This window comes from Anomaloglossus baeobatrachus, chromosome 11 (assembly GCF_048569485.1).
Source record: "Anomaloglossus baeobatrachus isolate aAnoBae1 chromosome 11, aAnoBae1.hap1, whole genome shotgun sequence".
Classification (NCBI taxonomy): domain Eukaryota; kingdom Metazoa; phylum Chordata; class Amphibia; order Anura; family Aromobatidae; genus Anomaloglossus; species Anomaloglossus baeobatrachus.
The window spans coordinates 121317142-121461320 of NC_134363.1; the positions used below are offsets into that span (position 1 = coordinate 121317142).

The 144179-nt window shown below is 48.0% G+C and overlaps 2 protein-coding genes across 2 annotated transcripts; one reads left to right on the forward strand and one right to left on the reverse strand.

The window, feature by feature from the left end:
- The first annotated feature begins 30 nt into the window (after nt 1-30).
- On the forward strand, nt 31-1243 carry LOC142257227 (heat shock protein 30C-like). Its single transcript, XM_075329379.1, has 2 exons — nt 31-703; nt 801-1243. The coding sequence occupies exon 1, from the start codon at nt 95-97 to the stop codon at nt 686-688; it is 594 nt and encodes a 197-aa protein (XP_075185494.1). The 5' UTR covers nt 31-94; the 3' UTR covers nt 689-703; nt 801-1243.
- Nucleotides 1244-32676: 31433 nt separating this feature from the next.
- Nucleotides 32677-90946, reverse strand: DEPTOR (DEP domain containing MTOR interacting protein). Its single transcript, XM_075327275.1, has 9 exons — nt 90792-90946; nt 89742-89920; nt 89273-89396; nt 88869-89047; nt 48475-48660; nt 44174-44275; nt 43998-44068; nt 32941-33045; nt 32677-32856 (listed from the first exon to the last, which is right to left on the reverse strand). Exons 1-9 carry the CDS (start codon nt 90944-90946, stop codon nt 32695-32697), a joined length of 1263 nt encoding a protein of 420 aa, XP_075183390.1. The 3' UTR covers nt 32677-32694.
- Nucleotides 90947-144179: the final 53233 nt, after the last annotated feature.

The window sequence follows — 144179 nt, forward strand, 5'->3', positions numbered from 1 at the left end:
TCTGGGTGGATATAAAAGAAGCAGGAGCCGGGATGTCCTGTAGAACGCATCAGCCAGAGTGCACACAAGGGTGTCCAGCCACCAGCTCAACAAGATGTATCCTTACAGACAATCCCAATACTCATACAGCCCATATAGGAATTCTTCTCAGGCACCAGAACCAGATATTGACCTCCTTGCCAGACAGCTGGATGAAGACATGATGAGCATGAGGACTGAACTTGAGAGGAGGATGCAGCAGCTCCACCCGACCCCCTTGGCATTGCCACCAATGGAGGTGGACGTGAGAAGGAGTCCAACTTGGAACAGATACTCTGTAGCCCCTTTGACCAGGTCTGCTTCATTGGCAAGACCAAGAACAGAGAAGTTTGAGCTTACTGTGGATGTGAGCCCTTTCTCTCCTGAAGAGCTGACTGTAAAAACAGAAGGCAGGAGACTGACAGTGATTGGAAAACGTGACAAGAAGACAGAGACTGAGAATGGCGGCTGCCACCATGAATTACGAGACTTCAAAAGGGAGGCAGAGCTGCCAGAGGGTGTGAATCCTGAAGACGTCCTGTGCTCCATGTCTAGTGATGGGCAACTCCACATTCAGACTCAATGCTTGGCTCTACCAACTGTCGAGGAGAGACTTGTCCCCATCCAAGTAGGCCGGCCCTCAGTTGGTGGACTGAGAGGTCTCTATTAGTCCATAGCATTCAAGGTGCTCTATCTTTAATAATGTATCTTTAATAAGTTATGTCTTGCCAAGGACAATGGGCTTGCATTTTGACTAAACAATCTAATCTCTTCCCCTACAGCTACAAAAGGTATGAGGGAAATCAGGGGAAGAGAGAAGAGTGTACAAGATAGAAAATATCTTAATGGGGCTTTGTACTCTATCCACGGCCCATCCATCCTTCCAGAACCTGCACGTATAGCTTTCTCCAAAAAGTTTTTTCCTATGTTTTGGACGGCTTTATGATATATGTGCCCAGTGTCATCTGTATAAGACTGTGATGTACCCAATATTTCACAATTCATTTTTGGAGGAAAATACGGTTACAATGACTTCCATACTGAACTCTAGAATAAACCAAGGGTCTAGTCGTCATGGCTCTTGCATGTCATCCTTACAGTCTGGTTATTGATTCCTCTTGCCAATGCACTTGATGGTTTTTCTTATATTGCTGATGATCAATTGATGTAAGTGTCTGTATTGTAGGTATTGATGGTATCATTAATATAACAAAATTCACTGAAATTAGTAAAATTGTGTTTTTCTATTTATTTCATAAATGTAATAAGAAGAGAGTAATGGTAACAAGATCTGAAAGTTGTGGGTCTCCAGCTAATGTAAAATTTGATAGGTCTGATATTTAGAAATTAAGTCAGATAAGTACAGATAAAATTATTGACGACATCCTACCAAGTAGCTTGGCTAGGGACTCACTACCTTTTCTTTATACTCCAAAAGGGTTGGATAACCCATTTATTGACCCATAATTATGATAAACAAATATATATAACTAGAAGGTGGCCCAATTCTAACGCATCGGGTATTCTAGAATTTACGTATTGTGTAGTTAATGTATGATTTTTGTTATATGTAGTTGCCAAGTGTTTGTGTAGGGTGCTGTAAATGTTCTGGGTGTTGTCTGGGTGGGGGCGGGTGAGAGCGGTGTTGTTTGTGTGTTGCGTTGTGTGTGTTGCGTTGTTTATGGAGCGCTGTGTGTCTGCAGCATTGTGTGTGTGTGGTGCTGTGTGTGTTGCGCGGTTCTTGTGGTTGTGGCTGTGGGGTGCGTGTGTGTGTTTTGGGGGAGGTATGTTTTGTGCAATGTGTGTTGCGCGGTATGTGCGTATATTTGTGTATGCCGCGGTGTTTGTGTGTTGGGTGTTGTGTGTGTGCGGCGTTGTCTGTGTGTGTGTGGGTGTCTGTGTAGGGCAGTGTTTGTGGTTCCCAGTGTGTGTGTGGTGTGTTGTGCGGTGCGGGTGTGGCGGTGTGTGTGTGTGTTTTGGGGGGAGGTGTGCACCCCCATCTTGTTCCATCCCCCATGCTGCGCACCCCCCATCGTGCTCCTTCCCCCATGCTGCGCATCCCCATCATGCTCCATCCCCCATGCTGCGCACCCCCCATAGTGCTCCATCCCCCATGCTGTGCACCCCCCATCGTGCTCCATCCCCCATGCTGCGCACCCTCCATCGTGCTCCATCCCCCATGCTGCGCACCTCCCATCGTGTTCCATCCCCCATGCTGCGCACCCCCATCATGTTCCATCCCCCATGCTGCGCATCCCCCATGCTGCGCATCCCCCATCGTGCTCCATCCCCCATGCTCCGCACCCCCCATCGTGCTCCATCCCCCATGCTGCGCATCCCCCATCGTGCTCCATCCCCCATGCTGCGCACCCCCCATCGTGCTCCATCCCCCATGCTGCGCACCCCCATCGTGCTCCATCCCCCATGCTGCGCACCCCCCATCGTGCTCCATCCCCCATGCTGCGCACCCCCCATCGTGCTCCATCCCCCATGCTGCGCACCCCCCATCGTGCTCCATCCCCCATGCTGCGCACCCCCCATCGTGCTCCATCCCCCATGCTGCGCATCCCCCATCGTGCTCCATCTCCCATGCTGCGCACCCCCCATCGTGCTCCATCCCCCATGCTGCGCACCCCCCATCGTGCTCCATCCCCCATGCTGTGCACCCCCCATCGTGCTCCATCCTCCATGCTGCGCACCCCCCATCGTGCTCCATCCTCCATGCTGCACACCCCCCATCGTGCTCCATCCCCCATGCTGGGGCCACCAGGGGCGGGGCAAAGCGTGCCAACGTGTGCCGGGGCGGGGCTGAGCGGGCGAGGCGTCAGTGTTTGCCGGCTCCCTGCACATGTGTACTGGGAGCCGGTGTACGCTGGAGCGGGCAATGCGTGCGGAGGGCCGGGGCGAGTGGCAATCCATGCAGGGGGCAGGGCTAGGCCGAGGCGAGCGGCCAATCTGTGGGGGGGGCGGGGCCAGGCCGAGCCCAGCGGCCAATCCGACAGTTGTCACTGTAACGACACTGTCACTGTAACGACACATTTTTGGAGCAAGACAGACAGACAGAATAAGGCAATTATATATATAGATAATACATAGGTTCATATTGAAACAACTTCTCATGAAGCTTCATTCCACAACCAAATTCTACATACCCGTATTTTGGAGCAGAATTAATGATAAACTTAGGGGATAACACAAAAATGTCAAAAACCTTATAGTTACTGATTACAGAAGATCCAACCAGAAACCTCAGTAATCTGCGAATGAGGCTTTACATGGCTCTGTCAGAACAGAGCAGATGTTGAGCATACGCACCTCCACTCTATGGGACTGAAATTAGAGAACAACACTTGGATATTTACGGCATTGCTATAATAGATGATAAATAAATTGGAGGAGTGTATGCTTGACTTCCACTTCATCCCACTAGGGCTTGGTAAAGTCAATTTCTCAGGATTGCTAGGGATCCAACCGCTGAGATGAGTGGATAAGGGATGAATTTCAGGTGTGACAAACCCCTTAAAATTTGACTGAAACATCTGACACATCGGATTGTATTGGTTGCCTTGACCCTAAAAAGAACATTAAACTTAGAAAAGAATCTAATATATAAAGCTGAGAGTGTGTGTTTGTGTGTGTGTGTGTGTGTGTGTCTGTGTGTCTGTGTGTCTGTGTGTGTGTGTGTGTGAGTGTGTGTGTGTGTGTGTCCACTAAAGCAATTCGCACCGTCGCATGTAAAATCCCAACATTTTGACTCTGGGAGTGCCATAAACTATGTTTTGAGGGGAAATTTTAACCCCGCGCTTTTCAGTTATTTGCCAAAAAACCTGCCTCAATTAAAGTCAATGGAGCTGGGAGCCACAGTGCAGCCAGAACTTCAGAAGAATGCGCAGCCACGCCCTTAAATGGCCACGCCCTTAAATGGAATGTTGGCGTGTAACAATGCAGCCATGGAAAGAGACAGACACACAGTAACAGAGACAGACAGACAGACAGGGAAATATACAGACACAGACAGACAGAGACAGAGATAAACAGAGACAGGCAGGGAAAGAGACAGACAGGGAAAGAGAGATACAAAGAGATAGAGAGGGAGACAGACAGAGACAGGGAGAGAGACAGAGAGATAGATACTATCACGGGCAACGCCAGGTACTACAGCTAGTGCTAAATAAAAAAAAAAGTCTAAAAACACCTTTGGCAATCTAGCTCTGCACACTTCTGTATCAGGAGGTGAACAGTGTCAGGGATGTCATGTCTGTAGCTATTTTCAGACTTTCGAGCATCGTGGACAAGTATCGTACCTCTGTTCTATTTGTTAATGAATGACAAATATCTGTTCGTATAAATAAGGATGTTTTTGGTTTTTTTTTTACAGTTGACAGATTATTGTATTTATCAGCATTTTACAGTTCAGGTAATGCTACTTTGTATAGAGAATTATTCTGAGCTGCAGATAAATATCACTTTAGTATTATTATTATCATCATCATCATCATCATCATCATCACTTATACGGTATATGATTCATTACAGTTTTGCAGTAAGTCCGTAAAAAGGTTGTTTACCAAAAATCGTGGACTAAGTTGTCAAAAAAAACCAAACAACTAAACTATCAAGATGGGAACACTAGGGGGCCACAGAGAACTTAAGAACATGAAAGAAATGAGCGGATACACGGCCGTGTACTCCTATCTTCATCGAGTTTTCTATGAGCGCGAAAACATCTTTCACATTACTATACAGTACTGAATAAAATCCCATTTCCACAGCAGATTCCACCTCCTCTGAGGCTGGGGGTCCACATAGCATTCAGCACTTGTGTAACACGCATCTGAGGTATGGCTTCTTACACAGTAACAGCAAACGGGTTACTTATTTATGGCCAATAAACTTTGTATAGTAGAATATAACAAATGGGAACAACCAAATATAGTATCACCTATATGATACAAATTTACATTTACAAAGATGTAAAACAAGAGATTGATGGCTCATTGTCACTCCATCCTTGAGCATTATGGTACCCATTTAAAAAAATGTTTTTTAAGCATTTGTTGCCCGTCTTTGAACAAGAGTTAAATAAAATGTGGAATATTTTTGGAATCCTCTTGCTCTATAGACTTCTGGACCGTTAGAAATTGCTCTTGGGGGATACTTATGTCCCATTCTTTATTCATGGCCATCTTATTATGCAACATTGAGTGCACATGGCTGGTTTCAGGATGCTTTACTGTTGGCAAACACAGGACTCAAGGTAGCGATCACCTTTTCTTCTCTGGACAATAATTCTTCTAAATGTCCCAAACAATCTGAAAGGGTCTTTATCATAAAAAATAAATTTAGCAGGAAATACAAGGATTGGTCTGCAGAGAACTGGGGGTTGTTAATTTCTCTAATGAAACCCTCAATTGTGACATCTAAAAGAGTGATTGTCCAGAGAAGAAAAGGTGAACGCTACCATAAATCCTGTCTCTGCCAGCAGTAAGTCATCATTGGACCACTTTTGGGTGAATTGCTTTTCTTCTATCGAGTGGCTCACTCACAATTTTGCCTAAGGACACTGCCATAAATAAAGAATGGGATCTAATCATCCTCCAAGAGCAACTTCTTCCAATGATCCAGGAGCATTTTGGTGATTATCTATGTTTATCCAGTATGATGGATAAAACAATATCATAGTTGTAACTATTTAAATTGTTTGAGATATTACCTGTCTGTGCTGATACTGTGAAAGGAGAAAAAAATAGGGGTGATCTTGTGATTTGTGTCAGGAGATTCATTGTTTGCATAGCTAGCTGGTTAGAGATGTACAAATTCCAGTCACACCAAGCGAGGGCTGCTGAGCGGGCGAGGCTGCAAAGCAAGTGCATAGTTGAACACGATATAGTTTGACACAAAAGCGTAGTTTGGTGTTACCTTTCTAGTTTTACCATTTAGTATGTGCTCCATGGACAATGTGTGCATCTTGTGAGATGTATGCATGCCTTCAACAGCCATTTAAGGCTACTTTCACACATCCGGTTTGAGCAGTGCGGCTCAATCTGGCTGTGAAACCTATGCAACGGATGCGGCGAAAACACCGCATCCTTTGCATAAGTTTTTATATGCGGCCCGTCCGTTTTTTTCCGGTTGCGGCATGCTACTGAGCATGCGCAGTGGAAGAAACCGCATGCGGCGGCCGGATGCGTTTTTTTCCGCATCGCGCCGCATCCGGCGTCCATAGGCATGCATTGAAAAATGCGCCACAGTGGCCGGATACGGCGCGATGCGTTTTTTTTTTGCCGGAGCAAAAAACGTTCCAGGCAACGTTCCATCCGGCCACGGCATCGGCTAAATCTGCCGCATGCGGCAAAAACGGGACCGAACACAAGGCCATGCGGCACAATACGGCACTAATGTAAGTCTATGCAAAAAACCCCGCAACCGGTGGCAAAAAAAACGGTTGCAGTTTTTCTGCAGAGCGCCGTATTGTGCCGCAGAGCAAAAACCGGATGTGTGAAAGTAGCCTAAGGATGAATGTGTCTGTGCTGGATGTCAGTGTGTTACATGTTTGGAAGCCCAGGTAATGGATCTAAATATGCAGCTTGTAACACTCAGGAGCATTGCAAACATGGAGAGGAGTTTACAGCTCACTGAGCATTCTCTGGCTGGGGCCAGTGATATGGAGGAGGGTGGAGGTGGGGATGGTCATGACCCAGAGGTAGGTACCTGGGTAACAGTTAGAAGAAGAGGTAGGGGGAAAAATGTCAAGGAGCTAAGTCCTGACCTGGCACAACCTAGTAAATATGCCTGTTTGGCTGATATTAGGAATGCAGGCCCAGGACTAGGATCACTACAGCAGGACGTCACTCCTATCAACCAGGAAAATGACTGCTGTAGGAAGGAGGGAAATAGGAGTGCAGCAAAGGCCAGATAGATGTTGGTGGTAGGGGACTCTATAATTAGGCGAACAGACAGGGTCATCTGTCGCCAAGACCGTGAATGCCGAACAGTGTGCTGGGTGCTCGGGTTCGGCATATTGTGGATCGGATACACAGATTGTTGGGTGGGGCTGGGGAAAACCCAGTGGTAATGGTACACATTGGTACTAATGACAAGGTTAGAGGGAGTTGGAAGGTCCTGAAAAAATTATTACAGGGAACTAGGAGAGAAGAATAGGAGGTCCAGGACCTCCAAAGTGGTGTTTTCCGAAATACTACCAGCACCACGAGCATCACTAGAAAGACAGCGGGAGCTTATGGAGATAAATCTGTGGCTTAAAATTTAGTGCAGGAAGGAAGGGTTTGGGTTCATGGAAAACTGGGCCGACTTCTCTGTCGGCTACAGGCTCTATGGTAGGGACGGGTTGCAGGTGTGCTGGGGGAAAAAATTATCAGAAATGTAAAAAAGAAATCAAGCTAGCAAAATTAGCTACTGAAACAAAAATCAAAGACATTAAAATAAACTTTCCAAAAATGTATAAATACACCAAAGCCAAAAAGGAAAAAAAAAAGGATGATATAGGCCCCATAAAAGATTAGGACAGGAGAATTATAGAGCACAAAGAAAAGGCTGAGATATTAAAAAGGCGCTTTTCATCAGTGTTCACCAAGGAACTGACTGTTACAGGTATCATTCAACAAAGCAAAATTCAAAGTCCCCCCCCTGATATAACTCCTTTAACACCAGAAGTATACAACTTAAAGGAGAATCAGGCACGGGAGTACATAAAACAAAGCCTGAATCTCAAAAAGAAGACCACTAGGAAGTTTTTTTAGGGAGTGCAGCTAGGTCTTTGCGGACCCGGTTAACAAAAATTTCAACCTGTGAACAGGCGGACAAGGGCGGAAATACCTGTGAGCGTACATACAAGTGCACCAGAACAGGTGGTGAATCGTCATGTTCCTCAGCTAGGGATTCCAGATCCCTAAGAGCCTGTAATTGATGATCATTATCAAGGGTATTAGAAGTAGGGAAGAATTTTTTAAAAATAAGCTTTGGAGCAAAAAGTTCTAATTTCTTGATAGTAGTCAAAACTACTGACAGGAGAAAATGAAAGCCCTTTAGATAGAACATCCAATTGGGGTTTAGTCAGATAAATTGATTACCTTTAAAATGTCCTTGTTCTCATGTTCCTGAAATTGTAATTGTCTTTTCCCTTTTGAACTAGGGGGTTTAGGAGTGGGACATACTTTATGGTTCTATTCCTGTCCCCAATTCTCTCAAATTTAGACGTTTGTCTAAAAAACGTACGTAATATTCCTCTTCCGACAATGAAGATGTAGTGGATATAGCGTTGGAGCGGTTCTTCGTTAGGTGGTGATTAGAATGCCATTGATAAACACAGTTATCTTGAAAATCACTAAGAGCCCGTTAAACTTCTTAAGCTGGCTTTACACGCAACGACATCGCTAACGAGATGTCGTTAGGGTCACGGAATTTGTGACCCACATCCGGCCTCGTTAGCAATGTCGTTGAGTGTGAAACGCATGAACAACCGTTAACGATCAATATTACTCACCTAATCGTTGATCGTTGTCCAGTCGTTGTAATCCCGATTATCGTTGCTGTTGCAGGACGCAGGTTGTTCGTCGTTCCTGCGGCAGCACACATCGCTACGTGTGACACCGCAGGAATGCGGAACATCACCGTATCTGCGGCCGCCCACAATGAGGAATGAAGGAGGTGGGCGGGATGTTCCGGCCACTCATCTCCACCCCTCTGCTTCTATTGGGCGGCCGCTTAGTGATGCAGTTTTGACGCAGAACGAACTGCCCCGTTAGAAAGGAGGCGGTTCACCGGCCACATCTACGTCGCTAAGCAGGTAAGTACGTGTGACGGGTGTCAGCGATGTTGTGCGCCACGGGCAGAGATTTGCCCATGACGCACAACCGACGGGTGCGGGTGCTTTCACCAGCGACATTGCTAGCGATGTCGCTGTGTGTAAAGCCTGCTTTAGTTTTAACTGCTTATGTCTCAGTCCCCCCGCTTAGTTAAATCCTCCTCCAATTAGGCTTCAAATATTTTACAGTCGTCTGGTTTAAAGGATAGTCTGAATTTTATCACGTAGGGAATCAATTTCTTTTTCTAATCATTCTAATTTATTCCGATCAGCACCAATAAGCAATTCCAGTAATGTACGAGAACAGTTAGTGAGAATTTCCTCCCACTTGTTAAAGAGTATCGCCAGTATCTGTAATGGGGAACAACTGAATATGCAAGCCCCAAGGAATTATGTTTTTTTGTAAGTAGTTCTCAAGGGCTGCTTTGTTCCACCAAGTTTTTACTCATGTTCTTAACAGATCTTTAATTTTACTTTTTTAAATCCTTTATGTTACAAGCCTCTTTATAACTATGAGAGTTCTTTCCAAAAATCACTCGAGTTGTGAGACCCAGGTTTTGTCACGTTTCCTGAAGTCCATGTAACCTGTGGAAGGATCTGGGATACAGATACAAAGAGTGAAATAATAAACCTAAACCAGGGGCGTACATAGAAATCATGGGGCCCTATAGCAAAAGTCTGAATGGGGCCCCTCCCAATACAATAAAAATTAACATAATAAACAGCATATATGTACCGCCCCCGTGTCAGTGGCCGAGCCGCTCGGATCCGGAACCGCGGTGGCTCGAGGGGTCTCCGGACACGGGAGGGGGACGCGCAGACACTTGAATTTAAAAGGGGGGGATATGTACAGGGGGATTAGAAGTTCGTGACGCCACCCATGGTGCGTGGTAAGATGGAGTACCACCACTGCTATTGGGAGCGCCCGGAGGTGGTGGTATGGCAGCAAGATGTTTAACTCCTCCGTGGGTATGGGATTTCCCCGGGGCACAGTGACGGTAGTGAAGGGGTGCCATTGGGGAGGAAAGGGTTTTCTGCGTACTCACTCAGTCCAAGAATACTGACATTGACAACTTGTAAACCAGAATTCTAAGCACCGCTGCAGCAGGGAGGGAGCACGTGTGGATCCGTGCCCTTGGTGTTGCTTGTTAGCCTGTGACCTTTTCGGTGGCACTTTCTTCACTATTTGGACCCTGTAGTGTGGAACTAGTTGGGTCCCGTTCACCCGTATGGCTAACGGAGTGAGCTTGCTCTCAGGGTTCACGCTTGGGATTTTCTGGACTATGTATTGGGAAAGTCCTATCCCCTCGTTGTGCTAGTACCCCGATTTTGGAGCGGGTGGAGGAAGAATCTTGAAGACTTCACCCTCGTCGGGAAAATTACCAGGATGCGTGAAGCTACATCCCGGCCTAGGGTCCACGTACCCCGTCGTGCCCTGGCCCCTGCCCGGAGATGGCACAAGGCCGCCGGCTGCCCTCCTCGGCAGATCCGTGCCCCTTGACACAATCCCCTGCGAACGGGGTTCCAGGTCTTACCAGGCCCAGACCAACGTCTGCCACCTAGTATTCTACAGGGAGCCCAGCTCCAGACCTCCTCAAACTACTTGAGACCTCTTCTCTCGAGAGTCACCGCACACTTTCCTGCTCCTAACACCTCTGACTCTCCCCTACCAACCCCCCAAGTGGGTGGCCCTATTCACTTCAGGCTCCCCAATGGTGTATCTGGTGGGTGTGGTGCAGAGTGTTCCTAGGGTTTTTATTGGCTCTGCTCTTAGCAACAACGAAGGCCAGGGATCCGTAACCAAGGAGGATTTGGATACTGTGCAGAAGGGCAGATTGCACAATACCCTGTGACGACCTGATAGGCCAAGGCGTCACATATACGTTGCTGGGGGGAACATACAAGTTACTTGGGGGAACATACAAGTTACTAGGGGCCAGTGGAAGGGCATACAAGTTATTGGGGGGCATATATAGACAAATTATGAATTAATCTTTATTCTAGCCAGGCTATATATCTACCAGTGCAGTAAGTAGACTATTACTTGGCGCGGCTCCGTCTGCACAGCACCAGTCTAGGCACTGCGGTGCGCCTCTCCTCCTGTTTTGTGACTGTGTGTGATGCCTGACGCTCGCTGAGCACCGCAGCGCCTGATGCTTGCTGAGCACCGCAGGGCCCGACGTTCGCTGAGCACCGCAGGGCCCGACGCTCGCTGAACACCGCAGGGCCCAACGCTCGCTGAGCACCGCAGGCCTCAATGCTCGCTGAGAACTGCAGCGCCCGACGCTCGCTGAGCACCGCAGCACCTGCAAACAGTGGAATCAGCCGCAGCCAACAAACCAAAGATCTCCAGAGTAAACCGTACTAAAATAATAGTCCTACCAAAGTGTCTCACAGTAATTACTGATACATTTACTGATAGCAGGAAAAATAATTAAACAATGCAAACCTATAAATATCTACATTTCTTTTTAGTAATGCATCAACAAACTAGTCATACAATTACCAAATAATACATACTACATAGTGATACTGAACAGCACCCATCATACCAAGACCAATAACACTACTATACATGTTAAAAAATATACTCTTAAATATATTTTTCTTCAAATACGTAAAGGCGCATGAATGAAAAGACCTCAAAAATGTAAAAATAAATGTATTTTATCTATTTAAAAATGGTGGCCAGGGTTCAGTTACAGGAAGGAAAAATAATATACTTTGATAGCTTACACAAAGAGTTCATTTAGTCCATAATGATCAATGGGAAGTCTTTACCCATCTTTCTTTGGGTCCTGAATGGCAATGCAGGGAATGTCATCTCTTAGGCCGGACAACGTGTCTTCATCTTGCACAGGAGTCTTCTGACAGCAGGCAATGTGGAGGAGCGAGCCATAGCCCCCTCCATCGTGTGTTATATAACAACTGTCCAGTCCATATAGGGTGTTTAGTTGAATGTAGCTCCATATGACATAAGCTTCTAGAAGCTACCAGAAGCTTCTGGAAGGATTTATATATATCCTTCCATGCTCAGCATATATATATATATTCAATATGGATATTTTAATACTTATCCCTTATAAAAACTTAATTAATAAACTATGCCCTTCAACATAAACAGAACTGTGAACTTATATGTCCTTCTATAAAATATTTGATAACTAGATGTATTAATTTTAATGTTTTTACAATTCCCCCTTGAAGCGGGTAGAATAACCCCGAAAATTAATTAATACATCAATAAAATAACAAATCTTCTTTCCTTATTTGGCAATAACGGATTAATATCAATAATAATGATGAATAATAATTAATTTGCATTATTCATGTTGTAAGTTCAATAATATAATAATGTGGATTCATGTTATGATAGGCCATGACTGATCAATCATATAAAAATATATAACTATACTTCGCTAGACCTAAAAAGAAATGCAAAAACAAATCCGGTCACCATATGATGTCCTCTGAGTTGATGTCTTCTTATCTCCGATGTAATCCGGCATAAACACAGTCTCTTAGAAATAAATCCTTTGATAAAAATGGATGGTTACCAATTTATACAGTCCCATATTGCGTTTATCATTGTTAGATCAAAGTCCATAAACCTTATTCTTTATTACAAAGTCCATAGCCAATGTTGATAAACCACAGTTCAAGAGTGTAGAAGAATAACAAAAGTCTTTGATGTCTGTGCAGTGTAATTTACATTAGTCACCTTGTATCCTTCATGCTGCCTGTTGTCAAATCCTAGAACAGATGTTAAGACGTTCTTGGTCAGCACGACAGGGGTTAACTTTAACACGTCATTGCTCTTCTTAGTAACTTTAGGGAGGTCTTAATGCACAGACCATGTGTCACTGTCCATCCTGGAATCATAGGACCACTATGTTTGAGGTGCAAACGCGGTAAGTGTATTTTGTATGTTTCACAGTCTTATTTGAGACGTTACCTTTTGGACCTTTTTGCAGAATCCCTTTTAACTTTAGGATAATTATAAAGTCTTTTTATCTTCTATAATCTTGATTGAAGACTGATTCATTCCCTAATCTAAATACCAAATATGGCAATAACTATCACTAATAAATGTCACAGCATACCATAACTCTAATACTATAATACCATGTCATTATTATTATCGTAGAAGTATTGATATAATTGATACTCAGAATGATAAAATACTGCATAATGGTATAGACAATAGTATTCTCTTGTAATGACCTTTTTTTATCATTGGTGTATTACCCTTCCAAACCCATAGGTGGCAATGTGTTGAATGTAACCAAAATATAATATAAAATATGAAATAATATAATGTGTACCTATAACATGTATAATATTATAAATATGAAAGGCAACAATGTGGCTTATTTAGTTAGATCATTTGTAAAATTATAAACCAAAGCAAATAACCTTTTGGAAAAGACTGGATGATTTCATCAAAACACAATAATACCCATTATAAATTATTATTGATTAAAAATATAATATATATTATTTGTAAATATAGGAAGGTAAACCTAGATATACCTTGATCTTCCATCTTTATTATTCTAATTTAATTTATTTGATTTGTCTATTATTTATTAAATAACCTACTATAAGAAAATGTGTAACTATAAGTAATTTTTCATCCTTATTGTGTTAACATACTAATATAAAAATAATGTACAACTAGGAAGTAAACAATTGTATATATTGATGAAGGAAGTATCTTTTCTTCCAAAAAAAAATGGAACTTTTCCCTTTTAATATGATTCATATTTAATAAAGTAATATTCTTATATTAGATATTACTGAACTAAATATTGAAGTGTTTTCTCCATTGAGATATTTAAAATCTGAAGAAAAAATAAAAATTGTAGAATTTAGATTTTGATTAAAAATGTGAATATTAAAATAATTAATATAAAAAAATAGGAATAAAAGGAAAAATGAAAATCGGAATAAAAATAAAAAATTGAAATAAAAATAAGGCCTTCTATGTATATAACACCTATGTCTTTAATAATACATAACCTTAATGTTACCAGATAACCTTAATATTACCAGTATCTTATAAGATTACCAAACCTATCAGTAACCAATAAAAATAATTAAGTCATGTAACCTTGCAAATAATACACTTCTCTTAGTATATAAATGCATTATGATATACTTCAAATATATTTTTTTTTTATTCCCAATTCTTCCTTTGTACTTGAAATATTAATTATTAAAGTATCCTGTAAACACATATATTATCAAATATAAATGTGTGTGATTGAGACCAACCCTCTCCCTTTCAATATCATGAAATATGATATTATAAAAATTAATATGTTTAGATTAAATTAAAATTCAAATTTGTGTTGTAAATCTTCAAGACCATTTATAAATATCACTTCCATATTTGAAAAGAAAAATGATTTCCAATCTATGTACCAATAAAAGAAGTGACTAACACAAAAGATATAAAAAAAATCAAAACGTTATAACCTTATTCTAGAATGTAACTCTTCAGAATAAACCCTTAATAAAAAAATCCTAATATCTCTATACTAAAGAAATATGTCTAAGAATAATATATATATATATATATTCGGTATAAATTCCTTCATTTATACTTATGTACTATAACTTATTATCTAATAGTATACATACATATATTATAACCTCGAAGTTAAAACAAAAATTCCCTTTTTTTTTTTTTTCTGGATCCAAGTACTCTGACTTTAGCAGCTGCTCAAACAATCAATCATTCAAAGACACATCTATGCACACAAGACTGTCATGTTTTTTTCCAACATACACTTCTACATAGAAACTGACAAACACATATCCCTTTTTTTTTCCAATTATTCTATGCGCATTTAAAAAAATTATGTTACTAATTTGAAGTACTTCTCGAAAAAAACAAATTACAATGTATTACACACTGTACCTTTGACCATGGAACAAACATTTATTATTAGCTTTAGTACCAAGTCACATGCTTTGGTCACATGCAAAGAACACCATTCCAAAACAGCAAGCAGTTTTACTACACTCCAAAGCTCAGATTACATTTCTAATAACTCTATAGAAGATATATATATTCATAAAAGAAACGTTAAAGCAATAATACTCTGGCAATTGGTACCTGAGAAAATAATAATTATTAATTTAATCGTGCTTTATATGTTACCTGATTGAGGACAAGAACAAATGTATAAATAAAAAGTTAATACTTCATCAATCTGCTTTACTGATAAATTCTGAGGGAAATAAAAGAATAAAATTATTATCATATTTATGATAAAAATGAAACACTTGAAATCTGTTACTTTCTCTTATTGTTTTATTTTAAATATTATTATTCATATACAGAGATCAAATTATTTATTTATAACATTAAACTATCATTTTACTAAATGAAAATATGACCTTGATTTACTATCACTACTTTTAATATATATATATATATATATATATATATATATATATATATATATATATATATATATATATATATATATATATATATTCACTGTATATGAAAAAATTATGATTATCAAATAGCAAAATTAATTTATCCAGAAATCCCCTTTTATCCAGCTAAAGACCAAACCTCAATTTTTGCAAGATTCGATTTATTACAGTAATTTCCAGAATATTGGAATTGAAATTATTTTGTAACTCAATTTTTGTCCTTAAATGAGAAAAAATGTCTTTCTCTGAAAAACCACCCAGCTGTCGCTGGCTGTCAAATTCTCTGGACGACCTTCTTTCTTTCACTAGTGACCAGGGGAGAGAATCTGCACAAGACACCTGTTTCTGTCTTTCAGGGCTTTTAAAAATCGCTTGTCTGAGATAATCGGTATCAGATTTTGTGACAATTTTCTCTTTCATTGAAGGTGACAAGGAAAGAGGGGGGGTGTATGACTTATAATTCACATGAAATTTCCTGCGAATTTCATACATCTTGTCACAGAAATATTTGGATCTGGGAGACACTGTTGGTTTTTCACAAAAACTCTCCCTTTTTCGTGTTGGTTTTTCAGAACTAATTAATTTCTGTTTTGACTGACTTTTTCTAACAAAATCGATAAATGTCGTACATTCGAATAGGGACTTTTTATTTAATGCCACTGCACAGGCTGCATTATCAAGGAAATGAAATTTCTTGATGAATAAACGTATCATTCCATCCAATCTGACATTTGGAATGACTGCCCTATACAAACGTTCAAAAACGGACATAAATGAGAACGTACTCTCATTCTGTTCAATTTGTAATTCCTTCAACATCTCATAGTTTGGATCAGATTCATTCCTTGCACAGAAGATGAGATTTTTCAGCCTTATGATATCGTTATCATTTGAACAATCCAATGTCTCATTGTCAGAAGACTTCTTTAATGCCAATTGTCTAAAGAAATGCTGAGGTAACCACATACGGAATAACTGATTCGTCTCACTATTGGTTAAATTTAACTTCTCAACGGAACTTTCAAATATCTCTGAATTTCTGCAAACATGTATTTTAGGATTATATGCGGGAATTAATTTGCATATGTCCAATAGACTCTTTCTAAGTCTAATTCCTAAATTTGTCTGTTCTATTTTTAGAAACTGATCGTCGCCATTTTCTGTCTCCACGTGTCCTTTCTGCACGTCTCCCACTCTGGCTCCTCCCCCTCCTGGCTTCTCTACGTCATTTCCTGCTTCTTTCCCAGTATGCTGAAAATGACCTTGATTACGTAGCACATGTCTGCCGCCATTATCAAAATTCTGATTTACAAAATTACAGCCAACATTACAGTCAGAATTCACAATATCACTGACTGACATTCCAAGTTCTAAGCAGTCTTCGGATTTCTCTGTCACTGACTCTCCTGACAATTCAGGTTGTCTATTTCCACCATTTTTACACTTTTCTACGATTAACTTGTGAAAATCATAGACTAAATGACAGACATTTCTGATGTTCTGTTTCTCTCTATTAAAAGACCTTGCACATTCTATACGTGAATTCTCAAGTTCACATTCCCCATAAAAGCGTAACCAAATCTCTTCCACATTAGAAATATCTGAATAAGTGAACTGAATTTTACTTTGCTTAACATATGAAGAGATAAAATCCATTTTCTTACCTGAAATGATCAGATGATCTGATGGATGATCCTGTACGACTTGATTCACCTTACTCAGCACGTCCAATACTTCTTATGGACTGACTTTATCTTTCTTGCTCAAAAATACGTCAAAAGTTAACTTCTTGTAGCTTTGTAAAAACTTTAAAGTTCATTCAAAAAAACTTTCATGCAACTTGACTTATACGTATTTCCTAGGTTCTGCGTGATTTTTTATAAATTGTCGATTCCTGATCCTTTGCAGGAGATACTTGACCCCCCCTTATGCAAAGTGAAGGAACAACAAAAAATGCAAAAAAATTACGAATGGGTGGCTCACCAAAATGTTAAAAAATATACTCTTAAATATATTTTTCTTCAAATACGTAAAGGCGCATGAATGAAAAGACCTCAAAAATGTAAAAATAAATGTATTTTATCTATTTAAAAATGGTGGCCAGGGTTCAGTTACAGGAAGGAAAAATAATATACTTTGATAGCTTACACAAAGAGTTCATTTAGTCCATAATGATCAATGGGAAGTCTTTACCCATCTTTCTTTGGGTCCTGAATGGCAATGCAGGGAATGTCATCTCTTAGGCCGGACAACGTGTCTTCATCTTGCACAGGAGTCTTCTGACAGCAGGCAATGTGGAGGAGCGAGCCATAGCCCCCTCCATCGTGTGTTATATAACAACTGTCCAGTCCATATAGGGTGTTTAGTTGAATATAGCTCCATATGACATAAGCTTCTAGAAGCTACCAGAAGCTTCTGGAAGGATTTATATATATCCTTCCATGCTCAGCATATATATATATTCAATATGGATATTTTAATACTTATCCCTTATAAAAACTTAATTAATAAACTATGCCCTTCAACATAAACAGAACTGTGAACTTATATGTCCTTCTATAAAATATTTGATAACTAGATGTATTAATTTTAATGTTTTTACAATACATTGCAAAATAATGCCGCTACACCATGACCAAATATGATCACCACATAGAGTCTCAATATAAGCTCCATCCGGTTACTGAACACAGTCCACTGCACAAATACCAGTGGGTTCACACCGCAAATCCCACCCAGTACAGGGATAATACACACAGTGATGTCACAGTACAGGGGTAATACACACAGTGATTTCACAGTACAGGGATAATACCCACAGTGATGTCACAGTACAGGGGTAATACACACAGTGATTTCACAGTACAGGGATAACACACACAGTGATGTCACAGTACAGGGATAATGCACACAGTGATTTCACAGTACAGGGATAATATACACAGTGATGTCACAGTACAGGGATCATACACACAGTGATGTCACAGTACAGGGGTAATACACACAGTGATGTCACAGTACAGGGATAATACACACAGTGATGTCACAGTACAGGGGTAATACACACAGTGATTTCACAGTACAGGGATAATACACACAGTAATGTCACAGTATAGGGATAATATACACAGTAATGTCACAGTACAAGGATAATACACACAGTGATGTCACAGTACAGGGGTAATACACACAGTGATGTCACAGTACAGAAAAAAATATATATACAAATAAGGGGTGCATACCCGGACTAAATCAATAAAAATGAGTGTAGCATCCTGCATGATCACAGTACGACCAAAACAGAAGAAAAAAAAAAAGCTCACACATAATAGATGCCTACACCAGAAAATGGAAATGCTAGTATGTAGCCCCGTGCCCCGTTACCTTCAGGGTGCCTCAGGGTCTCCAGGGACTCCACGTACGGGATTCTTCTGGTCACAGGTAGGTTGACTTCTATGGCATTCGTGACGCCACTCTCGGTATTGCGGTCAGGGCGACCGCCACTGCAGTTTAAGGGACACCTGGGGCTGATGGTAGGCGCAGTTAGATGTTATAGCCTCCCGAGAGTGAGGCTGGCCCCAGGGAACGGCGTTGGTGGGTGGTACCAAAGGTCGCAGAAGAACTCACACGCACAGCAGGAATGTTTTTCAGGGTTTTTACTCACTTCAGATGGCAGGGGTGAGTTAACCCGGGCGATGCTGTGATGCTCCAAGAGGGGAACCAGGCTCCTTCAGGCTGACGTAGGGGTGGCTGCTGACTCGCCTTCCTTGCCCTCTTGTTTTTGTGGTGACCCAGACTTGAAGTCCTACGGGGTCACCCAGTGAAGTTGCTTCCGCCTGTTCTCCCCGTTTGCTTGTAGCCTGGACCAGGTCACTCCGGCTTCTTGCCTCTTGTCACCTATGGGCCCTCTCGTTGCTACGTGGCTGCGGACTCTGTGTTGGTGAGGTGAAGGGCATGAAGAGCCCTCACCAGCAGGTTGAGCAGGCCAACTGAATGGGCCCTGCTCTGGGAACCTGTAACCCCGTGCGGGCCTGGTCCACCTGGCAGTCCCCGTACTCAGCCACCTCTCTGCACTCCGGCCTCAGGTGGTTTTTGGGTGGCACTGCAAGGTGGCCGTTCTCCCCCGCCAGCAACCACTGCACCTGCGGTGTCTGACTAGTGAGAGCCACCAGGTCCCCTCCTTGCGACTACTCTCTCTCCCTGAGCTTCACTAACTGACTGGCTCACTACTCCCTCCCATCTGTGCCTGCCTCCGCAACTTAGCAACCAGACTCTCTACCACACCCCTTGAGTGGAGATGGAGGCCACGCCCCCTCCTGGATTCCCCAGGCATCACTTCAAAGGTCAATGTGGGAGACATGGTTACTATGTGCCTGTATGTCCACACCCCGGTCAGCCTTCTGGATTACCTATGTTGTACTGACCCAGCATGGGTGCAGTACTCACTGGTGCCTGACCAGGTCAGGGGCGCCACATTCCCCCTTAGTTATCAACAGCATGTCCTCGGGCTGTAAAGACAAACATTTTAAAATGCATAAAACAGTAAAACGTCATAAAAGCATCATAAAAAAAGCTGTAAAACCACACCAGGTACCACGTTTTACCACCCTCCACCCACAAGTCCGTTACCCACCCAAAACCCTCTCAGGAGGCAGGTCACCGGTCCTTTTAGCAACCAGGTCTGGGCCATCTTTATCCCAAGACCTTTCCTCCAATCTTCCTCTCCTGGGGCTGGTGGTTGAAGGCAAACCCCTCTCCCGTTGAGCCGCGTCTTCGGCCTCTTCTGGCAAGATGTAGAGGTGGCTTTCTTGGTCAGTGTTGTTCCCTTGTGGTGGAGAGCCAGGCCCCTAACCAGGCATGCTCTGGTTTTAGGATAGCAAGCACCATCACAGGCGTGCTTCCTGATGGTAGTACCTCTGGGGTAACTATAAACACTGTGAGAGTTTGTGGCTATAGCCAGTTCATAGCTTAATGGTCCTTGTAAAAGTGCACAAACCAGGTGCAACATTTTTGTAAACAGGGTTCTCACATTAGTTCATGTGGGCACATTTCTTGAACTTTTCTTTAAACGTTGTAAGCTTCAAAACTGGTCAACTTTCTTTACTTAACTTACATGGACTCTCTTCTCTCATTACCAGGGCTTTGGCCTGTAGGGCTCTGGCACCTGACAGTTTCTGCGTCTTTGTCTTCATCTGTAGTCGTATCTAGCTCTTTGTCTTTGTCTTCTTCTTTTTCTTTATCTGTTTCTGTTCTTTTTGGTGTTGGCTTTGGGGGTTGGGTAGAAACAGTAGGGTTGCAATATGGATTCCTGGGGCATAGTATTACATCTAGTGCGTACATCCGCGTTCTCCTTGGTGCTTGGTGAATTCTACCAGGTCTCCAATGTGCAAGTATCTGCCAGGGTGTCCTCTAGGCAAGTGTAAACGGACATCTCTCCTGCTGACAAGTATGCCTTCTTTCACACCGGGCGCTACGATAAAGCTGTAACCAAACTTGAGGCTAAATTCCTCCACTACTCCGCGGTAAAGAGGACCTCTAACCTGGTGGCGGGCTTTCCTCAGGGACTGTTTCTCGACCAAATCCCGGGTTGTCACGTCTTCCTTCTTCTGCTGGTCCGGGGACTGCTGTGCAGAGGGTAGATTCGCTCTGATGCGGCGCCGTGCTCTACTGGCTGGATTCTGCTTGACTGCCGCCTCACTGCCTGTGGGTTCCCAGGTAACATACATGCTCGGGATTAAGACGGACAGCTCTTCATCAGCAGAGGGCGTCGGGCTCTCTTCATCCCAGTGGGAGTAAGGCAGCAGCTCAGCCTCCAGACCTCCCTCAACTCTGCAAGGTGCTGCATCCTCCCCTGACGGTTCTGGGGTCGACTCAGCCTCCAGGCCTCTCTTCCCCCTTAGTTCTCTTGAGCACTCCTCCGGCAGCAGCGCTGGGGACTGGCGTTCTTCCGTGGGCCAGGGCGGTGGGCTCTGCTTAGACATGGCGGCTGTTGGGACGGCCCCATGTCCGGGTGACCGCCTGGGGATTAGATAGCGATCCACCATGTCTTTTGGGAACCGCGCCTCCAGCTCCGCTTTGAATTTTAGGAACGCAGGGTCTTCTCCTGGCGGGGACGCAGGACCCGGTTCTTCAGTCGGCGGCTGGGGTGCGGTGGCGGCTTCTGCCTCGCAGGCTGGAGTAGATGGCCCACGGCCTGGTCGGGTCTGGCCGGGCCTGATGTGGCTGCGCAAATAGGAAGAAATGGAAGTCTTTAAATTTGCCTACGTATCGGTATATCCCATGGTCAATAATTAGCGAAAAATAAACGCTATAGTGCACATAAAAAGTTTTATTAGACACAAGATACATGGGGTATATAATATAATAGAACGTACAAAACAGGTTTAGACAAAAGACAGGCTAAAAAATACCCATGTGGGGCCACATGCAAAGTAATTCATATATTGTCTCCCTGATATACAAAGTGCTGAGTGCTAAATCCAAGCCTATGCATAGAAACATCTGCCAGCCTTTACTTAATACAGTGTACTGAACAAGGTCAGATAATCACAGGCTAGAAAAAACAGTGAGCCATAGAGAACCACAACAGCACTGGATAACAGTACAGGGAGCTTACCAATGGAGACAGATAGCATGTGGACACACATGGGGACAAGTCCCAACACGAGTTTCGTTTGACTTCCTCAGGGGACGTAGGGGTGGCTGCTGACTCGCCTTCTTGTTTTTGTGGTGACCCAGACTTGAAGTCCTACGGGGTCACCCAGGGAAGTTGCTTCCGCCTGTTCTCCCTTTTTCAGCCCGTTTGCTTGTAGCCTGGACCAGGTCACTCCGGCTGCTTGCCTCTTGTCACCTATGGGCCCTCTCGTTGCTACGTGGCTGCGGACTCTGTGTTGGTGAGGTGAAAGGCATGAAGTGCCCTCACCAGCAGGTTGAGCAGGCCAACTGAATGGGCCCCTGCTCTGGGAACCTGTAACCCCATGCGGGCCTGGTCCACCTGGCAGTCCTTGTACTCAGCCACCTCTCTGCACTCCAGCCTCAGGTGGTTTTCGGGTGGCACTACAAGGTGGCCGTTCTCCCCCACCAGCAACCACTGTACCTGCGGTGTCTGACTAGTGACAGCCTCCAGGTTCCCTCCTTGCGACTGCTCTCTCTCCCTGAGCTTCACTAACTGACTGGCTCACTACTCCCTCCCCTCTGTGCCTGCCTCCGCAACTTAGCAACCAGACTCTCTACCACACCCCTTGAGTGGAGATGGAGGCCACGCCCCCTACTGCATTCCCCAGGGGTCCCTTCAAAGGTCAATGTGGGAGACCTGGTTACTATGTGCCTATATGTCCACACCCCGGTCAGCCTTCTGGATTACCTGTGTTGTACATGCAGCATGGGTGCAGTACTCAGTGGTGCCTGACCATGTCAGGGGCACCACATTAGATAGAAATATAACAATCTTTATTAAATCCAAAAGGACAGTAAACACACATAATAAAATAATCTAAAGGGAACCGGTCACCAGATTTGGTGACTATATGCTGCAGCCACCACCAGTGGCCAGTGCTGGTAGTAGAGTTAGTCTGCTTAACAAAAGCCATACAGCTGATGATGATTGGAAATCAGGCTGCTCAGACTGGGCCTGTATGACCGAGTAGTCTATCTTGGTCTGGACTGGTGATCAATGTTGTATCCTGTGGTGCTGTTGACATACTGGACCCTGACCTATCTTGTCTTTGTACCATTTGCTGGTTTGTTTCCACTTTCTTGTTGCTTTTATTTCTGTGCTATAAAGGCTTGTTTCCTGGTTTCTGTTTGTGTGGAGTTGGATTATTCCCTGCTGGGAATGTCTGTGTACCCAGCTCCATATTCTGCAATGTATTTTTGTTTTGTCATGCTTGGTATTAATTTCAGTCCTTCCTCTATATTAATGTTTTGCTTGGAAACCAGTAACACCAGAGTACTGATATAGTGGGGGAGAGATAGTGTTGTCTCAGTTTTTTCATGTCAGGTGCGTTGGGTTTTTGTTAGGGTTTTGCGCGACTGCACAGAGTGCTCTTTTCTGTCCTTTCCTATATAGATAGTTTGGGCCTCAGCTTTGATGAATCTGTTCTCTACCTGTGTACTGTGTTTCATCTTGTCTCACCGACTTTTACATGTTTGGGGGCTACAGATAATCTTTGGGGAACTGCTTAGAGACAGATTAGCTTTCCTTGTTTTTCCTCTCTTTAGGAACTATTAGCTCTCCGGCTGTGTCGAGGCGACCAGGTCATCATAGGCACGTCCCACGGCTACTTCTAGTTGTGTTGTCAGCTAGACTAGGTCTGCAGTCAGCTGAGTTTCCAACCACTCTGGTGATTCTCTGTGTTTCCTAGTTTCTACCCCTTTGATCCTCCTTGATCACTGAATCATAACACCCCACGCTTATTGCAGCAATACATGGGTCTGCCCTTCTACTCTGATACCCCTCTGCAGTGCCACATCTGGTATATTGGCTCTGCTTCAAGCTCTGTTGCACAGTGCTGCACAGAGCATTTACTTAGGGCTTGCTGATGGTTTCCCTTTTAGTACAGAGATATTACACACAGGGATGACAACACAAGGCAGTTGTTTTTTTTTTTGTAGTGTTATAGGTAGACATTTGCACATTATAATACTCACCTGCTCCTGTACTGTGAGAGATAATGTTAGTGGCTTCTGCCTCCACTTCCTGTGGGTCCTCCTGGCTGTGTTTAGTTCCTGACCTCTGCTTTTTATGCCTGGTGCTTCTGCTTTTCTTGTTTGCTTAGCTCTTAGTTTCCTCTGCTTATTCCACTCTGTTGTCTCTCCTTGTCAGGTCCCTGCTTATTCTGCTCTATTGTGTCTCCTTGTCAGGTCTCTGCTCCTTCTCCTGCACTGTTTAGCGTTCCATATTTTCAATCTCCCGCGGCTGTACTGAACAAGCTCCGCCCTCTCCTGAGTCGCTGTTCTCCTCCTGGCATCTCACACCTCTCTGACTGGTAGAAGACTCTTTACCTTTAGGTCACGAGCCACATAGCAGAAGTGTGGTCTGCCTCTATTGATAGTACGCTACTGGCCTGGGCCTATATAAGAACAACATGTGCACCCTGAGTATTACCAATCTCTGCAATCACTAGTGGCCTAAATGTGATGGGGGCCATTAAAAACAGGGTCTGACTTGCCTGGTTAGACAGCATGGGCTCCAGGTCCTCAGCGGGCCCCCTGTGTTTCATATATCAAAGTATGTAGAAAAATATCCAGCACCATAACAGGAATCAAACCAGGAAGACGAATAAAAAAGTTTATTCAGATCATAAATGTTAAAAAATACATACAAAAGTTAAAAAACCATGACCAAAACCTGACATGTTTCGGACCCTAGAACATGGTCCTTACTCATAGGTGCTTCATCTAGAGGGGCCCGCCGCCGGTAACCGCGGTTATTTGAACGGGCCTATAGGCCATCAAACATCACTGCTATGTATCGAGCACTGATGTCAGCATGCAGCAGTGACGTTTAATGGCCGCCGGCCTATCAATGGTCACACGTTTGCGAGCCACCTGATAGCAGTAACGTTTAATGGCCGCTGGCCTATGTGCCTGCTATCAGTTAGCACATAGCAATGAATGGCCATCCGTGCTTACCGCTGTGGCACGGAGGCTCCAATAGACCCAGCATCAGACTGTAGAGACTGAGTACACACAGAGACAGTGTGTGAGCTGGGTGGGTGGACCACATGGAAAATGGGGGGGGGGGGGGGAAATCACAGTATAAAGAAGTCAAGGAACAGTATGAAGAGGTAAAAACTTGGGGGCACAGTATAGATATGTGGGAGCATAGGGGGTATAGTATGAATAAGTGGGAGCATAGGGAAACAGTATGGAGAAGTGGGAGCATAGGGAAACAGTATGGAGAAGTGGGAGCATAGGTGGGACAGTTTGAATAAATGGGAGCATAGGAGGTATAGTATGGATAAGTTGGAGCATAGGGGTGGGGGGGGACAGTATGGAGAGGTAAGGCCTTGTGAGCATGCTGCATTTTTTGCCACTTTTTTGGGTGCTGTTTTGTTTCCTAAACTGCATTCCTTTGCTCCCCCAAACTGAGATTTCAGTTTGTCCACACGTTGCAGCTTTTTTGGGCTGCGTCTGTGGTAACCACAAAAGATGCAGCAGACGCACATAGCCTAAACCTGATGTTTTCTGGAAACAACCTTAAAATTTTGTATTCACTAAATGTGTGTAAGTGCATGTAATGTGTGATAATATACTCACCTACCGCTGCTCACTGGTGTCTTGCGCTGGCTTCCTCTTCTCAGTGATGTCGCTGCGCTACAGACTCTCCGGGACACACTGCTCTGCATGTCCCAGAGGTGACATTTTGCCTCGGGGGGGAAGCATACACAGTGTCGCAGGCAGGGGGTGACTGACTACATCAGGGAAGGCTACCCGAGGCGCTCGGATCCGGCATCGTGGCTGGGGCTAAAGTGGCAGCTGGATCCGGGGCTCGTGCAGCGGCCCATCGCCCACAACAATAAAAAAGGGGATATTTACAGCGGAAGAGTTTGTCAGTGATGTTTGTTGCGGTGATGGATGGTGACACCGCCGCTGCCTTGGTATGGGACGTCCGGGGCTAATGGGGCGGGGCAGCAGGATGGTATCCCGTTCCACGGGTAGGGGAGGTGTAGTCCCGGGGTCCGAGTGTGCGGGATAGAATGCTGCGGCGAGTGTTCTGCAGTGCTAGACCAGATTGCAATGGTGTACTCAGTTCCAGAAAAATTGACAGAGTCCAATGGCAAACCAAATTGCCAGTGACCTCTGACGGGTGTATTCGGGTCCCACACCCTATACAGCAAACAGGGGTCCCTTCCTGCTGCACTTAGTGTTTGCGTCTTCAGTTTGACTACTCCGCTTGAAACGGGGAAGTCCACTCCCAGTGATTTTATGTGATGAGAGCTGTGGCCCGCGAGAACTGACCCGTGAGATCTTAGCAGGCAATTGCGGAGCCCTATCCCCCTCGTTGGGCTTCCGACTCGCTCTCTGGGCTTGCTGGGGGGGATAAGACGTGGAATCTTGTCCGCTGCTGGCTAATTGACAAGGGGCTTGAAGCGGTCCCTGCCCTAGGGTCCAGGCACCCCGACTGTGCACGGCCTCCGGACTGGATTCCCACTGTCGGCACCAGTGGGCTACAACCCTGCCCCGGTCCACTTAAGATCTCCCACGACCAGATCTCCATATCCTGTGGCCCTGTCTGCCAACTGCCACCTAGTCAGTTACTTGGTAGTCCAGAGGCTCCAACCCCTGACTACCCCATCACTTCCTCTGTCAGTACTGTTCTCTCTTGTTCCCTCCCAGAACACCTCAGGACCCCTAGGTGGGACTCACCATCCGCTTGGCCCTGCCCACTGGTGTCCTTGTCATGGGGTGACTAGGCTTTGCTGGCTGGTGGTGTTGTGTACCTAGGTGTGGGTTTGTGGGAGGGGCGGTTGGGCATGTGGAGACTGTGGGCAATCAGATCAGTAACATTAACCCTTATTCTATCGAAATGTCTGCACAGTCAGGGGTGGGATTCAGCCGGTTCTGAAGAACCGGTTGTTAAAATAGCAGCCGGTTCCCAGAACCGGCAAGAAACAGCTCCAGCGATCCGGTTCCCTATATTCATTTGTGTTAGTGTCTCTTTAAGACACTGATACAAATTAATCCCTGTACCTCCGTATGCACCGCACTTCCGGGTTCAGTGGACCCTGACCCGGCGTGCAGTGACGTGCTGACGCTGCAGAGGTCACGGCAGTGTGGGGAGGTAGCTCCTCCTCCTGCAGTCTGTCAGCGTCAGACCCTATGCGCACTAGACGTTTTTGAAGCTTTTTTTACCGCTTTTTTTGCAGAAAACTATGTGACATTGCTTCCCCAGCAACGTCTATGGGTTTTCAGAAGTGCTGTCCGTACACAGCGCTTTTTTGTAGCTGGGTTTTTGTGGTGACCACAAAAACGCAGCATGTCAATTATTTCTGCGTTTTTCACTGCGTTTTCCACCCATTGAGTTCAATGAGATGTTCAAAAACGCAATGAAAAACACAAATAGAAACGCAGCTATATTTGCAATGACTAAAAACGCAGCTATTAAACGCAAGGGGTGGGTAGTACAGTGACATGTACAGGAAGAGGATTCCTTCTGTTGGTAAACACAGAAGTGTGAATCCTCCCGGTACCGGCACTGCCGCTTCCATCTCCCGTCCGGCGCCATGTACGGGCAGGAGATGGAAGCAGCTGCAAAGTCAAAACTGAACAGTAGAGAAAAAAAAAATAAATTTCATACTCACCTGTCTGCAGCCTCCCGGTTCCATGTCCACTCCCAGCTCCTCTCCCGGTACCTCCACCCCTGCTCCGGGTGTGTGCAGACGGCCGGGACACCTCCGAAAGCTGCAGGACCTGGTGCTGATCACCTGATACGGTCACCTGACAAACTCAGCTGACAGTGACAGCGGTGACGTCGGCTTTTTACTACCTGGCCGGCTAAACTATTAGCTGATGCCGTCAGGAGACTTCATCAGCTGATTACCGCCGGGTCCTGCAGCGATCAGTCTGACAGGAGTCTGCACAGAAGTGTGTATTTTTTTTGCACTGATGCATCAACTGATTGTATAAAAGCCTTTTACAATCAGCTGCTGTATCATGGAATTCACATCCTTGATCCTGACACATCAGATCGCTTTGCCTTCCAGCAAACCGATCAGAGGATATTGGATCCAGATTGGACGGCTTGGGACCCTTGACCCAGGATTACTGCGGAGGGGGGGGGTGGGGGGGGGGGTTCTTTATTTCAATAAAGATGGAGTCATTAATTGTGTTGTGTTTTATTTCTATTAAAAATATTTTTGTGTGTTGTGTTTTTTTATCTTTACTAGAAATTCATGGTGGCCATGTCTAATATTGGCGTGACATCATGAATTTTGGGCTTAGGGCCACTTCATAATATACAGCTAGCCCTAACCCCATTATTACTCAGCGAGCCACCCGACATCAGGGCAGCTGGAAGAGTTGGATACAGCACCAGAAGATGGCGCTTCTATGAAAGCGCCATTTTCTGGGGTGGCTGCGGACTGCAATTCGAAGCGGGGGTGCCCAGAAAGCATGGACACCATGCACTGTGGATTCCAATCCCCAGCTGCCTAGTTGTACCTGGCTGGACTCAAAAATTGGGCGAAGCCCACGTCATTTTTTTTTTTTAATTATTTAAATGAAATTCATAAAAAAAAAATAAAAAGCTTCTCTATATTTTTGGTTCCCAGCCGGGTACAAATAGGCAGTTGGGAGCAGCCCATAGCTGTCTGCTGTACCTGGCTAGCATACAAAAATATGGCGAAGCCCACGTCATTTTTTGGAGGGCAAAAACTCCTGCATACAGTCCTGGATGGAGCATGCTGAGCCTTGTGGTTCTGCAGCTGCTGTCTGCTCTCCTGCATACACTAGTGGAGAATGAAGAACATATTGAAGGAGGAAATGACAGACTTTTTTTTCAACAATCTTTAATGGCATTGTTCACGATTAAAAAAAAAGCATGAAAAAGCAGTGAGCCAAAAACGCATCGCGTTTTTTCCCCGGGTGCGTTTGTGCCTTTTTTGCGGCCAAAAACGCACAAATAAACAGTGAAAAAAAAACCCTAGTGCGCACATACCCTTAGTGTGCAGAGAGCCGCAGAGGACGGAAGACCGGAGAGGCCATCGATGCTTGGAGCAGGTAAGCGCTCAGTGAGCCAAAGATGCAGGGAGAGGGGCCACATAAGATGGCAGCTATATATGGCTATATGGGGAGAGGGGCCACATTAAGATGGCAGCTATATATGGCTATATGGGGAGAGGGGCCACATTAAGATGGCAGCTATATATGGCTATATGGGGAGAGGGGCCACATTAAGATGGCAGCTATATGTGGCTATATGGGGAGGGGCCACATAAGATGGGAGCTATATGGGAAAAGGAGCACATGGGATGTGACCTGCTGGGGAAAGAGGCCCTAATGGGATGGGATCTGCAGGGGAAAGAGGCCATAATGGGATGAGATCTGTATGTGGAAGGTCGTCCATTCCAATTTTAGCAGGGCTCCTTTAGTAATAATTTAAAAAAAAAAAAAAAAAAAACTGTAGAAAAATCATTTAATACAATAAGACTGACAGTGACTGGAACAACTGATGCTGGACAGGAGAGTGACGGTATAGGAGGGGAAGGAGATTTTACTTTAAATTACTTGTTTTTTTTGGTTGAGGAAATTGCGTGAAAATGGGTGTGGTTACAGAATGGGTGTGGTTTTCAAATGGGCGGGGTTTACAGAGAACCTGTTAAAAATTTGAATCCCACCCCTGCTATATACAGTATGGTAACTGCATGGTGCTGGTGGGCCCCAAGATTGATTTTTCCTGGTGGGCCCCAGGTACTCCAGTCCGCCCCTGCTGTGCATGCTTGGCTGCAGCAGAAGATGCCTGCTGGTTTATCCATGATAGGTGCAAATTAGACTAGTGATCAGGATACATAAAAATCAGACAGTTTCGTTTGTGTCCATACATTTCTCACAACCACCCAAGAATTGGACTATGAAAATATATCCAATTAGATAAGTTACCATGTGCTCTGTCGAGTGTTCTACCAAAGTGACACCCTTACTGATGCTGGTAATTAGTACAAGTTGTTAGAACATGTGTAATGTATCAACAGCGCACAGTGTCTTGGCAGTGTCTAGACAGATATTTCAAGTGAGTATCAAGTTAGATGCTTACATCCAGGGTTGGACTGGGGTGCCAGGGGTCCACCAGGGAAATTTACTAGGGGCCCATAGCTACCATAAACATTTTTATTAAGTGTTCATTTCTGGCTTCACTAAAATGTGCCTTTTAGCAAACTATACATTGTGCAAAATAGAACTGTATTGTAAACTGCACTATATCAGGGGATTTCTTGTTATGCATCTTATTTATAATCAGTAGCAGTTTTTCCACACAGACATTACTTGTCCCACTACTGGAACACCCCAGTCCATCAGGCGAACAATATTCAAAGTGAAGCAAAATGCTACCCAGCATCTTCAAATTGGAAAAACCTTTACTAAAATGAATCCACCTTTACCTCCATCTATCCACCCATATAGGGTCTTTCCCAACTGACTTGGGAAATTCCCTATAACAGTCAGTCAATATGTGGTGGTGTAAAAGCATTAACACTCTAAGGGTACTTTCACACTTGCGTTTTTGTCCTTCCATTACAATCCGCCCTTTTGGAAAACAGCGGAATCCGTTAACGGATTCCGCTGTTTCCCATAGACTTGTATGGGTGACTGATTGTACCAAAAGGACCTGCGTTGCTTCCGCTGGGCGACTCAGTTGCTTCCGCCCAGCAGGAGGAACGCAGCTTGTAATGTTGTTTTCAGCAGCGGAATCCTCTGGATTTCACTGCGCATGCTCTTTTTTTTTTTTTTTTTTAAATCAAACTTTATTTTGGCTTGCAGTGGCCGAACGTTCAGCTGAGCACTCGGCCATCGGCAAGTGACAGCACTCAGCTGAGCGCCCGCCCGCCGGCATGCCCGGGCGCCGGCAAGTGACAGCGCTCAGCTGATCACCCGCGGGCATGCCCAGGCGCCGGCAAGTGACAGCGCTCAGCTGAGCGCCCGCCCGCCGGCTGCAGGGAGCGATTAGCTGATCACCCGGCTGCGGGGAGCGATCAGTTGATCGTTCACAATAGTCTGCCGCTGGTAAAACTAAAAAAAAAAAAAAAAAAAAAAAAATCAAAACGGATTCCGCTGTTTTGCAGCATCCGTTGCGCCACTATATGCAACACATCCGTTGCATCCGTCACACAACGGATGCCGTTCAACGCAAGTGTGAAACTAGCCTAAGAAACCTTTTTCCATTTGGAGACTCGTGACCATTCGCTTCACTTTAGTCTGACATCTATTTTCTGTCTTTGCCATCATAGTGGTATCCATACCAATACAATGTATATTGGCAATTATTGGATCTGTAGGATACAGATCCAAAATCAGAGTCATGTGCCTAAACATTCACACACAAAAGATGACACTGGGGTACAGGATAGTGACGCTTTATATTTGGTACAGGATAAGACTTTGGTGCTGAGGGAAAGAGCAGTGTCAAATTATCCAGTACCCAAATTTTTCTGATATCTCTCTTGTCCTCTGCACCCAGTTTTCCCATGAGAGAGAATGGGAAAGCTGGGTGCTGAGGACGAGAGGGACACACACACTATGCCCAGCATGTCACAGCCTGTACCCAAGTTACCCCTCAAACCCCATATTCCTTAATACCCCCTGTCACCGTCTGATTCCCCATATGCCACTCAACCTGGGCACACACCCATCACTGGTCACATGTGCCCCCCCTCCCTGCTGCGCAAAACTCAGGCTCCTCCCACAGGGGTATGACATTGCAGGCCCTGGCAGCACCACTAGGATGCACTCTGTCTGGGAAGGAGCTAGTGATGGGCAGTCTAGCTCTTTGGTGATCCGGTTCCCATTGCTACGCTCACCAAAAAGCCGGATCTTTGATAGTTCTCGGCTCCTTATTAAATGTGGTCACCTGGGGTGACCACATTTAAGATTATAGTAACGCCGTCAAAAAATTCTGCCCACCAGCGGCTAAACCCCGCCCACTTATAAGTGACCAATTAGATTGACGAGTAGGCAGAGCCCAGCAGCGGGTGGGCGGGGCTCCAGCAGTGAAAAGAGCAGTTTAGTGATTTCAATGGCTCACAGTGGTGATCCGGCTCCCTGCAGTGACTGACAGGAGCCGGATCTTTGTGTCGGATCGTTTGCGACCGACACATCACTAGGAGCTTCTACTCTGCCCCTGGAGCTCATAAGCTCCAGGTGAGCCCTCCAGGTCAAGAGCCGGGGTGACCACCCTCTGCCCACTGTAGCTATGCTACTGGTGCCATAATCTGACTGCTGTATACAGTTAGGTGGCATCCCGACGGTCTAACAAGCCGATGCTGCTTACATCTGTTCTAACACTAGTAGTTTAATCAATGGAATAGAAACAGGTAGGGAAGAGCAGAAAAGTTTATTTTTCTCTTTAGCATTACCAAGGCTCTCCAGTCTAACAAATTTTACCCTGCTTCCTAAATTTAACCCACTTCACCCAAGATGTATTGGAGTTGCCAGGCAAAACTCTCTTCCCAGCCTATATATTAGATTAGGCATCTTGGAGAAAAGTGACTTAATTTAGAAGAAAAAAAAATTATATAGAATATAAAATATATATAAAAATGATATGCAAACATGACACCTAGTAAGTAGAAACAATGATTTATTACGATTTCACACATCTACACAATCTGGACAAAGACCAGACCAGGTCACAATGACTAAGTGCTGCTAACTTGATCCCCTGATGTTACTGCACATGGTCATCATACTGGGACTCGTGTCTCAACAAGACAGTTAGATCCCTCAGTGGGCTCCAATACTTCCATTATTAGTAATCGAGGTCCAGCCACAATGCGCTTGTAGATTGTGTGGTAGTCTAAATGAAGACAGTTGATCCCATTTACAGACTTGATAAACTGGCAGACCTAGACAATGATAGAACATTCATAATGTCAGTAACTTTGAATATCAGTCATGCTTCAAGTGACCACCCCTCACTCCCTTCATACCTTCATTCCAGACACAATAGCTGGTCCTGTAGGATCCAAAGTATGAATATAAGTTGGGCCTGTTCCTCGGGCCATAAACCCCCAACCTACAGCATCACCCATAATCTGGAAGAAATATTGGGTCAAAATGATTCACTGCGCGTGTCAGATTAAAGTATGTGAGCATCCATGAACGATTTGTGGAAAAAAACAAAAAAACCCAAAAGGATCTTTGATGTATAGGAAAAGAAGTTATGCTTTCCATGCATCTGAATGAACCACCAAGTTGCCATTCTCACCGAACATTGAGGGGCTGGGGGAATGTAGTAGACTCCTGACAAGGAGTTTCAAGTTAGAGGACCATCTCAGTCATCAGTGGAGCACTACACAGAAGGGCAGCACAAGTGGGGTCAGGTTTAAGGAAGCGCAAATGCCTCGAGAATATTTCTCACTTGTAGTTGTATGTTCCAATAACAGCTCCCAACCATCCTCTATTCTGTGGGACTGTCCCAATTTGAGAGCTGTCCTGCTGCTAACAGCTGTTGTCCTGGCTCTTCCCCGCAGGGCAATGAATAAATTAAACTATTCAGTTCCTAAATTAAATTCTCCTCTGGTCTACTGGGACTTGAACTTGTGAACTCCTTGTCCATAGGCAGCAGCTCTACCATTGAGCTACTACCTCTATTGAAAGATGTAAGACTTTGTAATCTTGACCTATTTCAGGACACACACACACACACACACACACACACACACACACACACACACACACACACACACACAAATAAATGTACAAAAAACCACGCATTTACACTACATGCGAACATGGACTAGTTGTCCAAGCAAAATGGACAAGATGTCATGAAATTTCTACCCCTGGTGTGTCTAAACACACTGCTAAACTGTGCAGTTTGTGTTTTTTTCTTTATAAGCTTCAGGATTCACATCTGCAAACATGTATCAAATAAGGGGGACAATGCATGAAAAAAAATGCTGCCAACACGCAATAATCAGAAGAAATTGTTATTGCGCTTGTGGTGCGGACACCTGCATAAAAACGCAGCATTTACGCTACGTGTTAACACGTCCTCAGCAATACATTTGTATTATAATTGTTTAATTAAAACCCATACAAAATGTAATAAATTGCGCTTTATGCCATTTACCAATCCCCCACAAATAATCTGATCGCTGTCTTGTTCAGGTTGATACGATTACAGGGACACCAAATATTTTTCATGCCATTTGCTGATTTGTGATGTTTATTTTATAAAGTAATAAAATTACATTTCTTTATAAAATTACTAAAAATTAAAAAATAAACAAAAAACACAAACTCCTTTCCTCTCCCTCTAGAATATACGACACAGAATGCTGCCCTGTACAATGGAGATCTGTCCTGTATGAGAGGATGCATTGTAGGTTCATCTATGCAAAATCCACCCTCTGATTCCTAGTGGCTCAACAGCTTCGAATAGCCAGAAAAGCTAGGAGCTCTGCTGGACATGTTTGCAAGTTGCTGTTTTAATCCAAGGTGGTGGGAAAAAAAATAAATAAATAAATAAATAAATAAAATAAATATAAAAAAAAATAAATTGTATTTTAATTCTCATTTATAGTAGCTTTGTGGGGAGAAATGAATCTGACCCTTTCCTTCACCAACAAAGATGCTGTATCTATTTATCTATCCATGTATCTATCATGTATGTACCCTGTGGGCAGAATTCGGCACATTAGTATTTTGGTCACATGATACTTTTTATACATGTCCTACTCCAAGCTGTATAGGCTTGAGAGACAACTACCAAGTAAAATCAGGTGATGTGCATCTCTAATGAGGAGGGGTGTGGTGTAATGACATCACCCTATATAAAGGTGTCCTTAATTAGGCAACTTCCTTTCCTTTGGCAAAAGGAGTCAGAAGAGCGATTTGACAGGCTCTGAAGAGTCAAAAATTGTGAGACTTCTTCCAGAAGGATGCAGCAGTCTTAAAATTGCAAAACTTTTGGAGTGATCACCGAACAAGCAAGATTTTCATGGCAAATAGCCAATAGGGTCGCAAGAAGCATGTTGGGGCAAAAAAAGCGCAATATAACTGCCCATGAATTGAGGAAAATAAAGCGTGAAGCTGCAAAGATGCCATTTGCCACCAGTTTTGCCATATTTCAGAGCTGCAACGTTACTAGAGTATCAAAAAGCACAAGGTGTGCCATACTCAGGGACATGGCCAAGGTAAGGAAGGCTAAAAAACAACCACCCTTGAACAAGAAAAATAAGATAAAACGTCAAGAAATATCTTAAGACTGATTTTTTTTTTTTTTTATTTTTTATCAACTGATGAAATGAGTGTGACTCTTCATGGGCCAGAGGCTGGATCAGTAAAAGGCAGAGAGCTCCACTCCACCAGCAAGGTGGAGGTGGGGTACTTGTATGGGCTGGTATCAAAGATGAACTTGTGGGGCCTTTTCCGGTTGAGAATTGAGTGAAGCTCAACTCCCAGACCCATTGCCAGTTTCTGGAAGACAACCTCAAGCAGTGGTACAGGAAGAAGAAGTCAGTATCGGTCAAGAAAAACATGATGATTTTCATGAAGGACAAGGCTCTATCACATGCATCAAACTACTCCACAGCGTGACTGGCCAGTAAAAAGGTCTAAAAGATGAAAGATAATGACATGGCCCCCATTGTTCACCTCATCTGAACCCCATAGAGAACCTGTGGTCCCTCAAAATGTGAGATCTACTGGGAGGGAAAACAGTACACCTCTCGGAACGGTGTCGGAGGCTGTGGTGGCTGCTGCACGCAATGTTCATCTTAAACAGATCATACAACTGACAGAATCTATGGATGGTAGGCTGTTGAGTGTCATCATAAAGAAAGGCCACTATATTGGTCACTTTTTTGGGGGTTTTTGCATGTCAGAAATGTTTATTTCTAAATTTTGTGCAGTTATATTGGTTTACCTGGTGACAAAACAAGTGAGTTAGGAATATATTTGGTTTATTAAGTTGCCTAATAATTCTGCACAATAGTTACCTGCAAACCTATCCTCCCAAGATTGCAAAATCTATAAAAAAAAAAAACAACTTCCAAAAATATTAAGCTTTGATATTTATGAGTCTTGGGGTTGATTGAGAACATAGTTGATCTAATAAAAATTCTCTAATACACAACTTGCCTAATAAGTCTGCACACAGTGTATAATCCATCTTTGTAGCTTAATCTGCTTCTGGTTTCTCTAATGCAATACAGAGGTCAAGATTACCAAATCTTTCTAGGTTTTCCAATAGAGGCAGTAGCTCAGTGGTACAGCTGCTGCCTATGGACAATGAGTTTGAGTCCTGGCTGTCCAGGTAAACCAGAGCAGATAATTTATTCACTGCACTGAGGGGAGGAGCCGGGACATCAGCTGTGAGCCATGGGACAGAGCTCAAAATCGGGACAGTCCTGCAGAATCCAGGATGGTTGGGAGGTATGCTATAGTGCTTGTAGAAAGTGGAAGGTGAAGACACGGCCATCTTAAAGATTTGCTCGATTGTGACCTCTGATCTTCCAACCAAGGAAAATGTAGTTTCCTTTGTGGAGCGCGCTTTCAGCCCTGCAGGCACCTGCCTATCACTAGCTGAAAAAGCAACTGAAATTGCTTCTGATCCACATAGCTAAAGTGGATTAAGAAGCTTTGAGCCCTTTCCTATTACTTTAAAACCATACAAACAAGGACTTGTCTTTCCCCCAGACACTGACAGGTTTACTTTAAAGCAAAACCTTACACATAATATCCAAGCAAGGCCACCCTTCCTGCTCATCATAAAAGGATGGAAGAATAATATCTTGAGGCTTTAGCAAGGTCAGGTTTCAGGATCACTATCCTCTATGGATAGCACTTGGATGTCACTAAAGGCCCCGTCACACTAAGCAACATCGCTAGCAACATCGCTGCTAACGAACAACTTTTGTGACGTTGCTAGCGATGTTGCTGTGTGTGACATCCAGCAACAACCTGGCCCCTGCTGTGAGGTCGTTTGTTGTTGCTGAATGTCCTGGGCCATTTTTTTAGTTGTTGCTCTCCCGCTGTGAAGCACAGATCGCTGTGTGTGACAGCGACAGAGCAACAACTAAATGTGCAGGGAGCTGGCTTCTGCGGAGGCTGGTAACCACAGTAAACATCGGGTAACCAAGAAGCCCTGTCCTTGGTTACCCGATATTTACCTTTGTTACCAGCCTCTGCCGCTCTCACTGTCAGTGCCGGCTCCTGCTCTGTGCACATGTAGCTGCAGGACACATCGGGTTAATTAACCCGATGTGTGCTGTAACTAGGAGAGCAGGGAGCCAGCGCTAAGCAGTGTGCGCTGCTCCCTGCTCTGTGCACATGTAGCTGCAGTACACATCGGGTAATTAACCCGATGTGTGCTGTAACTAGGAGAGCAGGGAGCCAGCGCTGAGTGTGCGCTGCTCTCTGCACGTGTAGCTGTGTGCGCTGGTAACCAAGGTAAATATCGGGTTGGTTACCCGATATTTACCTTAGTTACCAAGCGCAGCATCTTCCACGGGGCGCTGGGGGCTGGTCACTGGTTGCTGGTGAGCTCACCAGCAACTTGTGTAGCGATGCTCCAGCGATCCCTGCCAGGTCAGGTTGCTGGTGGGATCGCTGGAGCGTCGCAGTGTGACATCTCACCAGCAACCTCCTAGCAACTTACCAGCGATCCCTATCGTTGTTGGGATCGCTGGTAAGTTGTTTAGTGTGACTGGACCTTTACCCTGTGTGGTGATAAGGCTGTTGGGATGATAGTCTTCTGGGATAGATTAAGTGATCTGGCTAAAAGCTCAAATGGGGGCTGTCACTGGTGACAGGATGAAATCAAAGTCCCATGGAGGTAAGCTATGCTGCTCTCTGGTCTGGCTCATCTAGGCGCTACTGAGAGGGGCCTCTATTAGAAATGCCAAATCTTCCCTTCCATGTACAGGGTTACTCTGAGGAACTTTTGACACTGGATGCTTATAGGGACACCACTACGAATCCCTCGGATCCAGTCATGTGACAATGTGGAAATAGATATTCCACTGTGGATCGATTAACTCCATCTTGAAAGTATGTGTAGATGACTGTTGAGGGCTTTCAGGGTTATTACTGTGATATGATTTGTCAGGCTTTTCACGAGAAAAAAAAAAAAAAAAAGTTGGAATATAACCACCGCTCTGTCGGGAAACAGCCAACAGAACCGCCTTTTGCCACAGGTTTCATATTTTCATTTCTAAGGCAAGCCGTTTCCTTACTGACGCGTATGGAGGTGAAAAAAAACAAACATTTCTGGAGGAGGAAACCTTGGAATAGTAGTTTGAGGCCACCTGATCCCTGGTAGGGATCCTTTTGGCCAAATCCTTTCAAAAAGGACTTTAAGATAGGAAAGTATGGGTTTGGAAATCCCTTTAAATCGCCCACTGTCTAATATATCAACCAAGGTTGGGCTGAATAAGTATTTTCCCTGGCCAACACTTCAACCAGAGGGCTCTTCTGGCTGCATTTAATAGGGCTACTGATTTAGTCATTAGCTTAGTTTAGTCTGCAGATGCATCTGCAATGAAGGACACTGCTCTGTGTAAAGAGGGGAGAGCTTATAAGATACTCTTTTGGGGCTTTATCTCTTAGCTGATCCTTTAGTTGGTCAATCCACACCGACAGTGACCTTGCCATGTAGGTAGCTGTAATGGCTGGTCTCAAGCTCCTGCTGGGGACTCCCTGTCATTTGAGGAAGTGGTCAGCGTCTGTCTAGAGGGTCCCTCAAAAGTCCCCCATATGCTCAAAAAGGGACAAAACGTTATGCTTTAGTGTGGCGCCCCAGGACCTGGTCGCCACAACAGCATTGCCCTCCAAAAGGGTTAATGCTGAGCCTGGAGGTAATTGGGAGGTCTATTGGCCAGTAAGTTTAACATCCAACGCAGTTCTCCCTCCGGCCAGCAGGGGGAGCTCTGAACCTGGAATTCCAGGGAGCATTCCTTAAGTCTGACCTGAGGGAGGAAGTAGTAGTCAGTCTGTAGAGAGAAGTGATAGGAAGCAGACGCAGAGTAGTGCTGTCCTGTGGAACTGGGGCCTAGAGCTGGAGCAGCTTGGCCCAGGGAGGCAGGAGGAGCAGAGGCAAAGGAGAGACTCGGACATCGGAGTCTGGCCATCAGGGCCTAAAATACTTTCTGGTAGCCGAATCCGAAGGGCAGGAGAGCTGCAAGCACCTGGCCCATAAACCGCCCGAAGGTACAGCTGCATCATCAGGGCCCGGTGTGGACTCCAGCAGAGAAGCACCAGAGAGGGCCTGTGCAGCCTACCACAGAGGGAAAGGGACGTACCACTGGTCCCAGCAGCAAGAGGGCCATTGCTAAATCCAGAGAACAGGGTCCTATCACAGCAAGGGAAAAGAACAGGAGTAGGCCTCATACTCATCTGGCCAAAACGACAGCTCAGTTACTTCCAGGCCGGCCGGAGCCCTCTACCACCTGTAACGGTCTCCCAGGACTAACAGTTTGTGGAGTAAAAGGAGAAGGTAAAGAGACTGTTTGTGCCCGTTTCATGCCTGTCGGCCCTGTACCGTGTTTTCCACACAACACCATAGACTCACGACCACCAACAGTGTCCCCGGGGCACCGCTCCACCTGTGGGGAGCAGTACCACCATTGCTGCCATATCACCCCGGAGGCCTCACACAGCAGCGGCGGCTTAATAGCCGCATACCACAGGTGGCGTCACGGACACAAACCCCAAGTCACCAGCCATATTTAACTGACACCCACCAGGGCCACGGAGTCGGGCCCCGCCACCACTGACTACCCCCGGACTAGTCCGGCCCGGCACCGGGTGTCCCATAGCCCTGGGGTGGGCGAGTCATTAGCAATTGCAACCTATAGCTTAGGGGCTTTGTCCTAAAATGACCAGGATGTTTCCTCAAAGGGGTATTTTCTCTTAAAGGCCGCCGGAATGCAGCCCTTATCAGGAGTTTGGTTTTTTTGAAATGGGCCTGTACTTTATTGGAAAGGAGAGTCGTTTCTTTGTTCTAGGTCCCCAAATATATCCTGGTGGGCTTTCCTTCAAAAAAGGACCATGGGGGACCTAACTTAAGCTTGCTTGTATCCTCCTCTGCTGCCTGAAAATTCTGGAGTGGCCACTGGATCTTGCTCTACTGCTGCCTCCAATAGTTGGGAGATGGCCCATAATACAGGCAAAAACTGCTACTGTCATCCACCCTGCTGGAGGGGTCAGACTGGAGCTTACTGCTAACCTGCGGTCTCACCGCTGTCGCAGGAGCACTCAACAGCCCTCTCCAGCATGCCTCCTCTGGTCCACCCAACTTCTGGGTTGAAACGTCACTGGCACGCAGCATCGTCAGGGCATGCCATCCAGGATGCCGCCCTGGATGTGCAGCAGTGTTGCCCTTCTAATACGCCGGCTGCAGCAGGGCCGTGCCACTGCCTGACTTGACCGACCAGGGCTGGTTAAGTCTCCCACCGGTGATGCTGAAGGCTCAGCTGTCCAGGACTCACCTAGTTCTACAGCATGTGGTGAGTGGCAAGTCCTCTCACTGGCTGCAGAATGACTCCTGTCAGGCCATAGGACAGTTGCTGTGCAGATATAGCCCGTATGGACCCTCTGGCGTATGACTAGGGGTGAGTTAGATTGTGCTGTTACCTACAGGCACAGCTCCCATTGGGCTTGCTGTGGTGCACCCTCAGTCTCCCTGCCAGTCGTGGCAGGACCCATGTTGCTATCCTCCTACCGGCTGCAGGGTGACACTATTGCACACAGACAGCCCCTGTGAGTCTGCTGTGGTGATCCCTCAGCACATCTGCTGTCTGTAGCAGTACCAGTGTCACTGCCCTAGAACTACATAAGCAAGGATGGTTGACCTCGGGGAGATAAACATCCAACACCGCGGAGACACTATCACATGTTTCTCAACGCAGTGACACTAGAACAAGGGCCCCTGGGAAAATATGCAAAACAAGAATGCTGCAGAGACACCATCACATGTTTTTCAACGCTAGCAGGAAACTAGCCACGTTTCCTTGACTGGAGACTGCCCTTCCCGTGGTTGTTCCTTCCCGGTGAAAGACCTGGCTAGTTTCCTGCTAGCATTGAAAAACATGTGATGGCGTCTCCGTGGCATTCTTATTTTGCTACCCTAGAACTGACAGGCCAGGGCTGGGTTAAGTGGAAGGCTTCAGCCCCCCAAGGAACATCTTGAACCGCTGAATCCTGAAGGTTACCTGTTCAAAGGGCAGGAAACCAACTGATGAGGGGAGAGGTACTGCCTTTTTATCCTGTAGGTTTCCTGTCCTTGAAGGGCGGATCCCATCATGGTGCAGTCATGGGTACTGGAAAAATTATGGTCCTTGCCAGTTCCATTTCTGGAACCAGAGAGATCCCTGCTTGACACTTAAAGGCCTGAGATCGGGACTTTTGTAATTCCATAGATTACAGCTATTACTCCTAGTCTTTGCAGGGAGAAGTAAAGAGGAGAACCCAATCCCCACTGAGATTCCAGAATGCTTTAATCCAAAAAGATTTATTCCATTGAGAAATCCTAAAATGTTGCCCCTTACCTTGCTTAAGTCACTGTCTCGCTTTCCAACTTACCCTGCATTACAGAAGAATGGGCACAAGTTTGTGATGGCCTAAAAGGACCTTCTCCTGAAGATTTTTGGCAGCAATTGTATAAAGCTGTCTAACAGATTGTTCTTTCAGAGAATAGAATGTCCAGAGCTAGACCAAATAGTTTAGATTGTATTAATCGCCATGCCACATCTTCAACCAGAATGCTCTCCTTGTGGTATTTGAAGATCTTGCTGCTATGCTGACCGATTCTGCTAGGAATCCCATTGCCTCTCCTACAGAAGGCTTTCAGGTCTTCTCTATGAGTGCCACCACAGATCTTCAAGTTGATGTAACGATCAGAACAAAAACCTTGTTACACAGATTGAAGTGACATTTGTTTAATGAAATTGATGTCTCCCAAGACTTAATACTAGCCAACGGTTTCTTGATTTGAGAGTAGTCTTCAAACAGTAAGGTTATTTTCCTTGACCAATTTGAGGTCTACTTAAGGAATCTACAAGGAACATCTGGCCAAGTCCTCTAATGGAAGTCTGTCTCAGTTCTCGTTTAATGCTTATTTCTTTGGGAACTCTTTACAAGTAAACTGTCATGACTAGACAATACAATCTTCTTTTTGACCTTCAGTCAAAGATGAAGTGTCTGGACAGTCAAGTAATTTTTTTTTTCTTCCACTTCCTTTGTATCCAACTGCTGATAAGAGCTCAAGTGTCTTCAGATGAAAAATGTGTGTCTAATTCTAAACTGTTAGCTCTCCCTCCAGCTATTCCTCAGGGATGCATATGTGGCGCCCTGGACAAGCCAGGGGCCACAGAGAACAACACCAACACACCCCACACTCTTGGCAGGCACATCAAGGTCAGACACAAAACACTTGTTGCCTTCCTCCAGGGGCTGATGTCCACACCAGGGGGCTGAGCCAGGCGGTTGGTCTCTACCCACCGAGGAGTTCACAGTCCTGGAGGAGGGAAAAACCAGACAGTTTGGAGGTGGAAGTGAGAGGAGTAAAGTGGTAGAAGAGCAGCCGGAAGTTGGTCCGGGTGTGTGCCCCGGACGGAGCAGCAAGGTTGGCAGACGGTGGTGACCGTCTGCAAGAGTGGCCTATCGGAGTTTACCGCAAGGACCGTGGACGGGCGGTGGCCCGGCGGTACCGGACCGGTACACAAAGAAAAGTCAGCACCATCTGACAGGGGCTTACGGACCCCGGCAAGGCTAGGAGTCGCCGTGAATTTGCCAAATTCGTTAGCGAAGGGGACCTCCTGGGTTCCCCAGCAGCCAAGTCCCGACAGAAGGCAACCGTCCAACCAGGAGAGGGAGACACCGCCAAGGCAACCGTTTCCCAGGGCCAGCGCCTGCGGGCAAAAGGGGCTCCTCCGGCCCATATCCAAGCCGGGGAGCGGGTTACCGGTGGGAACCCATTGGAACCGTTACACTACATAGGTGCAGGGAAAGGCAGTCACCAACCTGCCGGGAGAAACAACACCGCAGCCGCCTGTGGGACCCGTCCATCCAGCCGTGTGTTTTACCGAGAACTGTGTCCTCATCATTGGCTGAGTGAGTACCACCGTGCCGTGCGGCACAGCGCTGTCCCTGCGACCCTGCACCTCACCAGGCCCCGTAAGCCGCCTGCCATCATTCCTACCTACCCCATCACCGGGCCCCGGGACAACCAACCCCCTATCCACGAAGGGGAGAACTAACATCAAAGCTGCTCCCTGTCACCGCTCCCGGGATCCCCGTCCACAGCAGCGGTGGTGTCACAACCTCACCACAACCGTGGGTGGAGTCAGACAATATCCAAATCCCCACAAACCAAACCCCCCTTTTCACTTGCCGGGCGAGGAGCGCCGCTCGAGACCCCCGGGATCCGGCCCACCGCTCGAGCCACCGCCGAGCAGCAGCAAGCAGCAGCGGCCAGACCCGAGCAGTAGGGGTGAGCGCAGCGTTACTACCATCATCCTCCCCGCCCGCGACACATACATCCACTTCAGAGTCCGGACTGTTTGGTTTGCCCCAAACAAGCCCATTGTAAAATTGAGAGAAAGGCTAGGGAAGACCAATCTGACACCATTCCCTTTTCTTCCATAAGGGAGGTCTGAGCCCAATTCTACAGTTTGTGTCCACCATAAATAAGGCATTCTTAAAGAAGCATTCCAAGCACACAAAGTTTTTTTGGGGGTGCACATAATATACTCTGGCTCATTCAACACCAATTGCCAGCCAGAAGTCTCACAGTGCAAGTCTATGGAGCGTCATAAGGCTTCATAGGCTCTCATTCTAAAATTAGTTTCCAGGTCATGCAGAGTGGGGGCATCAGAGAAGATTAGCATTGAAGACTGGAGACAGAACTGGTAGGGGTGAAAGTATATTATACACACATTTGATGATTACAGACCAAAAAGTGGGTGTATAAAGACAGTAAATATGAGCTATATGCAAGACCCCCTAGAAAAGCACAATAGACAAGAGCTTGGATACTCACAGAAAGGGTCCTTAGGATGTACATTTTCCCTGGTGTCCGCAATTCCTCCACTGTTACAGGCCTTTTTGGCACTAGAATTAAATAAATAAATGAAACCTGGGAATAGGGGGCTGCATTAAAATTCCCACAGTGATGTCAGATAAGTAATTCATAGAAACGAGGTGCAGTCACTGTACCTAAAATGACTTGCGTTAGAGGCTTGTTTACAGTGTAAGAAGACGCGCCTCCAGAAGCGCTTCTTTTTAAGACTGCTGGCGGTATAGGCACTGGCTCATTTTCTAAAAAAAAAAAAAAAAAAGTTACTGATATTGATAAATTAAATGTTGAATTAAATGTAAGTTAACAATTGTCAAGATTGTCAAACTAATGCACATGGGGCCAAATGTAAAAGCTTGTGTGACGCCCTGGGCAAGCCAGGGGTCACAGGTCATCACACCCTACACCCCAGTTAGGAACACCAAGGCTACCAAAATCCTTGTTGCCTTCCTCCAGGGGCTGATGTTCACACCAGGGGGTGGGCCAGGTGGTTGGCTCCGCCCACCGAGGAGTACACAGCCCTGGAGGCGGGAGAACCAGGCAGTTAGAGTTTGGAGGGAGAAGTGGAAAGGAGAGATTAGCTCAGGGGGAGCTTGAGTGAGGAGCTAAGTGAACAGAGATAAGTCTAGGGAGGGGAGTGAAGTGGAAGTGAGGTAGTAGAGGAGCAGAAGAAAAGAGTAAAAGAGTCAGTAAGAAAGCCTGAAGTTGGTCCGGCTGTGTGCCCGGACAGTGTCAGCAAGGTCAGCAAACGGCAGTGACAGTCTGGAGGGGGACTGCTCGGAGGTTGCTGGAAGGACCGCTGACGGGTAGTGACCCGGTGGTCTGGAGCAGTATACGAAGAACAGTCAGCACCAGGGCAGGGGCCTTTCGGATCCCGGCAAGGCTAGGAGTCGCCGTAAATTTGCCAAATCAGTCAGTGAAGGGGACGTCTGTCTCCAAACAACCAAGTCCCGATTGAAGGCAACAGTCCAACCATTGAGGAGAGACACCGCCACGGCACCAGTTTCTCAGGGCCAGCGCCTGCGGGCAAAGTAGGGCTCCTCCGGCCCATATCCAAGCCGGGGAGCGGGTTACCGGTGGGAACCCATCGCAACCATTGTCAACTTAGGTGCAGGACAGAGGGACCGTCACCTACTGGGGAAAGAAAGTGCAGCCGTCCGTGGGAACCGTCTTTCCAGCAGTGTGTTTTACCGAGAACTGTGTCATCGTCTCAGGCTGAGTGAGTACCACAGTGCCGCAAGGCACAGCGCTGCCCCCGCGTCCACCAAGCCCTGCATCTCCCAACTCATCACTGGGCCCTGGGATCACCAACCCCTACCCACGGAGGGGCAACACAACAACTGGCTGCTCCATACCATCCTTCCCGGGATCCCCATACAGAGCAGCGGTGGTGCCAACAAACCACCACAACCGTGGGTGGCGTCACGGACAATAAACAATCCCCACACCCAAAAACCCCCTTTCACTCATGGGCGAGGAGCGCCGCTCGGGTCCCCGGGATCCGGACCATCGCTCGAGCCACCGAGCAGCGGCAGCAGCAGGCCGCAGTGCCCGCCGGACCCGAGCAGAGGGAGAGTGCGGCGTCCCCTCCTCCGCCCGCGACACTTGGACAAAGTTTTAGGCCCCACAATCCTTCATACAGAACATGGGCACCTGGCATTGTGGGCCAGAGTTTGATAGTTATTGAAATTATTTGTAATGCTGGCACTTTCATATCTTCTATATAGGGGCAGATGAAGAGTAGCCAGAGCCCTGGTTAGTTTGGAAGGCATGCACCCTCCCATATCCATGGTGCATCACGCGACATGTCACATGCATGATTTTAGATGGTAGAAGACAGCATTGTGCACATTCTTCCCCTGCTTATGTATAGTGCTATACTTACAGCAGGGCTGAAAAATTTAAGGGTCCACACAAGATGGCAGAAAATATATCTGCTCAATATTAAAACAGGTTAGTAAGGATAAAATGGTTTGAAAAGGCAACATATGTAGCGCCCCATGGGGCAGGCGCTTTAACCTACTAGTCACTGGGCCGTTGACTGTCGCCGTCACAGGTGGCCTAGCCCAGCTCTGTTGTCCCGAGGCGTATAGAAAATGGAGGAAGGATGATGGGGTAGTAGTGAGGTGAATGTCGTGACTCCACCTGTGGTATGCATCCAGGGAAGTAGCCGCCGCTGCTGTCCTTCGGGGCGGATGGTGGTAGCTATGAATGGTATTGCTCCCCACAGGTGGAGTGGGCCCCGGGGAGGGTGATGAGGGGAGTAGTAATGGCGGGCGCTGGAGCAGCGGTACTGGTAATACGGAGTCTATGGCTGCGATTACAGGTTATTTACTCACTTTTTGTGCTGTGCCGCTCACCCTGGTAATGCCAGGTCACTTACTGTGATGGGCTCTGTTGAACCCGAATCCTTTTAGAGTCCAGTCCGATGTGGTGTTCGGTGGGTTCCCTCCCTTTAGCGCTTGTGCTGTGGATCCCCTGGCTTGAAGCTACGAGGGAACCCTGGGTTTCACGAGTAGTACGGTTGTCCCTATATGCAGTTGCCGTGGTTCTGCTGTGGGGGTCTGAAATTATCCAATGCCTCAGATCCTATATGGCACTGCTCTAGGGCGCTTTTTGGCCAGGGAAGCTTGAAACTTCCCCCATCCAGGCAGATTCTGGAAAATCAAACGGGGAGTATGATCTTCCCTACGGATTCCCCCTCCCACAGCAACTGTTGTGAACTTCTCCATCCCACCGGAGCATCTGTGGAACCCTGGCAAAACCAGGTAGTCACACAGTATAGGCCCCCACATAACCCCCTTCCCACACAGGGTTACACAGCTGACCAGAAACCCTAGTCACCCCCCAAAGGTTAGGAAAAGTCACACCAGTTGGACCAAGCATATGGAGAACGCCCACCTAGGGGTCTGGAGAACCCAGGGCAGGAAGAGCAGTAGTCGAAGTTTTAGTTCGAGTGGAGTAGTTGGAGGAGAAAGTGAAGGCTGAGACCGAAAGGAACGGCATCTGGGTTGGAGCCCCGGCATGCTGGCTAGGTGGCAGACTGTGGTCCGTGTCTGTCAGGAAACGGGAAGACGGCTGCCGGAGATCCGAGGTAGACCGGGACAGGGTTTGAGCCTGCCGGTACCGACACCGGAGAACCGACCTGGAAACCATGCACAGAGGGTACTTGGACCCTGAAGCCAGGACCGGAACCAACGGCCTAGCTAATTAAACAATTGAGGGCACGATTATAGGTCCTGTCCCAACCAAAGTCCCAAAAGCAGACAACCACCCCCCCCCCCGGGGGATAGGGCATCCGCCAGGGCACGGTAGATCCCAGGGGGTCAGCGGGCAAGGCTCCCAACAAAAGGACCAGGAGCGGACTCCCGTGTTTCACACCAGGAAGTCCACCACAACAGAGTGCAGAGGAAAGTGACAGACAACCAGCCCGGGTGTGGGACCAGATACACCTGGCAGCGGCGGCCGGCTACCAACACCCTGCTTTACCATTGGACTTGTGTGATTCATTTAATTGTGAGTAAACATCACCCGGTCTGACCGGGCGCGCTGGCGCCTGCAGTCACTATCCTCCGCATATGAGACACTGGGCCCCAAGGCATCCATCCCTACCCACGGAGGTGCTAACATCCAGCTGCCATCCCATAGTCCCCAGGGTGCCCCACAACAGCAGCGGTGCCACATTTCACTACACATCATGGGTGGCGTCAGTTTACGGCAAATCCCATACAAATACGTCCCCTTTTTATTTGAAGGGTCTGAGCGACCCCCGGGTCAGGTAGAATCCCTTGAGCCACACTGCGGATCCGGATCCGAGCAGCCCGGCTGCTGGCACGGGGCTGCACACCTCCATGAAGCACGTCTGCTCTGTTCCTCTCCTGCTGGATCTAACTGTTGCGTTGGCTCCTGACTCCCCCTGCTGGCTGCTCCTCCACCCCCCCTTCCAGGTTCTAAGCTAGTGGGACTGGGGCATCCTGAAAATGCCACCCCTTTATTACCCAATCCCAGCCCAGTTCCCAGGGCAACCTGGTGTGTATTTGAGTGTGTAAGTGGTGAAACCCAGGACTCCCCTCCTCAGGATCTGGGTTTAGCATTACACTCAAAATTGGGTGCAATACTCTGCGGCGATTGAAGCCTCAAGGGACAGTAAATATAAATATAAATCTCTCAATTTGGCCATGCCCCACACTGTTTACCCCCCACCCTCCATTGGGCAGTAGTCCAAATTGCCCTATAAATCGATATTTGCCTCTATAGTTACCCCCCTGGCTACAGCACCAGACAGTTGCATTCTCCTGACCCTGCACCAAACCCATGAAATGATGATTCACGCACCAGCATCTCATGGACCCCCTGTGCCATGCATTGCTTTCTCAAACCTAACATAGCAATCTTTGCATGAACCGCTCCTGTATGAAGAACATTTGCTGAATTTACTTACCAACCACAAAGCCGATACGGGGAAGATCAGAGCTTAGTTTGCGCAGGCAGAATGGACTGTCTGGAGAATCTGGTCGGGGCTCAGATGATGTACACTCAAGGACTTCAATAAATTTTCTTCTACGTCGGGGATTTATAGCGAATCGGAAGAGCATATCAGAGTCCGAGAATTGATGCTTGCCAGATACTGCAGAGAGATGAGAAGGGTGCATGATTAGAGGTCATAATTACACTCCTTTCTATAAGTCATTCTTTGGGACGTTCTACTGTCTTTATCCAGCAGTCACCATTTGTTGTGTTTGCTCCCAAGGAAGTTGAGTGGCAAATCACCACAAGAGTTGACCGAGTACCTAACTATTCATACTTGCTTTACTTCTAATGAGTAGAGTTGAGTGCGGTTCGAGGTTCTCCAGTTCGCGGCTCGAGTAATTTTGGGGGCTGTTCTAGATCGAACTAGAACTCGAGCTTTTTGCTAAAGCTCAATAGTTCTAGATACGTTTGAGAACGGTTCTAGCAGCAAAAAGACAAGCTAATTCCTAGCTGGCTTTCCGCTGTAATAGTGTAAGTCACTCTGACTCACACTATTATGAAATTTCAGCGTATAGTGTGCAGGAACAGCGCATTCAGATCACTGCTGTATGGATAATGGCGATAGCCATTTTTTTTTCCTTGTCTTCCTTCCCTAAGCGCACGCATGTAGTGGGGCGGGCCAGCATGTCAGCCAATCCCAGAGACACACAGCTAAGTGGACTTTTAGCCAGAGAAGCAACGGCATGTGTGATAGGATGTCCATGTCCCTGCATTATAAAAAACGGACATTTTCCTCCAGCACGCCATTATCTGCCTTCTGCGTCCTTGGTGTCAGTCATCACTGGCGCAGCTCCTATCTCAGATACTGCTGTGTACGCTTTATACACAGCGCTGTACAGAATAGGGATAGAAGTTTCTATCAGTCCTTTTAAGGGCTCATACCGGCAGGGTCAGAGCCATAGGTGACAGGTCCTGATAACAGAGTTTAACAGCTACACAAGATGACAGCGTCTGTGTAGCTAAGGTCAGGGATTTCCTCGCTGCATTTCCCCATTAGGAGGGATAGAAAGGCAGGCTTCCTTTCCTCTACCAAGAGACCCACAACCCTGCCACTGTACCCTCCTGCCCTTTGCACACTCAAACTGAATGTTACTAAGCAATTATACTAGCAAACACTGAGTGAACTTAGTGGCATCCTAAACGTGGCTGTTGGACTTCTGTATTGTCCCACTAGTGCAAAGATTTGCAGCACGTCTGCATTGAACATCCAAGCTCATTGTTACAAAGCTATTATACTAGCAATTTATGCTGCCAGTTTAACCCCTTAGTGACGGAGCTAATTTTCACCTTAATGACCAGACCAAATTTTGCAATTCTGACCAGTGTCACTTTATGAGGTTATAACTCTAGAACGCTTCAACGGATCCCGGTGATTCTGAGATTGTTTTTTCGTCACATATTGGACTTCATGTTAGTACCAAATTTAGGACAATATTTTTTGCGTTTATTTATGAAAAAAATTGAATATTGGCAAAAATTTTGAAAATTTTGCAATTTTCAACTTTTGAATTTTTATACCGTTAAACCAGAGATTTCTGTGACACAAAATAGTTAATAAATAACATTTCCCACTTATCTACTTTACATCAGACCAATTTTGGAAACAAAATTTTTTTTTGTTAGGAAGTTAGAGGGGTTCAAAGTTTATCAGCGATTTCTCATTTTTACATCAAAATTTACAAAACCATTTTTTTAGGGACCACATCACATTTGAAGTGACTTTGAGAGGCCTAGATGACAGAAAATACCCAAAAGTGACACCATTCTAAAAACTGCACCCCCCAAAGTACTCAAAACCACGTTCAAGAAGTTTATTAACCCTTCAGGTGCTTCACATGAACAAAAGCAATGTGGAATGAAAAAAAGCAAAAATTAAATTTTACCTAAAAATGTTGCTCTAACCCAAATTTATTCACTTTTAGAAGAAATAGCACAACAAAATGGACCCCAAAACTTGTTCCCCACTTTCTTATGAGCACGCCGATACCCCACATGTGATCAGAAACCTCTGTTTGGACAAATGGGAGGGCTCGGAACAGAAGGAGCAATATTTGAATTTTGGAAAGCAAATTTGGCTGAAATAGATTGCGGGCACCATGTTGCATTTACAGGTCCGCTAAGGTACCTAAACAGAAGAAATCCCTCACAAGTGACACCATTTTGGAAACTAGACCCCTCAAGGATTCTATCTAGGGGTATAGTGAGCATTTTAGATCCACAGGTACTTCACAGATTTTGTTAACGTTACGTTGTCATATTGAAAATTTTAATAATTTTCTCAAAAATGTTGCTTTAGCATCAATTTTCTCACTTTTTCAAGAGGTAATTCCAAAAATTTGACCTCAAGGTTTGTTAACCACTTTTTTATGAGCGCGGTGATACCTCACATGTGGTCTGAAACCTTTGTTTGGACAAATGGGAGGGCTTGGAACGAAAGGGGCAATATTTGAATTTTGGAAAGGAAATTTGGCTGAAAAAGATTGCGGGCACCATGTCACATTTGGAGGACCCCTAAGGTACCTAAACAGCAGAAACCCCGCACAAGTGACCCCATTTTGGAAACTAGGCCCCTCAAGGAATTTATCTAGATGTTTGGTGAGTACCCTGAACCCCCAGGTGCTTCACAGAATTTTATAACGTTGAGCCATGAAAAAAAAAAAATAAAATTTTACCACAAAATTGTTATTTCAACCAGGTAGCTTTTTTTTTACAAGAGTAAAAGGAAAAAATTCAGCATAACATTTATTGTGCAATTTCTCCTGAGTTTGGTGATACCTTATATGTGGTGGAAATCAACTGTTTGGGTGCACAGCAGGGCTCGGAAGGGAAGGAGTGCCATTTGACTGCAAAATTGGCTGGAATCAATAGCGGACGCCAGGTTGCATTTGGAGAGCCCCTGAGGTGCCTAAACAGTGGTGGTCCCCCACAAGTGACTCCATTCTGGAAACAAGACACCTCAAGGCTTTTATCTAGGTGTATATTGAGCAGTTTGAATCCACGAATACTTCACAGAATTTGATAAGCTTAGGTTGCCATATTGAAAATTTTCATTTTTTTCACAAAAATGTTGCTTCAGCATCAAATTTCTCACTTTTTCAAGAGACAACAAACCGTGGACCCAACAGGTTGTTATCCAATGTCTTATGAGCACAGGGATACCCCACATGTGGCCAAAAACCTCTGTTTGGATAAATGGGAGGGCTTGGAATGGAAGGAGCACCATTTGAATTCTGGAAAAGTTGAAATAAATTGCGGGCACCATGTCACATTTACAGGGCCCCTTGGGTACCTATACATTAGAAACCCCCCACAAGTGACTCCATTTTGGAAACTGGATTTTATTCAGGAGTATAGTAGCATTTTGAATCCACAGGTACTTCACAAAAATGTTGCTGTAGCAACAAATGTCTCACTTTTAGGCTATGTGGCCATGATCCAGCGACACGGCGTCTAGTACACAGTGTCAGCCTCCTGCAGAGATGTGAGTGTTGTCCACGGGAGAACGCAGCTGCCCATGCCCACGATTTGGGTTCAGGCCGCTGTGGAGCTCTATGCTACCTGCAGAGAACACTCATCTCCAAAGCATAAATTGACATGCTGAGGCTCGGGAAGCTGCCGCCACAGGTCGGTTTATGCTGCAGAGAAGAGAAGTACATTGGGCATGGGATTTCTAAAAATCCTTCCACTGTGCTTCTACTGCACAATGCAGCGTTATGGACGCAGGGAAAACACTCTGCGCCCAAAACGCTGCAAATCCCGATTGTGGGCGCACAGCCTAAAATGCTACAATGGATGAATGGATAGATGTCAAACAAATATAACGTCCCACCCCCTGCATATTCTAAGCTGGCGCCCTTTAGTGCCTTTCATGTGGCACTAAAGGGTGCCTAGCCTTGTATTTAGCCCCCCAAAAAATTAATAATTAAAATAAACGACGTGGGGTCCCCCCTATTTTTGATAGCCAGCTAGGGTAAAGCAGACAGCTGTAGCCTGCAAACCACAGCTGACAGCTTCACCTTGGCTGGTGATCAATTTGGAGGGCTCCCCAGGCGTTTTTTTTAAAAAAAAAAAAAACGTGGGGTCCCCCCAAATTAGATCACCAGCCAAGGTGAAGCAGACAGCTGGGGTCTGGTATTCTCAGGGTGGGAAGAGCCATGGTTATTGGACTCTTCCCAGCCTAAAAATAGCAGGCCGCAGCCGCCCCAGAAGTGGCGCATCCATTAGATGCGCCAATCCTGGCGCTTCGCTCCAGCTCATCCCGCGCCCTGGTGCGGTGACAGACGGGGTAATATATGGGGTTGATACCAGCTGTAATGTCACCTGGCATCAAGCCCTGGGGTTAGTGATGTCACGGCATCTGAACAGATACCCGACATCACTAACCCAGTCAAGAAATAGAAAAAAATAAAGACAAAAAAAAAATTTGAAAAAAAACTCCCCGAAACATTCCTCTTTTACCAATTTATTGTAAATAAATAAATTTCGGTCGCTGTAATCCATTTTTGAGGTCCCACGCCGTCTCTGGATCTTCTAGAATATGGGGGGCACGTTCAGGGAACGTATCCCCCATTTTCTGGAAGAGCAAGCTCTCCATGAGCAGTGTGGGTGCAGTAATCTGAGAATACTGCACTCACACTGCCCCGGTCCAACCTAGGGCAGAGTGACCTGCAGTAACCTCATTCTAGAATATGAGGGGCACGCTCACAGAACGTACCCCCCATTTTCTAGAACAGCAGGCTCTCCATGTGAGGAGTGTCTGCAGATTACTGCACTCACCCTCCCCCGGTCCACAGTGGAGCAGCCTACTGCAGCAGCGACGTCAGCGTCCCTGCTTGCAGGGATCCAGCTGACAGCCGCTGTCTGCGCATGCGCCGCCAGCATTCAAGAGAAGGAGGCGGCGTGATCGCGGGGCCGGAGCACCAGCAGCCAGGTAACGTATGACCGGGGGCTGGGGGGGGGGGGGGGTGACGGGGGGGGGGGGTGACGGGGGGACCTGGGGACAACTTTCTGCCGCATGTGATGTGTCACATGCGGCAGAAAGAGTAGGATGAATGCGGCCGCCATTTTCCACGCTCCGGAGGGGAGAGGGGAGAGGGGGGAGGCGGCTCTGGAGAACCGGAGGGGGCTCCGGGGACCAGAGATCTCCGGTGTACCGGAGGAGGGGTCAGGGGGAGGACATTTCCCTCCGATCTGAAATGTTTGATCATTTCAGATCGGAGGGAAATGAATGCAGAGCCGGCGGCGGCGGGAGTTTTCAGCGCGCGTCGGCGCCATCTTGGATTTTCCGGAGGGGGGGGGGGGTAGGGGTGGTGGGGGGACTCTCCGGTACCGGGGGCTTTGGGGGCACTAGAGGATTATATTTATTTCTCATCTGACATGTTTGATCACGTCAGATGAGAAATAAATCAATTTTACCGGCCATTTTTTTTTTTTAATGTTGTCGCCGGTATACGGTGTATACCGGCGATCGCATTAACGGGGTCCAAAAAAAAACACCCCGATTCATAATCTTGGGGGTCTCAGCTACCTCCGGTAGCTGAAACCCCCGAGATTTTTCGTCACTGGGGGGCGCTACAAGCTTTTTCCGGCCTGACGTCTCAAGACGTCGGAACAGAATAAGTACCCTGTTTTTCCGACGTCTTGAGACGTTAGGCCGTCGCTATGGGGTTAAAGGGCCGTAGTTGCATTGTCAGGGATAATTATTGTTGTTTATTCTGCGGTTAATAAAGCTACACCACCGCTGCAATCTACATCACCTCTCAATTTTTACTACCACATTTTAAGTGCACAATCTTGTCGCAATCAAAATGAGTGGCAAAATGACAGATTCTGGTGGAAAGGGGAAGAGGCGTGTTGGAAAAGAAAAAAAAGGGTTTATCCGTGGGGAAGGTGGCAAAGCTCCATCATCATCTGCTGAAGATAGACCATCTTTCAGCAAAAGTAAGAGGTCTACTTACCGTGGACAATCCGATGTGCTCCTTTTTTACGGACACGAACAACTGGAACAAAAGGTAGATGGCCAAAAAAAGGAAATGCTTGAATGGATCTCAAGTGGTCCAACAAGTGCCCTCTCCGCCACCTCAACTACCGCATCCAAAAAACACCAGTCCTTTGAGTTGTCATCCCAATCACACTTGCTTTCTCCCAGCTCTGAAGTCTCCATCAGCCCTGCACAGTATGGTGGAACTGAGATGGCTGAGTCTGCAGAGCTGTTCAGTCACACTATAGCCTGAGAATCAGAGGTCTGCTCCCAAGCTACAGTGAGTACAGACCAGAAAACGGTCTGCAGTGATGCCCAGAACCTTAGTGACTCTGATTCAGGCCGTGAGGACCAAGTTTCTGAGCATAATGTTGACCCTTTGTCACAAACTGTAACACCTGTGGTTATAGACAATTAGGTACATACTGATGATGATGATGAGATGCAGATACCAGATTGGGATGACAACTTAAATATTCGGTCAGGGCAAGAAGAGGCTCGGTCTGAGGGTGAGGGGAGTGCAAACAGCAATTGATGAGGAAGTTCTAGATCCCACCTACTGTCAACCCACAGTCAGGCACTCGAGGAGGTCAACAGAGGCGGTGGAGGAGGATGCAACCGACGACGAAGTTACCTTACGCCTTCCTGGACAGTCGGAGCACTGGTAGCATGTCTACAACTGCATCCTCAGCCACCACTCTGCCTCTGAGCACTAGTCTGGGGGGGGGGGGGGGGGGGGGCTCAGCAGGTTGCATGTCCTCTAAGCCTTGGTTAGCCTGGTCCTTTTTTGACATAGCAAAAGATCGCCCAAATTATGTGATCTGTAAAATTTGTCGCGATTCTGTTAGTAGAGGGCAAACCCTCAGCAGTTTGACAACTTCTTCCATGAATCGTCACATGAATAAATATCATATGTCCCAGTGGGAAGCTCACCGTGCTGCAATGCGGCCTAGCGGAGCAAACCATCCACCACCTGCCCCTTCCAGTGCATCCGTGCGCTATTCATCTTCTAGAACTGTAGGGACAGCTGTCACACCTGTTTTTCCACCCACAACTTCCACCACTGTAACCACAACAGGCAGTTTGCTTGGTAGGTCGTCAGTTGGTTTGGAAGGGGAAACAAGTGAGTGTGTACAGCTCTCTCAGACATCGATAGCACCAACGTTGGATGAAGGCAACACCATGTCTCCGCCTGCACTTTCCTCACAAACCTGCATTTTTCCAGGGACACCCTACTCAACACCGTCTACACACAGCAGCCAGATCTCTGTCCCTCAGATGTGGTCAAATAAAAGGCCACTTCCTGCGACCCATGACAAAGATAAGAGGTTAACTTTATCCCTCTGTAAGCTCTTGGCTACCGAAATACTGCCTTTCTGCCTGGTGGACACAGGATTTTAGAGACCTTATGTCTGTCGCTGTGCCCCAGTACCAGATGCCCAGTCGCCACTACTTCTCTAAGAAAGGTGTGCCCGCGCTACACCAGCATGTCGCACACAACATCACTGCTTCCTTGAGAAACTCTGTGTGTGAACGGGTGCATTTCACCACCGATACTTGGACCAGTAAGCATGGACAGGGACCTTACATGTCGCTGACTGGGCACTGGGTAACTATGGTGATAGATGGTGAAGGGTCTGCTGCACAAGTCTTGCCGTCCCCACGACTTGTGTGTCAATCCTCTGTCTGTCCAAGTTCCGCCACTGCTTCTGCCTCCACCTCATCTGGGTCCTCCACCTCCGCCCCAAGCCTGCCTGGTCAGGCCACCAGCGTTCTCACTGCGCAGAAGGAATCATGCACCCCTCATTACTATGCTGGCAGCAGAGCGCAACAGCATCAGGCGGTCTTTAGCTTGACATGTCTTGGGAATAGGAGTCACACAGCTGAGGAGTTGTCAGCTCTGCGGTCCGAGTTTAATAAATGGTTGTCTCCACTCAACCTGCAGCCTGGTAAGGCCGTGTGCGACAATGCTGGAAACCTGGGTGCTGCCCTTCGCCTGGGCAAGGTGACACACGTGCCTTGTATGGCTCACGTGTTGAACCTTGTTGTCCAGCAATTTTTAACACACCATCCCGGCCTAGATGGCCTGACCAGGGCACGAAAACTGTCTGCTCACTTCCGCCGATCAACCGCCACAGCTGAGCGACTTGCATCGCTCCAGAAGTCTTTCGGCCTGCCGGTTCATCGCCTGAAATGCGATGTGGCGACACGCTGGAATTCGACTCTCCACGTTACAGCGACTGTGGCAGCACTGCCGAGCCCTGGTGCAATACGTCATGACGTATAGCCTGGGCCAACGAGATGCAGAGGTGGGGCAGATCACCCTAATGGAGTGGTCTCAGATCAAGGACCTATGCACCCTTCTGCACAGTTTCGACATGGCGACGAATATGTTTAGCGCTGACAATGCCATTATCAGCATGACAATTCCAGTCATTTACATGCTGGAGCACACGCTAAACACTATTCGGAGTCAGGGGGTGGGACAACAGGAAGGGGAGGAACTACAGGAGGATTCATGTGTGCAAGGGACAACAACATCACCAAGGTCCAGACGTTCATCACCAACGCGGCAGGCATGGGACCATGGGGGACAGGGATCAACAAGGGCGCATGGTAGCAGGCAAAATGTTGAGGAAGGTGCAGGAGAACATGATGAAATGGAGGACGAACTGTCCATGGAAGAGGAAGAAAGAACGGTTAGCACCTCTATGCCACACAGCGTGGACTTGGTCCGCATGGCTGCGCAAGACACATGAGTGCCTTCTTGCTGCACTACCTCCAACATGACCCTCGTATTGTCAAAATTAGAAGTGATGATGACTACTGGCTTGCCACACTATTAGATCCCCGGTACAAGTCCAAATTTTGTGACATAATTCCAGCCATAGAAAGGGACGCACATATGCAGGAGTATCAGCAGAAGCTGTTACTCGATCTTAGCTCGGCTTTTCCACCAAACAACCGTGCAGGGAGTGATTCTCCCAGTTGGAACTTGACAAACATGGGACGGTCTTGTCATCTTCAACAGTCTACCCGTAGCAGTAGCACCGTATCTGGTGCTGGCAACAGCAATTTTATTGAATCTTTTCATAATTTTAGACCCTCCTTTGCAAGGCCACCAGAGACAACAAGTCTGACACAGTCAACGGCTGGAGAGGATGATCCAGGGGTATCTCCAAATGAACATCGATGCCATGACTTTACAAATTGAGCCTTGCTCATTTTGGACTTCAAATCTTGAAAAATGGCCAGAGCTCTCCACTTACGCGTTGGAGATTGTCGTGTCCAGCTGCCAGCATGGTCTCTGAACGTGTCTTCAGTGCTGCTGGGTGTGTGCTGACAGATAAGCGCACGTGTCTGTCCAGTGACAATGTGGACAGACTAACGTTCATCAAAATGAACAAGTCATGGATCCACAAGGAATTTACTACCCCTGTGTCATCCTGGGGAGAGTAAATTCTTGTGGATTTGGAATGTGCTTGATGCAAATCAAAACATCCTGTTTGCAACTAGGGCACAAGTGCTGCCACTGAATGGGTGGGTGTGTGTGGGGCACAATTTTTGGAAAAAAAGGGAGACTCCGCTTGGAGTAACCCTTGCTTGCTGTGTTTTTTTAAAAATGATCCAAGATGAACAGAGCTGGGATCGGGAAAGACTTTGATCTACCCCGGTGTCATCCTGGGGACGGTTAAGTATGGCGTATTTTTGAATGTGCTTGATGCAAATCTAGCTGTGAAGTGTACAACTAGGGCACAAGTGCTGCCACTGAATGGGTGGGTGTGTGTGCCCCAATTTTTGGAAAAAAGGGAGACTCCGCTTGGAGTCACCTTGCGGTGTTTTACATGATTTTAGAAGGGCGTGCCATGCCTATATCTGGGTCTCCTCCTCTTTTTCCTTGTCCTGCTCTTTTGTTTTCGCATGAGTATATGTCCTTGTCACTTTCCCATGTGTTTGTGTTGAGTTGTTTGTCACCTTTGAGGGTGTTTTCTAGGTGTTTATGTGTTTGTGATTGCCTGCCATTGTTTCCTATGCAGTTAGAGTTCGGTTCAAACGTTCGACGAACCGAACTCGAACGAGACCTCCGTTCGGCGAACCGAACTCAAGCTGAACCGGGACCGGTTTGCTCATCTCTACTAATGAGTACTGTCTAATACTTGCGCACACTATTCAGAATGAATATGCAACACAAGTCAATGGGGAATACTTGTAATGTAACAAGTAACCTGAATGCGGCATGAGTATTACGGCATTCGGGTTACTCGTTACTTTGCGATTTTTTTTCTCCCCTATTGACTTGCATTGTACATGCTATTCAGAACAAATACGTGAGTATTAGACAGTACTCCTGTAGCAAATACGAATAGTTAGATACTCGCTCAAATCTAAACATCACCCAAAGATTTACTGTAGTGCCCCTGAAGCCATCAGGGAGCTACAAGGTTCTGCATCCCACCAGGATGCAGGGCCTACCCCTTAGGGCCCTGGAAACCCAGTGCCGGTAAGATCAAACACTCCAGGTAATCCTAGTTCCCCCCCACCCCCTCTAGAGGTGGAGCCGGTCCAGTCCACTAGTTGACCAGGTGGGAGGGGCGGACCGAGGACAGAACAGTCAGTCTAGTAGTGACTGAGGAAGTGAGAGGAGTAAGGGTGAAGAAACAGACTGCCTTGGGGGGGGGGGGGGGGGGTGACAGTAACCTTGTGCCCAGGAGGGGAGTTGCTGGTGGAGTACTCCCGGAACTACACACAGACTGTACAGGACCCTAGGACAGGTAGAAGCTCCAAGCTGGCCTGTTAACATCTCCACAGCGAGGGGACAACAAAGGACCTCGCTGATCCTAAGAATCCGAAGACTCAGTAGCAATGGGAGAACCGTGGATGGGACCAAAGAATCCAACCCCACAGGGTTCACACTACCGTCAGGCGGACAGAAGTGGACAAACCACCGGACAGGGACCCCCAGGTGCTCAACGGCACGGGGACCCATTTACCAGAGTCAGGTGCAGGGGGAAGAGAGTACCAGATTACTACATTGGCACGAAGGGGACCTGGAGGTGAAGCCAGCCAGCCTTGGGTAACCAGTTACCATCAACAAGCAGTGAGTACAAACCAGTTGCACTGAACCGTGTGGACTACCTTCTTCGATGCCCGTCACATCACCTATCCTCTGGGGCCCGGCTTGTGGAGGGCCTACCATCCAGCCTGCAATTAACACCAGCCCCTGTAGTGACATTGTGCAGTGGCGGCTACATCCATATAGCTGCAAAACCGCAAGTGGCGTCACGTGTGACCATTAAACAAATCCCTTGTAAACATCCCCTTTACAACAAACAGCCCAGGGCAAGGAACTGGGCAACGGCCACCACAGTGACATTCCTCAGTATTACACTACCTGGGACTGAGTACCCCATATCCCTGGGCACGACAACCTTTTTTCCTGGTGTCACAAACAGGATCCTGTAAAACTGGGTTGTGTTTAGTGGCCCGGTCCAGATTGTGTCTGTTTCTTTAAGTAAATTTACTTGTTATAAGTAAAGCATTTTTCATTTGCTGTGTTCTAGCATCATCTACTGGTGAAAACTAAGAATCTGATGTGTGCATTGGGTGTTTTCCTATTGGCCAGTTCTTGGTCACATGGCTCAATAGGTGGAGCTATTCTCCAGCCTCTGGAAAGAACTGGAATGAGCTGGTTCTGGCTGAGTCTCCTCTGAGGGAAGACATTATGTGGAGTTTCTCTTCACCACAAGACTCCTGCTAGGCCCGAGGCCTAGAATTTCACAATTTACCGATTTTTACAGCCAATATGCTGAAGGCTTCCTATCCTGAATCCTCACTGGCCAGATATACATCTCTTCAGACAGTAGGGCATACTGAGAATATACCAGACCCTATTGCACACAGATTGGGGAAGTTTGAGGGTCTCGCACCCCACTGCAATATTAGTGGCTTGCATGCCATTGTCCATGCACCAGCCGTCCGGTCCCCGTAGCGCGCTGGGCAATTTTCTACATTTGCTTACAAGTACTGCATGTGTCTTAACTAGCAGTGAAATCAACAGGACTCCAGGTCTGTACAATCTTATTACTGTATCATATCTACCCTCTAAGCTCAAGAGACTTTGAACCTGCTAAAAAGTATACCAGAATTAAATCTGAAACAAATCGTGCTCTTAAAAGCTCCAGAACCCCAATAGCACTTCAGCATTCAACTCCAAGCTGTATTTGCCGTGGCCTACCCACAAAAGACTGAAACACAGTATATTCTGTGTTTTCCTTTGTTCTCACTGTATTAAAGCAACTGTTATCACCAAGACAGTGTCGCGGGCGGGGAGGGGACGCTGCGCTCACTACGCACGGGTCCGGCTCGGGGCTGCTTGGCTTGCTGCTCGGTGGCTCGAGCGGTGGTCCGGATCCGGGGACTCGAGCGGTGCTCCTCACCCGTGAGTGAAAAGGGGGAAGGCTTGTTGGGATTTATTGTCCGTGACGCCACCCATGGTTGTGGTGAGGTTGTGACACCACCGCTGCTCTGGATCGGGGATCCCGGGTGCGATGACGGGGGAGCAGCTTAGATGTTTTTCTCCTGTGGGTAGGGGGTTGGTTGTCCCAGGGCCCGGTGAGGGTGGATGGAAGGTGGATTGCACGGCCTGGTGAGGTGCAGGGTCGCGGGGCAACGCGGTGCCGCACAGCACAGTGGTACTCAGTCAGCCAATGACGAATACAAAGTCCTTGGTAAAACACACGGCTGGATGGACGGGTCCCACTGACTGCTGCGGTGGTTTCTGCTCCCGGTAGATTGATGGTAACTGTCTTTCCCTGCACCCTTAGTATGTTCGTGGTACTGATTGCTTCCCACCGGTAACCCACTCCCCAGCGTAGATGGATGCTGAGGGAGCCCCTTTTGCCCGCAGGCTCTGGCCCTGGGAACTGTAGCCTTGGCAGTGACCATTTCCCTTCACGGTGTGAGCTGTTGCCTTCAATCGGGTCTTGACTGCTGGGAAACCCAGGAGGTTCCCTTCGCTAACTGATTTGACCGGTTTTATGGCGACTCCAAGCCTGGTCGGGGTCCGTAAGCCCTGCCGAATGGTGCTGGCTTCTCTTCGTTCCCCGTTCCAGTACCGGCGGGCCACCGCCCGTCCCTTACGGTTCACTCCAATCTGCCTCTCCTGCAGACGGTCACCACCGTCTGCCAACCTTGCTGTATGTGTCCGGACCACGTACCCGGACACTGTCAGTCTGCTCCTCTACTACTTCTCTCAAACTCATCTGACTTCCTTTTCCTGCCTCCAGAACTGAACTCCTGTGGGTGGGGCCAACCACCTGGCTCCACCCCCTGGTGTGGACATCAGCCCCTGGAGGGAGGCAACAAGGATTTGTTTTTGACTTCGGTGTGCCTAGCCGGGGTGTGGGGTGTGTTGCAGTACCTGTGACGACCTGGCTTGTCCAGGGCGCCACAACAGTGTCTGTGGACTGTCCATCAGCTGTGGATACTGTGTGGGGGTGGATAGCAGGGAACATCAGGGCCTGGTAGACCACCCAGGGAACACGGCCCCTGCAACCTCATGCCAGAACAGCAACTGACATATAGAACATTTGAGGTCCTGTCCCTGGGCCCTTACATGTGCCTTAAAGATTGTGTTTTATGGACTGTACTTTATTACTTGAAAAACAACCGCCATTTTGCTGTGAAAATTAACTGCCACAGCAGAGCAAAAAGGCACAAAAAGAAGCCCTGCCCACAAATCCTGTAAATGCGGGCGGAAGGGAGTAGAAACCTGACCCGGAAGTTCCTGAGGTGCTCCAGTCCCATGACAGTGGCGAGAAAAACCAAGGGAGACTGGAAAACTGCAGACACCTGATAGCGGGAATGCAGCGATGCCTGCTCCGGTAGATCAAGTGGCAGCACCTGGAGCCGTAGTACCAATCATGCTGATCACCCTGCCATATGTTCATGGTGTGACATGGCTGCCCCAATATGATGGCAAACTAGAAACCTTACCGTGTTGGACATGTCTGCAATGACCAGTAAGCAGAGAACATATCTTGTGCTGGGACAGTTAATGGGTGCAGCAAAGCTGGAAGTAGAAACCTGGGCAGATGTGGACTGGGAATCTGCCCACCATCTTTAAAAAAGTTAAAGCTGCTTTTGAAACCCACACAGAAGCAGAGTTGCGGATGGACTTATAACTGCAGGCAGACACCCCAGGATAGCAGAAACTATGCGTTAAAATTGCAAGCTGCACTATGGGCCATGAAACAGACCTCATTGATGACCTGGCAGGGAACAAAATGGTTGAACAGCTCCTGCAGGGGGCACAATCCATAGATTACTGCAGACAACTGGGACTGGGACCTAGAAAATTTCAAACTTTTTTTTTGTTTAAAAAAAAAAAACAAAAAAAACGCAAGACAGCCATAAAGGCCTTGCAACCACAGACTGTTTCCTGGTACAGTCAAGCCAGTACCTCGACTGAGGATGGAACCCCCTTCCTCCAATGTGGCAGCAGCTAATGAGCAGGCTGTGCCCCCTGGCACTCCAACTGACTTCTGTTCGGTGCCCCCCCCCACACACACACACACCCCTTAGGGAAAGACCAGTGGGCGTGACCAGGCTCACCCAGGGGTCTAGACAGCCAGTGCGGGAAAAACCAGACAGTTAAACTTCACCTTAGGGGCCTTTCACATGTCAGTGATTCTGGTACGTTTGCGCTTTTTTTTTTTTAAACGTACCAGAATCAGACATACGCAGACCTATTATAATGAATGGGTCTGCTCACACGTCAGTGATTTTTCACTGCACGTGTCTCCGTGCAGCGTACCCGCGTGTGCGTGATTGCCGCACGGAGACATGTCCATTTTTTCTGGCATCACTGATGTTCCACGGACCACGCAGTGGTGTGGTCCGTGAAACACGTGCCAGAACAAAAAAAAAAAAAAAAAAAAAAAAAAGCGCTTTTAAAATAAAAAAAACATTTTAACTCACCCGGCGTCCAGCGATGTCCTCTGCAGCCCGTTCTGCCGGCTGCTTCTGGGCCGGCTCATTAGTCGCGCATATTCATTATGCATGACAGAGCCGACCCGGAAGCAGCTGCTGCGGGGGGGAGGAGGTCACCGCCGGCCGGATGCTGCACCGCGGGAGCGATCAGCACCATGGAGAGCGGGAGCGGGCACAGGTGAGTTGTTTTCCAAGTGCAATCACGGGCCACGGATAACGGAGCCCGGATTGCACTTAGACAACCCACGTGTGCCGTGAATCACGGCACACGCAGGGACATGTGCGTGTTTTACACGCCAGTGAAGAACGTCACGGTTTTTCACTGACGTGTGAAACTGGCCTTAAAGTTCAGGTTGAATGGTATCAAGGTAGGAGCCCTGGTGCCACCGGCTAGAAGGCAGACTGTGGTCTCAGCAGGAGACAGGAAGACTGCTTGACAGAACCGAGGTGGACTGGGACAGGGTTGTAGCCCACCGGTACCTACACTGGGGACCCGACCGGAAACCGTGCATAAAAGATGTACTCGGACCCTGAAGCCAGCGCCAGAACCTACTGGAACTGGTTATGCAGCACCCTGGGATATGCTACCCCAGTGATCTGCAGGATCCTAAGGCTTTCTGGAACACCCTATGCTGACAACCCACACCTCACACACAGGTAGGGGCACATTCCCTGAGACCTGGGCGCAGCATGTAGAGGGATAACCGTGGTTAGGTGTGAGAACCAATCCCTTAGCTGTTAGCCTGGGAAAGGGGTGTGGCTTGTGGGAAGCAACAGGTGTTGCTAGGCAGAGGAAAAACGACAGTTGGAGTGACAGTTGAAAGGAGCCAGTGAGTGAGAGGGGTGTGAGGATTGTGAGGAGACCCCCAAAAGGAGACTAGGAGGTAGTAGCCTGAGGGTAGAAAGATCCCAGGCACTACGCACAAGGGGGTACTGGACCCCATAGTAGACAACAGCTCCAGGCTGTCTGCTGATCCAGCCATGTGGGGTGACTTCCAGGGTACCACACCACCCATAGGCTCAGGGACACAGCCTCATATATAGGACCTGGGAGAGGGCACAGAGAAGTAGCCTACCCCACAAGGCCTGTCATACTGGGCCCAGAAAACAAAGGAGCGGAGCGCCGCAGGTCACCAACAGCTTCAGGCAAGGGGGCCCCATCAGCTCTGCATGTGCACGGAGGGCTCAACTGGGACTCACGTCAGCACCGGGACAAAAGGAAAGTCGGTTAACCAGCCATGCCAAATTGCACTTGCAACATCAAGTGATTAAATATATCAGTTAATCTGCAAGAACTGTGTCGTGTCTATTACTAGCGAACCACAAGGCGCAGCACACCTACATGGGACTTAAGCCCCTACTGGCGGAGGGTGCAAACACACTTGCTGCTATACCATCTGTCCCTAAAACCACAGCAGCGGCGGGACATCTTATTACCGCAACCCGCCAGTGGCGTCACAAGTGACATGCAAAATAACCCTGTTACCGAGCACCCCCAGGTAACGGAACCGGGCACGGCCACCTGTGACGGTGATCCCCATTATCCACCACCCGAAACAGTATCCCAAGGGCCTGGGGTGTGGCAGCGCTCTACAAATTGGAGTCACGAACAGGATACAAACTAGGCCCAGCAACCCTGGGTGCAGTGTGCCTTAAACCGTTTAAAATTGTATATAGACTTTTGTCTCAGTAAAAACTACTGCACCATCACTCTGGCTGTAAAAGAGCGCAAAGTTTGAAAACGTGCGCAGGAAAACCTGGCTCCGGCCCCCCACAGGGAATCTGCAGAGAAGCCAAACACCGAGCAGTAGCCTGACTTCAGGAGCTCCTGAGCCGCTCGGGATCCCCATAGAGAAGGTTGCTGAAATTAACCAAGGGGGACTAAAATGGAATCGCAAGAGAACGGAGTTGCTGCCGGACCGAGTCGGAGTGCAGACGCTGTGGCACTGATCATGCCGCTCATGCTACCCTACCTCCCAGGCGCGACCTGGATGCCCCAGTACAATGGCAAATCGGATACCTTAGCCGGATTCAAAAAGAAAATAACTACTTCAAATGGACATGTATCCCTTAACCGGCAAGCAAAGGGCGTCCATTATACTGGGTCAGCTTAAAGGGGCAGCGGAGCTAAAAGCAGAAACTTTGTCAGATGCTGAACGTGAGTCAGTAATCACCATCTTTGACAAATTGAAACTTGCATTTGAGACCCACACTGAGGCAGAACTGCGGATGGAGTGCTACAACTGCAGGTAGAAACTGCAGGATAACATCAGGGACTATGCCCTGAGACTCCAAGCAGCAATAAAGGACATTAAAACATGTCGATCCTCAGTGCCAGAGAGGAAAACCGGATGCTAACGGAGCAGTTCATACAGGGCCTGTCATCAGAGGACCGCAAGCAACTGCGCCTGTGGTCCCTTGAACATGCTGATGCGGACTTTGCAACTCTAAAGATCGGGCTATCAAGGCGTTGCAGCCCCCGGCAACCTCAGACTCTACCCCGACGGTGCAACCTGCCAGTGTCCCTTCCTTGGAAGTGGAACCTGCCTCCTCTACTCCAGCAAAGGTCAACGGGCAGGTTGCGCCCCCTAGTGCACCAGAGGACCTACGTTCCCAAGTGCAGCGACTCAGCGAGGACGTAGCAAAGATCCTCAAAGCCATGCAGCTTGCTCCAGAGCCCAAGCCACCAGACCGTGTCCTGCTTGCTGACTGCCCTGAGGACGTCCCGTGGATGAGGAACCGGAGGAGTCCCCCACTGTGAGGAAGACCCACTGATCGCTATTGTTCTTCAGGACAACCCATCTGCCGGCATTGCGGTAAGACAGGCCATCTTGCAAGAAGGTGTCCTTTAAATATGCAACCCCTGGGGCCAAGGGCCAATCCCCAGGTGTAAGTCGACAAGGCCTAATGGAATGGAGTGACCGGTAGGTGGGTGGACGTCCGATTCTGTCCATTACCTTGGACGGGATCTCCACTTCTGCACTGTTGGACACAGGTTCACAGGTAACCACCATTCCCTATGAGTTGTACTGCCTATTCTGGTGTGATGAAGAACTCACTCGACCTGATCCAAGCCTCACCATATATGCTGTAAATGGGTTACCGGTAGACCAGATAGGATTTAAAGCAGTAACCATAAAAGGTGGGGAGGGTGGAGCTTAGGGGTCAGGGATTGATTGTTAAAAGTGATTCAAATGATAGAAATCCCCATGTGAGCCTAGGTACCAATGTCATCGAAAATTGTTTGGGAGAAGTATTGTTCTTGCTCCAACAGATCGCCAAGACTGCCGATGCCAGGCAGCAGGGGGTCCTGCAGAAGGAGATTAAAGTCCTCTTGCTAAAACAGGTAAACCAGTCTGGTGGAGAACTGGGTAGTGTGCGGGTAATGGATTATAACCCCCATTGTGTTATCTCCAAGAAGTGAAATTATGGTGTGGTGTCGGGCATCCATAGGTCCTAGAGGGCGAGATTACCAGGCAGTGGTAGAGCCCATGTACTCAGGGGACTGGTCCACAATCCTGACAGCCAGGGGGGTAGTCAATGTACACAAAGGGAGAGTTCCTGTACGCATATTAAATTGTGGGGGACGAGGAAGCCAAATTGCCCAGGTATGCTACCATTGGTAAATTGTTTACAGTCACTGAAAATGCCATTCAAGCAGCAGAACCGCTTGCCCCAACAGACCTGGCAGATGAGTAATTAGCAAACTGGTGCCAGGGACTCCATGCCTTCTTACCAGAAGCAAAGAGTATACCGGGTTGTGCAGGAATATGAACCAGTCATCAGTAAGCATCTATTGGATTTTGGGAAAATTAAAGAGGTACACCACCATATCCCCATTGGGAACCATCCTCCCATAAGAGAGCGATACATACCTGTACCAGCAAAACACTATCAGAGGGCCAAAGAAATGCTACATGACATGGAGGCTGGGGTTATCAGAGATAGTTTTAGCCCTTGGGCAGCTCCACTAGTCTTAGTGAGGAAAAAAGATGGCACCATGCGGATGTTTGTAGATTACAGGCAGATAAATCGCATTACACATAAGGATGCTTACCCATTACCCCACATAGAAGAGTCACTAGCTGCACTCAAGACTGCTAACTACTTTTCCACCTTAGACCTTACTAGTGGGTATTGGCAGGTCTCTGTAGCAGAGGAAGACCGGGAGAAGACTGCGCTTGCCACCCCGATGGGCCTGTGCGAGTTCAACAGTATGCCGTTTGGTCTCTAACGCATCTGGAACCTTCCAGCGCCTGATGGACTGTTGTCTGGGGCATCTGAACTTTGAAACTACTATATTTAGATGACGTCATTGTGTTCTCCAAGTCCTACGACGACCATCTGGAAGCAGTGTTTGAAGCACTATCCAAGTACGGCATGAAGCTGAAACCATCCAAGTGCCATCTACTTAAACCCAAGGTTCAGTATCTGGGACACTTAGTCAGTGCTGAGGGAGTTGTGCCAGATCCAGACAAGATAACAGTTATCAAGAGCTGGCCAAGACCAACTACTATCAAAGAGTTACGCCCGTTCCTGGGCCTGGTAGGATACTACCGAAGATTCAAAAAGGTTACACCAAGATGGCTGCCCCCTTGCAAGACCTCCTGGTTGGCCAAGAAAGGCAAGAAGTCCGATCCTCCATTTGAATGGGGTGAAAAAGAAGAAAGTTCCTTCAAACAAATGAAGTGGGCTCTGACGGGGGAAGTAATTCTTGCTTATCCAGACTACAACTTGCCCTTTGTGCTGTACACAGATTCCAGCAACGTGGGATTCGGAGCAGTGTTGTCACAGGTCCAGAATGGGAGAGATAGAGTAATTTCCTACGCTAGCAGGAAGCTTCGGCCTACTGAGAGAAATCCGGAAAATTACAGCTCTTTCAAGTTGGAGTTCATGTCGGTTGGAAGAAACTCGAGATATTACTCCGTGAAAGATTCTACTGGGTTGGAATGAGATCTATCGAAAACTGGTGTAGAAATTGTAGTCCATGTGCTTTAAGAAGAAAAGACAGATTGGTAACAATAGTCAGAGCACCACTGCAGCCTAACAGCCTCTAGAACTAGTCGCCTTAGACCATGTGAAGTTAACACAGAGTGCCAAAGGTTATACTTATGCCCTTACCATTGTAGACCACTATTCAAGATTCCTTGTAGTACCAGTCAAGGACCTAACAGCACAAAGCAGCAAAAGCGTTTCAAGCCCACTTTTGTAGACCTCATGGTTATCCAGAGCAAGTAAATGCAGATCAAGGACCAGCGTTTGAAGCAGAAGTTTTTCAAGAGTGCTGTAATATGTATGGTTGTAAAAAGATTCGTACAACATCCTATCACCCTCAAGGAAATGGAATGTGTGAGAAAATGAATCAGATAGTCATTGATATGCTAAAGACCCTACCACTGGAAGATAGGAACAAATTGCCAGAAAAATTGCCTGACCTAGTGGCTATGTATAACATCCCCGTAGTGTCTACAAACTTCACCCCAGCTTATCTTATGCTAGCAAGACCAGGAAAATTACCCGTCGACTTAGACATGGGAGTCCTAAACCCTGAAGACCATCCACAATGATTGGAATACAGCTCGTCAAGCTCAATACAAGAAGGTTCAAGAATGTGTTGAAAGGAATTTAGAGCAAAGTAGGGAAAAACAAGAAAGGAGATAAAAATTCAAAAGCTGTACCATTGACACCTGGAGAAAGGGTGCTAAAAAGAAAAAGAAGAAGAAGACTTCACAAACTTGATGATCAATGGGAAGAACCTTATACATTGTCCAAACATCTAACTTTAACAAAAAAAAAAAAAAAAAAAAGTCTGTATTAGCAAAGATGAAGGAAAAACATCAGCTGTTTCTAGAGACCATTTAAAGAAATGCCCAGAACAGTTAGCACCAAAAGAAAGTACAGAAAGAATTGTAAATCTACCTCAACCTGAGCCAAAGTAGAAAATGATCCATATTGTATTAGGAGATATCCCAGAAGATTGGCCGCAATACAATGGAGCCATAGTCATACCTTGTATCACCTTTCCACAAGTACCAGAAGAACCTGTACCAAGACAACAGGAACTTGTACCAGTACAAAAACAAGAAGAAATCTCAGGGGAAGTTGAACCAGAACGTTCTGCAAACATTGACCTTGTCAATCCTATAGTAAGGCTATGTGTCCACGCTGCGGAAAATGCGCGGATTTTGCTGCGGATTTCTCACGGAAAAGCCGCGGATTTTCAGAAAATCTGCAGCGGCACTTCCCAGCCATTTTTATGGCATTTTGGAAATGCTGTGCCCATGCTGCGGATTTTTCCGCGGCGGATTTGCCGCGGATTTTGATCCGGAAAAATCTGCAACATGTCAATTATTGTTGCGGATTTTGATCCGGATTTTGGCTTCAGAATTGGGAAAACAAAAAAAAAAAAAAAAAAACAAAAAAAAAAAAACAAACATGGACACAGCCTAAGGGTAAGAACACGTAGATACTTACCAAGTCAACCTACCATACCAAGTGTAGTACAAAACACAAACATTGTCAAACAGAAGCAACATTGGTCATCCCCCATCCAGACTAGGGGAGTGGGAATACCACTAAAGATGGTCATTAAATATATATTAACTGTATATAAAATGTAAATAATGTATATTAAGCATGTTGACCCTACAGAGACTGACCTGTATCGACTTTTGGGTCACTAACAACTGTTCCTCCCTTTGGGAAGAATCCAGGTTTTTCCCCCCCATCCTTTGTTTTTATGGACCTAAGCCACAGGACTGGCGTGGCACAAAAACACCTTGGTTACTTACCAGTAGCCGGTTTTTCCAGAACCCATGACAGCACCACGTGAGAGGGATCCGCCCAGCGAGGACAGGAAACCATTCTGAAATAAAAGGGCGGTACCTCTCCCCTTCGTCAGTTGATTACCGAGAATTGAGAGGACCTCCAACAAACGTTAGAACTTAACTCTATCACCAACTATAACACACACATGCACACCCAGAATAGTGCACACTAAGGGTGAAAAGGGAGGGATTATATGGGTGCTGTCATGGGTTCTGGAAAAACCGGCTACCGGCAAGTAACCGAGGTGTTTTCCCCTCACCCATGACCGCACCACATGAGAGATTTCCAGAGAATAATGTATTAGAGAGGGACCAACATCTCAAGCACCCTTCTACAAAACGAGAGATCAGCCGAGGAGGATAGATCCAACCGATAGTGACGGAAGAAAAAGGAGAATGTGAAGACCAGGTAGCGGTCCTACAAATCCGGTCAATAGATACCTGCGTCTTCTCAGCCCCGGAGGGCGACACCGCACCGGTGGAATGGACCCTTAAGCCCTCAGGGAAGGCAGCCCCACTAGATGAGTAGGCTAAGCAATGGCCTCCCTAATCCACCTAGAGATCATGCAGTTTCACACCCACAGACCTTTCCTACTACAGAGAGGGCTATGAGAAAGGACTGTTTTCCCCCACACTATGTGTCACAGATGTAGAGAAGCAGGGCCCTATGAACCTCCAACGTATGAATCTGTTTTACCCCGGTATTTGTAGGATGGCCGCAAAAGGAGGGAGGATTATACCCTGCGTGCTATGGAATCGAGAGGCTACCATTGGGAGAAAGGGTCCTATTAACACCTGACCCGGCCTATCGTTGAACAACTGAGTGTAGGGCCGTACTACCGATAAGGCGTGTAAGCACTAATTCTGCAAGCGAACGCCAAGGCCCAGAGCAAAATAGTTTCCAATGTCAGCAATAGAGATGAGCGAACCGGTCCCGGTTCGGCTCGAGGCCGGTTCGCCGAACGGGGGTCCCGTTCGAGTTCGGTTCGTCGAACGTTCGACGAACCGAACTCGAACGTATAGGCTATAATGGGAGGCAATCACAAACACATAAAAATGCATTATAAATGTACACAAACAGTTAATAAACATTGCCATAACACTTACCGGTCCTCGCGATCCCTCCTACACTCTGTCTCCTGCCGCTATTCCATCCGATGATCGCTGAATCCTCCCGGTGACCTGCACTGCCAGCAGAGAAGCAGGACCTATCGTGACGTCAAAATAGCCATGTGACCAGTCACGTGGCTATTATCTCATTGGCTACAGACTGGTCACATGACTGACACGTCATGTAGGACCTGCGAGTGCATCTCTCCGGTACACGGTGCACATATGTGTATCGCCGTGTACCGGCGACATGCTCTAGCACACGGTCGACTCCCCGTTCCGTTAGGGACCGGCTGACACAGCCGGTCATTAACGGAGATCACCGTTGCCATAGCAACGCAGTTAGCGGTGACGTCACCGCTAACCGCGGCTCCGGGAGCACCGTTGCTATGGTAACGCGTCTGTCAGCGTTACCGCTAGCAGCCAGCAGTGATCACTCACGGAGTGAAGGCTGCACGCTGCTTCCCGATTGTAGTGAGCATTGTAGTTAGGATGGAGGTTCCCCAGCCCCAAGTGATGCCCCTCACTACAATCGTCACTACTACTACACTAGAAAGAAAGAAGACAGAAGAGCAGGATCGTGGAGGGCTGACAGGGGTAATAAAGATGGAGTCTCTAATGTGTCTGTGTATTTATTTCTATTAAAGTATTTTTTCTCTGTGTGGTGTCTTTTTTTAACCCTTTATTGGAGATTCTTAATGGCCGGGTCAAACGTGCCTGACATTAAGAATCTCTGGCTTAATACTGGCTGGTAAAACAAAGCCAGTATTAACTCATGATTACCCAACAAGCCACCCGGCTCCAGGGCTGTTGGAAGAGTTGGATACAGCGCCAGATGATGGCGCTTCTATGAGAGCGCCATTTTCTGGGACGGCTGCGGACTGAAATCCGCAGCAGAGGCGCCCACAAACCTCGGGCTAACCTGTGCTGCGGATTCCAATCCCCAGCTGCCTAGTTGTACCCGGCTGGACACAAAAATAGGGCGAAGCCCACGTCATTTGTTTTTTTAATTATTTCATGAAATAAGTGAAATAATTAAAAAAAAAACGGGCTTCCCTATATTTTTGGTTCCCAGCCGGGTACAAATAGGCAACTGGGGGTTGGAGGCAGCCCGTGGCTGCCAGCTGTACCTGGCTAGCATACAAAAATATGTCGAAGCCCACGTCATTTTTTTGGTGGGCAAAAAAATTCTGCATACAGTCCTGGATGGAGTATGCTGAGCCTTGTAGTTCTGCAGCTGCTGTCTGCTCTTCTCCATACAGACAGACAGCAGCTGCAGAACTACAAGGCTCAGCATACTCCATCCAGGACTGTATGCAGAAGTTTTTTGCCCCCTGAAAAAATTATGTGGCTTCGCCATATTTTTGTATGCTAGCCAGGTACAGCAGGCAGGTACGGCTGCCCCCAACCCCCAGTTGCCTATTTGTACCCGGCTGGGAACCAAAAATAAAGGGAAGCCCTTTTTTTATTATTTCATGAATTTCATGAAATAATTAGAAAACAAATGACGTAGGCTTTGCCCCATTTTTGTGTCCAGCCAGGTACAACTAGGCAGCTGGGATTGGAATCCGCACCACCGGTTGGCCTGCGCTTTCTGGGCCCCACTGCTGCGAATTGCAGTCTGCAGCCACCTCAGAAAATGGCATTTTCATAGAAGCGCCATCTTCTGGCGCTGTATCCAACTCTTCCAGCACCTGCCTGCTATACCTGGCTAGCATACAAAAATATGGCGAAGCTCACGTCCTTTTTTTGTAGCTTTTTGGCAAAAAAAAAAAAAGCTTCCCTGGATTTTCCATTGCCAGTGAAGGTAACACCAAGCAGTGGGGGTTAGCAGCCAGTAGCTGCTTGGATTACCCTTAGCTAGCAATACAAAAAATGCAGTGGGAGCTAACATATATTTTTTTTAATTATTTAAATAACTAAAAATAAAATGGGCTTCCCTGTATTTTGATTGCTGGACATCACAGTGCTGTAAAAATAAATCTTTAAAAAAAATGACGTAGCGCTCCGCGGTATTTTTGATTCTCAGTGCAGATAAAGCAGACAGCTATGGGTTGCCACCCCCATCTGCCTGCCGTTACCTTGGTTGGCAATCAAAATACAGGGAAGCCCATTAATTTTTTCTATTTAAAAAAGTTAAAAAAAAAAAATTACGTTGGGTCCCCCCATTTTTGATAGCCAGCTAGGGTAAAGCAGACGGCTGTAGCCTGAAAACCACAGCTGGCAGCTTTACCGTGGTTGGGGATCCAATGTGGAGGTCCCCTCAGGCTCTTTTTTATAATTATTTTATAAATATTAATAATTACACAATAAAAGTAGGGTCCCCCCCAAATTGGATCACCAGCCAAGGTAAAGCGGACAGCTGTGGTCTGGTATTCAGGGTGGGAAGGTCCATAGTTATTGGGCCTTCACAGCCTAAAAATAGCAGGCCGCAGGCACCCCAGACGTGGCGCATCCACTAGATGCGCCAATCCTGGCGCTTCACCCCAGCTCATCCCGTGCCCTGGTGCAGTGGCAAACGGGGTAATAAATCGGGTTGATACTAGCTGTAAAGTCACCTGAGATCAAGCCCAGCAGTTTGTGATGTCATGGCGTCTATTAGATACCCAACATCATAAACTGTCAGTACTAACAAAAACAAAAAAAAAAAAAAAAAAAAAAAAAAAAAAAAAAAAAAAAAAAAATCGACAAAAGAAATCTATTTGAAAAAACAGTCCCCAAAACATTTCCTCTTTCACCAATTTATTGTAAGAAAAAAAATAAAGGGGTCCCACGACGACTCTGGACCGTCTAGAATATGGGGGGGGGGGGGGGGGGGGGGAGACACTCAGGGAACGTATCCCCCATTTTCTAGGAGTGCGGACCCTTCATGTGAGGAGTGTGGGTGCAATGAATCTGCACTCACTCTCCCCGGGTCCACAGCAGCAGAGTCCATGTCGTAATGGTTGCTACCAAAGCTGCAATGCCCTGCTCATGAGGTAAGGGCATGCCTAATCAGGAGAACTACTGTAGAGGAAGCTCTGCTCACTGGTATATAGGTGCTCAGAGGTAATAATAGATAAAATTAGTGAGTAACCTCGGCACTCTATATCTCCCAGACGAAGTCAGTAAGTCACAACGGATAGTAATGCAAAATCACTCTTTATTGGTCCGTATTAAGAAAATTTTTTTTTCATAAGCATATATGTTTTTGTCCAAAACAAAGTTACAAATGACGTTTCGGCCTGAGCCTTCGTCAGATTGGACTTATCTGCATGTAATCATGAAAAATGACAATAATCAGTATCACATAAGAGTGAGAGAACAATAACATAAACTCGAACAATGTAGAGGTACAATTGGGATGCAGCAAAAAAATTGCAACACAGCAAGAAATGAAACACATGATACAAATGTCATAATACAGTACAAGGACAATATAGTAATGACAAATATGGGGTCAGAGTAGGCTTAGACAGCTCTGGTACGAAAGAGATGTCAATCATAAAGTAACATGTGCAGTAGGTGTAGAGCTACACTATGCATGGCAGAGCTAATGGGTAGACCGACCATAGCAAAAGTGGAGAAAAAGTGGAGAAAAAGTGGAGCAAAAGTGGAGCAAAAGTGGAGCAAAAGTGGAGCAAAAGTGGAGCAAAAGTGGAGAAAAAGTGGAGAAAAAGTGGAGAAAAAGTGGAGAAAAAGTGGAGAAAAAGTGGAGAAAAAGTGGAGAAAAAGTGGAGAAAAAGTGGAGAAAAAGTGGAGAAAAAGTGGAGAAAAAGTGGAGAAAAAGTGGAGAAAAAGTGGAGAAAAAGTGGAGAAAAAGTGGAGAAAAAGTGGAGAAAAAGTGGAGAAAAAGTGGAGAAAAAGTGGAGAAAAAGTGGAGAAAAAGTGGAACACTCTTTGGTACCTTTCATGTGGCACTAAGGGGTGCTTAGCTTTGTATTTAGCCAAAAAAATGAAAAAAAAAAAATGACGTAGGATTCCCCCTAGTTTTGTAGCCAGCTAGGGTAAAGCAGACGGCTGCAGCCTGCAGACCACAGCTGGCAACCTCACCTTGGCTGGTAATCCAAAACTGAGGGCACCCCACGCTGTTATTTTAAATTAAATAAATAATTAAAAAAAAAAAAAACGTAGGGGTCCCCCAAAATTGGATCACCAGCCAAGGTAAAGCAGACAGCTGGGGCCTGATATTCTCAGACTAGGGAGGTCCATGGTTATTGGAATCTCCCCAGCCTAAAAATAGCAGGCCGCAGCCGCCCCAGAAGTGGCGCATCCATTAGATGCGCCAATCCTGGTGCTTCGCCCCAGCTCATCCCGCGCCCTGGTGCGGTGGCAAACGGGGTAATATTTGGGGTTAATACCAGATGTGTAATGTCACCTGGCATCAAGCCCTGGGGTTGGTGAGGTCAGGCGTCTATCAGATACCCGACATCACCAACCCAGTCAGTAATAAAAAAAAAAAAATAGACGACAAACACATTTTTATTTGAAAAAACACTCCCCAAAACATTCCCTCTTTAACCAATTTATTAGATTGAAAAACAAATCCAGGTCTGGTGTAATCCAAGGGGTTGCCATGACGATGCACACTGTCCCAGTCAATGAAGAGCAGGATGTTCCCCATTGGCTGGGAGAGCAGTGCAGTGACCTGAGCTAACATCAATGGGTCAGCCCAGGTCACTGCAGGGGGGTGACAAGTGCTGCTGTCAGTGAGGTACATTACCTGCGCTGATCTCCAGCACACTGACAGCCCCTGTCACTGAGGTCAATGACCGGCGCCTTCACATCAAGTATCGCGAGAGGTCCGTGACGTCACCGCCAGTGTCAGTCTCGGGTCGGAAGCGATAGGTGATGTGACAAGCGGCGGCCATGGAGGACAGTGACAGCGCTGAGGTCGGGATGGCGGGACTTCATCACCGCAGGTAAGCCGAGCGAGCGAGCGGGCGGGGGGGTGGATGTGTGTGTGTGTGTGTGTTTGTGTATGTGTATGTATGTGTACATGCCGCGGGCAGGAGGGGGTGGAGCGAGCTGAGCGGGAAAGTGTGGGCTTCCTGCACGTAACTAAGATAAACATCGGGTTACTAACCAAAGCGCTTTGCTTGGATACCCGATGTTTATCTTGGTTACCAGCTTGTGGCAGGCTGCCAGCGATGGCTCCTGCTCACTGTAGCTGTAAAAAGCCCTGCTTTTTGCTGCTAGAACCGTTCTCGAACGTATCTAGAACTATCGAGCTTTTAGCAAAAAGCTCGCGTTCTAGTTCGATCTCGAACAGCCCAAAAATCACTCGAGCCTAGAACTGGAGAACCACGAACCACGAACCGCGCTCAACTCTAGTCAGCAACGTCAATGAGTTTTTTTGGCAATAGGTTCAAAGGGAGGACTCGTGAGGGCGTCCAACCCTAATTTGATCCACCGGTGGAACTTTCAGGCATGAACTCACAAACCCAATAACCTTGAACCCACTGGTTTGCTGCCAGTTTTCCAATGGATAAGGTTCCTAGGGCAGAACAGGAACCCCTAGAGAGTGTACACTGAGAATCCTAGAGCAACCCCGTCTGCAAGAATGCCAATGTGCATGGAATAGGAACTCATACTCAAGGGACCATTTGCAAAGAAGGGGAACTTTTGCCACCCTCTCCCATAGAGTGTAGTGGTAACTGGTTTATGGCTCTGCAGCAAGGAAGAGACCGGGTCAGAGGAGAACCCTTGTGCATCAGCAAAAACCTCTCAAGTTCTAAGCTGTGAAATGAAAAAACCCCTTTTCCTGCACGAGGAACACAGGTTATTGCACTAACAGGTCCGGAATCCCTGGCAGAACCCCAGGATCCGGGACAGACATTGTGCTCAGGAGAGAGAGCCATGGCCACAAGCTCACACATCCAAGGCCACAAGCTTACCACGAGACCATGGAACGAACATTGGCATTTAGAATCCTGTGAAGTGTAGAGCCGAGGGGGAATTCTGTCCCGCCCAGTAAAGACCATAAGATGCCAGAATGAGGGATGGTGAATCGTGCCAACTCTCCCTCAAGCCCCCCCCCCCCCCCCAGCGTTTCAGGAAGGAGACGGTAGACTGAGTGACTGACAGCAACCTAGCGTCAGGAGGCGTGAGGGCTGTGCTGCTTCCTGCGCTGACCACCAGCCTAGGGATATCTTCACACTCTGCAGAACACACTGAGTCTCCTAATCAGACTGGACACACCCACAGGTGGAGGTCTGATTCTCCACACCTGCACAGCACACTGGGCTTATTAAAGGGAACCCGACCCTTATATGCAGAAACAAGCCTTTGTGGAACTACAAGTCCCATAGCAACCTCTTCAGTTTAATATCGCAGCGACCTTCTCCACTGCGACATATAGCGACCATTTACCATATTGGTGGTCGCTACCTCACAACATATACACATTTGTAACTTGCATGCAGCAATCCATAGATTGCAGCAGAGACATTGCAATCTATGCCCCACACAAGGGGTCTCCGACACTCGGCCCGCAGGCCATATCGGCTCTCTGCACAGGGGACACTCCGTATGGAGTTTAGGAGCCACCTAATGATGCAGATGACATACACGAAGATCACTCACCCACCACAGGAGATCAAGGGTACCGGTCCTGGAGGCTTCGTCAGAACCCCCACAGGTCCCGCAGAAGTCGTGGAGTCACAAGAGGATTTGCCCTTCTGGCTATTGAGGCTGGGCAGGTCTGTTTCACTTAGAACGGTGACTGTTCATACGGCTATGCTGCCGGCGCGCCAGAGAGTGCTGCTGCCTTTCTGAAGCCATCCTGGGATGTAGGCACGAGCACCCGTGCTGCTCCTCCACCTTCCGGTCCCATAAAGGTGCCCCCCTCCCCGTTTCAATGCGCCCAGTGGTGGGTGTCTGCCCTGAAACACCACCTCTGCTGCATGGGCGCCGCCATCCTCTTCAGGAGACGTCACGCAAGCATGCCTCCTGTACCCTGCATGCCTTGCGCGCGTCCCAGAGTGTGCCACATTCGGAAGTCCTAGGCAGCAGGGAGCGCAAGGGGGGGGGCTGTTGGGGAGGAGCGGCTGTCCGGAACCCCTGATGGGCCCTGCCGCACACCCCCGCACGGACACCAGGTTCCCCAAGTGCTGGTGGACGGCGCTTCCAGCCCTGAAGAATGGCACCGCAGGACTCACCCTGCTTTTCCGGACACCGGACGGGGCTGGGTAAATACAGCTTCTGTACTTTAAACTTCTTACTTCAACCGCCGTATTACGGAACAAGGTCTCCCATCAAGGACAGGAATCCAACTGACGAAGGGGAGAGGTACCGCCCTTTTATTTCAGAATAGTTTCCTGTCCTCGCTGGGCGGATCCCTCCCACAGGGTTCATGCTACTGTCAGGCGGACAGAAGTGGACAAACCACTGGCCGGGGACCCCCAGTTGCTCTACACTATGGTGACCCATTTCCCAGAGAAAGGTGCATGGGGAAGATGATACCAGATTACTACACTGGGGCAAAGGGGACCTGGAGGTGAACTGGGTATTGGAGGCCGGCAGGTGAAAGCAGCCGGCCTCCGGGACCCAGTTACCATCAACAAGCAGTGAGTGAAGACCAGTTGCACTGAACTACTGTTTAGACTACCTTCTTCCGACACCCATCACATCACCTATCCTCTGAGGCCTGGCCCCGCCTGCAGAGGGCATACCATCCAGGCTGCAATTAACACCAGCCCCAGTAGTGACATGGTGCAGCAGCGACTCCATCCATATAGCCGCACCACCACAAGTGACCATTCAACAAATCCCTTGTAAATATATCCCCTTTACACAAAAAAAAAAAAAAAAAAAAAGCCCAGGGAACGGAACCAGGCAGTGGCCACCACAGTGACATTCCCCAGTATTACGCTACCAGTGACAGTACTCCATATACCTGTGCGTGACAACCCCATATGGCTTTCCTCAGCCATAGTCACTTTTTTTGCTGCTTTTTATACAGTAACAGCACAAGCTATGAGATTTCAGAACATACATACAAAACAACCACAACACCCCACACACTGACAGTTAAGCTGGGTTCACACATCGCTGTTACGTCACCATTTTCTGTGATGCAACAGCGACCTTGTAAGTCGCTGTTATGATTGCTGCTTAGCTATCAAACACAGCAGCGATCATGACACACGTCGCTGTGCTACATGTGCAGAGAGCAGGGAGCCGCACACTGCTTAGCGCTGGCTCCCTGCACTCCTAGTGTGTCGCCCTGGGCAAGCCAGGGGACACAGGTCACAACACCACCACACCCCACACTCCAGGTAGGCACATCACAGCTAACCAGAAATCCTTGTTGCCATCCTCCAGAGGTTGATGATGCACACCAGGGGGTGGGCCAGGTGGTTGGCTCCGCCCACAGAGGAGCTCACAACACTGGAGGCAGGAAGTAACCAGGCGGATAGCTCAGGGACGAGCTTGAGTAAACAGAGTTCTGTCAGGGAGGAGGAAGTGGAAGGAGTGAAGTCGAGCCCAGGCAGGGCAAGAGTAAAGAGGAGAGTTCAGTTTAGGAGTTAAGTGAAAGTGAAAGTAGAAAAGGAGAAAGAGCAAGTAAAGTGACAGAAGAGAAAGACAGCCTGAAGGGTCCAGCTTTGTGAGGGCCAGAACAGCAAGGTCAGCAACGGCGGTGACTGTCTGGAGGGGGACCGTTTGGAAGTTCCTGGAAGGACCCCGTTGGCTGTGTGCCCGGTGGTCTGGAGCAGTGTTCCGAAGGACAGTCAGCACCAGGGCAGGGGCCTCTCGGACCCCGGCAAGGCTAGGAGTCGCCAGATTTGCCAAATCCGTCAGTGACGGGGACGCAGCTCCCCCAACAACCAAGTCCCGAGTGAAGGCAACAGCCCAACCTGAACCGGGGAGACACCGCCACGGCACCAGTTTCCCCAGGGCCAGCGCCTGCGGGCAAAGTGTAGAGCTCCTCCGGCCCAGATTGCAGCCGGGGAGCGGGTAACCGGAGGGAATCCACCGCTACCATCAGTCAACATAGGTGCAAGGAAGAGAGACATCACCGTCACCTACCGGGAGTGCAGGTGCAGCCGTCTGTGGGACCGTCCTACCAGCCGTTGGTGTACCGTACAAACTGTGTCCGTGTGTCAGGCTGAGTGAGTACCATAGTGCCGCAAGGCACAGCGCTGCCCCCGCGTCCCTGCGCCCTCCACTTTACATCTCATCACCGGGCCCCGGGATCACCAACCCCTACCCACGGAGGGGCAACACAACACCTGGCTGCTCCGCATCACCATCCCCGGGACCCCCACACTGAGCAGCGGTGGTGCAACCACCACAACAGTGGGTGGCGTCACGAACTATAACAATTCCCCACACCCAACAAACACCCCCTTTCACTCACGGGCGAGGAGTGTCGCTCGAGAAACCCCGGGATCCGGCCCACCGCTCGAGCCACCACTGAGCAGCTGCCGGACCCGAGCAGAAGGTGTGAGCGCGGTGTGCTGACACCCTCCTCCCCGCCCGCGACAACTTGGCGTCACGAACAGGATCTTACCGCTCTGCCGTCAGGTAGAGGTGCGCCTTGTTACCGCCGGAGGCATCCGGCAGAAAAATTTCAGAAGCCGCCATCTTTGGCGCGAAAAGTTCCCGCTCGAGCGTCTTCGAGCAGTAGAGGCGCGAAGGCCAAAACCCCGCCCCGAGAGAGGAGGGGCCGGAAAGAGCTAAGGGGGACGGAAACAAGATGTCTGCGCCCGATGGAGCCGCTGGAGGAGCGGTGGTCGCAGCCGCAGCGGCACCCGCGGATGGGAATGGGCCTGCCCAGATCCCGGTCGTACCGGCGGGAGGTGCCGCGGCCCCCGCGTTTGCTCAGGTCATGCCATTCTCCTTGCCCTATGCGCCCGGAGCTGCCTGGCTACCGCGGTATGACGGGAAACCGGATGCCCTACAGGCCTTCCGGAAAAAGCTTAACCCGTTGCTAGAGCTGTATCCCCTGACTGATAAGCAACGTGCAGCGATAGTGCTAGGCCAGTTAACCGGTGCGGCGGAGCAGGAGGCGGAGACCTGGGCCGAGGGGGACCGGCTCTCTGTAGCCACCATCTTTGAGAAGCTACAGACTGCCTTCGAGACCCGGACTGAAGCTGAGCTGAGGATGCAGTTTTACCAGTGCCGGCAACGAGCTGGGGATAGCATTCGGGACTATGCTCTACGTCTGCAGACCGCCCTCCGCACGCTGAAGCGGGTGAACTCTATTAATGAGGCGGATAGCAACAAGATGTTAGTGGAGCAATTTGCGCAGGGGATGAGGTCCCCTGAGGATCGTAAACAACTCCGGCTGTGGGCCCTGGAACACCCTGATGTGGACTTTGCTGTGTTAAAGGAGCGGGCTATCAAGGCACTACAGCCCCCAGCTGCTGAAGTCCTGGAACCCGTCCCGTGGCCCGTTGAGACAGCTCCCGTTGTGGCGACCCCGGCCAAACCAACCTCCTTAATACCTGCAGCCCCGAGCAGCACCGTGGAAGAGCTAGCAGCCCAGGTCTGTCGCCTGGACGGAGACCTTGCCAAGATCCTTGCTGCGCTACAACCTCTGACCAGATCTCAGCCTCCAGCGCAGATACAGCTTGCTGACAGTCCCGAAGATGTTCCCTGGATGCAGCGGAGAAGCGCTAACTACCCGCGGAGCAGACCCCCAATCTGCTACAAGTGCCGTAAGCCGGGCCATTATTACCGACAGTGCCCGTTAAACGAGCAACCCCTGGGGCCCCGGGCCAATCCTCAGGAGTAGAACACCGTGGCCCCCCGGACTGGTGAGACCGATATGTCGGGGCCCGCCCTATCATCCCTGTGGCTGTGGACGGCATACCAGTGATGGCTCTCTTGGACACTGGATCACAGATAACTACCATACCGTACACGTTGTATCGGCAGTATTGGGCCACAGACGAGCTGGCGCCTCCAGACAATAGTATAAATTTGATTGCCGCTAATGGACTTCCATTGACCCAGGTGGGGTATAAACAAGTGGCTATGACAGTGGGGCAAGCTGAATTGCAACACCAGGGTATGATTGTGATCATGAATGAACCCAGTGATCATAACCCGAAAATAGTGCTGGGAACCAATGTGATGGAACACTGCATGGCTGATGTGTTGAACCTATTGCAACAGCTAGCCGCCACAGCGGCGGGGAGCCGGCAGAGGGCTGTGCAGCGTGAGATCCGCGCCCTGATGTACCGCCAGCATGTAAGCTCAACAGGAGGGGAGATTGGTGGAGTGAGAGTGATGGATGTTGCTCCATTGACTGTGCCCCCTAGGAGTGAGATGATGATCTGGTGTAGGGCAGCAGTAGGGCCTCAGGGGCGTGACTACCCTGCGATGATGGAGCCCATGCCTTCCGAGCACTGGCCCACTGTAGTGGCCGCCCGAGGGGTGGTAGATGTGAAGAAAGGGAGAGTGCCCGTGAGAGTGTTGAACTGTGGGGAGGAAGAAGTCAGGCTCCCCCGGTATGCCACCATTGCCAAGCTGCTCACCCTGGACCCTCACACTATCCAGGAAGCCGGTCCATCCACACTCCCACCTACCCCCAGCACTTCCCCACCCCAGGGGGACACAAAGGAGTGGCACCAACAGCTACATGTAGGCACTGATTATACCCCTACACATCACAGGGCCGGGGTACACAGGGTGGTGCAGGAGTACGAACAGGTTTTCAGTAAGCACCCCCTAGACTTTGGGCGGATCAAGGGGGTTCAACACCACATTCCCACAGGTGAACATCCCCCTATCAAAGAGAGGTATAGACCTATTCCCCCTGCACATTACCAGTGTGCCAAAGATATGTTGAGGAATATGAAGGAGGCAGGGGTTATTCGGGACAGCTGTAGTCCCTGGGCCGCTCCGTTGGTACTGGTCAAGAAGAAGGATGATACCATGCGGATGTGTGGACTACCGGAAGATCAACCAGATAACCCATAAAGATGCCTATCCCTTACCCCGTATTGAAGAGTCTTTGGCTGCACTGAGAACCGCAAACTACTTCGACCCTTGACCTCACCAGTGGATACTGGCAAGTGGCCGTGGCCCCAGAGGACCGGGAGAAGACCGCCTTCACCACCCCGATGGGACTCTGCGAATTCAATAGCATGCCGTTTGGGCTGTGCAATGCCCCTGGGACCTTCCAACGGTTGATGGAGTGCTGTCTGGGACATTTAAACTTCGAGACCGTCCTGCTGTATTTGGATGATGTGATTGTTTATTCCCAGACGTATGAAGCCCATCTGGAGCACCTGGCCGAGGTGTTCGCGTCCCTTGCCCAGTACGGGATGAAGTTGAAGCCCTCAAAATGCCACCTGCTGAAACCCAGAGTGCAGTATCTAGGGCATGTGGTGAGTGCGGATGGTGTCGCCCCCGACCCTGAGAAGATTACTGCCATCCAGAGCTGGCCGAGACCAACTACAGTGAGGGAAGTAAGGCAGTTCCTGGGTCTGGTGGGGTACTATCGGCGCTTTATAAAGGGATACACGAAGATGGCTGCCCCCATGCAAGATCTCCTCGTGGGACAGACCAAAGGTGGTAGACCCATTGGGGCCCCACTGTCGTGGGGAGGACAAGCATGAGGAGTCCTTTTGCCAGTTGAAGGCGGCCTTGACCGGAGAAGAGGTCCTGGCGTACCCTGACTATGGGAGCCCGTTCATCCTCCACACGGACGCCAGTAATGTGGGGCTAGGAGCGGTCCTATCCCAGGTCCAGGATGGAAAGGAGAAGGTGATTGCCTACGCTAGCCGAAAACTCCGGCCAACCGAAAGGAACCCTGAGAACTATAGCTCCTTCAAGCTTGAGCTATTGGCGTTGGTGTGGGCTATCACGGAGCGGTTCCGCCACTACTTGGCAGCAGCCAAATTCACAGCGTTTACGGACAACAACCCGCTGACTCACCTGAACACGGCCAAGTTGGGCGCGCTGGAGCAGCGGTGGGTAGCCCGGCTAGCCAACTATGATTTCACCATAAAGTACCGAGCTGGTCGTGTCAACATAAATGCTGATGCACTCTCCCGGATGCCCAATTTGTCAGAAGAGGGGTGCGAGGATGACGACCTCGAGGAGATAGAGTTGCCTGCGTTTCACCAGCTGCCTACTGAGAGGGTACAAGTCTGTCAGCAAAGGGTGGATCTGGACCCGCGGCCCAGTCAAGAGTGGCAGGACGCCCAGGACCAAGCGCTGGCTGTCCGCCTTGTCAAGACTCTGGTGGAACAAGGTGCTATGGGAATAGACCCTGCCGCTCCAGCCGAAGCTCAACGCTTGTGGAAAGAACGAAAACGGCTTTGCCTACACCAAGGGAGGCTGTACCGTGAGCTGATCAACCCGAAGACCCATGAGAAGATATGCCAGTTGATCGTTCCTCAAGCTGAGGTCGCTACTGTCCTGCGGGCATACCATGATGGTGCTGGCCACTTCGGGTGGAAGAAGCTGGAGATGCTGTTGAGGGAGCGGTTCTATTGGAGTGGGATGCGTGAATCGGTGGAAGCCTGGTGTCGAGAGTGTGGTCCTTGTACACTGAGGAGAAAGGACGAGACTAGCCAGAGGGCACCGTTACATCCCATAGTCACCCATCAGCCGCTGGAGCTGGTCGCCCTGGACCAGGTCAAGCTCGCCCCTAGCCGAAGTGGGTACACCTACGCATTACCATGGTAGACCACTACTAAAGATTTATGGTGGTAGTCCCCGTTAAGGACCTAACTGGTCGAACCGCTGCTCGAGCGTTCCAGGCTTATTTCTGCCGACCCCATGGGTACCCCGAGAAGGTGCTGACTGACCAAGGCCCGGCTTTTGAAGCAGAGGTGTTTCACGAATTCTGCCAGTTGTACGGCTGCAAGAAGATCCGGACCACTCCGTACCACGCCCAAACCAACGGCATGTGCGAGAAAATGAATCACTTGGTCCTGGGGCTCCTCAAGACGCTGCCGCTGGAAGAACGGAACATGTGGCCGGAAAAGCTACCTGATTTGGTCGACATGTATAATAATATCCCGTCCAGCTCGACGAAGTGCACCCCAGCGTATCTGATGAGGGCTCGGCCTGGCCGCCTGCCGGTGGATCTGGAGATGGGGTTGGAAGCCCCGGAAGCACTCCCCTCAACGGCAGAGTGGGAAAGTCGGAGGAGGGCACAGTACCGGCAAATCCAGGAGTATGTGGAGAAAAACCTCAGTCGAAGTCGAGAGCAGCAGGAGCACCGGTTCAACCAGAATGCGCCCGCAGGTCCTTTCCAGCCAGGGGATGTGGTGCTGAAACGGAAGAGGAAAACCCACAAGCTGGATGATCAGTGGGAGCAAGTCCCTTATGTCATACAACCCACAGAATGGGGAGACGGGAAGACTTACCAGATCAGTCGTGACCAAGGGGACACCCTAGCCACAGTTTCCCGGGACCATCTAAAAAAATGCCCCCCAGCGCTGAAGGCAGAGGCTGAAGTACCGGTTCCTCCACCAGTGGAGAAGGCAGCAGAGGTAATCCACACTGTAATGGGTGACTTCCCAGCAGACTGGCCTACACAGGACGGCGCGGTGATTCTTCCAGTGATACTGTTCCCACAACCCGTGGATGAAGGAGTAGTGGAAGCGGTCAACCGTGAGCCAGAACCAGTGCCGGTGCCCAGGGATGAACCTGTACCCAGCCCCCCTGCACCTCCGCCTGCTCCACACTATAGCAGGGAGGAGGAACCGATTGTTCCCTCTACCCCACTGTCTAGCACCACTGACACCGGGCCCCGAAGGTCCACCCGTTCCAACCTAGGTAGACCCCCACTTAGGTACAGGGAGACCGTTCTATGAATGAAAGGGGTCCGCAAATGTAAGAGTGTTATTGTTTGTTTGAAAAAGTTTAAAAAGTTTGAAATGATAAGAAGAAAATGATTATACCGAGTTTGTCACCTGATTTGTGTGTTGATTTGCAACCGGCAGGAGCCGGCACCGTTGTCCCCGTGGGGACCGTTAAAAGTTTATATGCATGGGAACTATCCATGGACAAGCCCGTGAACTTGCAGGGCACCACAAACGTTAAGTGGCTTGTAAATATGTTGGGTACCGTTACAGTTTCCGCAATACCGCCTCCGGAGAGGCAGGTTGGAGGGAGGGCCCTGAGCAGAGCAGGCCAGGGCCCAGCCACCAAAGGAACCGGTGGCCACCCTCTGGAGGGCAAGGACAGATCCCGCTCGGGTAACTTGTGCTGGACTGTGGGTCAAGGGGTGCTGCCTGGGTTTTAGGGGCAGCATCAGGGCCAGGTTGCTTGGGTGGGAGAGAGCGGAAACCGTGACCGTATACCGTTGCAACGTTTAAGTAAATGTGCCTCCCGTCTTGGGAAGAGTTTTGATTAAAAATGTTATTTATGTTTTGCTTAACCTGTTATCCCCTTTTTACAGAAAAATAAAACCGGTGTAGGACGGCAGCCCGCGGACGGTCTGCATTTTGCTAAGGGGGAATGTGTCGCCCTGGGCAAGCCAGGGGACACAGGTCACAACACCACCACACCCCACACTCCAGGTAGGCACATCACAGCTAACCAGAAATCCTTGTTGCCATCCTCCAGAGGTTGATGATGCACACCAGGGGGTGGGCCAGGCGGTTGGCTCCGCCCACCGAGGAGCTCACAACACTGGAGGCAGGAAGTAACCAGGCGGATAGCTCAGGGACGAGCTTGAGTAAACAACAGAGTTCTGTCAGGGAGGAGGAAGTGGAAGGAGTGAAGTCGAGCCCAGGCAGGGCAAGAGTAAAGAGGAGAGTTCAGTTTAGGAGTTAAGTGAAAGTGAAAGTAGAAAAGGAGAAAGAGCAAGTAAAGTGACAGAAGAGAAAGACAGCCTGAAGGGTCCAGCTTTGTGAGGGCCAGAACAGCAAGGTCAGCAACGGCGGTGACTGTCTGGAGGGGGACCGTTTGGAAGTTCCTGGAAGGACCCCGTTGGCTGTGTGCCCGGTGGTCTGGAGCAGTGTTCCGAAGGACAGTCAGCACCAGGGCAGGGGCCTCTCGGACCCCGGCAAGGCTAGGAGTCGCCAGATTTGCCAAATCCGTCAGTGACGGGGACGCAGCTCCCCCAACAACCAAGTCCCGAGTGAAGGCAACAGCCCAACCTGAACCGGGGAGACACCGCCACCGCCAGGGCACCAGTTTCCCCAGGGCCAGCGCCTGCGGGCAAAGTGTAGAGCTCCTCCGGCCCAGATTGCAGCCGGGGAGCGGGTAACCGGAGGGAATCCACCGCTACCATCAGTCAACATAGGTGCAAGGAAGAGAGACATCACCGTCACCTACCGGGAGTGCAGGTGCAGCCGTCTGTGGGACCGTCCTACCAGCCGTTGGTTTACCGTACAAACTGTGTCCGTGTGTCAGGCTGAGTGAGTACCATAGTGCCGCAAGGCACAGCGCTGCCCCCGCGTCCTCCACTTTACATCTCATCACCGGGCCCCGGGATCACCAACCCCTACCCACGGAGGGGCAACACAACACCTGGCTGCTCCGCATCACCATCCCCGGGACCCCCACACTGAGCAGCGGTGGTGCAATCACCACAACAGTGGGTGGCGTCACGAACTATAACAATTCCCCACACCCAACAAACACCCCCTTTCACTCACGGGCGAGGAGTGTCGCTCGAGAAACCCCGGGATCCGGCCCACCGCTCGAGCCACCACTGAGCAGCTGCCGGACCCGAGCAGAAGGTGTGAGCGCGGTGTGCTGACACCCTCCTCCCCGCCCGCGACACTAGTGACAGTACACATCGGGTTAATTACCCGATGAGTACTGCAGCTACATGTGCAGAGAGCAGGGAGCTGGCACTGGCAGCGAGAGTGGTGGACACTGGTAACGAAGGTAAATATCGGGTAACCAGGGAAAGGTCTTCCCTTGGTTACCCGATGTTTACCCTGGTTACAGCCTACCACAGCTTCCAGCTCCTGCTCGCTTCATTTCATCGCTCTCTCGCTGTCACACAGCGATGTGTGTCACAGCGGGAGAGCAATGACCAAAAAAAAAAAAAAAAAAAAAAAAAAAATGAAGCTGGACATTCAGCCACGAGCGGCGACCTCACAGCAGGGGCCAGTTCGTTGCTGGATGTCACACACACCGCGACAGCATGTCGCTGCTACGTCACAGAAAATTGTGATGTAGCAGCGACGTCATCGTCGCTGTGTGTGACACCCTCTTTAGGGATTAGGAGAGAAAGCAAATACGCTAATGTGACTCCAGCCGTGTTTAGTTTATTAACCCACTTAAATGTCCTAGTAAGACAGGGAAAGTGCAACAGTTCACATGTCAGACACAAAGGCTAGTCTTCAGATGGAGAAAGGGCTCATTCCATATGCAAATTGGAGATGTGACCAGCTCCTTCTGCTCATCTGCATAGTGGACGGATACACATCTGCATTCGACAATTGCTTTTCAGTCAATCCATAAGGGTGCAGAGAAGTTAAAGATCCATACCGTGCTGGATGATCCCATACTGTAGCATTGTTCTACACAGTTTTTCACCATCATCTCTAGTGGCAACTTCTTCGTGATCTACCAGCCAATCCAGAATCTGTGAGCCAATGAAAGTCCTTCTATACTGTACAGAGTTCTCTTCACGGACTTGAAGAATACAGTCTTCCTCAGCCATCATCCTTATGAAAGAAGGGTTAGATACTGTCAAAGAATGTACAGTGATAGGACCACTTATCACAGGAGTAACTTGTCTTGTACATACAAGTTTCAGCACAAGAAAATGCTTACAGAACATCCAGTACTGCCAGTTAGTAAAGCATCTATTATTTCCATCACCACAACTCTATTGGTTGGGAAAACACCATAAATATAAAAAGATGGCAAATACAATTTTAAAGACTCACTTCTCAAAAATCCGCTGGCTTTTCAAGGCTATACTGATCTGCTCAGTGACGTTTAAAGTGCCATCATCATCGCGAAAACGATAGAGAAGCATTAGGTCTTCAAACTCTTTATAGTCATCACGTGCTATAGGAAGAAAAAAAAAAAAAAAAAATATGTATATAAAATGGTAAAACCCATGAGGGTACGGATTGTTGTATAGAGATAGCCAGACTAACTCAGTTATATTCATGCACATAGGGGCACTATTGGGCTGTGTGCACGTGAGGCATTATGGAAATTTTTTTAATGCACCTGAGCATAAGTGTTATAACCTGAAGGGAGTTTAGTGTGCACATTAAGCATTTTCTCCTTGCAGAAAGAAAACTGCAGCAAGTAGCTTATTTGTTGCCGATTTAGCCAAAATGAAAAATCTTCAAAAAAAAAAAAAAAACACATCACCTTAGAGACATCTTAATCACTAGATCTCACCATGATGGATTAGGTCAGCACTCATGAACACCTGCATGATTTTGACTGCAGTTTCTCGGTCTGGAGCCTCACGGTTTTTTACTAACCAACCAACCAGTTCATTGGCCACAACCATGTTTGCATAGGCGGAGGCACTTTGCGGCCTTTCCTTTATTATCCTCTCATTGTGCAATCGCTGCCTGCAGAAAAGTGAGACATACCGTTTAGAGAAAATCCCCTATAATACGTTTCAATATTGTATTCAGAGCTGAAAAAAAAATAAAAAAAAATATATCCTCGTTGAAGGATAGTGACATAATCTAGTAAAAAAAAAAAAAAAAAAAAAAGAAATTTTATTTTGCAGTGCTCCCCACCACCTTCAAATTAAAAGCAGCCATACAAACAGACAATGAGTGCTGCAACCTCAATAGGGGCCCTATGCTATCACAAGTGCAGGAGATGCAGCATTTCACAATTGGCATCACCGATACAGCACCAGTATGGAGGAGCTAGCTTATCAAGGGGACTAGCATTTAAACCTTTAGTTATCTGGTAATTTTTAGGCTTTCCCCCCTCACCCCCATATTTGTTTGCGCCAAATTCACTTTTTTTAAGCATATTTTACAAAACGTTTGGCAATGTACTCTAGTGCTTCCACCCCAGAGTGACATCAAGTACACCAGGAATGTTGGCACCCCCCAAAAAAAAAACAAAAAAAAAAAAAAAAACACACACACACACACACACACACACACACCACCAGATTTATGAGCCCCCATTTTCTTGAGATGGTTGGATTGTCATTGTAAATAAGCACTTGTACCTTGTCCCCCCCCCCATATTGTAGATTGTAAGCTCTCACAAGCAGGGTTGTCTTTTTTTCCCCCCCTTTAAATATTGTATTTTCTATAACTGTCACTTGTTTGTATATGATCCTCCTGAATTGTAAAGCGCTGCGGAATATGTTGGCACCATAGAAAAAGATTAATTATTATTATTATTATTGTGAGCCATTTTGGCACACATTAAAAAGATAAAGTTATAAATCTGGCGAAGTCTCCATAACTGTACCTCAGCTGATCCCCAGCCAGTATGACCTCTATTTGTTTCTTGTATACTTCAGCTCTCTTCTGATAACTGCTGCTCAGAATCGCCATCTTGTCTTCAGCAGTCGAAGGAGACTCTGTAGCCTCAGGTACAGGAATTTCAGTTTCCAAGGAACTCATTTTCATATAGTCCACAGCCACCTCAGCAGCTGTTTCCCAATCCTTTCCCTCCACACTAGAGGCACAAGCCAGCTATCCAACCCCTCAATCCGGGGATCAGCCATTTATATTGGGATGTAGCCCCCTCCCCCACCCTATCCTGAGCACCTACACAATCCACCACCCATCCTATTCCCTGACACACAGGTGTCCATTGATAATTAGGCTAGTTTCACACTTGCGCTATTTTGACGCAAACGGAATCACTAATGTAGTACAGTTCATTTATTTACAGTGGAAGCGCGTTACTATGGCGCGTGTGTGTGTCATGTAGTACCCGCTTGTGTCCACACGATGTCGCGCTTCCACTGTAAATAAATGAACTGTACTACATTAGTGATGGATTCCGTTTGCGTCAAAATAGCACAAGTGTGAGTGGGCCCTAAGGCTGCTTTCACACATCAGTTTTTTGCCATCAGGCACAATCCGGCGAAAAAACTGATGCAACGGACCCGTCGAAAAAAAACTGATCCATCGCATCAGTTTATGCCATCCGTTTCTTCTGTTTTTCAACAGATCCATTGTGATACTGCGGATTGTGATCCGTCGCTGTATTGCGTTTTTTGCCGTATTATGATGGATCCGGCGCCCATAGGCTTCCATTATACAACACGCCGGATCCGTCTCAGTCCATTTTTTTTTTTGCCGTTCACAAAAAAACTGTACATTTTCACACATTTTTTTTTCTCTTCAGGCACAATCCGGTTTGTGCCTGATACGACGGATCCGTCACAGATTGTGACAAAACTGATGTGACGGATCAGGCAGAAAACCGGATTGGTCTCATTTTTCCCCTTCCGGCGAGAGAGTTTTTTTTTTCTTTCCAGAAGTGAATTTACATATGTTCTGGGCATACCCAGAAACAAAAAACGGATCCGTCGCCTGATTCTGTTTTTTTACGGATGAAAACGGATCCGGCTCCCATAGGCTTCTATTGTAAAAAAAAAACGGACAGCGCCGGATCCATCGCCATCCGTTTTTTTGACGGACACAAAAAAAGTTGCATTGTGCGTTGCTTCCGGCGGCCACACAGACAAATTTTGGATCCGTTGTACAATAATTTTTAGCCGGCAAAGATTATTTGCCCTGGAAAAACCTATCTGAACCCATACCGGAGGTGGGGAGGGCGAGAGAGAGAGATATTTTCTAACCAGAAAGGAATTTACAAATCTGAGCATGCATGGTTTCTAAAAGATGGATCCGTCACCGGAATCCGTAATTTGATGGATTACGCCGCCCATAAGCTTCCGCTATAACACACGACTGATGTCGACGCATCTCGCTGTCAGTTTTTTCGCCTCACAGAAAAAACGTTACATTCTGCATTGCTTCCGCCCGACAGTCATTCACTCTACGACTGATCCGCCGCTCGGTGTATGTAACACAAGGCCATCAGTCACAATCCGTCGTTAATAGAAGTCTATGGGGAAAAAACTGATGGATTGTGACTGAGGGAAGTGTAAAAGCAGCCTTAGGGCATCTGCGCATGTGTGCGTATTTCATGCATTTATGCTGCGTCTAGCAGTGCAGCGTAAATGCATGCGTCCTGCGTCCCCAGCACAATCTATGAAGATTGTGCATAATCCTTGTGCACGATGCTTTTTTTTAACGCAGTGATTTGGATCCTGAAATTTTGATCCAAATCGGTGCGTTCAAAAATGCAGCATGTCACTTCTTTTGTGCACTTTGGATGCAGGTCCCACTCTGTCTATGGGAAAGTTGAATAAAGCTTCACCGTTTAGGATAGGTGCTCAGGAGGAAAAAATAGACCATATAATAAAGTAACTCCGGCACTCAAAAAATCTTTTTGTTGCAATAATTTCTTTTATTGTCAAATGGGAGTAACATTCATCAAAAAAATGTTTCGGCTATTCGCCTTTTTCAATTGTTACTCTAGAACGGTAGAAGATATATACTGGACTCACAACAATTTTTTGGATTTATTGGAGCAAAGAATTTATATCTGTTTCATCAGTGGCCAGTGGAAGAGTGAGACTCACTCTTCCACTGAACGATGAACTGCAGCTTACCTGCGGCCGCTGGCATTGCGGAAGGAAGGAGGTGGGCGGGATGTTTATGTCCCGCTCATCTCCGCCCCTCCGCTTCTATTGGCCGGCCGCTGTGTGATGTCGCTGTGACGCCGAACATCCCTCCCCCTTGGGGAGGTTCCATGGTGATGAATTTTTAGGGCCAATCTATTCAGGGTCAGTTTGGGACGGCCCTCGTAAGGGCTGGAGCTAATGGGGTTTGAGAGTTCAGCTAGTTCCTGCCAGGGAGAGAGCTCCTGCCCGGCCATGGACAGCCACCCGATCTATCTATCCTGATGACCCCCTTCTAACAACTGACCTGCATCTATAACTGGGTGAGACCAATCCATTTCTTTTGTACAATTGTATGACGTATTAATGAACCGGATATTATAAACAAGAGGTAATAATTATACCTATATGTTTACTGTAAAAATATATTATAAACCCCAACTTTTTTAAAAAATACCTTTATTATACCAAAAGCTAAACAGACTCATAGACATAAATACATACAATGTCTCAGCTGGATTCAACCAATAAGGGGGTAGATACATTGCAATATACAATTCATCCTTCTTTCACGATTCAATACCTATTTCCCCTCATCAAAAAATTCCTCAGAGGGAAAAATTGCAATTTTTCAAAGATTTATATATACTTCATACCATTATTCACATTATATATATATTTTTAAATACCTATTAAACTCACCATCACACAGTGGTTTAGGAGCTGAATACAGAGACAAAAAGATATTTCGTCTCTATATCTAGTTCCAACCCCTATCCAGTTTTTGAGACCATAAAAAAACACTTATGATAATGTCATCCCTGGTCACTCTTTTTGATGTTTTTGACAGCTACTCGACATCCAAATCACATCCTTAACTGGTCAATTGAACAGAGGAAAAAACAGGGATAACTTTTTTGAATAAAAAGCACATCCTGGAATACCCTAGGTTATTCCTAACAGAACCAACACCCAATATGTGGTGCAAACTCATCTACCGAACTGTTATTTTAGATACCATGCACCCTATAGAATGCCAAAGGTCATTCTCTACAGAACAGAGACTTAATATCGGCCCAAGGCCATCATCTGAACTGTTAGAAAAAAGATTTTTTCAGCAAAGCAACAAACACATATATGCCAAAGATAATACAGAATAAAAAAGTCCAGTAACCATAATTTGTTCCTTAATAGGATTCTTGATAGATGAAATATTTATCACATATCCACTTGAGATTGTCATATAAAATAATATCCTTCTTCATAGAGGTAGTTGATTTCAGACATGTGAAATGTCACAGGTTCCTTTTGGTAATGGTTAGACACTCTGTGCTTGATAGCTTCACAATCTTGGGATACAATTTACACCTTACTCCTCGACGCGTTTCCCCCCTTGTATGATAGAGCCAAAGGGTTCATCAGGAGGTTTTATTGATCCATGAGTTTAATATCAATATTCAATATGGATCCCAAAATCACCTCAGATCAAGTATGGTATGCCAAACCGGACCACTACAGCAATCGTTTAGGGGTCCAAGTAAGATGAGACAGTAGAAACTGGCAAAACGCCATGATAGCCTCCGTCCCAGAAAATCCCCAAATGAGGACACCAGCACGCCTATATGTTTACTGCCGTAACTATACTCTGAAGTAAATCCAGGAAATACCACTGTGATCTTGGATGGATTTTTGTTAGGTTACGGTTGGTAATTTTTGGTGTTTACATGTATGGTCAAAAGCTTGTTTCTTGGGGGATTTTTTAACCCCACACTGTATATTATACTGGTGAGTCATTTTGGGGGGTTTGGTTCCCACTGGAATATATCCTCCTATGACCCTAACCTAACTAACAGATAGGATTATAGGTTTATGCTCTGCTTACCCGGCTCATAGCAGTCATCACTTTACAGTGTCTATGAATCTTGGACACTGATTTGGTGTTGAAGCCCCTCGATGTCCATCTGGTGAATATGGTATGTTACTGACGGACATCACTGGGGGGGCTCCAACACTATCTGTGTTGGTCCTCTTGGACATGAATGTTGTTTCATTTGTTTGCACAAAAAATCCTTTTAGAAATTGCAGCACTACGCAATTTTTTTAAATGATAATTCTATTAAAAGTTATGTATTATCCCCTTTCTTACTGCTGATATTTATCTTAATCTTGAGAGGTAATTTAGGAACGGTTTTTCATCACCTGTTTCTGTACTGCTGGTATTTGTTGAGTGTGGAAGAGGCCTAAAGGAGATGGATCCCAGATCTCCATTATGGCAGCTATTCACGTGATGGGCTATAGGGGTATCTCGTTTATTTTCTAAAGTCCCCTGGGTGTTCCCCTATCCTTATTTTTAATTGTCTTTTCGTTTTTCCCATTTTGGGCATTTGCACGTGCATAAATAAATCACACCCTAGTTTTGCAAAATTGCGATTTTTATATACCCTCCCCATACATGTACTCTTAAATTCTTTTGAGGGAACAACATGTTTACAGTATATACACAACCCACACCTGAGTGTTCCCGATTCTCTCCGGTCCAACCATGTACCACTTTTACTCGGGGGAGTATAGAAGCTATGGACTATCTCATCCTTAATTGTCCTACCTCTTTTGTATGTCACTGAGGGGTGACTAGAAATAGCAAACGCCGATATCAGGGTCACTTTTCAAGATGTTCCACTGTGTCCTTAGCATTGTCATTACCTTCTTATTTTGATCATCATACATCCCTATTAGTCTTGTTATACATCTGTCATCCTTCCTTGGGGCTGTCGCAAGGAGATCACTCCTGTTCTTATATAGACAAGACTTACGGCCTTAAAAGGGGTTATATACAGGGGATATTAGAGAGTTTATGTCGTGACGCCACTTGCAGGTTGCAGTTATGGTGATGGAACCGTTGCTGCACAGTTTCTCACCGTCTAGGGCTGATGTTAATGCAGCCTGGATGTTAGGCCCTCCGCAAGTAGGGCCGGGGCCCCAGGGGGTAGATGATGGAGTTCAGCGCAGAAAGAAGGAAGACCGCACGATGGGGATGCAGTGCAACTGGTGTTTACTCACTGTGGTGGTAATGCTGGTTCACTGAGGACGGCTGGTTTCGACCCCTGGTCCCTTTCTTCCCAGTGCCGATGTGTAACCTGGTGGTTTCTTTCCCCTGCACCTCTCGCTGGTTGGTGGAACCGCGTGGCTTGAAGCGTCTGTGGGTCCCCTTCTGTTTGACGTTTTTGTCTCTAGACCATACGGTGGGCAGTCTGAACCCTGTAGGGTCGGTGGTCTGTCCCGGTCCCTGGTTCTCTCGTTACTGCTGGTGTCCCCGGATTCTTGGGTCAGTGAGGTCCTGGATGGTCCCCTCACTGTGCAGGTATTTGTCAGGTAGCCTGAAGCGTTCGCCTGACCTAGGGCCTTGTGCCCCGTCGGTGCTATGGTTCCAGGGGTACCTTGTCGTACCCTCCCTGGCAACCACTCTCCTTCACCCTCTAGGTCACTGCTACACGACCCCGTCTGTAGACACGTACATCTCCTACCACTGTCACTACAGATTCTCCTCTTGTATTACTCCTCCCCCGCTGGTTGTCGTCTAGGGTGGCTATCCATTGGGTCCCAAACTAGTCAGTCACCCATGATTGGGAGAGGGAAACTGGGGATGTTTATGTGTTTTGATGTTACTGGCACTGGTCTTCCAGGTCCCTGGGGGTAGGCCCTGCATCTTTGACAGGATGCAGTACCTTGTAGTGCCCTAATGGGTTCAGGGGCGCTACAAATATACTCACAGCAAAGATAATATATTAACAAGTGAAGCCTCGTGCACAGCTTGAGTAATTAGTCAGGTTTTTTTTACCTCAGTGGTAAGCCAACGTGCACACGTAGAGTATTTGTTGAGATTTTTTACCTCAGTATTAAGGCCACGTGCACACGTTGAGTATTTGGTCAGTTTTTTACCTCAGTATTAAGGACATATGCACACGTAGAGTATTTGGTGAGTTTTTGTACCTCAGTATTAAGGCCACGTGCACACATTGAGTATTTGGTGAGGTTTTTTTTACCTCAGTATTAAGGCCACGTGCACACGTTGAGTATTTAGTAAGTTTTTTTACTCAGTATTAAGGCCACGTGCACACGTTGAGTATTTAGTAAGTTTATTTACTCAGTATTAAGGCTATGTGCACACGTTGAGTATTTGGTTAGATTTTTTTACTTTAGTATTAAGGCCATGTGCACACGTTGAGTATTTGGTGAGGTTTCTTTACCTCAGTATTAAGGCCACGTGCACATGTTGAGTATTTGGTTAGATTTTTTTACTTTAGTATTAAGGCCATGTGCACACGTTGAGTATTTGGTGAGGTTTCTTTACCTCAGTATTAAGGCCACGTGCACACGTTGAGTATTTGGTGAGTTTTTTACCTGAGTATTAAGGCCACGTGCACACGTTGAGTATTTGGTAGGCCACGCGCACACTTGAGTATTTGGTGAGGTTTTTTTTTTACCTCAGAAGAGGAGCATCAGACAAGGGTTGTGGCTACATCCCAGTGGCTAGAAGGACCTGCCTGGTTAGTGGACGTGACCAGCATGGTTGGGGGGCATGGTTATGTTTCCTCCATTCACCATAATCATGCAAAGGGGGCTTTGCTTCGCCCTCCCCCAAACACCTTCCCTTTTGGGTCTTACACTCAGACCCCCGCTTCTATTGTAAACAACTCCAGGACCACATGGAGTTTCTTTCTGGTATCAGCTATGTTTGCTGAGGCCACACCCCTTCAGATGACATGGCATGATGTCAGCAAGGTCCTGTAGCCCACTGGGATTTAGACTCCACCAACAAGTTTCTGGGCCGCATGGGAGACAAGAGAAGAAGTGTCGCCAAATCATCAAAAGTAAAAGCCCCCAGTATGTGTGTATAGGACTGTGTTTGTCTATTTATGTATGTTTATATGTTTTTTTATATATGTGTAGGTTTCTATGTGACTATATCTGTGCACGTCAATTTTTTCCCAGGGGGCCTTGTTCTAGTGTCACTGCGTTGAGAAACACGTGATGGTGTCTCCGCGATGTTGGATCTTGATCTCCCCGAGGTCATCCATCCTTACCTATATATCTGTGCATGTGTCTCTATATGTATGTGCACATGGCTGCACACTGTGCACATCTATGCCGTGTGGGTGTATGTACCGCCACCATGCCAGCCACTCAGATCCGGAGCCGCGGTGGCTCGAGGGGTCTCCGGATTCGGGGGGTCCATGCAGACACTCAAATTAAAAGGGGGGGAATATGTACAAGGGGGTTGTTGGAAAGTTCGTGACACCACCCACGGTGCATGGTAATGTGAGGGACCACCGCTGCCGTTGGGGAGCCCGGTGACGATGATGTGGCAGCCTGATGTTTAACCCCTCCGTGGGTAGGGGGTTTGTGTCCCGGGGCCCGTTGACAATGGGATGGTGTTTGGATGCCGTTGGGAATAGGAACAGGGGTTTCCAATGTACTCACTCAGTCCCGGAATAACTACAACGACAGCTTGTAAACCAGAATTCTGAGCGCCACTGCAGCCTGTGGGGAGCACGCCTGGATCCGTGCCCTTGGTGTTGCTGTTAGCCTGTGGCACCTTAGTCTTGATTGGACCCATTGGTATGAAACTCTCCGGGTCCCGCTCACCCGTATGGCTAATGGAGTGAGCTTGACGCATAGGATTTCTTTGGACTGTAGTGGGAAAGTCCTATTCTATTCATCGGTGCGCTAGTACCCCGATTTTGGAGCGGGTTGGGGATGACACTTGAAGTCTTCACCCCCGTCGGGTAAATTACCGGAACGTGTGAAGCTACTTTCCAGCCTGGGGTCCGCGTACCGCGCCGTGCCCTGGCCCCTGCCCGGTGACAGCTCAAGGCCGCCGGCCGCCCTCCTCGGCAGTCTGTGCCCCTTGACCCAGTCCCCTGCGACCGGGGTTCCAGCTCCTACCAGGCCCAGACCAACGTCTGCCACCTAGTACACAGCTCTCCTACGTGGCCTCTCCTCACGAGAGCCACCAACACCTCCTCTCCTTCCACTTTCCACTGCTCAACCTCCTCGTTCCACTCCACTAGCTCAACTCTATGGCATCGCAACTACTGGTATTCATTTAGTAATAGATTGTCGGGTCCCGTAGCCATGCTTCTTTGCGACTACGTGCTACTGACGCCGAAACATACCCTTCCTCAAACATTACATGCTTGGTTACCTCCAGGGCATACCAGCCCCGCTTTCCACAATGCCGGGTATAGGTAATGATCTCCACAGGTTGGAGGTTACTCTCCGGGTGGCCCCACGGAAGGTGCAGCACCACATCTCGTCGAGACACATGCACCCCCGCTGCGAGGCCTACTTCGCGGATGAACCCCCATCCCTGCTCGGGGTCAAACTGCTCCACAAGGCCACAGCACCGCGGCCCTTTTACTTGGGAAGCAGCGCTCCTTATCTGCTCCTTTTCTTCTCGATCACCGGCGGCAAGCTCCCGTGGTCGCCGGTATCGGGTTGCAACTTCAGATTGTAGCTGGTATTGCTGTCGTTCCCAGTAGGGGGCATCAGCGTCCGGCCTCCGCTCCCTATCTGGCTCTGGCTTTATTTGCACTCTGGCGGCCCCAACAGCCGTCGTGTCCTGCCCCGTGAAAGCTCAAGGCCGCCGGCCACCCTTCTCGGCAGTCCGTGCCCCTTGACCCTGTTCCCTGCGACCGGGGTTCCAGCTCCTACCAGGCCCAGACCAACGTCTGCCACCTAGTACACAGGAGCTCTCCTCCATGGCCTCTCCTCACGAGAGCCACCAACACCTCCTCTCCTTCCACTCTCCACTGCTCAACTTCCTCGCTCCACTCCACTAGCTCAACTATAGCTCAACTGTCACTTTCCTCACTTTTCCCTCACCAACCCCCCAATGGTGTGTCTGGTAGGTTAAAATGGGAAGTGTTCATAGGATTTTGATTGGCTAAGCTGTTACCAACACCAAAGGACCAGGATCCGTAACCAAGGAGGGTGGATACTGTGCAGAAGGGCAGATTGCACAATACCCTGCGGCGACCTGATAGGCTAGGGCATCACATGTACATGCCTGTACTGTATATGTGTACAAATCTCTGTACTGTGTGTTTACATGTAGCTGCAGTCACCTGTGGAGGAGACTTGTGGCCCTGCAGGAGAGGAGAGGACATACTGCGTACAGGACACAAAATGTACAGATTGTGGGCATGTACACTTATCGTGTATTGTGGTGTATGTGTAATACATTTGTATCTTTAGGGCACAACTCTAAATCTATAGGGTGAGTGCCCACCATCAGGTGTCTTCACGGTCTGGACGCAACGTACTTTCTCCAGTAGGGTGGGAGAATGCGCTGTCCGTGCACACAATAAGAGGGACTGACACACTGGATTTTCGCTGTGTTCTCCCGCTCAGAGCACTAGCATCTCTGTTAGAATAACTTGTCATGCTGCAGCTCGTAAACCCGCGCCACAGGTCAGTTTGTGGAGCACCTCCTAAAAAAACCCCAGGGGGCTAGAGATTTCTATAAGGCCCCTTTCAGATGTCCGTGTTTAAACAGGTACAAGCCACACGCAACGGCATGGTCATACGTGTGACATCCATGTGACATCCGTATTTGTATACGTGTGACACGTACCAAAGAAAACACGTGTCTTTAAAATAAAATGATTTTCTATACTCACCTTTCTCCAGTGGTGCTTTCTTCGGTGCTGCAGTCTCCTGCTTCCAGGCCCACTCATTATGCTCATGCATATTCACTGCACCACGGACCTTGAAGCAGCAGCATCACCGTTGACCACATCACTGCAGACAGGTGAGTATCCAGCAAGCAGTGTGTGTGCAGTGACGTCCAGGAGTTCATTGGAGTATCTAATGAACTCGCATAACTTACTGATGACTCCCCAGTGCCACCTGTGCTACAGTGGTTGTCGCGGCAGTAACATAACGGGTTCATCGGCGTTCCCAATGAACTCTGATAAATCCGTGAAGTAAAATTGATCACTTTTTGCATTCAGAAAGGTCTCATATTGTCCTCCTTTTACCTCTGGATTATTCCAGTATATAAATGATTTAAGCTGTGCCCCTGTTCTGGTTTGTTTTCATGTCTCCAGACCTAAACCCTATGGAGCATCTGTGGAGGAACACAAGGTCTCTAACATCCACCCTGTGATGTCGTCATGGAGGATGGACGAGGATCCAGTGGCTTCTGTGAAGCTCTAGTGAATTCCATGCCCTAGAAAGTTAAGACAGTGCTTGAAAATAATGGTGGCCACACAAAATATTGTTACTTTGGCACAATTTGTCCATTTTTACTTAGGGGTCTACTCACTTTTGTAGCCAGTGGTTTAGGCATTAATGGCTGTGTGTTGAGTTATTTAGAGGGCACCAAATTTACACTGTTATACAAACTGCACAATAACACTGTACGTTGTATCACAGTGTCAGATCTTCCTCGAAACGCGTAGACCTATGGAATAAAAGAGTTATTAATTTATCAACATTTCTACATTTCATTCTGGCGGATTGCGCGGGATTAACCGCTTTTTCTCCTCCTATTTTGAAGAAATGTAATGGTTGAGCAGACCAATTAATATGCTGCTCAATTCATTGCCGGCCATAACACTTTCTATTATCCCATAAGTAGTAACTGGAGATCTGTTCATGCGGCGGATATTTTAACAGTTTTTGGCTTATTTCTCAACATGGGTCTGAATAAAAAAAAAAAACAGAGTCAGACCTTATTGGTCATATGACATCCTGTATGAAACCCTAATAATATACACAGAAGTACTGATCCGGTGACGATTTGAGAGCATTCTGCAATTTCTACACTTTGCAGAAAATTGCCCTCCCAATGACCATGACCCATGACCGACTTTGCAAATTTAGGCCCCTTATAAATTATTTTAATGATAAATTTTCCCACACATAGCCTGGAATTTTTTTTGTGTGTGTACGAGTCTCTGGTCCTTTTCAAGGGCGGGCTGAATTTAAAGCGGTAATTGACGAATAAAACGTGCCAATTAGTAGAGATGAGCAAACCTTTGGAGGTTCAGTTCGCTGGCAGTAAACGAGCCTAGCTCCACAGACTCGAGCTTGATCCGAACCCTGGATCAAGGCACTGATCAGCAGTTTGAGTCTCCGCCCACATACAGCCAGCCATAAGCAGAATACTTCTAGGGAGGGTAGGTGGGCTTTTTCAAACCTTTTTTTTGGTGCACACTACATCCGATCATGCTGTTGTTATCCCCAGTGTGCGCCGTTCAAACTCTGCAAGAGGCTCACACAGGCCTGAGCAACAAGCGTACCTGAGCACAGTGTTGCTCGCATGAGTTTTGTTCACACGTACAGCTTCTGATCCTTGAACCTGAACCTTGAGTTTTAAATTTGGTGTTCGGTTTGGGAACCGAATCTCAGTTTCACTCATCTCTACCGATTAGGACTGAAACATCTATAAATTGCACAAAAGTGACTCTGGCTACATACACAAATGAACCCTTTAGGTGCTTCACAGGAACCAAAGCAATGTAGAAGGAAAAAATGAAAATTTTACTTTTTTACACAAAAATGTTACTTTAGCCATAAAATTTAGCATTTTCACAAGGGAATCAGGAAAACATGCACCATAAAATTAATTGTGCAATTTCACCTGAGTACACCGATATCTCATATGAATTGTTTGAGTGCACAGCAGGGCTCGGGAAGGGAAGGAGCGTCATTTGAATTTTTGAAAGCCAAATTGTCTGGAATCGTTAGTGGATGTCATGTTGCGTTTGGAGACCCCCTGGGGGGCCTAAACAATGGAGCTCCTCCACAAGTGACCCAATTTTGGAAACTAGACCCCTCATGGAATTTATCTAGATGTTTAGTGAGCACTTTGAACCCCTGGGGGCTTCAGAAAAGTTTATAATGTTCAGCTGTGAAAATAAAAAAAAAAACATTTTTACCACAAAATTGTTACTTCAACCAGGTAGCTTTTTTTTCACAAGGGTGTTGAGAAAAAATGCACCATAAAATGTATTGTGCAATTTCTCCTGAGTACACAGATACCTCATTTGTGGTGGAAATCAAATTTTTGGGCACACAGCAGGGCTCGGAAGGGAAGGAGCGCCATTTGACTTTTGGAGCTAATTTTCCATTCAAAAAGTTAAATGGCGCTCAATCCCTTCCAAGCCATACCGGTTGCCCAAACAGTGGTTTATGACCACATATGATGTATCGATGTACTCAGGAGAAATTGCCCAACAACTTTTATGATCCATGTTATCCTGTTACACATGTGAAAATGAAAACATTGAGGTTAAAAGAACATTTTTGTGAAAAAAAAAATTACTTTTTCATTTTTACGGATCAATTTGTGAAGCACCTGGGCGTTCAAAGTGCTAACTATGCATCTAGATAAGTTCCTTGGGGGGTCCAGTTTCCAAAATGGGGTCACTTTTGGGGAAGCTACAATGTTTAGGTACACAGGGGCTCTCCATACGCGACATGGTGTCCGCTAACAATTTGACTGGAAAATTAGCTCCACTTGTTAGCAAACACCATGTCGCGTATGAGAGTATGAAGAGCATGTCAGGTTGGTGTGTGGTGTGGTGTAGTGTATGTCATGTTGGTGTGTGTAGTGTAGTATACATCAGGTTGGTGTGTGTGTTGTTTACTACACCACACACATCAACCTGACGTACACTACACCACTCCACACACCTACCTAACATACACTACATCAGGTTGGCGTGTGTAGTGTAGTGTATGTCAGGTTGGTATGTGGTGTTGTGTACGACAGGTTGGTATGTATGGTGTAGTATAAACCACACACACCATTCTGACATGCACCACACACCAACCTGACATACACTATGTCAGGTTGGTATGTGGTTTAGTGTATGTCAGGTTAGTGTGCAGTGTGGTATAGTGTAGTGTACGTCACGTTGGTGTTTGTGTATGTCAGGTTGATATCTGTCATGTACTATACACCACACACACACAAATTGATGTACACTACAACACACACACACACACACACCAATCTGACGTACACTATATCAAATCACACACCAACCTGATGTAGTGTATGTCAGGTTGGTGTGGTGTAGTGTACATCAGGATGGTGTGTGTGGTTTAGTGTACATCTGGTTGGTGTGTGTGTGAGTGGTGTTTTGTATGTCTGGCTGGTGTGGGTGAGTTATGTAGGGGAATGTCAGGATGTGTTTAGTCCACAGACATGTGATGAATTCTGAAGCATTCATTGAAACACAGTCCAGGTTTGTCAGGAGTCACAACACATTTCATATTGGAAACGCGTGACCTTTCTTATGCCCCTTTGATAGCAGACACAACACCTTTTTCTTGATATCCCCTCACCGGGAAAATGTTGCCCTGGTACCATACGACAAACGTGGGTTCTAGGGTTGCTGGGGACCGCTCCTTACTCGTCTCCAAATATCAGGGCCGTTATCACCGCCTCCTGGAACGGAAGGAAGGTGTTGTTGGTCTGGCCTGTGTGGCGCCCCTGATCTAGTCAGGCGCCACTGAGTACTGCACCCATGCTGGGTGAGTGCAAACAGGTAATCCTGAAGGCTGGAATAGGGTGTGTACGCACATGCACATAGTGACCAGGTCTCCCACACCTTAGAGGGGACCCTTGGGCACACCCAAGAGGGGACATTCCTGAACATCTCAGCTAAGGGTGGAGGGGAGGGGCTGGAAGCTAGGTTGCAGTGACGGTCAGCGAAAGAGGAGCTGGAGTTGAGCTGAGTCTGAAGCGGAGAGCGGGCATGCAGACACGATAGTCAGACCCTGCATGTGTAGTGGCCATTGGCGGGGAGAACGGTCACCAGAAGTTGGACAGAAAGACGCTGAGGAAGTCAGTTGGTCAGAAAGACACTGAGGAAATCAGCTGGTCGTGTACGGAGACCTCTTGTGGCTAGGCACGCACGGGGAACAGGTCCCTAGAGCCAGACATCCATTTAGTGGTCTGCTAAACCTGCCGGTGGGGTGGACAACAAGTCCCACACCAACCAAAACAGAGTCCGAGCATCAGCAGCAACGAGGGGGCCCATAAGGAGGATTGAGACTGGAGCCATCTTCCTTGGTCCACGCTGCCAGCAAACGGGCCAAAAAGGGGAGAAAAGGCAGTTGCGACTTCCCTGGATGAGTCTCAAGGTATTTTAAATCAGGGGTTGTCCGAAACAAGTATTGCTAGGAAGGCGAGTTAACGGTTGCCCTTAGACCAGCCTGAAGGATACCTGGTTCCACCTGGTGTATCTCAGCATCGCCCAGGTTATCTCACAAAAACCAGCTGAACGTGAGTAAACAAGTTGAAAGACACTTTGGACTGCGACTGAGTTATTCTGCGACCTGTTGCTCCACACACCCTGGGGCTAGCCTCACTCTCGGGAGGCCACACCATCCAACTGCAGATTCCATCAGCCCCAGACGCTTGTTAAAACTGCAGTGGCGAGGAGCTTCATGGAGCAGGACGTCTGAGGACTGAGCTCCTACACCCGGGAGTAAAATAAGCCCTTTGCAATAGCTTGGAGTGCCCAGGATGGGGAAGAGAAAGCCCCTAAAGGTTACTAAAGACCCGGGAGCCCCAGCGCCGCTCACCCTGGACTCCTATCTTCTTAAGGAGCCGCCAGGGGAGCAAGAACAGGAGGACGCCCGGATGGCGGGAACGCCACATCCCCTGCTTCCACAAGCCGCTGCAGCTCCGGGAGGTATGGGGGACGGCGGATGCAGAGAACTGGGGCATACCGCAGATGACGGAAGGGATGTGGAGGCTGGTGAGGGCGGCAGCGCAGATGGTGGAAGGAGTGAGGATCCCGCGGATGCCGGCAGGAGGGGAGCTGACCTCGTGGCTAAGATGGCGGCAGCAGCAGAGGAGAAGCGCGGTGACTCACCTGCTCGCGGACGGGATCAGGACTGCGGTGAGCGAGCGGAGAGTGTGCGCCCACGGACTGCAGGACCGGGTAGGAGATATACGTTCTCCCTAGAGGCGAGCTAAGGCGGCCGCACGGAGATGGGGGAAATGCCGCTCCTCCCCCCATTAGAGATCCTGGAAAGTGGTGGTGGCTGGAGTCCGTCGGCTCTAACAACAAATCCACAGGGGGAGTCCGGTGATTTAGTCTGGGGCGATGGAGCTGAGGACTGGGGGAGCTCCGGCAGTGGAATAGTGGATGGCTTAGTGGGGGACGGGGGAGAGGCACAGGAGGAGGCCCGGGAGGCCAGGATGGAGACCCGGCAACCTGCAATAATCCCCCAGCCTGTGTGGGATGACCCAGAACCCCATAAAGATGCCCCCCTGCCCTCCCCACTGGGACCACCAATGTTACAAAGTGAGACTCTCACCCCAATGCCCCAAAGGCACCAGAAATTATCTGGGGAGGCAGGGCCAAGGAGCCCACTCCCTGTAATACAATATAAAGAGAACTCTAAGATCCCACTGAGCTCGCCCGACAGAGTAGCTTCTATGAGGGGGCCGCCGGGAACCCTGACTGCTGGACCCGTGCCCCCGCAGCCTGTATGCCCTCCAGCAGATTGGTGGGAATTTGTACGTCAGCTCCCTACAAAAAAGGATTTCCAAGCACTTATCTCTGAAGTGAAAGATACCTGCAGGTCTGAAATTGCAGCAGTCCGACAGGATGTGGTATCTATCTCTAAAAGAATAAACCAGCTGGAGACTGATCATAATGATGCTAGATCAACCATTCGCCACCTCCAGTCCCATACCTCCTCTCAGGCCGACGCCATAAGAGAATTACAGCGTCATATTGAAGATCTCGACAACAGAGGTAGACGCCACAATATAAGGGTCAGAGCGGTCCCTGAGACCCAAGTGAAGGAGGACGTTACAAAAAAAATTCTGCAGACCATATTTAATTCTCTCCTCCAGCGCCCTCCTGATAGCCCAATTCCTATGGACAGAGCACATAGGGCCTTGCGCCCCAAAAATCTGACAGGGAACCCGAGAGACATTATTTGCCATATTGTGGACTTCCAACTTAAAGAGGAGATAATGTTCAGAGCACGACTGCCAAAACAAGCGATGTACCAAGATGCTAAGATTCAGCTGTTTCAGGATCTCTCATGGTTGACACTACAGCAGCGGAGGGCCCTCCGCCCATTACTGTCATCCCTAAAGGCCAATAATATTCTCTATAGATGGGGGTTCCCGTTCAGCCTATCTGCGCGGCGAGGGGAGATGTCGGCCAGCCTTCGGACCCCTGCAGACCTGGAATCATTTTGCCGGGCATTCGACCTTCCTGTCCCGGATCTGCCAGATTGGACTTTGCCCCAACAGATACAGCAGCTCCCTCAGACATGGCAGCCGGCCACAGCAGCACGTAAACGGCGACCTAGAGGCCCAAGAGCAGAAGGACCTATTGAATGCTTTTCCACATGACTTTATAGTCATTTCTTTTTTGATCTCAGATGGAAATTTCAGAGGGTCAACTGGTTTGTTTATATTGCTTCCCATTTTCCTGGGACATTCTCCTTTATACAAAACTCCGGGGTGTGGGGAAGTTTGGATCCCTAGTCCGGTTTGTGAGGTTCCGCCACTAACCCTTCTGCAGAGTCGAACCAATTGATTCGCACTCTGGTTTATAGTGCAGGTTATACTTGGTGAGGTATCCTTAACTTTGTATAAAAGTAGGTCGACTCTGCTGGTGGGGTGGTGGACGGACGGGGTTGATTCCATACCCTTATTGTGTAACTGAAGAATTTTTATTTTTTGATAGAACGTAGAGATGTTTTGGTTTACTCTTTTTTGTTCTGGTTGTACTCACAGGTATGCAACACACTATTGTAGAGGCACTCTGTTTTGGAAGGACCCAGGGAGTATGTCTACCGTACACATCAGGCGACAATCTCAAACATTAGCCCTGACATTAGCTTACATTAAGACACCGGGATGGCTGTGTTGATGAGCCTTAATGTGAAGGGGTTGAATTCCGATGTTAAAAGGAGGCTGGTTCTTCAGGAGATGCGGAAATCACTGGCGGATGTGGGGTTTCTGCAAGAGACACACTTCACGGAAAAAAGCTCTTTTAACTTTGCCCGCCATTGGTTTCCTCAATCCTTTTCAGCTACAAATATCAAAAAGAAAGCTGGGGTGGCTATACTAATTTCTCGCACTTGCCCACTCCAAGTGAGTAAGTGGGAAGCAGATCCCTCAGGTCGCTACCTGATCATCCAGGGCACGCTGAATGGGAAGAAATTGGTCCTATGTAACCTCTATGCTCCAAACTCTAATCAGAATAGATTTGTTGCTTCGGTTCTCTCACGCCTCCTGTCAGACCGGGGGGTCTTTCCCATTATAGGAGGGGACTTCAATATGGTGTTCTCACATAGAGCCGATAAAATGCTAGCACCCTCGCAATCCACAAGCCTGAATAGGACATCTGGTTTGTCCACGGGATTTTGCAAACTGATCCATAAATACCAACTATTTGATCTGTGGAGAATTGACAAACCGACAGCAAGACAATACACTTTCTTCTCACATCCTCATAATTCCCATAGCCGAATCGATTATTTCTTTGGTAATGTTCTCACTCTTAGAACACTCCGACAAGCACAAATAGGCAGTATCACGTGGTCAGATCATGCCCCTTTACTACTACACCTTAATTTAACAAATGTTCCTTCAAAAAGAACCCACTGGAGACTAAATGAATCCCTACTCACTAACCCTACTTCTCGAGAATCTATCTGTAAGGCTATACAGAATTACTTTGCGGAGAATTCTCAGACCCCTCCATCTTTCCCAGTGATATGGGAAGCCCACAAGGCGGTTATTAGAGGGGAGTGCATAGCTATTTCTTCCAAGCTCAAAAAGGACTCACAGTATCTTTATCATCAATGTGAAACGGACCTCCGAGCAGCAGAGGAACGCCTTCGCACCCACCCCTCTAAGACTCGCCTGAAAGCGGTAATAGATCTTAGAACTAAATTAAAAGAGATCTCACACGGGAAAATTGAAAAGCTATTACGTTACTCACGCCAGAAGTATTATGAGTATGGCAATAAATCACATACGATGCTGGCCAGAAGGCTCCGGGACCAAACGATAACTTCCGCTCCTTGCGCCATAAAGGATACTTTGGGTACCCCTCATTATGATCCCACAAAAATTGCACAACTCTTTCACGCATACTACACATCCTTGTACTCTATCCCTCCGTCACTACCAATGTCCCACCCAGATAGAACAACAATAATGAATGATTATTTGGCTGAATGTCACCTACCAAAACTGTCCCAGGAGGCTCTGGAGGATCTCAATCGGGAAATAACTCCGGATGAGATCCATCAGATTGTTAAAGATCTCCCTAACCACAAGGCTCCGGGCCCTGATGGGTTTACTTACCTATATTATAAAACCTTCCTGGGAGAATTGTCGCCTCATTTGGCTCATCTTTTCAATCTTTTCATGAAGGGAGAGGACATCCCAAATACTTTTTTACACTCTTACATAACTGTCATACCTAAAGCGGGTAGGGACCCCATGGAATGTGCGAGCTATCGCCCTATTAGCCTTTTAAACTCTGATCTTAAAATATTCACCAAACTGTTGGTGGACCGGCTAAATAATTGGATCCCACAGCTGGTTCATAAAGACCAAGTAGGTTTCGTTCGCTACCGTCAGGCGGGGGACAACACCCGAAGGATCCTGGATCTGGTGGAGGTGGTGAATAGGGAGGGAGTGGAGGCACTTCTTCTGGGACTAGACGCGGAGAAGGCTTTCGATAGGCTGGATTGGTCCTTTATGTTTTCTGTATTGGACCACTTCGGCCTGTCGGGACCATTTGTCTCAGCCCTGCGGGGCCTGTATTCTCTCCCTGCGGCGACGATTCGCCTTCCTCATGCACACTCTAATACCCTGCCCATTCGAAATGGAACTAGGCAGGGCTGCCCTCTGTTCCCTTTGCTATATGTCCTAAGCATTGAACCACTGGCAGCACATATCCGACTTAATCCGGACATTATTGGGGTCAAGGTTCGGGATAAATCCTTTAAAGTGGCCCTATTTGCAGATGACATTCTGTTGTCCCTGACTAATCCCGTCATTTCCCTACCAAACTTACACGCAGTACTAACTCAATACGCTAGACTCTCGGGCTATAAACTTAACTCCGATAAAACAGAGGCCTTGCCGCTTAACATCCCAGACACTAAATTACAGATCCTTAAACAAAATTTCAAATACTCCTGGCGTTCAGATTCCCTGCGATATTTAGGAGTCAAAATAACCCCTAGTTATAAAACATTATACCAAGCCAATTTCCCTCCCCTGATACGCGAAGTGGAAAATAGTCTGAAAAAATGGTCATCACTTCAGATTTCCTTTTTGGGTAAAATCGCTACAATTAAAATGTCAGTTATCCCTAAATTTCTGTATATGTTTGAAACACTCCCGGTGCGGGTTCCCCTGGGGGTACTGAAAAAAGTCCACTCAAAACTCTTGCAATTTATATGGCACTCAGGAAGGCACCGCATCCCAGATTCAGTATTATGCGCACCACGTACAAAAGGGGGCTTGGTGTGTCCTAATCTTGAGCTTTATTACTATGCCACACACCTGCGTAGCCTGGTGTCATGGATGACTTTACTGGCTTTTAACAGGTGGACGGAGATAGAGAAGCTTTGGATGGCACCTTTCCACCCTAGCTCTCTAATATGGGGACGTCCTAGTGAAACCCCATCCAGAGAGCTCCTGGGTCCGATGGCATTTACAAGGGAGGTGTGGCGGCGGTGTAGAATGAAGTTCCAGCTGGCCTCACAGTCTTCCCTGTTGACCCCTTTCTTGTTCACACCACATCTGACAAAGGGCATGAACCCGGGGGTGATGGGGCAGTGGGCGAGGGCGGGCCTCTACTGTTTTCGAGACCTGGTCAACCCGGTTACGCTGAAATTAAAGTCATTTTCAGATTTACGATATCAATACAACTTACCCCTTCGCCTGTATTCCTCATACCAACAGGTATCACATTTTTTCACAGACATTATGGGACGGGTGGGGGTGCGGCGTCCCACAGCATTCGAAATCCTTTGTTCAGGCAGGACTTCAACCAGGGGACTGATCTCGGCCATTTATAACATACTGATAACCGGGGACCCGCCGGAAGTATTGAAGCACTCATACATGAGGATATGGGAGGGATGGGTTGGACGCCCTCTTTCAGATGCACTCTGGTCAGTCATATGGGCTAGGACATTTAGGTCCTCGATTTGCACTCTTTATAAGGAAAACCAAGTAAAGATCCTTATGACATGGTACCACACACCAGAACTCCTACACAAATTTAACCGTGCCTGTCCAGATGTGTGTTGGAGATGTGGCCGTGGGGGAGCGTCCCAATACCATATATTCTGGACATGCCCGATCATTGAAGGCTTTTGGGAGGAAGTGGAATCCTTGATTGGTAGGTTGGTGGGGGGTAGCGTGACCAGAGACCCGGTAGTGTACCTGCTGAATGCCCTCCCATCTTCTCTTAGCAAACCTGAACTACAGCTTTTACTACATGTCCTTACTGCGGCCAAATGTCTGATTTCACTGTTCTGGAGAAGGGTAGCCCCGCCTTCCGTCTCAGATCTATATGCCAGAATAAAAGATGTTAGGAATATGGAAAGGCTCACGGCGCAGCTCCATAATACAATGGATAGGTTCACAGTGACATGGTCTCTTTGGGATGCTTTAGTGGACACATACCAGATGTAGGGTCGGATATAGGAATGAAGCGATGGACGTTCGGGGTTTAGACCGGTATCAGGGGACACCTCCCACCTTCTATTTGACGCTTGGATCGTTGGTGATATAGTCCATTAATGAACATGCATGTGAAATGGTGGATCTATTCGTGTAAATGCATATCTGTGTGTTATTCTTTTCTTGTTTGTTGTACAATATGTTTTAAAAAACCTTTTTCAAAATAAAAAGTTGAACAAAAAAAACTGCAGTGGCGGTCACCTATAATCCTGACCGCAAACCGAGAGTGGCGTCACGACTCAGAAGTAAATAACCTGACATACCTGTTGCCAGCGGTAATCAAGTGGAGCCCCTGTGGCGTCCCAGAAGGTGGAGTGATATCCCTGAGGTGACCGCTACAGGTGGGCGACACATCATTTCTGGCATCACGAACAGGATAAGGACTAGACCTGTTTGGACAGGTGACAGTGCGTCCGATTGAAAAATTTGGACCGCCGCCATATTGGCACCAGTAAAAGCGCGCAAATTTGAAGACTGCAGCCCGTGCAAAAGAAGAGGGAACCGCCCACGAAGAGGGGTGGCTGTCTCAGGCTCCCTGGAACGCTCTGACCCCGCGAGAGGAGAAGATGGGGGCGGATCTGTCCCTGGACTTTGGGAACGTCCCAGTCCAAAGGGATGAGAACAACAAGAAACGAAACTAAGGCGGACTTTACACGTTGCGACATCGCTTCCGATATATCGTTGGGGTCACGTCGTTAGTGACGCATATCCGGCGCCGGTAGCGACATCGCAATGTGTAAAGCCTAGGTGCGACGATGAACGAGCGCAAAAGTGACAAAAATCGCTGATTTGTGTCACGTCATTCATTTTCATAATGTCGCTCCTGCTGCAGATACGATGTTGTTTGTCATTCCTGCAGCACCACACATCGCTGTGTGTGAAGCCGCAGGCACGACAAACATCTCCTTACCTGCGTCCACCGGCTATGTGGAAGGAAGGAGGTGGACAGGATGTTACGTCCCGCTCATCTCCGCCCCTCCACTGCTATTGGCCGGCCGTTTGGTGACGTCGCGATGACGTCGCTGTGACGCCGAACGCACCTCCCCCTTGAAGGAAGGATTGTTCGGCAGTCACAGCGACGTCGCCGACCTCAGTATGTGCGTGTGGCGCTGCCGTAGCGATAATGTTCGCTACGGCAGCAAACACCATATATCGCACGAACGACGGGGGCGGGTGCTATCGCGCTCAACATCGCTAGCCGATGTTAGTGTCGCGGGTGGAGGAGGGGACGCTGCGCTCTCCCACTGCTCGGGTCCAGCTGCTGCTGCTCGGTGGTGGCTCGAGCGGTGGTCCGGATCCTGGGGACTCGAGCGGCGTTCCTCGCCCGTGAGTGAAAAGGGGGGTTTTGATTGTGGGGATTCAATATTGTCCGTGACGCCACCCACGGTTGTGGTGAGATTGGTGACACCACCGCTGCTCTGGATGGGGATCCCGGGAGCGATGACAGGGAGCAGCCTGGATGTTAGTTCTCCCCTCCGTGGGTAGGGGGTTGGTTGTCCGGGGGCCTGGTGAGGGGGTAGGAATGGATGGCAGGCGGGTTACAGGGCCTGGTGAGGTGCAGGGTCACGGGGGGGCAGCGCTGTGCCGCACGGCACGGTGGCCCTGGGAACTTTAGCCTTGGCGGTGACTGTGTTTCCCTCTAACGGTTGGACTGTTGCCTTCTGTCGGGACTTGGCTGCTGGGAAACCCAGGAGGTTCCCTTCGCTAACGGATTTGACAAATTGCACGGCGACTCCTAGCCTTGCCGGGGTCCGTATGCCCCTGCCGGATGGTGCTGGCTTCTCTTTGCGTACCGGTCCGGTACCGCCAGGCCACCGCCCGTCCACGGTCCTTACGGCTAGCTCCAATAGGCCTCTCCTGCAGACGGTCACCACCGTCTGCCAACCTTGCTGTCCGTCCGGGCCACACACCCGGACCAACTTCAGACTCCTCAATTGCCACTTCACTTCCTCTCACTTTCACTTCCAAACTCTATCTTCTCTCTTTTCCCGCCTCTAGGACTGTGAACTCCTTGTTGGGCGGGACCAACCGCCTGGCCCACCCCCTGGTGTGAACATCAGCCCCTGGAGGGAGGCAACAAGGGTTTTTGTTTGACTTAGGTGTGCCTGACCGGGAGTGTGGGGTGTTTTGGTGTAGTGCTTGTGACGTCCTGGCTTGTCCAGGGCGCCACATTCCCCCTTAGTAAAATGCAGACCGTCCGCGGGCTGCCCGTCCATCACCGGTTTTATTTTCACAACTGAAAAAGATAAACGGTAAAACATATAAAAAACATTTGCAATCTTCCCACATCGGGAGGCACATTCTTAAACGTTGCTAACGGTAACGGCTTCCGCTCTCTCCCACCCAAGCAACCTGGCCCTGATGCTGCCCCTAAGCAAATGGGCAGCACCCCTTGACCCCAGTCCAGCACAAGTTACCTGAGCGGGTTCTGTCCTTTTCAGGGGACCCACGTCCATGGGGAACCCCTGAAACCCCCGGAGGATCGCCACCGGTTGCGGTAGTGGCAGGCCTGGGCCATCACTTCCCTCCAGGCCCATCCTCCAAATCAGCCTCTCCGGAGGCGGTCACGGTTTAGCCTTAAAAAACATTTTTATTTACATACCACAAGTTTGTGGTTGCCCTGCTAGTTCTCGGGCTTGTCCGTAGCAGTTTCTACGCATAAACTTGCAAACAGTCCCCACGAGGACAACAGCTGCTGGCAACGACCGGTTCAAATCAGGGTTTTGTCAATCAGGTGAACTTCGGTTGATCACTCTATCATTCTTTTAAAACTTTTAAACGGTACTTTCAACACACACAGTTCCCACGGGGACAACTAGCAACGGGCCTCCGCTGCCATTACTCAGACTCTTTGGTGTCAGCCCCATCCTCCGCCACCAGCATATCGAACATGCAGTGACAGGCCTGCTGTGAAAGGGGTTCCCGGTATCCGTTCCCACCAGCGCGCGGGGTGTAATAAACCACCGGCTCCCCCTCGTAGCGGAGACGCTCACTCGCCTCCTCGGGTTCAGGTGTGGGCTCGGCGCCGGGGCCGGAGTCGTTATCCTTCATTCCCGCGCCAGGCGGATTGCCGCCAGCTGCCGCAGTTTCCAGGCCACCGTCATCCAGCACATCAGATTCAGCTGTAGTAACACGGGGTAGCAGATCAGGTTGGTCAACACTGAGGTGCCCCATGAGTAACGGCAGGGACGACGTGAGGGCCGAGACAGGACCGGGCCCCCCAGCCGCAGTGGCCGGTCCTGGTAGGAGATGGGGACGTGAGTTACCCGTCGGCTCCATCACATCTGCTCCCATCCCATACATTGGGGCAGCTGCAACCAGCATTTCCACCTCATGGGTCCACTGCTCCATCATGAGATATATCTGATGTTGCTGGCGCTGATTGAACTCCACTACTCTGGCCTTCATCCACGCCACGGTCCCGGTCTCGAGCACAGTGCCTGGTGCCATCCTGGCTGGGGCCTCTGATACATCTTCATTAAGGGGCCGCGATCTCAGCGGTTCCCCCAGGGGCGATTCAGGACGGCCCCACGCGTCTGCAGCCAGTCGGTCCGCCGGGGCGGATTGGCAGGGTGTCGCTACCGGTTGGACGGGTAGCGGGCCTAGTGGCGGGGCGGCAGCCACTAACACGGGTAGCGGGGGAGGAGGCAGGGTGAGCGGGCGCAGGCCGGGCCCCTCAGCCGCAGTGGCCGATCCCTCAGGAATACAGGGGCGTGGGTCTCTTACCCGCTCCTCCGAATCCTCCTCCACCTTGCGTCTCCGCATAGCAGCCACCACGTCCGCCATGTCGGTCTCCCACTCCTCCAGGAGGAGCTGCATGTGGGCCTGCAGACGGTTACTCAGTGGGGCGGTCTGGTCTCTCAGCCACGTCGCCGTGCCGGGTGCGGGGGCTTCATCGTTGGTAGTCTTGGTAGTCGGACTGTGCATCTCGGCAATGAGGTTTTCCAGGAACCCGGTATCACTGCAGAGTCCTGGCATCCCTGCTTTTATAGCCGCGGGCTACATGCGGCCAGACGCCATCAGTCTCCCTTAGTCTCTTTCCGGCTCCTCCTCTACAGGGGCGGGGTTTTGGCCTTCGCGCCTCCACTGCTCGAGGAGATGCTCGAGCGGGAATTTTTCGCGCCCAAGATGGCGGCTTCTCAAATTTTTCGGCCGGACACCTCCAGCGGTCACAAGGCGCACCTCTACCAGACGGCAGAGCGGTAAGATCCTGTTCGTGACGCCAAGTTGTCGCGGGCGGAGGAGGGGACGCTGCGCTCTCCCACTGCTCGGGTCCAGCTGCTGCTGCTCGGTGGTGGCTCGAGCGGTGGGCCGGATCCCGGGGACTCGAGCGGCGTTCCTCGCCCGTGAGTGAAAAGGAGGGTTTTGATTGTGGGGATTTGATATTGTCCGTGACGCCACCCACGGTTGTGGTGAGATTGGTGACACCACCGCTGCTCTGGACGGGGATCCCGGGAGCGATGACAGGGTGCAGCCTGGATGTTAGTTCTCCCCTCCGTGGGTAGGGGGTTGGTTGCTTCGGGGCCCGGTGATGGGGTAGGAATGGATGGCAGGCAGGTTACAGGGCCTGGTGAGGTGCAGGGTTGCGGGGGGGGCAGCGCTGTGCCGCACGGCACGGTGGTACTCACTCAGCCAATGATGTACACAAAGTCTCCGGTAAAACAAACGGCTGGATGGACGGGTCCCACAGACGGCTGCGGTGTTTCTCCTCCCGGCAGGTTGATGGTGACTGCCTTTCCCTGCACCTGTGTAGTGTGAACGGTTCCAATGGGTTCCCACCAGTAACCCGCTCCTCAGCTTGAAGGTTGCCGAAGGAGCCCCTTTTGCCCGCAGGCTCTGGCCCTGGGAACTTTAGCCTTGGCGGTGACTGTGTTTCCCTATAACGGTTGGACTGTTGCCTTCTGTCGGGACTTGGCAGCTGGGAAACCCAGGAGGTTCCCTTCGCTAACGGATTTGACCAATTGCACGGCGACTCCTAGCCTTGCCGGGGTCCGTAAGCCTCTGCCAGATGGTGCTGGCTTCTTTTTGCGTACTGGTCCGGTACCGCCGGGCCACCGCCCGTCCACAGTCCTTACGGCTAGCTCCAATAGGCCTCTCCTGCAGACGGTCACCACCGTCTGCCAACCTTGCTGTTCCGTCCGGGCCACACACCCGGACCAACTTCAGACTCCTCAACTGCCACTTCACTTCCTCTCACTTTCACTTCCAAACTCTATCTTCTCTCTTTTCCCGCCTCCAGGACTGTGAACTCCTTGTTGGGCGGGACCAACCGCCTGGCCCACTCCCTGTTGTGAACATCAGCCCCTGGAGGGAGGCAACAAGGGTTTTTGTTTGACTTAGGTGTGCCTGACCGAGAGTGTGGGGTGTGTTGGTGTAGTGCTTGTGACGTCCTGGCTTGTCCAGGGCGCCACACTAGCGATGTCGCAGCGTGTAAAGCCCTCCTTAGACTGAGGTGTGACGAGAACCTGTTGAGCAGCAAGCGAGGCAAGATGGCGTCGGCGGGAAGCGACCGCGAGGAACTGGGATGGGCCAGGCGCATGACTGCTGCTGAGCTGGAGGCAGAAGTAGGCAGAATTGCCGACCGGAGAGAGGAACGGAGCAGGCGAGAGATAGCCGCTTGGAAAAAGGGGATGATATCGGCAATAAGAAACCTACGGATGTCGGTGCAGTGAGGCCCGCGTGGAGATGCCGCCCACGCCCAACTGGAGTCATCGCCGGCGATAGTGACCCTGCTGCGGGATGCGCAGCCAGACCAGACCAGGCCGCAACACCTCCTGTCCCGGCCAGACCAGACCAGGCCGCAACACCTCTTGTCCTGGCCAGACCAGACCAGGCCGCAACACCTCCTGTCTCGGCCAGACCAGGCCGCAACGCCTCTTGTCCTGTCCAGACCAGACCAGGCCGCAACGCCTTTTATCCCAGTTGCCCGACCAGAGGTGGTGACAGCGCCCCCGCCGCTGACTGGGGGTCCCGTCCCTGTGATCCGGCATGAAGCAGACAAGGAGATGGCTCGGCTGAAGAGGACTAGAGGCTCGGTTCCCCGCACACCTGGTAGATATGCACCTTGTTACTAAGCCACCATCCCGACCTGAAGCGGTCCCAACACCCTCTCCACTGGAGGGGGATCCATCATCCTGCCCAGCTGCTGGAGGCTCATCTCCAGAGCTGCTACCAAATCGATCGGAGAAGGACACAGCACCCTTAAAGATAAAGGGAGACCTGGAGGTCCCGCTGCCGTTCCCCGGACGACCGGAAGAGGTCGCAGCACCCTCCGCCAGGGAGGGAGACTTGATTCAGCCACCACCACTGCTGTTCCCTAGCCGACCGCAGTAGGTTACAGCACCCCCTGCCAAGGAGGAAGAGCTGACAGTGTATAGCCCCAGCATGTATGTTACCTGGGAGCCGGCTGATGACCAGGTGATGGTGATGCAGAGACCAGCCCACAGAGGACAGCGGCGTGTGAGATCCAGGTACCCCCTTGTAAAGCCCACCCCAGAGAAAGAGCAAGCAGAGGCCAGGGACCTGCAAGAGAAGCAATCCCTGCGGTGGGCCAGACACCAGGCCAGAGGTCCCCTCCACTGCGGGGTGGTGGAAGAATTTATTTGCCGAACGGGGTACGGGTTTATTGTGGAAGCCGGGGTTAAGGAAGGCATCTTTGTGTCTCGGCGGGACGTGCAGTCACATCTGCCAGGAGGTCACCCTGGTCGTGATTTGCATATGGGGGATGTGGTCGAGTTCACGAGGCACAAGGGAGAAAGGGGCTGGTTTGCCTTGGACGTGGTGCAACGTCCAAGGGAACCCTTGGTGAGCCCAGGTTCCACCCCCACTACTTCTACCAGGTCCCCAGAGTAATCACCACCAGGGGACGCCCAAGACACGACCTCCAAGGATCAGTGCACTGAAGTGTCAAGCACTGGACCTGGGAGAAGGACGTCCATCTAAATTCTTTAGTAAAAAGAGTTTTCAGAGAATGTTTGTTCCCAGTTAAGTAACGTTTAAGTAAAATGTGCCCACAAGAACTTTTGTGTGAACTGTTTAAGTATTTCTTTCCTTTTAGCAACAGGTTACGTGCACTTTAAAAATGGACCACAGGCTATGAACTGTCTACAGCCACAAACTCTCGCATTGTAAAAAGTTATCCCAGTGGTACCAACCCTAGAGCACGCCTGTTTATGGGGCCTGGCTCTGCACCACCAGGAAGCACGCCTGTTGATGGGGCCTGCTGTCCAAATTACCAGAGCACGCCTGTTTATGGGGCCTGGCTCTGTACCACTAGGGAGCACGCCTGTTTATGGGGCCTGCTCTCCAACACACAGAAGCTGGTACGCCTGTTTATGGGGCCTACCCTACACCACCACCCTCAAGAGAGGAAGATTGGAAGAAAGGTCTGGGATAGAGCTGGCCCAGACCTGGTCATCAAAGGGACCGGTGACCTGCCTCCTGGAAGTTGTTGGGTGGGTTCAGGACTTGTGGGTGGTGGGTCGTGAAAAATGGTACTTGGTATGTTTTAAATGTTTTCAGTGAATGCTTCCCCTGTGCGGGAAAAGTTGTATTAAAATATTTTATTGTGTTTACAGCCCGAGGACGTGCTGTTGATAACCAAGGGGGAATGTGGCGCCCCTGACCTAGTCAGGCGCTACTGAGTTCGGCACCCATGCTGGGTGAGTTCAAACAGGTAATCCTGAAGGCTGGAATAGGGTGTGTACGCACAGACACATAGTGACCAGGTCTCCCACACCTTAGAGGGGACTCTTGGGCAGACCCAAGAGGGTGCGTTCCTCCACATCTCAGCTAAGGGTGGAGGGGAGGGGCTGGAAGCTAGGTTGCAGTGGCAGTCAGAGAAAGAGGAGCTGGAGTTGAGCTGAGTCTGAAGCGGAGAGCGGGCACGCAGACACGCATTCAGACCCTGTACGTGTAGTGGCCGTTGGCGGGGAGAACGGTCACCAGAAGTTGGACAGAAAGACGCTGAGGAAGCCAGTTGGTCAGGAAGACACTGAGGAAATCAGCTAGTCGTGTACGGAGACCTCTGGTGGCTAGGCACGCACGGGGAACAGGTCCCTAGAGCCAGACATCCATTTAGTGGTCTGCTAAACCTGCTGGTGGGGTGGACAACAAGTCCCACACCAACCAAAACAGAGTCCGAGCATCAGCAGCAACCCGCCATGGCAACAAGTTTCATGACGCATATGTACCGCCCTTGTGGAAGCAGCCGAGCTGCTCGGATCCGGGTTCACTGTGGCTTGAGGGTCTCCGGACCCGGGGTCATGCGGGCACTTGAATGAAAAAGGGGGGAATATTTACAGGGGAGTTATAGTTCGTGACGCCACCCGTGGTGTGTGGTAACTAGAAGTACCACCGCTGCTGTTGGGAGTACCCGGGGATGATGGAACAGGGCAGCAAGATGTTGGAAGCCTCCACGGATACGGGATGCCCTGGGACTCGATGAAAGGAGGGAAGTGCTGTGGGTATGAAAGGGTCACTCTCGTACTCACTCAGTTCATAAGCAGACACCAACAACAAGGTAAACCAAGTCTCTGGGTACCGCTGCCGCTGAGGGGAGCTTGTCCGTGTCCTGTCCCCAAGTGGTGCTGCCTGGTGGTCCGTGACCTGCCTCCTGACACTTAGGGGTACTTTGCACGTTGCGACATCGCTACTGCGATCTCGTCGGGGTCAAATCGAAAGTGACGCACATCCGGCGCCGGTAACGTCGTCGCATTGTGTAAAGCCTAGAAGCACCGATAAACGATCGCAAAAGCGTCGAAAATTGGTGATCTGTGTAGTGTCGGTCATTTCCATAATTTCACTGCAGCGACAGGTACGATGTTGTTCTTCGTTCCTGCGGCAGCACACATCACTGTGTATGAAGCCGCAGGAGCGAGGAACATCTCCTTACCTGCGTCCCGCCTGCAATGAGGAAGGAAGAAGGTGGGCGGTATGTTTACGTCCCGCTCATCTCCGCCCCTCCGCTTCTATTGGCCGCCTGCCGTGTGACATCGCTGTGATGCCGCACGACCCGCCCCCTTAGGAAGGAAGCGGGTTGCCGGCCAGAGCGACGTCGCAGGGCAGGTAAGTGCGTGTGAAGCTGCCATAGCGATAATGTTCGCTACGGGAGCTATCACAAGATATCGCATCTGCGACGGGGGCGGGGACTATCGCCTCTCGGCATTGCTACAATCGGCTAGCGATGTCGCAGCGTGCAAAGTACCCCTTAGTTTAGACTTCAACTTGATGGCCCGGTAGCTTGGAACTATCCGGGCCCCGCTCCCTACTATGGCTAAGTAAGGGAGCTTGCTCTCTGGGCTCACGCTTGGAATTTTCTGGACCGTTTTTGGTTGGAAAGTCCTATCCCCCTCGTTGCGCTAATGCCCCAATTCTGGAGCGGGTGGGAACGGATGTGAAGGCTCCGTTCTCCTCATGTGAATTTTCGGGTTGCCTGAAGCTACTCCCCGACCTAGAGTCCGTGTACCCCGTCGTGCCTTCGGTCCCAGACCGGTGATAGGGCCAGGCTGCTGGCCGTCCTCCTTGACAGGTCCGAGCACCTTGCCACGATCCCCTGCAACCGGGGGTCCGACTCCTGTAGGCCCAGACCACCGTCTGCAACCTAGGCAGTTACTTCAGGAGTCCCACTCCCGACTTCCTCTGAGCTCCTCTCAGCTCGAGGGCTACTTCCAACCTCCTTCTCCACTCACTGACTCTACTTAACTCTCTACATATCTCACCTCCCCTCCCTGACCCCCCAGATGGGCGACTCTATTCCTCTCAAGCCGTCCACTGGTGTGTCAGGTGGGTGTGGTGCAGGGTGTCTCTAGGATTTTGATTCACTGATGGAGGCAACACCACTTAAGTAGGGACCCAGAACCAAGAGGGAGGCGGAATAGTGCACTGAAGGGCAGCTTGTACAGTACCCTGTGATGACCTGATAGTCCAAGGGCGTCACACATACAGTGCGTCAAGGGTCGGGAAGGGGTTTATCCCTTCATCCCCGAGCCCATTTTCACCTTAATGACAGGGCCATTTTTTTTTTTTCATTTCTAACCAGTGTCACTTTGATAGGTTATAACTCTGAAACGCTTCACGGATCTCGGTGATTCTGAGATTGTTTTCTCATGACACATTGTACTTTATGATAGTGGTAAATTTAAGATGATATTTTTGCATTTATTAGTTAAAATATCGGAAAATTAGCAATAATTATGAATTTCGCAGTTTTCAAACCTTGATTTTTTATGCCCTTAAATCCGAGAGTTATGTCACACAAAATAGTTAATAAGTTACATTTCCCACATCTCTACTTTACTTTGGCTCATTAGTATATGGGAGGGGGAAAACTTTTCAAGATGGGTGGTGACTATGGTGGCCATTTTGAAGTCAGCCATTTTGGATCCAACTTTATTTTTTCCAATGGGAAGAGGGTCATGTAACACATCAAACTTATTGAGAATGTCACAAGAAAAGCAATGGTGTGCTTGGTTTTAACGTAACTTTATTTGTTCATTAGTTATTTAAAATTTTATGACCACTTATAAAATATGTTTAAAGTGCTGCCCATTGTGTTGGATTGTCAATGCAACCCTTTTCTCCCATGCTTGACACACTGATCGCAACACCGCAGAAGAAATGCTAGCACAGGCTTCCAGTATCCATTGTTTCAGATGGTACACATCTTGTATCTTCACAGCATAGACAATTGCCTTCAGATTACCCCAAAGATAAAAATCTAAGGGGGTCAGATCGGGAGACCTTGGTGACCATTCAACTGGCCGACGATGACCAATCCATCTTCCAGGACACTGTTCATGTAGGAATGCTTGGACCTGACACCCATAACCCATAAATATACAGTATATATATATATATATATATATATATATATATATATATATATATACAGTACAGACCAAAAGTTTGGACACACCTTCTCATCTCTAGAACAACTGTTAAGAGGAGACTTTGTGCAGCAGGCCTTCATGGTAAAATAGCTGCTAGGAAACCACTGCTAAGGACAGGCAACAAGCAGAAGAGACTTGTTTGGGCTAAAGAACACAAGGAATGGCCATTAGACCAGTGGAAATCTGTGTTTTGGTCTGATGAGTCCAAATTTGAGATCTTTGGATCCAACCACCGTGTCTTTGTAGAAAAGGTGAACGGATGGACTCTACATGGCTGGTTTCCACCGTGAAGCATGGAGGAGGAGGTGTGATGGTGTGGGGGGGCTTTGCTGGTGACACTGTTGGGGATTTATTCAAAAAAAAATTGAAGGCATACTGAACCAGCATGCCTACCACAGCATCTTGCAGCGGCATGCTATAGCATCCGGTTTGCGTTTAGTTGGACCACAATTTATTTTTCAACAGAACAATGACCCCAAACACACCTCCAGGCTGTGTAAGGGCTTTTTGACTAAGAAGGAGAGTGATGGGGTGCTACGCCAGATGACCTGGTCTCCACAGTCACCAGACCTGAACCAAATTGAGATGGTTTGGGGTGAGCTGGACCGCAGAGTGAAGGCAAAAGGGCCAACAAGTGCTAAGCATCTTTGGGAACTCCTTCAAGAGTGTTGGAATACCATTTCCGGTGATTACTTCTTGAAGCTCATCAAGAGAATACCAAGAGTGTGCAAAGCAGTAATCAAAGTAAAAGGTGGCTACTTTCAAGAACCTAGAATATAAGACATATTTTCAGTTGTTTCACACTTTTTTGTTAAGTATTTCATTCCACATGTGTTAATTCAGTTTTGATGCCTTCAATGTGAATCTACAATGTTCAGATTCATGAAAATAAAGAAAACTCTTTGAATGAGAATGTGTGTCCAAACTTTTGGTCTGTACTGTATATATATATAATATATACTAGTGCATCTCAATAAGTTAGAATATCAGAAAAAAGTTAATGTATTCTAGTAATTCAAAACAAAAAGTTAAACACATATATTATATAGAGTCATCACACACCGAGTGATCTATTTGAAGTGTTTATTTCTGTTAATGTTGATTATTATGGTTACAGCCAATGAAAAACCAAAAGTCATTATCTCAGAAAATTAGAATAATTACCACAAAACACCTGCCAAGGCTTCCTAAACATTTAAAATTTTCCCTTAGTCAGGTTCAGGCTACACAATCATGGGGAAGACTGCTGACTTGACAGATATCCAGAAGGCAGTCATTGACCCACTCCACAAGGAAGGTAAGCTACAAAAGGTCATTGCTAAAGAAGTTGTCTGTTCACAGAGTGCTGTATCCAAGCATATTAATGGAAAGTTGAGTGGAAGGAAAAAGTGTGGTAGAAAAAGCTGCACAAACAACCGGGATAACCGCAGCCTTGATAGGATTGTTAAGAAAGTGCCATTCAAATATTTGGGAGAGATTCACAAGGAGTGGACGCTGCTGGAGTCAGTGATGCCACCACACCCAGATTTATCCAGGACATGGGCTACAACTGTGGTATTTTTTGTGTCAAGCCACTCATGACCAGTAGACAATGCCAGAAGCATTGTACCTGGGCCAAGAATAAAAAGAACTGGACTGTTGCTCAGTGGTCCAAGGAGTTGTTTTCAGATGAAAGTAAATTTTGCATTTCATCTGGAAATCAAGGTCCCAGAGTCTGGAGGAAGGGCGGCTTTGCACGTTGCAACATCGCACGTGCAATGTCGGTGGGGTCAAATCGAAACTGACACACATCCAGTGTCACTTTCGACATCGTTGTGTAAATCCTAGATGATACGATTAACGAGCGCAAAAGCGTCGTTATCGTATCATCGGTGCAGGCTCCGACTTTTTCATAATTACGCTGCCGCGACAGGTACGATGCTGTTCCTCGTTCCTGCGGCAGCACACATTGCTGTGTGCAAAGCCGCAGGAGCGAGGAACATCTTCTTAGCTACCGCTGGCGGCTATACGGAAGGAAGGAGGTGGGCGGGATGTTTACATCCTGCTCATCTCCGCCCCTCTGCTGCTATTGGCCGCCTGCCGTGTGACATCGCTATGATGCCACACGACCCGCCCCCTTAGGAAGGAGGCGGGTCGCTGGCCAGAGCGACAGTCGCAGGGCAGGTGAGTGCATGTGAAGCTGGCGTAGCGATAATTTTTGCTACGCCAGCTATCACAAGATATCGTACCTAACAGAGAAAAGTGGAGAGGGGCCAAAAGATCACTTGTAATGTCAGATTAACGTGTCTTTATTATTGGCATAGGTCTACGCGTTTCAGGAGCTCTGCTCCCTTCTTCAGGACCGACAAGCATCAAAGAAACATCAAATCTACAACTGTGACAGCAGACATACATTAAATAGCCACATTGACGTCACAAGGACCATCCCTCTTAGAAAAAAATGAGCGGGAAACAACGGAGCAATGCAGTAAAGTCATGACGTCATGGATACAATTACAAATCTGAAAATAAAGATGTAAGGATATATACATACAAAGAATCGCATAAAATAAATATTAAAATCTGTTCAAAAAATGTGTATTTATCGTGATTTGTGTGAGCAAAAATATTGTCTAAAAATGTGGATTATATATAATATAGTATGTGTGTAGGGACCAGAACTCACATACATACATTGTAATTCGTGTAGCACATTAAAGATATGCAAGGAAGAGAAGATCCAGTGTGGCCACCGAGGCATGTGATCTTTTCACATAAAGAAGAGAACATAACTAAAGTGAACAAATGTGAACCAGGGGGTGAAGCGGCTAACAATAGAATGTGAAACTAGGGCCGATTTATATAGTTGGTTGGGGTAGCGGGCTTTCCCATTGCTATGTCCAGCGCAATTAGTACACAGACTGGTCTAAGTTCCCGGCTTTCTGCTAGGACGGTGATTCTAGTTAATCTTTACATGCACGATTTGGTTGGCAAGGCTATTGGAAGGTAGTCTTCACCTCCACCTTTATTATTTTATGTTTCACATCTATTTATGAATCTTTATATGTTGGCACAGACACTATCTCTATTGTCGGGTTGCACACATGCGCCCTGTCTTTTTTTCCCGCGCTTATGAACTCCTTTAACCTGCCTGCCCCTGATACATATCCTCAGCGCAGGCGCGGTTGATTTTTTTCCCACGCTATTGAACTCCGGTGAACCGCTGTCAGTGATGAGGATCTGTAGCGGTTTCACACACTTTCCTCACTATCCTCATTCCTGGTTCTTTTTAGTTAGAAAAATCTATATAAATCGGCCCTAGTTTCACATTCTATTGTTAGCCGCTTCACCCCCTGGTTCACATTTGTTCACTTTAGTTATGTTCTCTTCTTTATGTGAAAAGATCACATGCCTCGGTGGCCACACTGGATCTTCTCTTCCTTGCATATCTTTAATGTGCTACACAAATTACAAATGTATGTGAGTTCTGGTCCCTACACACATACTATATTATATATAATCCACATTTTTAGACAATATTTTTGCTCACACAAATCACGATAAATACACATTTTTTGAACAGATTTTAATATTTATTTTATGCGATTCTTTGTATGTATATATCCTTACATCTTTATTTTCAGATTTGTAATTGTATCCATGATGTCATGACTTTACTGCATTGCTCCGTTGTTTCCCGCTCATTTTTTTCTAAGAGGGATGGTCCTTGTGACGTCAATGTGGCTATTTAATGTATGTCTGCTGTCACAGTTGTAGATTTGATGTTTCTTTTATGCTTGTCGGTCCTGAGGAAGGGAGCAGAGCTCCTGAAACGTGTAGACCTATGCCAATAATAAAGACACGTTAATCTGACATTACAAGTGATCTTTTGGCGCGGCATATCACCCCTCTCCACTTTTCTCTGTTATCTGCCTTCGGGGGGCTGCAGCCTGGATCATATATTTACATGCGAGTAAAGGAGTTGTGACTTGCACAACTATATCTGGTGAGTATTACTCCCCTCCCCTCACCCCATATTATTGGGGTAATACCCTATCTGCGCTTCTTTTTCCACAGCTCTATTTTTAAGATATCGTACCTGCGACGGGGGCGGGGACTATCGCGTGCGACATCGCAGCATCGGCTTGCGATGTCGCAACGTGCAAAGCCCGCCGAAGAGTGGAGAGGCCACAATCCAAGCTGCTTGAGGTCTAGTGTGAAGTTTCCACAATCAGTGATGGTTTGGGGAGCCATGTCATCTGCTGGTGTAGCTCCACTGTGTCTTATCAAGATCAAAGTCAACGCAGCCATCTACCAGGAAATTTTCGAGCACTTCATGCTTCCCTCTGCCGACAAGCTTTTTGGAGATGGAAATTTCATTTTCCAGCAGGACTTGGTACCTGTCCACATTGCCAAAAGTACCAATACCTGGTGTAATAACCACAGTATCACTGTGCTTGATTGGCCAGCAAAGTCGCTCGACCTAAAACCATTAGAGAATCTATGGGGTATGAATCTATGGGGTTTCATGAAAAATGTAAATATTTCAAAATCTTCACTATATCCCTTGATAAAATCTTTGAGGGGTGTTTGCCAAATTGTGTCACTTGTGGGATGTTTCTACTGTTTAAGAACCTACAGTGCTGGCCAAAAGTATTGGCACCCCTGCAATTCTGTCAGATAATACTCAGTTTCTTCTTGAAAATGATTGCAATCACAAATTCTTTGGTATTATTATCTTCATTTATTTTGCTTGCAATGAAAAAGCACAAAAGAGAATGAAACAAAAATCAAATCATTGATCATTTCACACAAAACTCCAAAAATGGGCCAGGCAAAAGTATTGGCACCCTTAAGGGTACTTTATACACTACGACATCGCTAGCGATCTCATTAGCGATGTGAAATTCTAGATCGCAAGTGCGATCTTTCGAGATCGCACATAGATCATTTTACGCATATGCGATCTCGAAAGATCGCACTTACGATCTAAAATTTCACATCGCAACGAGATTGCTAGCGATGTCGCAGTGTGTAAAGTACCCTTTAGCCTAATATTTGGTTGCACAACCTTTAGCCAAAATAACGGCGAACAACTGCTTCCGGTAACCATCAATGAGTTTCTTACAATGCTCTGCTGGAATTTTAGACCATTCTTCTTTGGCAAACTGCTCCAGGTCCCTGAGATTTGAAGGGTGCCTTCTCCAAACTGCCATTTTGAGATCTCTCCACAGGTGTTCTATGGGATTCAGGTCTGGACTCATTGCTGGCCACTTTAGTAGTCTCCAGTGCTTTCTATCAAACCATTTTCTAGTGCTTTTTGAAGTGTGTTTTGGGTCATTGTCCTGCTGGAAGACCCATTACCTCTGAGGGAGACCCAGCTTTCTCACACTGGGCCCTACATTATACTGCAAAATTTGTTGGTAGTCTCCAGACTTCATAATGCCATGCACACGGTCAAGCAGTCCAGTGCCAGAGGCAGCAAAGCAACCCCAAAACATCAGGGAACCTCCGCCATGTTTGACTGTAGGGACCGTGTTCTTTTCTTTGAATGCCTGTTTTTTTTTCTGTAAACTCTATGTTAATGGCTTTTCGCAAAAAGCTCTACTTTTGTCTCATCTGACCAGAGAACATTCTTCCAAAACGTTTTAGGCTTTCTCAGGTAAGTTTTGGCAAACTCCAGCCTGGCTTGTTTATGTCTCGGGGTAAGAAGTGGGGTCTTCCTGGGTATCCTACCATACAGTCCCTTTTCATTCAGACGCCGACGGATAGTACGGGTTGACACTGTTGTACCCTCGGACTGCAGGGCAGCTTGAATTTGTTTGGATGGTAGTCAAGGTTCTTTATCCACCATCCGAACAATCTTGCGTTGAAATCTCTCCTTAATTTTTCTTTTCCTTCCACATCTAGGGAGGTTAGCCACAGGGTCATGGGCTTTAAACTTCTTGATGACACTGCGCACCGTAGACACAGGATCTTTCAGGTCTTTGGAGATGGACTTGTAGCCTTGAGATTGCTCATGCTTCCTCACAATTTGGATTCTCAAGTCCTCAGACAGTTATTTGGTCTTCTTTCTTTTCTCCATGCTCAATGTGGTACACACAAGGACACAGGACAGAGGTTGAGTCAACTTTAATCCATGTCAACTGGCTGCAAGTGTGATTTAGTTATTGCCAACACCTGTTAGGTGCCACAGGTAAGTTACAGGTGCTGTTAATTACACAAATTAGAGAAGCATCACATGATTTTTCAAACCGTACCAATACTTTTGTCCACCCCCTTTTTATGTTTGGTGTGGAATTATATCCAATTTGGCTTTATGACAATTTTTTTTATTATTTTTCATTGAAGACAAATTAAATGAAGATAATAATACCAAAGAATTTGTGATTGCAATCATTTTCAAGAAGAAACTGAGTATTATCTGACAGAATTACAGGGGTGCCAGTACTTTTGGCCAGCACTGTAAGTAGTCCTGCAAATTCAAAATTATGCCCACAATCTATTTCAGCCAAATTTCCATACAGATGCTCAGAGTGCAGCGCAACACAAGGGTAATGATAGAAATGGAATAGAAGGAAGGCCATGGTGATAGAGAGAGGGGAGAAGGGACATCTCTTACAACTGACTAAATATATAATTCATACCCTAATTGTTTGGATTTTTTTAAATTATAAACTTTATTCTAATACATTTAAAATCATTACACCCAAAAAGACAATACCAAATATGACAATGAAGTAATACAGAACAATATATATACAGTATACAGTGTGTCCAACCATATCCTGTCCACCGCCATTAATCTGAGAACGGCGGCAGCTATAGGCATAGAAGTGGTGTCTAGGTATAGTAAAGTAGCCATGCGCTATGCAATGAAACCACCTATAGCGCCACCTGGTGGAAAACAACGGAGTTAGCATTTTTATCTTGAAAACGGAACGAGATAGAGAAAAAAAGTGAATTACAAAGTTGTAGGTCATCATCAATTCAATACGAATCGACACCTTGCATACAGAAATGCTATGATTAGAATGTGTAAAACTCACAAGGCTGCAGACGTGAAGTGATACCTCATGGAGACCTTCCTACAAATCATTGGGTATGGTGGCTGCGTGGAGTGGCCTCCACGCTCACCTGACCTGACCCCATTGAACTTCTTTCTGTGAGGTCACATCAAACAGCAGGTGAATGCGACTCCTCCACCAACATTGCAGGACCTAAGACGACGTATCACAGATGCTTGTGCAAACGTGTCACCTACCATATTGCACAACCTGCAGCAAGATACAGTATGCTGTGCAGAGTCCAGATGTGCATTGCAGCTGACGGGGGCCACTTTGAGCATCAAAGTTAAATAAGCGCCATATGCGTGACCAGCATTCAATATTTTTGGGGGTTATGGGTTTCATATCATAGCATTTCTGTATGCAAGGTGTCGGTTCTTATTGAATTGATGATGCCCTACAATTTTTTAATTCACTTTTTTTCTCTACCTCGTTTCGTTTTCAAGATAAAAATGCTAACTCCGTTGTTTTCCACCAGGTGGCGCTATAGTTGGTTTAATTTCGTAGCACATGGCTACTTTACTATACCTAGACACCACTTCTATGCCTATAGCTGCCGCCGTTCTCAAGTTAATGGCGGAGGACAGGATATGGGTGGACACACTGTATGTGTGTGTGTGTGTGTGTGTGTGTGTGTGTATATATATATATATATATATATATATATATAATATATATATATATACACTACAATTGTTTCTATATTAGGCATATTGACTATCCCTGCACACACCCTAAATACAATTTCCTACTTACCCATGAAAGAACACCCTAGGTTTTTACCCTGTGCCCCCACTCACCGGAGGCTGCCTGCAACTCCCCTTAGTCTGTACCCTATGCTCCCTAACATCCCTATACGGGTCCTTCCCTCGTTGTCGTCACTTGCCTAGGCCCTTACTTGTCATAAACTCACCTTGGCTTGTGAGGAGGCCGACAAGAATACTAATCTCATCACTGCAATAATACAACACGAGGTAAAGAAGAAAGACAGAGGGAAAAAATAGACACAACAAGGAAAACACTCCAAACTCATCCAAAGCAGCTAAACACCACAGCTGCAATCGCCACAACGCCTCAGCTTCTTCCACAGACAGACTTCTTCCAAAGTCGTCAGCAATAGAATGAGAATCTATAATCGGCATCAGATGGTAAGAAATGTGACATTTTATAGTGAAGGGGAGTGTTCACAAAAAGCTGCACCTGAGATTAAGGCCAGAAAAGATAGCTGTATAGGAAAGAGTCCTTAACCTTACAGCAATAAAACAAAGTAGATTCACTCTAATATAAGTTGTAGACCTGCGAATAAAAAGGCGTTGTGGCCTTCTGGTCCCAGATTCGCCAGAGGTCTCCCCAGACCAGGACCCACTCATGACAAATTGAAAAAGTGCTCCTTCCATTTCGAGCATAGCTGTTTGTACAAACAGAACTTTTTAACTATTTGGGGCTGTGCCACGCTCAGATAAAAGTGTACAGCAAACTGAGTGGTCTCGTTTTTTCATGTTACCTCTTGCAAAAGTGAAATAATTTAGGCTAAAACAGCATTTTCGTGAAAAAATTGAAATATTTCTACATGACCACCTAATGTTATCAAGTTGTTTGTAGTACTTGTAAGCAGGGCCGGCGCCAGCACCCGGCAAACCCGGTCAAATGCCGAGGTCCTGAGCTGCCGGGGCTCACGGTGGCAGGAGTGGCGCACCGCTACTCAGGGGGGCCCGGTGGCCACGCTGTCACGGCCCGCCTCCCCCCGCCGAGGATCGCGCTTTCAATTGTATCGACATCGCAGGTGCTGATACAATTGAGAGCAATGATGAGAGAGTGAGCGGCGCGCTCCCTCTCTCATCATTCTCCCCACTGTAACTGTCGGCGTTCTGACAGCTCTGCAGCAGAGCGCGGTAACGTCATCACTGCGCGCCGGCTGAGAGGTCAGAGTGAGCAACAGCAATGCGCAGCAAGGAGACCGGAGCAGCGGGGGAACAAGGAGAAGTGAGTATTAATCAGTGTATACTACATGAGGGTGCCTACTGCTATCTGGCTCTGCACTGTGCTGTATACAGGATGTGATATATTATATAGCACAGCCCATATATAGCACAGTGCAGAGCCATATAGCAATATGCAGCCTCATGTAGCATACAGCTTGTATATAGCCTATATACAAGCTGTATGCTACATGAGGATGCCTATTGCTATCTGGCTCTGCACTGTGCTATATACAGGCTGTGCTATATACAAGCTGTATGCTACATGAGGGTGCCTACTGCTATCTGGCTCTGCACTGTGCTATATACAGGCTGTGATACATACAAGCTGTATACTACATGAGGGTGCCTACTGCTATCTGGCTCTGCACTGTGCTATATACAGACTGTGATATTTACAAGCTGTATACTACATGAGTGTGCCTATTGCTATCTGGCTTTGCACTGTGCTATATACAGGCTGTGCTATATATAAGCTGTATGCTACATGAGGGTGCATATTGCTATCTGGCTCTGCACTGTGCTGTATATAGGCTGTGCTATATTATATAGCACAGCCTGTATATAGCACAGTGCAGAGCCACATAGCAATAGGCAGCCTCACGTAGCATACAGCTTAGTAATGACTAAGGACTGGTTTTAATTTCCCCTTGTTTGTCCGAAACGCGTAAAGCCGCTTGGCAAATCGCATGGCGATTTTTTGGATGACCTGTGTACTTTTCTTTTAAAAAATTCCAAATAAAGTTCCAAGTTTGATTATTACCGCATTGGTGCTGAGTCCCATACGCTTTTTTTTTTTTTTTTTTCTACATCTATTCTGAATTACGGACCGGCCTGTCTGGGGACTGCGGGCATCCACCTTCGCCTTGAAGACTGCATATGGGTGAGCTGAAATTTCTACCATTTACCTGATATTCCTTTGGGTTTTATTATCAGACAGCCCCCCGTAACATTAGGACTGAGCCAAGGGTCTGGCAGTTATGGCAGAATATCAGCAGTTACACCGTTACATACAAGTACTTGAGTCGCGGCTCAAGACTATTGAGGATAAACCTCAGACCATGGTGACATCTGCACATGATCCTCGACTTGCTCTGCCAAACAGGTATTCTGGCGATGCCAGATCATGTCGTGGTTTCATTAGTCAGTGTCAGATACACCTAGAGGTCAACTCTTCTCGCTTCTCTATGGAGAGGTCCAGAGTAGGTTTTATCATATCCTTACTTCAGGACAAAGCCTTAGAATGGGCGACTCCCCTATGGGAGCGCTCTGATGTGGTTACTCTGAGACATCAAGACTTTCTTGAAGCTCTTAAAGCGGTATTCATGGGTCCACAGGTTACCCATGATACGGCCCTGAGACTGTTAGATCTATCTCAGGGTTCGTTATCCACTAGTTCTTATGCCATTGCTTTTAGAACTCTGGTGGCAGAACTAGATTGGCCAGAAAAGGTGTTGATTCCTATCTTCTGGAGAGGGTTGGCAGGCTATGTCAAGGATGCCCTTGCTACTCGTGAGGTCCCTGCTTCTCTGGAGGATTTAATCACTGTAGCAACAAGGATCGACGTACGCCATAAGGAACGCAGACTCGAGGTCTCTTCCTCATGCCCTAAGCATCGGGCTATTCCAGTTGTTGAGGGACTGACATCTTCCTCAGCATCTGAGACATCTCCCACTCCTATGGAGTTAGGTCATACGTCCTCCAGACTACGCAGGTCTGGTCCTCCTATATGTTACATATGTCGTCAGGCTGGGCACTATGCCAACAAGTGTCCTAGCCATCAGGGAAACTCCCAGGCCTAGTAACCATTAGAGGGGGGTTACTAGAGACGTCTTCTGCACCCTCTAAGTGTAGTATCCCAGGTCAGCACTCATTCTCTGAGAATATATGGAAATGTCAGTCCTGATGTCTTCCCTTACTCTTCTCCAAACAGGGTGCTGAGGTTCTTCCACCCCATAGGCCGTATGACTGTGCCATAGACCTTATCCCAGGTTCAGTTCCACCTAAGGGCAGGGTTTACCCCCTGTCAATACCTGAGTCGGAGGCCAAGTCAACCTATATAAGAGAGAGTTTAGAGAAGGGGTTCATTCGTAAGTCTGTCTCTCCCGCGGGAGCTGGGTTTTTCTTTGTTCGGAAGAAAGAGGGTGATTTGTGTCCCTGCATAGATTACAGGGGTCTCAACGCCAGCACAATAAAGAACAAATACCCGTTACCTTTAATTTCGGAGCTCTTTGACAGACTGAGGGGAGCTCAGGTTTTTACAAAGTTAGATCTGCGGGGTGCGTATAACTTGGTACGAATTCGAGAGGGTGACGAATGGAAGACCGCTTTTAACACCCGAGACGGTCACTATGAATACCTCGTCATGCCTTTTGGTTTATGTAATGCACCCGCAGTATTTCAGGACTTCGTAAACGATGTGTTCAGGGATTTACTGTTATCCTCCGTCGTGGTGTATCTGGACGACATCCTGATTTTTTCTCCTGATCTGGAGACTCATCGTCATGATGTCGTTCGTGTCCTTTCCCGTTTAAGGGAGCACTCATTGTTTGCTAAACTCGAAAAGTGTGTATTCGAGAAGTCATCCTTGCCTTTTTTGGGTTACATTATCTCCCAAGAGGGTCTGGCTATGGATCCTGCGAAGCTCTCTGCTGTCCTGGAATGGTCCGAACCTCATTCCTTGAAGGCGGTGCAACGCTTCTTAGGATTCATAAATTATTACCGGCAGTTCATACCCCATTTCTCCACTTCGGTGGCCCCTTTGGTGGCCTTGACTAAGAAAGGTGCTAATCCAAAAGTCTGGTCTACTGAGACATCCCAGGCTTTTGAGGCAGTAAAAAGACACTTTTCAGCTGCTCCCGTTCTTCAAAGACCCGATGAGAATAAGCCCTTCCTCTTGGAGGTTGATGCCTCTTCAGTGGGTGCTGGTACGGTCTTGTATCAAAAGAACGGTGTAGGTAGAAAAAGGCCGTGTTTCTTCTTTGCTAAAACCTTTTCACCGGCAGAGAGAAACTATACCATTGGGGATAGGGAACTGCTCGCCCTGAGATTAGCCTTGGAGGAGTGGCGTCACTTGCTAGAAGGAGCGAAACATCCTTTCCAGGTCTATACAGACCATAAGAATCTGACATACTTACAAACCGCTCAGCATCTGAATCCTCGCCAAGCCCGCTGGTCCTTGTTTTTCTCCCGCTTTCACTTCTCCATCAACTATCTGTCTGGGAGTAAGAATAATAAGGCAGACGCCCTGTCTCGCTCTATGGTTTCTACCCAGGAAGAGATTGACGAACCTCATCTTATCCTTCCCTCCAGGGTTTTTCATAAGCTCTCCCCTGTGACGTTAGACCAAATCCCACCGGGCAAGACCTTTGTTCCGCCGGATCGACAGAATGATATACTGTCGTGGGCCCACACCTCAAAGGTGGGTGGGCATTTTGGTATTAGACAGACACGAGAGTTACTCGAGAGGTGGTATTGGTGGCCACACTTAGCCAGCCACGTCAAGAGATATGTCGGTTCCTGCTACTCGTGTGCTCGCAACCGTCCGTTACGGCAGAGACCGGCTGGGCTCTTGCATCCTTTACCAGTGCCAGATAGACCATGGGAGGTGGTAGGCATGGACTTTGTGGGTGATCTTCCGTGTTCACAGGGACATAGATTTGTGTGGGTCATTACGGACCATTTCTCCTGGATGGTTCATCTCATACCGTTATCGAGAATCCCATCTTCCAGAGTACTAGCCAAACTATTCCTCAAGCATGTCTTTAAGCTTCACGGGATGCCAGATCGTATCATTTGTGATAGAGGCCCGCAATTTGCTTCCCGTTTCTGGCGAGATCTTTGTAGCCTTCTGCAAATTGAGTTGACTCTCTCTTCGGCATACCATCCGGAGACCAATGGTTTGGTTGAGCATACCAATCAATCCATGATTATATACCTTCGACACTTTGTTACTGAGAACCACGATAACTGGTCCTCCCTCCTACCCTGGGCAGAATTTGCCCTTAACAATTCACTGGCTGAGGCCACTGGGCAGACACCGTTCGTACTCAATAATGGGCAACACCCTAGGGTACCGGTACCGTTTCCCGCTGCTGCACCTCCTCCTCTTGCGGCCGACTGGGCAACTAATGCCAGAGAGGTTTGGGATCGGACTCAAGAGTCAATCTAAGCAGCTAAGGACCGTATGAAGACGGTGTCCGTTCGGTTTCGTTGCCCGGCTCCTGTCTTTTCTCCAGGGGACTTTGTGTGGCTCTCTGCAAAACACGTGAAACTTAGAGTGAGCTCTGTCAAATTTGCTCCTCGCTTCCTGGGTCCTTATGAGGTTCTTCGACAGGTAAATCCTGTAGTCTGCCAATTGAAGTTACCCGTCCATCTTAGGATCCATGACAAATTCCATGTTTCACTGCTAAGCCGGCTATTTTACCTCACGAAGTGCACTCTCCTGCCTCTGATTCCTCTCGCTCTAGCTATGAGGTACGAGCCATAGTTGGTTCTAAGATGGTTAGAGGGCGCAGGTTCTTCTTGATAGATTGGGAGGGCTACGGCCCGGAACATCGCTCTTGGGAGCCTAAGGAGGCTGTCCATGCTCCCGACTTAGTTGCCGATTATCTGCGTCGCCGGGAGGGGGGCCCTTGAGGGGGAGGTACTGTTACGGTTGCTGTGGCACTGGAGACTATGTTCGGATTTCTTGCTACTGAACATGTGCGAGCACTGGAGACTATGTACGGATTTCTTGCTACTGCACATGTGCAAGCGCTGGAGACTAAGTCCTATCTTGGAGCCATTGCACATGTGCGGGTGACATCATCGCTGACACGAGGTCACATGTCTCTGACACCTTCTAAGCTGATTGGCCGCTGGCCATGTGCTTATGACACGTGGTCACATGTCTCTGACACCCTCTATGCCGATTGGTCGCTGGTCATGTGCTTGTGACGCTTTGCTCGGTGATAGGCCAGTGTGACGTCATTGCTGTCATTCTGGCAGCGGATTGGCTCTGGTGTCCTCCATCTTGGATAAGGCACAGAGTCTATATAAGACCCTGACGCACGCCGCCCGGCGCTCAGTCCTCTTGGTTCATGCATGAGAGTAGACGCTCTGTGCACGTCCCTCTAGGCATCTCTCTGTCTATGTTAGGTGAGCGCTACCGGCAGGGTAGCGTTCTTATACCTTACAGCTTCGGCTGCGGTCCGTATCCTTACCTCTTATTGGAGCGGACATAGGCAGGTGCCTGAGGCACATGGTCCGGCTGGGCCTTGTGATCCTACTCGTAGGTGGACGTTGCCGCTAGGGTAACGTTCCTTATATTGCGTCTGGCAGTTGTTCGTATCCTCGCACACTAGGGGAGCGAACATAGGTAGGAGCTTTGTGCGGCTTATGCTGCTGTCTGTCTCTTTTGCACCACTAGAAGAGCGGACCTAGGCAGGTGCCATATCTAGTGGTTCGTGTCCTCACACACTAGTGGAGCGAACGCAGGTAGGGGCTTTGTGCAGCTTACGCTGCTGTCCGTCTCCTGGCACCGCTAGAGGAACGGACCTAGGTAGGTGCTATTTTACACTCACTGCTTTTGTCTCTGTGACCATTAACAGAGACCATACCACACACCCTCCAAGTAAGGGAGGAATTGCTTTATTTTCTAATTATATTCCTCTGTGAGTTTAACAGAGGTATTGCACTCTGCACTTGTGCTATTACTATTTACAGTGGCACACTTATATACCCCTTATCCTCTGCCATAGTCTTTGCACGGTGGACCCTGACTGTCTGATATTCCTTTGGGTTTTATTATCAGACAGCCCCCCATAACAGGTATATAGGGGCTGTATACTACATGAGGGTGCCTAATGCTATCTGGGTCTGTATTGTGCTATATGTGGGCTGTATACTACATGAGGGTGCCTATTGCTATCTGGGTCTGCATTGTGCTATATGTGGGCTGTATACTACATGAAGGTGCCTAATGCTATATGTGTCTGCATTGTGCTATATGTGGGCTGTATACTACATGAGATGCCTAATGCTATCTGGGTCTGCATTGTGCTATATGCGGGCTGTATACTAGATGAAGGTGCCTAATGCTATATGGGTCTGCATTGTGCTATATCGGGGCTGCTTAATGTTATATGGGGGCTGCATAGTGCATATGGGGGCTACATAATACTATATGGAGGACAATGGGGGCTTCATAACACAATATGGGGGCTGCATACTACTATACCCCCAGAGTTGTATGTCCCCTCCACCCAGGTGCTGTATACCCCCTCAAAGCTGTATGTCCCCCCACCCCAGTGCTGTATACCCCCAGAGCTGTATGTCCCCCATCACCCCAGAGCAGTATACCCCCAGAGCTGCATGTCACCCCCCACCTCACAGCTGTTTGTTCCCCCAGCTCAGAGTCACTGTCCTCCTCTAGAGCTGTATGCCCCCCATTGCTGTATACCCCTTTCCTCAGTAATATGTATTCCCCCCAGTAATGTGTATGTCCCCAGCCTCTCTTGTGATGTATATACAGCAGTGTTAGTGTGCTCTATGTGCGGCCATCTCTGTTAGACAAGCCGGGAGGTGAATGAGGCTGTTGCCAGATTCCCAATATTAGAAATATATATATACAGGATAAATATATAAAAATAATGTGTGTGTGTATTATGTGTATCTATGTATGTCAATGTATATGACTGTGTATAGATTTATGTCTATTTATGTGTTTTTGTGAATTTCTCTTTAAATAAGTATGTGTATGTATCTGTGCATGTCTATGTGTGGATGGGGCCCACTGAGACTCTTTCGCCCAGGGCCCACAAAAACCTGGAGCCCCACTCCATCATCCCGGGTACTCCCATCGGCAGTGGCGGTATACTACCTCCCCTGTAAATAACTTCCCCCCCCCCCTTTTACGTTTAGAAGTGGCCCCAAGCCACCGGGTCCGGAGATCCTCGAGCCACAAGTCATCACACGGATCCAAGTGGTTCGATCTGCTGCATGGGCAGCACACCCCACTTTTAACTTTCTTCCAGGTTGATGTGTATCCATTTAGTATTACTCGTTGCGCCCGATCATTAAGCTATTACTTGGGGTTTCTGCAGTTTAGGTACCTCAGGGGCTCTGCAAATGCGACATGGTGCCCACAAACTATATCAGCCAACTTTGTGTTCATAAGTTCAAATGGTGCCCCTTCCCTTCTGAGCCACTCATTTGTCCAAACAGAGGTTTCTGAACACGTGGGGTATCAGCACGCTCAGACGAAACTATGTAATAAAGTAAGTGCACCATTTTCTAATTCTATCTCTTGTAAAAGTGAAAAAATTGAGGCCAAAGAAACATATTAGAGGAGATAATACAATTTTTTTTCATCCCACTTTGCATTAATTCCTGTGTAGCACCTAAAGGGTTAAAAAGAAAAGTTCCTGAAAGCAGTTTTGAAATGTTTGAAGGGTACAGTTCTTAAAAATTGTATCACTTTTGGGTGGGGGGGGTTCCAAAATATAGGCCCCTCACAGTCAATTTAAATCTGAATAGATCCCTAAAGAAACGGGATTTGGAAATTTCTTGAAAAAAATGAGAAATTGATGCTAAACTTTTAACCCTTCTAACTTTCTAAGGCCCCCTTCACACGTCCGCGATGAGAATGAACTCGGGTGAACTGTACCCAACTTCATTGTCATCCCGCGGCTCTGTCTGTGTCGCATACTGATTAGCGGTCACCCGTGAAGGAGTCACCGGTGACCGCTAATCCCCTGAGTGACTGAAGTGAGCAGCACGGCTAGCTGGATCCTCCACCCGAGACCGCAACTCACCTGTGACTTCATCGCTGTCACTCGGGCGACTTGCTATCACAGATGGAGGATCCAGCGGTGGCCGCGAGTAACCTCAGTGACAGCACAGCTGATTGCGCGGCTCACCTCAGTTGCTGCGTGGAGCTGACAGGAGCGGCGGTGTTCTACTGCAGCTCCTGTCACCTTCATGTGGCAGAGCTGAGAGCGTTGCGGGACCTCCGTGGATTACGCCGGAGCTGGAGGGATTTTCGGGGCTTAATAAAGTGGTGAACGAGGGTGGTTTTTTTTGTGTATTATTTCAAATAAAGGATTTTTCGTTGTGTGTGCTTATTTTCTTTAACTTACAGGTTAATCATGGAAGGTATCTCGGGGAGACGCTTGTCATGATTAATCTTGGACTTAGTGGCAGCTATGGGCTGCCATTAACTCCTTATTACCCCGATTGCCAACGCACCAGGGCAAATCGGGATGAGCCGGGTACAGTCCCGGGACTTTCGCATCTAATGGATGCGGCCATTCCGGGCGGCTGCTGGCTGATATTGTTAGGCTGGGGGGCTCCCCATAACGTGGAACTCCCAATCCTGAGAATACCAGACTTCAGCCGTTTGGCTTTACCCTGGCTGGTATCAAAATTGGGGGAAACCGCACGTCGTTTTTTATTAATTATTTATTTATTTATTTTTACTGCTCGATATAGACACGCCAACCGGCGGCTGTGATTGGTTGCAGTGAGACACGCCCCCACGCTGAGTGACCGCTGTCTCACTGCAACCAATCATAGGTGCCGGTGGGCGGGGAAATAAGAGATTGATTAATGAGCGGCCGGCTTTTTCAAAATAGTAAAAGCCGCCAGAGTTTTTTTAACAGTTGTGCAGCGCCACGCCGGTGATCGGGGAACGGTGAGTATGAGAGAGGGGGGAGACTGACCGACATGGACAGAGAGAGAGCGGGACAGACAAGACAGAGAGACCAACCGACGGACTGAGGGAGGGACAGACAAGAGAGAGAGACCGACCTACGAACTGAGGGAGGGACAGACAAGACAGAGAGAAAGACCGACCGACGGACTGAGGGAGATTGACTGACATACACAGAAAAAAAAAAGAATGACCAACATCGCTTCAAAAAAGCACATAACGTACAGGGACCATACGGAGATGCATCCGTGTCACGTATGTGTTCTCACGGACCCATAGACTTTCATTGGGTGCGTGTGTGCGTGTTCCGTGCAGAAAACGGACATGCATCCGTGCAATACGGATACACATACGTATCATGCACACGGACACACGGACCTAATGGAAAAACGCACGTGTAACTAAACATTGAATAACATTGGAGTACGTGTGTCCGTGTCTCCGGTACATACGGAAACGGATCAAACACGCACGTGTTTCACGGACGTGTGAAGGGGGCCTAACAAAAAGACCCAAAACATTATATTTCAAAAATGATGCTGATGTAAAGTAGAGATGTGAGAAATGGTATTAACTATTTTGCGTGACACAACTATCTAGTGACAGGGCATAAAAATAAAAAAATTGAAAATTGCTAGATTTGAATTTATTTTTTGTCAAATTTTCAATATTTTCATAAATAAATGCAAATCATATCGACCTAAATTTACCACTAATATGAAGTACAATATATCACGAGAAAAAAAAAATCTCAGAATCACTGGGATATCTTGAAGCGTTCCACAGTTATTACCTCATACCTAAGCTGCAATGCCCTGCACATGAGGTAAGAGACATGGCTATATCAGGAGAACTATATTACATTTCTAATTGGAGGAATTTTCTAATATTATTATTATTGCACCTACTTCATATTGGGATAAGATCTTGGAGATAAGAATACATACAGTATATGGGGAGTCTGAATGACAGACAAGGTGCGTGATGGGGGGAAACTTTTTTCGCTTTTGTGTACTCATCCTCGCTCATATCCTCCAAGTTATGGCACTTTTTAATGGACATTCTTTACAGCGAAGGATTAACACAAGTCCCAGCGTAACTCATATAGGAGATGTCGTATAGGGGAAGTGCTGAGGCTGGAAAACTTAACCTTCTTTCCACCCCTGTGTATTTCAAAGCTAGTTATTGTATCGTGTTATCTGTGATGACAGGGGAGGGAGGCCAACTTTAGTGAATGACCACTAGATGGCACTATCAAACAGAAAATGAGGCGGTGTATTTACCAATCAATCAATTTGATTTTCAATGTTTGTTTTATATTTTTTGTACTTTCTTTCATTATTATTTTTATTATGCCATTAATTCCATGGCGCTTTACATATGAAAAGGGGTATACATGATAGAAACAAGTACAATAATTATGAACAGTACAAGGTACAGACTGATACAGGAGGAGAGAGGACCCTGCCCGCGAAGGCTCACAGTCTACAGGAGGAGAGAGGACCCTGCCCGCGAAGGCTCACAGTCTACAGGAGGAGAGAGGACCCTGCCTGCGAGGGCTCACAGTCTACAGGAGGAGAGAGGACCCTGCCCGCGAAGGCTCACAGTCTACAGGAGGAGAGAGGACCCTGCCTGCGAAGGCTCACAGTCTACAGGAGGAGAGAGGACCCTGCCCGCGAAGGCTCACAGTCTACAGGAGGAGAGAGGACCCTGCCTGCGAGGGTTCACAGTTTACAGGAGGAGAGAGGACCCTGCCGGCGAGGGCTCACAGTCTACAGGAAAGATGACCCTGCCCGCGAGGGCATACAGTCTACAGGAGGAGAGAGGACCCTGCCCGCAAGGGCTCACAGTCTACAGGAGAGAGGACCCTGCCCGCGAGGGCTTACAGTATACAGGAGAAGAGAGGACCCTGCCCACTAGGGCTCACAGTCTACAGGAGAAGAGAGGACCCTGCCCGCGAGGGCTCAATCTACAAGGGATGGGTGAGGATACAGTAGATGAGGGTAGAGATAGTCGTGCAGCACTATGGAGGACAGAGGGTTATAGCAGGTTGTAGGCTTGGCAGAAGAGGTGGGTCTTTAGGTTCCTTTTGAAGCTTCTCAAGGTAGGCAAGAGTCTGATATGTTGTGGCAGAGCATTCCAGAATATGGGGGAGGCACAGGAGAAATCTTGGATGTGATTGTGGGAAGAGGAGATAAGAGGGGAGTAGAGAAGGAGATCTTATAAGGATTGGACGTTACGTTCAGGTAAAAACTGGAAGACTAAGTCACAGATGTATGGAGGAGACAGGTTGTGGATGGCTTTGTATGTAAGGCTATGTGCGCACGTTGCGTACTTCACTGCAGAAATTATCTGCAGCGATCTGAAGAGCACACGTGCGCTTCAAATTGCTGCCGAAAATGTCCGTAGTGAAAAAAAAAAAAGGCGATTCCATGCGCTCTGCCTGCAGCTCCTGCCATAGACAGAGCAGGGGCTGCCGGCAAAGCGCACGGAAGAAGTGACATGTCACTTCTTAGAACGTGCGCTTCGGGCAGCAGCCGAAGCGCTGCGCTCTAATACGCCACGTGCGCACGGCCCCTGCACAATCTCCATAGATTATGCAGGGGACGCAGGACGCATGCAGTTACGCTGCGCTACAAAGCGCAGCGTAACTGCATGTAATTACGCAACGTGCGCACATAGCCTTAAGGTTAGAGTTTTGAACTGAAGTCGTTGGGCAATTGGAAGCCAGTGAAGGGATTGGCAGAGAGTAGAAATCGGGAGTTAGGGGGGGAAGCGGGGGCAGCATAGTTTAGAATAGATTGAAAGGGTGCGAGACTGTTTGAAGGGAAGTCACAGAGCAGGGGGTTGTAGTAGTCTAGGTGGGAGATAATAAGGACATGCACTAGTGTTTTTGTAGCTTTATGGGATAGGACTGTATGAATCCGAGAAATATTTTTGAGATGGAGACGGCAGGAGGTGAAGAGGGTTTGGATGTGTGGCTTGAAGGAGAGAGCAGAGTCGATGGTCACCCCCCAGGCTGTGAGCATGTGTGACTGGGGAGAGTGAGCAGCCATTGACTTTGATGGACAGGGCTGTTGGGGTGTTGAGTGAGGAAAAGGAAAAATAATGAATTCTGTTTTGTCCATGTTAAGTTTTAGAAGTAGAAGTAGTTGACTTCTCCATGAACTATGGCTTCCATAGAAGTGGATATAACTGAATCAGACATAACTGAATGGAAATAAAGATGAGATAACAAACAGAAGTTCTACTGTCTATCAGTCTCTGCAAAGAACTTGTGAAATTGGGTGTATAAGTAGCCGAGGCCCACAGAATGTCACTGATTTATTCAGTCCCCTGTACCTGTGTCCACCCTCCCGTCATGCACGACTTACCACCCAGCCAGAAATGTCCTCACAGGTCAGTGACTTTGAAAGGCTGGCTGAAAAATGCTGATGCTAAGCTTGGAGAAACTTTTTTTTTTTTCTGGCTGGCAAATTTAAAGTTATCATCACGTACATTCTACCATAAAGTGGGACCGCTACAAGCCATTCATTTGGAAAATACTAGCCTAGCACTATAGGATGAAGCCAGATCTTACCATTGGCCATTTCATCCAAATGCCATAATACCACACTGTCCTATGGCTGATAACTAATGCAAGTGTGTTGTGAAAAAAATGTCCATAACATCCTAGATTCGATCATGCACATTATGAAGATCATGATAATGAAAAGCACTGGCAATACACATCCCCACGATCACTGTGACGGCCCCACCTGACCCCACCATCACTGTGAC

Coding starts and splice junctions, on each gene's coding strand:
- LOC142257227 (XM_075329379.1), top strand. CDS start 95: ATGTATCCTTACAGACAATCCCAATACTCATACAGCCCATATAGGAAT.
- DEPTOR (XM_075327275.1), bottom strand. CDS start 90,946: ATGAGTTCCTTGGAAACTGAAATTCCTGTACCTGAGGCTACAGAGTCT. Junction 89,048..89,272: donor AGCCAGCGGATTTTTGAGAA/GTGAGTCTTTAA, acceptor TTCTTTCATAAG/GATGATGGCTGAGGAAGACT. Junction 44,069..44,173: donor TCTAACGCAAGTCATTTTAG/GTACAGTGACTG, acceptor ATTTAATTCTAG/TGCCAAAAAGGCCTGTAACA.